We start from the raw sequence: 144,179 nt of genomic DNA on the forward strand, positions 1-144,179 counted from the left end.
GCTACTGCCGCTTACAATTAAAAAAAAAAAAAAAGAAAGAGGAATCATGTCATCAGTGAAACAATGGCAAGAGACTGCTATTTGTTGTTACTTACACTGCTGGTTTCTTTGATAATGATCAACAAGAACCATATAATAGACTGCATATGGTAGATGTTCCAAACGAAAGTTAAGCGAAAAATTTTCTCCGTTTGAAAATTTTTGCAGACGCCTCTTTAGTGCATTACATTCTGCACAGAAATTAGAGCCATCTTAGGTTTAAAAATCTAGTCAGTTGCCGTGCTTCACTTCTGACTGTATCACTATTCAGCATAGGAATAATACGAATATAAACATGACATGATATATATATTCTTCCGCGTTTGCTGTTGTCTCACTCTAGTTTCATAGTTTATTAGGAAGACAGGATTTAAATGAGATAGCAGGAAACATGTAGGAATACATGGCAAAATGTTTACATTCGAATTATTCTTATGGTGAAGAGAATACTGGATGTGATTCACAATTCATAAAAGTTGCTATTAACAATCATCTCTTGTCACAGGTAGGACAAAAATTCAGAACGTAGACTTGGCCATATTGACAAACATCCCAAACAGTCTTCCAGTCGGATTTTCATAGTACATTGAAAGGCTGCAACATTCGGAGATGAAGAATACGGAATTTGTATTTACTTCGTTGGATAAAGTATGGAAATGCAGTGGTTGAACCTTGGGGCAGAGAAAAAAGCTCGTCTTCCACCCCCACCCCTGTTTTTTTTTTAGTTTGTTTACTGACGCATAGGTTTTGGCGCCAGTATTTATCTTTGTGCCTGCAAAGCATGCCTGTGCAGTGCTACATATATTCGACGGCAGAAGTTAGTTGTGGCAGCACCTACCAACATTTTTCAGAACTTCCGCTTACTTTGCACTTGATTCTAAGCCGCAGGCAGTGTTTTGGATTACAAAAACCAGAAAAAAGTGCAGCTTAGATTCGAGTAAACACAATTATGTCTTTTGTGAATCTCGGGAAGCATACTTGCCAACCACTTAGTGGTTTTACAAAGCTTTTGGGAATATATATTACCATCTGTAGATGTACCTGGTATCTTGTGATAGTACACTGTACCAGATGCATAAAAATTGCTACAACAAACAGTTTTTGTTTATTGTCAGATCACTACTATCGTCACTTGTGTAGTTGGAAAAAAAAATTGCCTCATTTTCACAGAGGAAAATAGCAGCTCACAAAAGGGCTCTAGGAGAAATACACTACCACTACAGTTTTTGTACTAAACCACAAAAATAAAATTACAAAAATAAATAAATAAACAAACTGATCACATGTCCAATATAACATCAAAAAATTTGACGTTGCAAAGGGATTAAAGCGTTAATGCTTAAAGACTGCCCAGGCATTGTTACTTTACAGTAAGAATGCTTGTCAGCATGGAAAGTTACCACACAATTGGCAAACGCTACAGCGACATCAAATGAACATTCCACAGCCTTTGCAGTAACAAAATGTTAAAAATCAGCACTACAGAGATTGCTCAGAGCCAACAACAACTGATGACTGCTAACTTCAAATTATAGCTGCCAGGTAATACCTCGGGAACTTACTGTAACTGCACTGTGACTTTTTTTGCAGATAATGGGGAGAGCTGTGTTGACTCACACGGTACACAACCATCTCGACACATTCAGTGGGGTCTCTAGGTGTCCATTATGTACTACAGTACAAACCCCCGAGGAATGTAGTGCACAAAGAATCGTGGTGTACATGGAAACCGGTGGATGGCAAGCGACAATCTTTTTAAGGAGCACTAGTGAGAAAATTTAGAGAAATGGCTGTTGACGCTGACTGCAGAACAATCTACTGCGACTAATAGGCATATAGACAAGTCATTTTGCCCTCACTCTGTTTGTGGTGCAACAGGAAAGGAAATTACTAGTGGTGATACAGGGTGTCCTCCAGCGGAACTTGGATCAGTGGTATTGTATTCCTTTCACAATAAGTGAAGCATTTCTTTGATACCTGATGATCCTTGTAGAAGGGTGCGGAAATGGCCAGGTACCAATGCATGTCTCAAGTGTGAAGACCCACAGATTCAGCACATAGTTGAGTCAGTCTGGTTTTGGTCTGGTGTCACCTATGGATATCAAATGCCTCTAACAACTAGTAAGTATAATTTGAGAGCTGTGCAGTATCAGAACTGAATCCTCCAACCTACTGTCTAGCCAACATAATGTCAAAATTTCAGCAATGGGTCTCTCGACTAATAGTGCACTATGGCATAGGTCCTGTTCTTAGCATGCATTTATTGTAATTTCCTGCTTAATGCAAAGTCCTAAGCAATTGGAAAAAAGCACGGTAATTCCTGTATATAAGAAGAGTAAAAAAATGGACCCACAACATTACAATCCAATATCCTTAACAATGGTTTGCTGCAGAATTCTTGAATGTATTTTCACTTTGATTTCCACGAGACAGAAAAGCTTCTGTTAACAAATCAGCACAGATTTAGAAATCATCGTTCGTGTGAAACTCGACTTGCTCCTTTCTCACAAGATATCCTGCAAATCAGCGATGAAGGGAACAGGCAGATTCCACATTGCTGTTTCCAGAAAGTGTTTGCCACAGTGCGCCACTGCATACTGTTGATGAAGGTCTGAAATTACAGATTAGGTTTCAAGATATGTGAATGGCTCGAGATGACTTCTTGTGTAGTAGAAGCCAGAATGTCGTCCTTGATGGTGAGTGTTCATCAGAGGCAGGGGTATTGGGGTTATTCTCAGGAGTGCTCCGGGGAAGTATGATAGGATCACTCTCATTCTCTATACAGGGTGTTACAAAAAGGTACGGCCAAACTTTCAGGAAACATTCCTCACACACAAATAAAGAAAATACGTTATGTGGACATGTGTCTGGAAATGCTTAATTTCCATGTTAGAGCTCATTTTAGTTTCGTCAGTATGTACTGTACTTCCTCGATTCACCGCCAGTTGGCCCAATTGAAGGAAGGTAATGTTGACTTCGGTGCTTGTGTTGACATGCGACTCATTGCTCTACAGTAACAGCATCAAGCACATCAATACGTAGCATCAACAGGTTAGTGTTTGTCAGGAACGTGGTTTTGCAGTCAGTGCAATGTTTACAAATGCAGAGTTGGCAGATGCCCATTTGATGTATGGATTAGCACTGGGCAATAGCCATGGCGCGGTACGTTTGTATCGAGACAAATTTCCAGAACGAAGGTGTCCCGACAGGAAGACGTTCGAAGAAATTGATCGGCATCTTATGGAGCACGGAACATTCCAGCCTATGACTAAGCGACTGGGAAGACCTAGAACGACAAGGACACCTGAATGGACGAGGCAATTCTTCATGCAGTTGACGATAACCCTAATGTCAGTGTCAGAGAAGTTACTGCTGTACAAGATAACATTGACCACGTCACTGTATGGAGAGTGCTACGGGAGAACCAGTTGTTTCCATACCATGTACAGCGTGTGCAGGCACTATCAGCAGCTGATTGGCCTCCACGGGTACACTTGTGCGAATGGTTCTCCAACATTGTGTCAATCCTCATTTCAGTGCAAATGTTCTCTTTATGGATGAGGTTTCATTCCAACGTGATCAAATTGTAAATTTTCACAGTCAACTTGAGTGGGCTGACGAGAATCTGCACGCAATTGTGCAATCACGTCATCGACACATATTTTCTGTGAACGTTTGGGCAGGCATTGTTGGTGATGTCTTGATTGGGCCCCATGTTCTTCCACCTACACTCTATGGAGCATGTTATCATGATTTCATACCTGTGCTGCTAGAACATGTGCCTTTACAAGTACAACACAACATGTGGTTCATGCACGATGGAGCTCCTGCACATTTCAGTCGAAGTGTTCGTACGCTTCTAAACAACAGATTCAGTGACCGATGGATTGGTAGAGGCCGACCAATAGCATGGCCTCCACACACTCCCAACCTCAACCCTCTTGACTTTCATTTATGGGGGCATTTGAATACTCTTGTCTACGCAACCCCGGTACCAAATGTAGAGACTCTTCATGCTCATATTGTGGACGGCTGTGATACAATACGCCATTCTCCAGGGCTGCATCAGCGCATCAGGGATTCCATGCGATGGAGGGTGGATGCATGTATCCTCACTAATGGAAGACATTTTGAACATTTCCTGTAACAAAGTGTTTGAAGTCATGCTGGTACATTCTGTTGCTGTGTGTTTCCATTCCATGATTAATGTGATTTGAAGAAAAGTAATAAAATAAGCTCTAACATGGAAAGTAAGCGTTTTCGGACACATGACCACATAACATATTTTCTTTCTTTGTGTGTGAGGAATGTTTCCTGAAAGTTTGGCTGTACCTTTTTGTAATATCCTGTTTAGACTGGTGGTCCAAAACATTATGACCTGCTTAATAGCTTGTTTGTCCATCTTTGGGACAAAATACATAACTGATTCTGCATATCAGGGATCAGACAGCTTGTTGTTAGGTTTGAGGAGGTATGAAACATTAGATGTCTACACACAGGTCTTGTAATTCACGTAAATAACATATCACTGATTTGCATACGTGGTAATGATGCTTGATAGCGATCCAGATGGGTTCTTTAGGTTTACATCAGGCAAATTTGGCCACCAAGACATCAACATGACGTCACTATAATGCTTTTCAAACCTCTGTAGCATGATTCTGGCTCTGAGACACAGACATTTACACTGCTGAAAGATTACATCGCTGTCGGGGAAGACATCAAGCATGAAGGGACATAGGTGATTCACAGCTGTCAGCATGTCTTCGATTACTACATGCAAGTGCAGGAGAATGTCTCCCAAGCATAATGCTGCTCCCACCAGCCAGCATCCATGGTGTGCTGCACATTTGGAGCTGCCATTCACCTCAATGATGGTTTTTGTGGAGACACATACCAACCTAGTGTAGCAAAAATGGGATTCACCCAAAGAGCCAACATTTCCATTGATTGATGGTTTAATCCGAATGGTCCTGTGCCCATTGCAATCACAACTGATGATGTTGTTGGGTAGACATGTGAACATGTAGGAGTGGTCTGCTGCGGAGCTCCGTGTTCCAGAATTTACAATGAACAGTGTGCTATGGAACACTTGTGCGTGCACCAGCATTGTGCTACAAATCACCATCTATCCACATTGCAGTCAGACATGCCTCCAAACCCCAAGTACTGTGAAGAGTCATGGATGTCTAACCATTTAGCACCTAGTGATAGATAGCTCATGAACATTTGACCAGCACTGCCGCTTTTGAGATGTGTGTCACAGGCTCAGCATAATAATAATCTGCCATTTATCAAAATCACTTATCTCAACTGATTTCCCCATTTGCAGCCCATATCTTCCCTAAAGTGAGCCCCCATCTGCGTCTGCTCTATTTACATATTTTTGTTACTGCATCACATGCCCCCAATGCCACCAGGCAGCATTCAACTCGCAGTGGGCAGTGGTCATAATGTTTTGGCTAATAAGTGTACATTAAGGATCTGACAGCCAACGTGGCCAGCACTATGAGGCTGTTTGCTGATGACGCTATTGTGTATGAGCAAATGTCGCCATTGAGTGACTATAGGAGGATATAAGATGACTTGGACAAAATTTGTGATTGGTGAGATGAATGGAAGCTTACTGTAAATATAAAAAAATGTAGGTTAATGCAGATGAGAAGGAAAAAAAAATCCCATGATGTTTGAATACAGCATCAGTAGTATGCTGCTTGACAGTCATGTCAATTAAATACCTAGGCATAATGTTCCAAAGCAGTAAAACATGAAACAAGCAAAATTGGTTGTAGGGAAGGCAAATGGACAAATTGGTTTATTGCAAGAATTTTAGGAAAGTGTAGCTTATCTCTAAAGGACACAACACTAGTGTGACCCATTCTTTAGCATTGCTTGAGTGTTTGGAATCTGCACGACATTGGATTAAAGGAAGACATTGAACCAATTCAGAGATTTGTCACCAGTAAGTTTGACCAGCACATAAGTATTATAGAGATGCTTCATGAACTCAAATAGCAACCCCTGGAGGGAAGATGATATTCTTTTCACAAAACACTATTAAACAATTTAGGTACCTCGTACTTGAAGCTGACTTTAGGTCGATCCTACAGTGACCAATTTACAATTCATGTAAAGGCCACAAAGACAAGAGAAATTAGGGCTTGTACAGAGGTATATAGACTATCATTTTTCCTAGCACTATTTGTCAGTGGAACAGGGCAAGAAATTACTAAGGTGGCTTGTGGGGTATGTACGTAATTTTAATCAGCATGATAGATACATTTTTGTACATGTTTACTTTCAAGGAACTTTGTTGTGCTGTTCTTTTTTAATAAAAACAAATACAAAGCTCGTGTGGGGTATGTACGTAATTTTAATCAGCATGATGGATACATTTTTGTACATGTTTACTTTCAAGGAACTTTGTTGTGCTGTTCTTTTTTAATAAAAACAAATACGAAGCTCGTGCTTATTCACTCCATTCCTGGCTGATGAAAGTATCTATTGTAATTATCATCTTTCTCATGTTCCCAGTACCTCGGAAACTCTCTGTCAATTCCATTTCTTTTTATTTGGCATTTATGGTGTGGACATCTTGGAATTCACGAGCATCTATTCTGTTATCAGAAACATTACATTCTCTTCAGACCATTCTGCTGCTCAAAGATCTTGAGTTGAAGACAAAAGTTCACTGATGAAACACCAAAATTTAGCTCTTTCTCTCCTGCTCTCACCAATGCAGAGATGATGGAGACTTCGTTTGACAGTTCATCGAAGGACTGATAATGGGCAGAACATGAGTGAACACCTGTGAATGCTAACCAAATGCAACAGAATGGTGTCTGCTTGTGCTCAGCTACTGTTCAGAGCCACAGAGAATTCTTGTTCATTTGTGTCCGCTCCAGTGAAAAATGAGTTTCAGACCTGCAGTCCAGTCTTTTAAGTTTAGCAGGCAGATGGATCAGTCATGTTTTGGGCCAGTATGGTATACAGATGTCTGACACATATCATTTCTAATGAGGCTATTTGAGGGCTGTGCAATTTGATGACAGGATCCTCGAAACTACTGACCTGTCATATAGTTGACATTTGGATGATCATTGGTTGTGTTTCAAGATGACAATGCACAAGTACACCATGGGATATGAATGATGGAGGAAATCAAAGTCAAAATGAGGGCAGCTCAGTCTGTATTATTGTAAAATATTAGGAGAGAGAGAGTCACGGACATGATATGCGAGTTGAGATAGTAATCACAAAAAGAAATACTTTTTTGCTGTGGCAAGATCTTTTCACAAAATTCCAGTCTCCAACTTCATCCTCCAAATGCAAAAACATTTTAATTTTCATAGCACTCACCTTCATAGGGAAAAATGATCGTTATAATAAAACACAACAAATCAGAGATCACACAGAGCAATTTAAGCGTTACTTTTCCCCACACATTGTTCAAGAGTGGAACGGTAGAGAAACAGTATGAAAGTGGTTTGATAAATCCTGTGTCAGGCACTGATTTGTGAAATGCAGAGTAGTCATATAGATGCAGACATTTCATATCCCATAAGCACGGTGGTTGTGGAGGTCTAGTGGGTAGCACACTAGACTCCAATCAGGAGGTCCTGGGCTCGATTCCCCATAAAACATAAACGTGGGGATTTTTCATTGTTCCAGTGACTGCAGGATCGCCCCAGGTGACACCAACCTGCTATCAGATGACTCCTGGGGATGTTTCCCAGGGGTAAAAGGAAGCTGGGGTGATAGGCCATAACCCTCTCCCTCCTAGTGCCACGGTGAACAAAGGCTGCACCCTACCTGCTGTCAGGACAACAGCCCAGTCACTGCCTGCCATCATAGACCTTACTTTAACTTTTATGTTGTATGCGTCTGAACAATTACTTTAACACAGAACAAATACAGAAATGAACAAGACCAGAATAATTAACATATTCTGTTGGATTTTCTGTTGCGGCTATATCATAAATTAAACAACAACAGAAAGACATCTTCAATCAATTTTCTAAAATTCATGACATAAAAGTATTGTATAAATCATTAAAACTCTACTGTACTCTATCGAAATTGTAATACTCCTGGGTAGATGCCAACGTTAGCATGCAGCTAGAGCCAGTGTTGACATGATTTTTAGGCTGTTGTCCACATCCAACTAGATGAATAGCAGACTGGTATGCACACCCCACATCAGTTACATTATCCTCAAACATTTTGAAACCATTCTCACACTTTCACACACGATAATATTAGATACATACAGATACAGGGTACATACCTTTCACCCTGGTGTGGGTTGGAAGGTTGGTGGGGAGGGGGGAGGTGGCATGGAAAGGGCATCTGGCCACAATTTACCACTAATACTGCCAAATCCACATTAACATGCTGAGACTGTGATAGCAGGGGATAAAGACTAAGAAAAAGAAAAAGTAAAATGTATCAAAGTTGTGAGGTAAAAGTTTGTGCCCACTGCCAGAAGAAAATTCACTCCAGATTTAATGTTGCAACAGTGCATATGGAGTACATGAAATGATCACATTTACAGATCAATACTGCAAATGCTTCTCAGCTAGCATGTATCGACCCATGCCAAAACACACACATTAGTATGTGGTGTAGCCCTCACTGTTGACAATGCAGGCACTGACTATAGCATTCAGTCGATAGTACAGATGGCAAAAACTGTCCTGAGATAAATTATGTCACACATGCTCAATCTGTTCAGATAGTTATGTAAGAGTTGTTGGTTGACAAGTTGCACGAGTCACTTCTCATCCCATGTTCCCACATGTGCTCGGTTGGAGACAAACTCGTAGAACATGGTGGCCCGGGAAGTCACTGTTCATCTTTCTGAGAACACTGAGTTTTGTGGGCAGTGTGTGGGTCAACACTGTACTGTTGGAACAGTACATTACCTTCCAGTTGCAAGAATGCAAAAATAACAGGTGTAACATCATTCTGTATGTACCAAGTGCAGAAACACCACAGACGAATGAGAGTTGTAGTTTATCGCCTGGGGTAGGGCCACTGTATCTTGGACTAATGCACTCTACAAGAGAGTGCTCACCAGATTTATGTCATTTGCTGATACGACCATCACTTGTCTGCGAGCGGAATCTGCTTTCATCACTTACAACCATGGCGTGCCATGCCATCCTCAAAGAGATCCTCTGATGGCACCACTCGAACCATGCATGTCAGTGCTGAGGCACGATTGGAAGACGGGATAGATGTGTGCACGTCCGTAACGCAACTGGCAATAACTGCTTCGCAACAGTTTGTGTTGACACATCTGGGCCTCACAAGACCTTTTATCTGTGCTGTGGTAGCCGTACGATCTGCAACTGCTGCCCTTTCAGTACAACAATCCTAGTGAGCATCTGTGCTGTGTGGATGTCCAGAACCTCGACTACGTGTGTGAGAATGTTCACGTGACTACTGATACTAGCAATGTTGCATAACTGACGCAGCACATCCAACTTGTGTGGCAATTCCCCCGAAAGGACCATCCTGCCACTCGGAAGCCCACAATTTGACCCCTTTTTAAACTCACTCGTTGGCTATAAGAATCACGAGTGTGCCTTCCTGGCATGGTTGCCTGCTTGCTTCACATGTCTGCATCACACTGGCTGTGAGCATTTCCTATTAAAGGGTAGACACATATAGCACTCTGATAGCTATGCCATTACACTATCTGTTGGCGGATGACACTGAAACCATTGCCAGTACATCTACTATTCCCAGGTGACATGTGTTGTCATCAGAACAAAATTGACATTGTGTTTCCAGGTGTACAATATAAGCTGTATCAGCAGAAACATGTGACTAAAAAGATGCTAGCCTTACATTATTCTTGCACATTATCATTATCTTTGATGTTAATATGACAAGAAACATGAAAAATGCAATATTGAAAGTGAAGTTCATGGGAGAGATCTATGAACCGTTCAAAGTAAAGACAGGAGTGAGGCATGAGGATGGCCATCACCCACTCTATTTAACTCAGTTTTGGAGAAAATAATCAGGACATGGGACAAAAGAGACAGATGGGTGAAGACTGAACTGTCGCCCTCCAAGTGCCGTGCCAAACAAAGACTGCACTCTACGTGTAGTCAGATCATGTCACACACCACACCATGACTTTCGAAATATATATGCACATGTAGATAAAATGTCTGGCCTTTGCTGATGATATAGCCATCATAACAAATAACAGAAAAGAAGACAAAAAAGCTCTACAAACTCTTTATCAAATCTCAATCAAAACGGGACTACAAATCTCAAATGAAAAAAACTTGTACATTGACACAATGTAAAGAGACAGACACCCACTGGTAACAAAGTATGGGAAGATATCACATGAAGAAAGTTTCCAGTGCCTGGAAGAGATTACACAGAAAATAAGACTGAACTCAACATCCAATGAAAAAAGAATCACAAAACTACATAAGGTATTCAGACTTATATGGAACAATTATAACAAAAGAAGTTTTTCCATCAATGCCAAATTAAGACACTGTAGTACAGTAGTTACCACAGGCCTTGTACACCTCAGAACAACAGCCATGAAGGGAAAAACAAAAATCAAAGAGATGGAAAAACAGAAGGAAAGATCTACAGGCCAGTTCAGAGAGAGGGGATCTGGATAAACATATTGACAAAAGAACTGTACAAATACAAACAGAGGATTAAAAACAGCACCAGGTAAAGAAGGACAAGGTTCTAGAGACACATACAAATTATGCACAAAAACAGACTTACCAAGAATATTTTTTATATAGTTATGACTAATAAAGTGAAAACCAACTGGGTATAGGAAACCATGGAGGACCTCAAGAAACAAAACATCTCCACAGAAGACATCACAGACAGGAAAAAATACAGAGTAAAAAACTGGAAAACAGAAATTTCAGCAGATATTGAAAGAGAAGAAAATGGGGAAGAACAGTACAGAAGAGAGGAAGAGGAATCACAATGAATATATGAGAAGTTTTTGAAAGACAAATGAAATAGACAGAAAAAAAGCCTTGAAAATTGATGGTGCTCTCCTTAAGGGGGTATTAATTAACAATAATTCAATATAATAATAATAATAATAATAATAACAATAACAATAATAAGAAGAACTAAAAGAAAAATATAGACAAAGACTAACAGAAATACTGAAAACAGAATTGACAGCAAGAAACAAGACAAAAGCTATAAATACTTATGCCATACCAATATTGACCTACTCATTTGGAGTAGTGAAATGGAGTAACACAGACCTAGAAGCACTCAATACACTTACACGATCACAATGCCACAAATATAGAATACATCACATACATTCAGCAACAGAAAGATTCACATTAAGCAGAAAGAAAGCAGGAAGGGGATTTATCGACAGAAAAAAACTACATTATGGACAGGTAGACAATTTAAGAAAATTCTTTCTAGAATGAGCAGAAACTAGCAAAATACACAAAGCAATCACTCATATAAATACATCGGCTACACCACTGCAACTTCATAACCACTTCTACAACCCTTTAGATCACATAACATCAACAGATACAGAAACTAGCAAAATACACAAAGCAATCACTCATATAAATACATCGGCTACACCACTGCAACTTCATAACCACTTCTACAACCCTTTAGATCACATAACATCAACAGATACGAAGAAAGTAAATTGGAAAAAGAAAACACTTCATGGCAAGCACCCGTATCATCTAACACAGCCACACATCGATCAAGACGCATCCAACACATGGCTAAGAAAAGGCAATATATACAGTGAGACAGAAGGATTCATGATTGCAATACAGGATCAAACAATAAACACCAGGTATTACAGCAAGCATATTATTAAAGATCCCAATACCACAACGGATAAATGCAGACTTTGTAAACAACAAATAGAAACAGTAGATCACATCACAAGCAGATGTACAATACTAGCAAATACAGAATACCCCAGAAGACATGACAATGTCGCAAAAATAATACATCAACAGCTTGCCTTACAACATAAACTTTTAAAACAACATGTTCCTACATACAAGTATACACCACAAAATGTACTGTAGAATGATGAATACAAATTATACTGGAACAGAACCATTATAACAGATAAAACAACGCCACATAACAAACCTGACATCATACTCACCAATAAAAAGAAGAAATTAACACAACTAATCGAAATATCCATACCCAATACAACAAATATACAAAAGAAAATAGGAGAAAAAATTGAAAAATACATCCAACTGGCTGAGGAAGTCAAAGACATGTGGCATCAGGATAAAGTTGACATTATACCAATTATACTATCAACTACAGGAGTCATACCACACAATATCCACCAGTACATCAATGCAATACAGCTACATCCAAACATATATATACAACTACAGAAATCAGTAATTATTGACACATGTTCAATTACCCGAAAGTTCCTAAATGCAATATAACACATACCATACAGTTGAAAGGAAGTGACGCTTTATCAAGGTCCACGTCACTTTCCATTTTTAACCAGACTTAACGTCTGAGGAAGTAAAGAATAACAATAATAATAATGACACTGTCTCTGTCTCAAGAAATTGATCTTCGAAGATCAGCTGAAGTTATCTCCCATGTCTTACTCTGCCTCTGTCCATGTGAATAACAGTAAAATTTAGGCTTATTTGGGAAAACAGCATCAAAGAAGTTGTTTATTACAAATGGAACAACAGTATTATAGATTGCACATGACAAAGATTTATTGTCACAAATTGATGTTATCACCACTCTTGATAAATCCTGTTAATACAGTACAATAAAAATAACAACACCCGATAAATCTCTGTACACACACCACATTACCACAAGTGAAAACTACATGGAGTGGAAACAGGGAGATACTACGATGCAAAATTGTTTCCATCTTATGACCTTTTTGTTGTTGCTGTGGTAGTCTGAAGATTGGATTGCTGCAGCTCTCAATACTAATCTATCCTGTGCAAGCCTCATCACCTCCACCTCTACATATCTATTACAACACCCACCCGTTTAAACCTGCTAGTTGTCGTGAAGTCTTGATCTATTTCTACAGTTTTTATACCCCTTCCCTTCCAACACACACACACACACACACACACACACACACACACACACACACACACACACACACACTAGCCACCAAGGAAGAGCCTACAGCTTTGATTCAACCCCCTCCCCCCCCCCCCCACCCCCCCCCCCCCAGTCGTACCCTCATACCTCCCTAACTATGCTTTGTTCGATACTCCATCTTCCACAATCGCAACGAATTCCTCCATCCTCCATGAGATATATACATCCTAAGCACCAATCCTGTAAAACTGTTGTCAACCTTTCTGCCACAACTCTTAGCCCTGCAGACGTCTTGGTACTTTCTAAAGGCCTCACCTTTAGCCCAAAACCTAAATTCAAGTGTGCTGGACTTGTAAAGGACCTTCTTTCCTTACCTAATCTCTGCAGCTGAAATTTCTTCAATGTGCGTTATGGAGGTATGAGGGTATGACTGGAAGAGGCGGGGGGGGGGGGGGGGGGGGGGGGGTTGAATCAAAGCTGTAGGCTCTTCCTTGGTGGCTAGTGTGTGTGTGTGTTGGAAGGGAAGGGGTATAAAAACTGTTGAAATAGATCAAGACTATGCTCCAGACTGAATGCGGAAAGGCATAATCAGTCTTAAATGATGATGATGATGCATCCCACTAATAACAGCCAACAAAAACCTCACATAGAACCTTGCTTAAAACAGTTCCAGCCTCCCTCCCACCCTGAACCTCCCATTCCAGCCAGTCATCTCTTGGTTATCTTTCAGGAATTCATCACTTCTAACCTGGCCTTACTTTCCTTTCCTAAATCCTCCCTAGTGAGACCAACATCACTCCTATCTAACACACAGCTACCCATATCCTTAAAATCAATCCGTGCCTTATCATCTTTCCTACAGATAAAAGCTTCATCACAGTGTTCATGAATCATAGTGACTATGTGGCTGAGAGTCTTCACCAACTTTCTAACACCTCTGCATACAAACCTTACAACCATGATCACATCCGTGAATTCCAACAAGACTCCAGCAGCTCTCCAAGACCTTAAGTCCATCCCATAACCTGACTCCTGGATCTATCTCCTCCCTCACACCACTCCTTCCTTTTTACCTATTCGCCAACCCAACTACACAGGTCTCTCCACTTGCCCAACTGTGGCTGGGTACAATCCTCCCACTGAAGATCACATGCAAACCATTGTCTGTAACCTCCCATCCTACAGTGAAGACAATGCTTACTTCCTTCACCGCCTTTCTGCAGTTCCTGTTTTGCTACCACATGACTCCTTGCTGGTTACTATGGATGCAACATCATTTTACAACATCCCCCATGCCCATGGCCTCACTTTCCAAACATCCTCCTGATACCAAACCCACCACCTCTTTCCAAATCCCCTTCCCCAAACACATCCTGACTCACAATTATTTCACTTTCGAAGACCAAGTCACAGGGTGAAATGCCTAAAGCTCGCACCACAAGTATGAAGTGCTATTGATTTGCGGCTTTGACTGAATGGATTGGTAGACAGGGACTCATTACTGTTACCCAATCAACAGATTGTAAAAATCCTTTCTTGTGCAGATGTACACTTTTTAAATGAAACTGTGCTTACTGACATTAACAAACTAAAAATATGGTAAATCAGAATGTCAGTGGGGTTTGTTGCAGGATTCTAGTACAGGTTGTCAATGAGATACAGTATTTTTAAAAGTTTCCACACCAATACTAGTTTGTGCCACTCAATCTGGGTAGTTGCTAGGTATGATGTTGTTTGCTTACAGTGTGTTTGTGTGTGTGTGTGGGTAGTTGCTAGGTATGATGTTGTTTGCTTACAGTGTGTTTGTGTGTGTGGGTAGTTGCTAGGCAACCTCTTCAACCAGTTATGTGGAAGTCATAGCCTAACTCTTAGCAACATAACAGATGAAACAAGTAGTTGATCCACATGTTACCTCTTGCACAATCGCATGTGGAAATGGCATTAATCGGGCAAGTGTCCTATGCATTCTCCATTGATGTAGGTGTATCCCTTTCTATAAAGAGCTGCATGGAATTGATCAAGAGAATTGTGTTAACTTCCATACATGGGTATTAACACAGGATACTCCAGATGTATCATGTATCTTGTTTAGCGGTGAAGGAAATTTTAACAATCGTGGCCTCGTAAAGTGCTGAAATAAGCACAATTGGTCTGTTAACAATTGTCTTTGGCTGTGGCAGGTGGAATCTCAGCATCCTTGGAGTGTAAATGTGTGGTGTGAGGCAGTGAACCATCAGCTCATAGGCCCGTTTTTCTTAGAAAGAACACTGAATGCGCACAAGTATCACAGCCTCCTAACAAATCATCTTCCACGGATGCTAGAAGAGATTCCTCTGCAGACTAGGAGCAACTTGTGGTACCAATACGATGGCTGTACAACCCACAGTGCACGATGTACAACATGGCTTCACAAACTGTTTACAAATCATTAGATTGGATGCAGAGGACCTGTATCTCGGTTGATCCATTCGCCAAATTTCATGCCTGGAGCCTTTTTTTCTATGGGGAAAGCTGAAAGACTGTCTACAAGGGCATACCAACTACATCTGATGATATGCAATGATGTATTACTGCAGCCTGTCAGATTGTCCCTGCTGAAATACTGGTATGTGTGCAGCAGTCTTTCCATACCAGAATGGGAGCATATACTGGTGCTGCCAGTGGTCATTTTGAACACAGCCTGTGATGGTCAATTGTCTCATTACTGGTCACAATCCACATAACTAGTGTATGGACTTGGACTGTTCTTTGGTTTGTGCTACCGCAGCTAATGTACAAGTGTTGGTGTGGGAACTTTACAGCTAATGTACAAGTGTTGGCGTGGGACCTTTTCAAAATATGATATCTCATGAATGGCTCACACTAGACTCCTGCAACAAACACCGCTGATAGACTAATTTACCCTACTTTTAGTTAATACCGATAGGCATAGTTTCATTTAAAAAAGTTTATGTTTGCACAAAAAATGCACTTTCTAATATCACTACAACCTGTTGGTTGGTTACTAGCACAAGCCCCCAACTACCAATCCATTCTGTGAAAACCACACGTCAATAGCACTTTCCATTTCTGCAATGTTTGTGGTGCAGGTTTTAAGTGATTATCCCTGTATAAACAAATCTGTAGTACTGCCATGGGTACTCGCATGGTGCCATCCTATACCAGCTTTTATATTGGCCATCAGGAGAAGTCCTTCCTATCCTGTCAACACCTAAAACCCATTGTCTGATTCAGAGTAATTGAGACATTTTCATGATCTGGACTCATGGTATAGACTGCTTCTTCCATAACCTAAAAACCTACTCCCAAATCATCTTAACCTGATTATTCTCAACTCAATGCGCCATATCACTAGACATCGATATCCATAAATACATGTCAAGTGGACCAACCACCAACAGTACCTCCCTCCACTTTGACAGCCGTCACCCATTCCATGTCAAAAAGGCTCTTCCATGCAGCCTTGTCACACGTGGACTCCCTATCCCCAGTGGAAAGCAGGAGTTGTCTAAATATGGCAATAGCACTACCAGAGCCACAGTATCCTATCCGTCTCATTCATAAATAGATCTCCCGTGCCATCTCCTCATTTCACACCTGTAACCCTGCTAACCAGACAATGGTCAGCACTCATCTAATCACCCAGGTCTTGAAAAGCTCAACCACATCCTTCACTGGGGCTTTGGCTATCTCAGATGGGGTATACTGTACTCAAGATACTAACCTATTCCTGCAAAGTAATGTTCCACTGCCCACACAATCTAGAGAACATCCTTGTCCGCCCCTAATCCTGTGAGTGACCCAGGTGCAAGACCTGTCCCACAGATCCACCCACCACCTCCTACAGCAGTCCAGTCGCAGGAATCTCCCACCATATAAAAGGCACGATCATGTGCAAAAGCAACCTGTTAAAAATCAGCTATGCTGCAATTACCATACAATTTTCCATGTAGGGATGACAAGTAACCAACTGTTCACTCGCAGTAATGTCCAGCACCAAACTGTGGCAAACCACAGACTTGACATTGCAGTTGCCAAGAGGCTGTACACCACTTCAACAACTGCTTCACTAGACATACCATTTGGATATTCCCTTCCAGTGCAAGTTTCTCTGACCTACGCAGGTGGAAATTGTCTCTCCAGCACATCTAGTGCCATCCACCTGACCTAAACCTCTGCTAATTTGTTTCCCACTGTATCACTTCACCTTTTCCCTTCTCTCTTCTGTACCCACCAATCTTTTCCCATTCAGGCAATGTACTGTCTTCTCCAATCACTCTGCCCCCCCCCTCCCCCCCACCCCCCCCAACCCCCCCACCCCACCCCGTGCAGCTACTGCGGGTGTGTACATTTGGGTGTTTGTGTGGTTTCCAAACTAAACCATGTGCATTTTAGATATGTTAGATCCATATACTTTACCTGAAACTAATTCTCTGAGGTACTGAGACTACTGCTTCCTGGCTCTATTTTCAGCTAACACAGAAGTATTGTCTACAAACAAAAGTGTATGGGACAGGATATTTACCAGTGAATCATTCACACGGGACACCAAAAAGACTGTTGTGTGGCATGTAGACAACCCCCGAGATGGTCCACCAAGGCAGTGTGACTGCAGGAGCATACAGCAAAAACTCTACACAAAAGATGGTCCAGCACTTCTCAGAGCTTACAGTCAAAAATTATCAGGCAAGGTGTCCATATTATGCAAATTAACGTAGGATTAACAAGTGACAAATGCAGTTACCAAAGCAAATTAGATGATGAGCATGCCGTCAGTATTATAGCTCTATAGGAAATGCATTTAGGTGATAATTCAGAAGCTACATGCAAGATTACGCAATATAAAGCAATATCAATACTCCTCTCAATTGTTAGGTGCTACCACAATAAATGAAAAAAGAAACAGCTCTTGGATTATGCTGGCTTAAGCTGTCAGAAAATTAGTGATGTAGAAGTAATTAGAATAAAACTCAAAGGCCTGGTTATTACATCAGTCCACAAATCACCTAACGGAAAGTGTCTGACACTAGTCTTACACACAGCAACTAGACAGCACGTATATGTTTAAGATTTTAATTCCAAAACACAACCCGGAGATACATAAATAGAGACAAAAATAGAGAACCATTGTTCGAATGGATCAACACACAAGAAATTATCTAAGTTTGATGCCAAGGAATTTAAAACGTTTTGGGCAGGCAGATGGAAACTGATACAAAACCTTACCCATCCATCTTTTCCACTGATGAGAACAAATTACCACTGAATCACTCAATAGTAGTACTGAAACATTTTTCAAGGAGTGTACATTGGCTCACAAAAGTTATCATTGGTGCTGAAATATCAGTTACAAAATACATTGATAAACCCACATGGAAATTTGAAAAAGCTAACTCGATACAATACACCCAGGAAGTGGCGTCGAGTATGCAAGCAGTAGTAAATCGTGCCGTAGAAAATCGTATTACATTTAGTTTAAAGTGCATAGTCTGCCAAAACAGTATTCATAGCGGTATTTGTTTGTGCCCTTTTTCACATATATGGATCCATCTATCGTGTATGAACAACAGAAAAGTGATAAATCCGAATTGTGTATGTGGCTTTGTTAAGTGCAGTGGTCGAAAAAGTGCAGTCAAGATGTATAATGCTGGTACTGAAGAACTCATCTCTGATGTGCTGAAAGAAGAACTCGCAATAGCTAAAAAATATATGAATGACATCGAATCGTTAATTAATTCTTTGAATGTCGATTTTAATCCTTTTGTGAAAAATGTACAAAGTGAAAACTACAACACTCTCAAAGAAACCGTTACTGAAATTCAAAGTGCTCCAATATCTGCTATAGTTACGAAAAACTCGTTTGCGCCCATTGCACAAGAGAAACACCGACAAATGAAATTATTGAGAGAAGACGAGACAAAACCAAAAGTTTATATCTTTGCAGACAGCCATGGACGAGATTTAGCCACTATTCTTACGAATATGCAATCTAAATTTTCCGTTACTGCCACAGTAAAACCCGGGGCTCCTTTCCAGCAAATAATTAAAGATTTAAGCCCTCAACCAAACGATGTTTGTGTAATTATTGCTGGAGCTAACGATGTTTATAAAAATGAGTCGAAAAATGCAATCACAGCATTGCGAAATGCACTGGAAAGAATCTCGCCAAGAAAAACAATCATCGTTAGCATCCCATATAGACATGACCTAATAAACAGTTCATGTGTAAATAATGAAATCAAATTCACAAACAGAATGTTTCAAAAGGTATGCAAAGCATTCAAGGACGTGAAGTTTTTGGACAGTAATTCCGAAGAGAGAAACCATTTTACTCGGCATGGAATGCACAGGAACTGGCTAGGAAAACGTGTACTCGCTAAAGCATTATTAGCAGAAACATTCAAACTATTTGAAAACACCACTCCTCCAATCATTCTAAAAGCACCTGTGCCCATTGAAACTGTACCATTGGAAGAAATACATACAGTGTCGTCAAAATACTCCTTCAAACCTAATGGAACAGCTGAAGGGAAGACTTCATATGCAGCAGCACCCGTATGTGAATCAACACAAACAGGTCTTTTATACAAAAGCAAGACAGCACCAGCAGTTACAACTCAAGTGGGAAACGTTAGTCCACCGCCAACTTGTGAAGCAGCAGCATTTAAGGAGGAAGAACAGTCATCAATAGCAGAAACAGCAACACCAACCCCCACAGGATCAAGTGTACAAGCCGACAGTGTAGAAACCTCACCAACAGGAGATCCACCCTCTATGGCAAAAAGGAGCACAGTAGTGACTGCAGCTGCTCCACATAGGATGTGCCTGAGATCAAGAAAGTCCTCAGCTGCAAATGGGGATTTTTTATGGTACTGGGGCAGAAGGGGGAAGGTTCCAATCAGAATGTAAGTAATGTAGTTAATAACAACAAATGTGGGTGTTACCAGCACAACAGCTCCCTCTTCCCTGCAGAAAACTGTTCCTGTAATACTGGTATATCAAAAGTAATAAAACTCAGTCCTAGCAATAGTAACACCACAACTTATCATGTAATTAAAAATGAGCTCAAAATTTTTCACCAAAATATTCAAAGCCTGCTCTGTAAGTTAGACCAATTTATTGTAAATATTGATGAACCAACAGGCGCAAATTGTGCTCATATTCTCTGTCTGACAGAACACCATATCACTTTTGGCATTGAAATGCTCAATATACCAAATTATGGTTTAGCTACCTCATTTTGTAGAAAGCATATGTGCAAAGGTGGGGCAGTTATTTATGTGAAAAACAGCCTGTCCTTTGATACAATAGATGTAGAGAAATATTGTGTAGAGAAAGACTTTGAGGCATGTGTCACAGAAATAGTAGAAGGTAACAAGAAACTGGTAATCGTAGCAGTATACAGGGCTCCATCTGGTAATTTTAAAGTATTCATGAAACAATTAGATTCTGTGCTATTGTATCTCACAAGAAAAAATAGGGACATTATAGTGACTGGAGATTTTAATATAGATTTCCTAGGAAGCTCATCTTCTAAGACAGAGTTTGCAAACTTAATGCATACCTACAACCTTGTCTCCACTGTCAGTTTTCCCACAAGAACTACTGCCACTTCCAGCACTCTAATAGACAATATCTTTGTAGATATGAGTAAAACTAATCACATCAAAGTTGAAAAAGTCATAAATGGACTCTCTGATCATGATGGGCAAATACTCACAATTGACAACTTTAATACAAATCAGAACAAAGCTAGTGCACAGTGGAAAACCATTAGAAACATGAATGAGGAAAATATCCAAAAATTCAAATTATGCATTCGGGAGACTGACTGGAGGTATGTTTATCTTGCAAATGATGTTAATACAAAATATAATTTATTTACTGATGAATTATCAGATATATTTGAAAATGTCTTTCCAAAAAAGGTCTGTAGACTACAGAACAGGCAATCAAGCAAAAAACCATGGCTCACCAAGGGCATAAAAATATCATGCCAGAGAAAAAGGGAACTGTATATAATATCTAGACAATCCAATAATCCCCTGCAGATGAAATATTATAGGACATACTGCAAAATCTTAACTAAAGTCATTAAAAAATCTAAAAGTATGTGCATGCAATCTAAAATTAACTGTTCAAACAATAAAATCAGAACAATTTGGAATGTAATAAAGAGGGAAACAGGTACTTCACCATCTGACAATGAAAAATCTGCTGTCCTAAAAATTAACGATTTGGAAATAACTGATAGTAAACAGATAGCAGACACATTTAACAACCACTTTCTAAGTGTCACCTCTCAAATAGGTTCAGTGGTGACCTAAGAGAAGCTTTAGATATTCTGAAACTTAACCTCCCACAATGTTTTAATGATATAAATGTAACACCCATAACTGTTAATGAAATAAAAAAAATAATTCACTCATTGAAAAGTAAAGGATCTTCAGGTATAGATAACATCTCTAATAAACTGTTGAAAGCCTGCAGTAATGATGTAAGTGTAGTACTTGCTCACATTTGCAACATGTCTCTTTATGAGGGAGTTGTTCCAGAGAGAATGAAATATGCCACTGTGAGACCTCTTTTCAAGTCTGGCGATGCTACAGATGTAAAAAATTATCGTCCTGTCTCTCTCTTAACAACATTCTCAAAGGTTCTTGAAAAGGCAGTGTATAACAGGATTGTGGCACATCTTGATAAACTTAATATTATTAACCACAGACAGTTTGGTTTTCAAAAAGGGGTTTCCACAGAGTGTGCCATATATTCACTCACAAATGATGTCTTGGAGTCTATTAATAGTAAGAAGTCACCAGTTAGTGTCTTCTGTGATATTTCCAAGGCCTTTGATTGTGTAAACCACAAGATACTCTTGGAGAAGGTCTATCATTACGGAATCAAAGGGCCTATAGGTAACTGGCTAAAATCATATCTTCAAGACAGGAAACAAAAGGTGGTTCTACATGGCTGCAACAAAGGATCTCCTAATCTAGTGGATTCTGAATGGGGCAAAATTCAGCATGGAGTTCCCCAGGGATCTGTCCTTGGACCCTTGCTGTTTTTAATATATGTTAATGATTTACCCCTGTCCATTAGTAAAAATTGTGAATTCACAATGTTTGCTGATGATACAAGCATTGTCGTTGATGGTCAGTCTACTGCTGATATGGAGACTGATGTTAATGATATACTCAGAGAAGTTACAGCTTGGTTTTCAATTAATTCTCTTTCAGTTAATATTAAAAAAACTATTTTTATACAGTTCCACACAAAAATAAAACTCTAGAAAGTATAGTAATTGCTCATGACAACCAGGAACTAGAACAGGTGCAATCCACTAAATTCCTGGGGGTTCACATTGACAGTAGGCTCAACTGGGAACAGCATGTGTCCCTTACTCTAAAAAGGCTTTCATCAGCAACTTTTGCTCTAAGAATAATTACTCATTTTGGGGACATCAACATTTTAAAATCGTCTTACTTTGGGTACTTTCACTCATTAATGAGTTACAGAATAATATTCTGGGGTAATTCACCAGCCTCAAAAAAAAATCTTAAATGCTCAGAAGAGAGCAGTCAGAATCATGTGTGGGGTTCCTCCACGAACCTCATGTAGAAAACTTTTTATACAGTTAGGTATTCTGACCACAACATGTCAGTACATATACTCTCTGATGAATATAGTTAATAAAGACTATGCTCAGTATGAAACAAATTGTTCATACTATAACTACAATACTAGAGGTAAAGATGATCTACATGTTGAACTAAAAAATTTAACACTTGTACAGAAGGGAGTAAAGTATGCGGCTATAAAGACTTTTAATGCATTGCCTAATTATATTAAATGTACAATAGAAAATGAAACGCTGTTCAAAGATATGTTAAAAAAATACCTGCTCGACCATCCACTGTACTCGTTAGATGAATTCTTTTCCAGAAGTAATGCCCTCCCTTAATAATAGATGTATTTAGTTATTAGATGGATGATACAATATTATGTTAATGTTATAGTGTTAATGTTATAGTTATAATGTTATGTTGAGAATTGCTATACTAGTTTAATGACAGCTTGTAATATCTATATCATTGAATTATATTACTATTCTGTAGCATTAATTGTATTTGTACAATTGTATTGACATGTTCTACATTCAGGCGAATCACTCGCATGTACGGATCTATGGAATACGCATATCAAATAAAAAATAAAAACAACCCGCACTGGACACCTCAAAAGGCAGAACATTGGGAATTATTGTAGATGTAGCTAAATGGAATATCTGAAGGGAGGTAACAAAATAATGTGTACTAGGATGGGACAAACCTGCCCAAGTCCTCTACAAAGGATACCAAGGGTCTAAATAATGTTTTGATAACATTTTGTATTTAAAAATATTTGTGTGTATAAATTGTTCATGTTGATGTAAATTTGACAATTTAAGAAATGGTCATGCTTAGGAACAATGTAAGAAATAGGTGTTATGTAAAAGCCAGTGTGCTTTTGTTTGAAACGAAAATAGCTGTGGGGAGTGGAAAAGGTGCGAAAGGCGAATTGGCGTGCTACCTTGAGCAAGTGTGGGAAGTAAGTCACACAGTCTGTAGGCGGCAGTGATTGAGGTAACTCCTTTGTGGAGCCGAAGCTTTGCCTGCAAATTTCCATAAAAATGCCTTGGTTGAAGACTGCAAACAGCTTACAGCATAGCTGCGAGTTGTTGAGCTACTGTATGTAAAACTGAATGAAGCCAAGAAGAGAAATTGAGCCCATACAGCAAGAAACTTGCAGGCCATAGTGTGGGTAGTGTAGCCGTCATAACTGTTCGCCAAACCCAAGCATATAGCCACCAGATAAGATTTTTTTCTATTTTTACCTTTGTACAGCATGAACCATTAATTTAAACTGTGATTTAATAATCATTCTTGAAATTTACGGAAACTGGCTCACCCTGTCATTTCATCCTAATCATACATCTGTATAGGGTTCCTTCCTGGTGTTTGACTGATCCGAGTGTCCTGTTTTACAGACTTATGAAGTGCCAAGTTAATATAAAGAGGAACCATTTAAATTGCTTTAGTGTAAATAATAAAAATGTTTTCTTAACTATTGCAAAGTGTTATAGTTTGCTTACATAAAATTCAATCAGAGTGAAGTGCCAAGTTAATATAAAGAGGCACCATTTAAATTGCTTTAGTGTAAATAATAAAAATGTTTTCTTAACTATTGCAAAGTGTTATAGTTTGCTTACATAAAATTCAATCAGAGTGAAGCCAAGTTACTAGAACCTGTTAGATGGCTATACAGAATTAGTTCAAAGAATAATAGCTTTTGAAAGTAAATTCCACCAAGAAAGAGGTTTTCTTTAAGTGAAATGTTCAGTTAAAAAGTGTGTGCTTTAGTGTCTAAGTATTTAAGTTTCTTGATTATGGAAAGTGCTTTTCTAAAGGTTGTTCCCCCCATCCCCGGCTAATTTTTTTTACCTTCCTTGAAGTTATCTACTGGGCTTTTTCTTTTTTTAAATCATAATGTATAAAGATGTAGCCCAAAATTGTTTAAGTGGGGTAATTTATTCGAAGAGCCAAACTAAACAGTAGCAAGAAAGTAGGCAAAATTCACATTTCTGCTTCTCCAATACTTCACTATTTCATTGCCAGGATAGGTTGGTGACCATTAAGTACATGTTTTAAACCACTAAATGAACTTGGAAATGAGTTGTCCTAGCTTCAGTATATTATTATTCATACTGTGTTTCTATCTAGCCACTGGGTAAGATCTTAGGAAAAGAAGTGAATAGTCCAATTTACTTATCCATTAGACGCAACACACGGTAAATCCTGTAAGAAGGATAACTCTATTGATTATCTTTTCCTATAAACAGGACTATCCGTCCACAGTGTATTTTATTTGGAAACTAAACTAAATTTTAGTAAGAGGGTTATACGTGGCAACATAGAGACAGGGTTTCTGTTATTTACATAAAAGCTTACTAATATCATAATGGTAATGTTACAAGGTCCTATTAATGTGTGGTCATCACATTTGTTAAATGTCTCACCACATTCCTATTGAAACTATTTACTCTTCTTGTAAATAACACCTATGACAAATTTATACAAATGTCCACTAAGACTTTGCTCGTCAACTTTCATTTAGGTAACAGCGATCTTTTAGATGTATTTAAATCAGTACTGTTAAGAAATACTGACTAGCTTTATTTTCAAGAATCTCAAGTTTAAGTTATACATACTGTTATCCTCCAATAAGAATCATTGGCCGATTCTTCATCTTTGACAGGTTCAGCATGCCTGCAATGCAAAACATTACCTTTTGTATTAACACATGAAATCCAATTTTTAAATTTAATAAATGCTTATACAAACATAAAGTTTCTTCAAAAAATGTATTTCTGACAACTTCCTGTCACAGATAATTTTCACTGAATGTTTCAACCCAGTTATATTGCTGATGAGAAGCAAATGTTGATCTTTTCCCTCTCTTCCTTCACCATCTCCTGTTTTGTTCACCTTGACATATTTCTACCAAACAGACTACCCCAATGGATCCACTGCTTATATTTAACACACAGTAAATTCAGTGCAAATATTTCCTTAACACAGGATGTGCATTGACGAGCTTGAATTAATCAGAAAAATATAAACAGATACTAACCATTCCACAGCTCTTACAAAATACTTGCATTAAGTAATCATCAAAGCTACTTTTTGTACAGCAAGAGGACTAACAGTCAAAATGGTGCTACATGCTACAGGCAGTGCAATACAATTTATTTTACTCATTGCTACAGCAATAAATGTACTTATAAAAATATTCAGACTTAGACTATAATCAAATACAGAGAGAGAAAATATTCTAACTAAAGAGATATAGCAGCCATAGGCAGAAACAAATAAAAAAACTGATACTAATCTTAGCTTTGAGGACCAAAAGTTTCTTCATCTGGAAAATGTAAAAAGAGAAATGAGACTGTTCAAGAAATAAGGATGATAATTTAGGATCTTGAGTCATGGAAGATGGATGGTTAAATGAATGAAAAAACTAGACTGGACATGATGAAATTCAGATGCGAAAGAGCAGCAGATGATGTAATTTTAAATGCTGAGAAATAAGATCTCTTCAAGAGGAGCCACCAAAAGGTCAAATAAGTGAAGAACAAGCTGAAAATACCGGTAAATGGGCTAAAATGGCGGCAAATAGATAAACGAAACAGAAAGATAGTGCTGAAGAACAGGCAACCAAACAACAACAACAACAACAACAATAACAATAACAGCACATTGTAGCAATATATAATAGCAGTCCCACAACATCTGGAGGACGATTTTCCACTAACAGAACAATAAATTCATGAAGCCATCAAATCATTCCAAAACTTCAAAGCAACAAATGAAGACTCCACTACAGCAAAATTATTGAAATAGTCAGAACACACAAATGATCTACAACTGCTGTTTGAGAACATTTGGAAAGCTGAAGAGATTATTGAAAGCATTAATCCACAGCTATGAAAAAAAGGGGACACACAAAATGTCAACAATTGCAGAGATGCCTGACTTCTGCCAGTGGTATACAAAATATTATCAAAAATTCTCTGGACAGAGTTGTAGAAACTTTAGACAAATAACTGGGAGAATCTCAAGGAGCTCTAGAAAGGGAAGACCCTGCACAGAACAGATGTTTATTAGAAAATTGATAATTCTCCACAGACTGTTAATCACCAAACCAATAATAGTATCACGTATTGGTTTCAAGAAAACATTTGATTTGGTAGGCAGAGAAATTATGGGTAAAATCATCAAAGAATTTTGTGTTAAAGCAAACATAATCCTCAAAACAATAGCAAATAGGGTGACTGAAGCTAAATTTATGGGAGAAGTATCTCAATCATTTGAAATAAAAACTGGTGTTAGACAAGGGGACAGTTTATCACCTTTACTGTAACACTACATTCTAGAAAAAATAGAAAGTTATTGGAATTTGGAGAAAAAAATCACAAAATTGAACCAATAGTTTTAGGACGAAAAACAAATGGAATTAAGGTAAACTGCCTGGCTTCTGCAGATGATTCTGATATACTTTCAAAAAATCTGACAGACAGTTATTAAAACAAATCTTTTGGAAGAAATAGCAAAGAGAGCTGGTCCCAAAATTTCAGCCAAAAAAACAACATTGATGACAATTTCAAACAATGCATCAACATTCTTAGAAAAACAAAAATGTAAAATAGCATTAGTAAGTAAATTTAAATATATTGGACAAACTGTACAACAAAATGGACTAGAAGAATTAACAGTAGATGCAAGAGTCAGCAAACTGGAGAGAGCAAATCGTTTGACAAAGGATATTTACAACAAGAAATGTACAACTAAAAAAAACAAATTTAAACACTATCCCACAGTGGTATGACCAGGATGTTTACATGGATGAGGATGCCTAATGATGAACTATAAGCTGGACAGAACAGAGGTTCCACAAAGGAGCATTACTAGAAAATAATGGTTGCAATACAAGCTACAGATGGCTGGAAAATGAGAAGTAATGAGGAGATATACAAAAATTTTGAGAAAATATCAGAAGTAATGGCTAAAAGAAGATTAATCTTTTTTTAGAGACCTCTACTGAATGAGTAGTTCTGGAAGAAGGAATCAATGATAGCATGGATTACAGAAATAAGAAAGAAACAACATCAAACAATCAGAAATAATAGAAAGAAACCTTTTTACAGATAACATACTGAATGTAAAAGGATCATCACCTCTCCAAGATCAAAATTAATTTCATCCCTCTCAATAAGACTGTGAAAACCGGAAATAAATTTCATAAATATGATACTGCGAAGCTCAAAATCAATCAAAACGTAATGGAACAATGCCACCAGTAACTGACAGTTGAATCCCATAAATGGGCAGACATTGCCTCCATGATCCAACAAGCAGCTAATACTACAATCCTGACAGCTAAAAAGAGGAATCATACATGGTGGAATGAGGTTTGTGGTGAGGTGGTGGCCCAAACAGCAAGTGCATGGAAATAGTGGAACTCTACCAGGAGACCTGATGATTTTGATGTATTCCATGAAGTTCAAAAATATGCAGCCAGAACTCTACTGCATGAGAAACAGCAGTTAGAACAGATCGATCAGCGTTTCCAGATAAACAATGTCAGAGACTTCTATCAGACGTTCAAATCGAATTTGAAAGGATACCAAGCCCCTAGTTTTTGTTTTAGAGACGAAAATGGAAAGCTCAGTGTTGTGTACATAGTTCCGCGTATTCAGCGCGTACACAAATTTCCCACTAGAGTGCGCCCCGCTAAGCACAACAGCGCAGGCGCAGCACTCGTCCATCTCCCCACTACGAGATGGCGCTGCCATAGAGACGGACCAAATTCTGCTTCCGCCGATCCGCGTATTAATATGTAACGCAGCCAATGAGATTGCTGCTAACATAGAACACTTTCTCCTCGCGCATCACACTCACGCAGTGATACATGAACGTGCGAGGTATTATAACGGGTGTAAAGACCTTCGATCAGTCAGTCTGCATTTGTCTGCACCAGTCTGCATTAGTCTGTACCAGTCTGCATTAGTCTGTACCAGTCTGTACGAGTTCTACAATTGTCTGTGCCAGTCCATAGTCAAGATCCAGTCTGCACCTAATAAGATTACCATATTCCTGTACATAGCCATGAAGATAAATGTATAGACACTTTTGTCAAGTATCCGAGATATATGTAAGAATAAGATTAACGTACCAATACCAAAGGAACTTCAGATTGTCAATTGTAAATAGCATCCAGAACCAAGTTAAATAATTTTTATATTTGTTATTATTTTAATAAATGTGTGTGAAAATTAATCAAGTTCTATTTAAAGTTGGTCACCATCAATCTGCTACTCTAAGTGTGCAAGTGGCATTTCTATCGTCTGACCTAATGGCAGAAGATAAACATGCCATGATAAGACCACGAGACATATTGCTGACACTCGCTTACTTCGTTAGAGCAACAAGTCAAATAATCTGATGGTGTGTGTACTGAAGGTCTTACAGTATGCACACCACACTCGGCCTGACCAACAAAGAGAACTGCAAGATAATGTCTCGTTACTTTGAAAACCTACTTAATTGTGATGAACCGAAAGAAAGATTCCCTGTATGTGCCCCAATCCACAAACTACCCCTCATCTCCATCTAGTAAAGAGGAGACCAAAGAGATCATCAACAACTTTAAGAATAATAAGGCAGCTGGAGAGGATTCAATAGTGGTGGAACTACTGAAGCTGGCAAATAATGAAACTCTAGATATACTAGTCCAACTTTTTGAGGAGATCTGGAGAGCTGGGATGATACCAACTGAATGGCAGTCAGCTTTAATCCATCGTATACACAAAAAAGGTGATAAATAGAATGTCAATAACTATAAGGGTACCTCATTAGTATCTGTTCCATATAAGATTCTCTCCAAAGTGATACAGAATAGAATAGAAGATCATTGTAACCAACTGATTGGGGACTATCAAGCTGGTTTCCGAAAGGGCGATTCTTGCGCAGAACAGATCTTTAACTTGAAGAACATGATCAGGTACAAAAAAAATTGGAAAAATAACTATGTGGTCATATTTGTTGATTTTCAGAAAGTATATGACTCCATCGACTGACAGGCAGTAATGAATATTTTGGAAAAGTTTGGGGTGGATAATACATCAAGAAAGCTGATCAAACAAACTCTTACTAACACAGTGTCAAAAATTAAATTTATGGGTGAGGTATCTGAACCTTTTCAATTGTGTCTTGGAAAAGGTCATTCAAGAGTGGAGAAAGTTATTAGCCCAAGGAGAAACAAATGAAGAGTGGTTCAGACTTGGTCCTAAGAACAAAGGGGTGTGCATTGGCTGCTTAGATTTTGCGGCTGACCTAGCAATTTTTGCTAACAACATAGAGTCAGCAGTCAACAAGATAAATAGGCTGTCAGAAATTGCTGAAAAAAGTTAGACTCCAGATCTCTATTCAAAAGACAAAACATATGACGAACATCTGTGATGGACCTGAATGGATGATAACCAACCTGGGAAAAAATTGGATGAGTTAAGAATTTCAGGTATCTCGGTGAAGTCATCCACCTGGAGAATGGATTAAAAGAAGAAGCAATTGTCGGGATGAGGAAGTTAGACCAAGCATACCAACTGACAAAGAATACTTATAACAAAAAGTCTATGAGTATATGGGCCAAGTTCCAACATTATAATACAGTTGTAAAACCTGAGGGCTTATAAGCATCCAAATCTTTGACCACGAATAGACAAGGTAAGCTGAGCGGCTGGAAAAGCGTGAGTGTAGGATATTAAGGAAAATCCTAAGGTAATAGATGGGTCGATGGACAATGGCGAATGAGAGCAAATGAGGACTCGTGCAGCAAGACAGAACCTATCACAGCATCCATTACGAAGAAATGATTGTTATTTTATGGTATCTCATGAAAATGGACGGTGATCGACTAACAAAAAGAATATGGAGTTTCATCCCATCTAAGAAAACGAGGCCGAGATGGTTCAAAGAATGTGAAAAAGATCTTAAGCAGATTGGTATCTCAGAGAGAAATTCCTGAAAGGAACAAATTTAGAAGATTGGTGACCAACTACCAAGGTTTTAACATGGCATCAACATCCGAAAGACAGTGAGGACCATTATCTGAAGAGCATAAAAAGGCACTTCTTGCAGGGGCTCAGAAGATACTGGCAGGAAGTCAAAGCTGGAGCAAGAACAAGACCTGGACACTAGAGTGAAGTCGGTTGTTACCACGCAGTCCGTAGAGACTCACCTCAATAAAAAAAATAAGTAAATAAAAATAAAAGGCTTTCAATGCAGAAGAAATAGGGGATTGAGAACAACACGAATAGAATAAAGGGGGAAAAACATGAGGAGGAGATGGACGAGTACTGGAAAAACAGGAGACGACAAGGGAAGAAGAAGAAGTGAAGTTATTACATGATGAGAGATGGTGATTGGATTTGATTTGATTCAGTTTTCATTACATACACCGAAAAAATGAGATGATTCTCGAGGGTGTGGAACATGTCAGAATGTATAACACAAAACATTTTAATATAATGAATACTACCCTGATCATTTGTCATGAGATTGTCAAAATAGGTGAATACAATACAATAAACTGGAAAAGCTAATATTTACAGAATTAATACGCTGTCAGAATGAAACATTGTTATGCACTATTAATAAATTTATCATACACAAAATACTTAATATTGACTGTTGCAACCAAGTGCTGTCAAAACTTATATCTAACATATTTTTACTTAAGCTGGCCTAACAGTCTCTGTTAGGATATTCATCTATAGAGTAGAAGGCATTGCCTATCAAAAAGTCATTCAAACTCTGTTTAAACTGTGCTTTATCTGAAACCAAGTTTTTAATGGTTGCTGGTAATTTATTGAAAATGTGTGTTCCTGAATATTGGACCCCCTTTTGGACCAACATAAGTGATTTTAGGTCTTTATGTAGATTTTTCTTATTCCTAGTATTGATAATATGTATTGAGCTACTTGTTGGAAATATAGATATATAACTTGCAACAAATTTCATTAAGGAGTAAGTATACTGAGAAGCAATGGTTGGAATTCAAAGTTCCTCGAATAGGTTCTACACGATGTTCTTCAAAGACTGGTCCCAGATACTCCATTGCACCATTCACCGAACCTGATAACCCCGAGCCGTCAGTAACAAAAATTAAGTCTTGCTTAAGAGATTTACAACACTACATGCTCTTGTTACCAAAGTCTCATTTACTTTTAGAGCTATCTGTTCCACTTCCTTTTTGGCCCCACTTCTCTCTGTCTTCACTATATCTGAAACAGTTCTTATTTTGTTGCCCGATACAATTATCATTTTCTCTTAATAAAGCTACTTCGATTTCTGGATTACTTGATTCAATATTTTGCAGTATTCTTTGTAATGCATTACAATTCTAATATCAGAAACGTTCCTAGATAGTAGATACAGTCTCCTTTTTGCCCCACATGATATCTTTATTCCTTGTATAATCCATGGTTTATCTTTTGACTTCTGTGTGATCTGAGTTACCTTTAGGGGAAAACAATTTTCAAAAGAGGAGGTAACTTTATTAATAAATGCTTTGCATTTTCCATTTGAGTCAGGTAAACATCTCTCCAGTTCATGTCTTTGAGCAATTTCCTGAATTCCTCAATTTCTGGCTTATTTATTATCCTCCTGTACTCAGATTTAATATTTTTTTATCCTGACAAGTTTCAACATTTAACACAAGATGCTGCACGTCGTGATCAGATAGTCCATTTACTATTGGTTTTGTGATATGACGTCTTTCCCCTAGATTTGTTCATAAAGATATTATCAATAGCAGTCTCAGAGCATTTACATATCCTAGCTGCAAAGTTCACAATAGGAACTAAATTGAATGATAATGTTAAAAACACCAGCAACCACTATTTCCCCTTCTTTTGTTTTTTACACAAGCTATTCCTTTCGCTTTGTGAAATGAAGCACTGCCTAGTTCCAAAACACAGGACTACTATGACAAGGTGAAATGTTCTCAGAGTGCTACATGTATGATAGTAAATGTAATCAGCACTATAGTTGTTTTCTGAGTAGTTATGCTGTGTGTGTTTCATTCAATCAGATGAAATGGAATAAAATCATCAATTTATTTGTTTGGGCTCTTTATCACCAAGATACATTCAATGTTGGTTGAGGTTTATCTTTTGAATTCACTCCAGTGTAGATTGTCAAAATTTTATCAGTTGTCAATGTACTTGTAACTCAGTTTCCGAATTTACTGCCATCCAGGAAAGTATCGCACTCAAATTATTCTCAGAGACTGAGAGATGGCTGAAACCGAGAGCAGAAAGCTCTGACATATTTAGTGATTAATGGAATATATATCAGAAAGGCAGGTTAGACACTGTAGGAGAGGGAGTGTCCATTGTCTCTATTGAGGTCAAAGCTGATTGTGACAGTGAAGTTATCTGGTTGCGTATAACAAGTCTAGGTGAAATCACGTTAATTAATGGATAATCAGCCACCCAGTTCTGCTATGACAGTTTTGGAGCCATTCACAGAAAGTCTACAGACAGTAGCACGTAAATACCTAGATCATGCAATACTAGTTGGAGGTGAATTTAGTCTACTGAGTATAGATGGTAGCCTATGGCTTCATTGCAGGGGGTGCAGTCAATCTTGTGAAGCACTTTTGAATGTGGTTTTCGAAAATTGTCTTGAGCACCTAGTTTGCCATGCCACATGCAATGGAAATATCTTAGACCTTGTAGTTACAAACAGGCCAGATATCATCAATGACTTCAGCATAGAGATGGGGATTAATAATCATGATAACATCATAACAACTAAGGTTACAAAAATTAATAAATCAGTCAAGAAGGCTAGGAAAATGTTCATGCCAGAAAGAGCAGATAAGCAGATGTTAGCATCTTACTTAGACAGAACTGACATCACTTAGTTCCATTAAGATGGACGTAGAGAGATTATGGTCAAAGCTTAAACAGATCGTGAATTGCACTCTCAACAAGTCTGTACCTAGTAAACGAATTAAGGATGCAAAAGAGCCACTGCGGTTTAACAATGAAATTTGGAAAATACTGAGGAAGGAAAAGCTACTGCACTCTTGGTTCAAAAGAGAATGCCAAATGGCAACAAGAAAAGGTTACTACCACTGTCATACCTCAGCAAAAGATCTGGCTGAGAAGCAGGGGAATTTATTGTCCTATGTAAAATCACTAAGTGAGTCAAAGAATTCCATCAAGTCACTTGACCAGTCTGGTGTGGCAGTAGGAGATAAATGTTTTACATTTTGCATTTAAGAAATCATTCATGCAAGAGAATCATATAAACATACCGTCATTTGACAATAGCACAAAGACACCTAACAACAATCACCACAAGAGGCCAGCACTAGCACAAGTTGTTCACATGATATTCGTTGGACTGTTGCCTGTAAACCCGTCCCATGTCAGTGCTCTTGGAAGAGAGCTGTGGCAGTGACACGGCTCTGTTGTTGTTCCTGTGCAGTGATCTGCAAAGACGCGACGGTACGGGACGGGGGGTCGGGTCGAGATTCAAGCAGTGATTAAATACTTCATAAAGAAAGGTATGAAAGTGAAGGACATTCATGCCGATTTCCAGAAAACACCAGGGGACTCTGCTCCTTTGTCTTCAACTGTTGCCAAGTGGATAAATGAATTTCAATTTGGTCAGGAGAGCTTAGATGATGATCATCCATGAATAGGTCAGCCAAAACGTGTCACTACTCTAGAAATCATTGCAAAAGTCCGCATAATGATCAAGGAGGATCACCAATTTAGAGTGCATGAAATTGCTCACGCTTGCCAGATGTCATCTGAAAGGTATTCACAAGATGGGTGCCGCGACTCTTGACGCTGTGTCAAAAACGCATGAGAATGGACATATCACAACAATGTTTGGCCTGTTTTAGGAGAAACAAACAAGATCTTTTGTGCTGGTTTGTGACCACGAGGAAACTTTGGTTTACTACTATACCCCAGAGACAAAGCAATAATCAAGGCAGTAGAAATAATGCTGAATCTCCGCCGCCAAACTCCTTCAGCGGGGAAGGACATGGCGTCAGTGTTCTGGGATGCGCCACCAAATTCCTTCAGCGGGAAAGGGCATGGCATCAGTGTTCTGGGATGAGAAGGGGATTCTGTTTGTACATTATCTCCCCACTGGGCAAACAATTACTGGAGAATACTATGCTAACCTTCTGGACAAATTGCAACAAATGATATGCGAAAAAGGCCAGGTTTAATAAGGAAGAAAGTCGTCTAGCATCAAGCAAATGCACGCTCGCATGCATGTACCATCGCCATGGTAAAATTACACAAATTAAGGTATGAATTGTTGCCACACGTGCCTCTTCCCTAAACTTAAAATTTTTCTTTGTGGATGAAGATTCACTTAAATGAAGAATTGATAGCCTGAGTTGACAACTATTTTATAGGCCTGGAGGAAAATCATTGTCGAGATGGGATCGAGGTATTGGAACACTGTTGGACCAAGTGAATTAATCTACAAGCAGGGTACATTGAAAAACAAAAAAGTTTCAGTGACATAAGTACATTTTTTCTATTCTGTTTCAAGAACTTTTCAAACCACCCTCGTAAGCATCCCCGACGCCTGAAATAATTAAAAACAAATAAGTCGCCAGTTGCAGATGGAATCTCAATTTGGTTTTACAAAGAGTGCTATATGGCACTGGACCCTTACTTAGCTTGTATTTATTGTGAATCTCTCACCCAGCAGAAAGACCTAGCAACTGGGGAAAAAAATACAGAGGCGTCTCCTGTATATACGAAGGGCGAAAGAACAGACCCGCGAAATTACAGACCAATACCCGTAACATCAGTTTGCTGCAGAATTCTTGAACATATTCTGGGTTTGAATCTAATCAGTTTCATAGAGACCAATAAGTTTATGTCCACAAATCAGTACAAAGCATCGCTCATGGGCAACTCAGCATGCCCTTTTGTCATACGACGTCTGTTCAAAAAATTCCAAAACTTTGTCCACAAAATTTTCTATGCTTATCTTTTAATTACTATGGATTGTCTCCTTCGAAATACTCTCCTCCACAATTGATACACTGCTCCCAATATCATTTCCACTTCCAGGAGCAGTCTTGACACACCTCTTGCTGGGTCGCATAAAGTGCCGTCTGCGAATTTTCTTTTATCTCATCTACCATTGCAGAACTTCATCCTTTTCAACTTTGGAAATAAAAAGAAGTCTGCAGGGGTCATACTATTCTCGCAAGGAACATCTCATTCTCATTTGTGAGATCCAAAAGTTTTTTTGGTCTTGACTCATGAGCCGTGGAATGAACTTGGCGGCAACACAATGCATTCCAAGATGCTGTGTCATTTCATAACATGATCCAATTGAAATGTTACATTCTTCTACAATCTCTCAGACAGTGTATCTTCGACTGCCACACACAATTTCTTTGACGTTCCTGACACAAGCGTCATCAGGGGACATCTAAGAGCGTCCTGAACAAGGATTATTTTTGACTTTTGTAAAGCCATTTTAAAACGTGTGAATAATACATAACACCAAGTATGGCTTAAGCACTCATCGCTATAGGCTCCCAGCATCATTTGGTGTGTCTGTGTAAAGGTTTTCTTGAGTTTCACGCAAAATTTAATGCAGATGCATTGCTCCTCTAACTTTGCCATCACAAAATTCACAAACCCAGATTCCATATTTCTTGATTTCCGAGAAGCATTTGACATAGTGCCTCACTGCAGACTTTTAACAAAGGTACAAGCACATGGAATAGGTTCCCAGACATGTGAGTGGCTCAAAGACTTCTGAAGTAATAGAACCCACTACATTATCCCGACGGTGAGTGTCCATCAGTGACTAGGGTATCATTAGGATCATTCCAGGGATGTGTGATAGGAGCGCTATTACTCATATTTTCTATGTGCATAACTGATCTGATGGACAAAGTGGACAGTAATCTGTGGTTGTTTGCTGATGATGTTGTGGTGTATGGAAGGTGTCATCGTTGAGTGATTTAGGAGGATAAAAGATGACTTGGGCAAAGTTCCCAGTTGGTGTGATAAATGACAGCTAACCCTAAATGTAGAAAAATATAAGTTACTGCAGATGAGTTGGAAAAACTAATCCATAATGCCAGAATCCAGCATTAGTAGTGTCATGAATGAAGTCACATTGTTTCAATATCTGGACATAACGTTGCAATGTGATATGAAATGGAACAAACTTGTGAGGGTCATGGTAGGGAGGGCGAATAATCATCTTTCGTTTGTTGGGTGGATTTTACTACAGTGTGGCTCAGCTGTGATGGACATCACATATAGGATGCTAGTGTCTGGGATCCACAAGGGGTCGAATTAAAGCAGACATTGGGGTAATTCAGAGGCAGGATACTAGATTTGTTAACAGTAGGTCGAAACAACAACATACAAGTATTATGGAGATGTTTCTGGAACTCAAATGGGAATCCCTGGAGGGATTTTGAGGAACACTGTGCTGACTGCAGAACAATTCTGATTGCACCAACATACATTATGCGTAAGGACCACGAAGATAAGAGACGACAAATTAGGACTCATAGAGAGGCATATAGACATTCACTTTTTCCTCAATCGATTGGCAGATGGAACGGAAAAGGAACTGACTACAGTTGAAATAAAATTACTTGATAGTTGGCACTTCAAACGCCAATAAGAGTAGTCAGCGTCACACTTGAACTGTCTGCTGTTGCCAAACTCCACCAAAATTGGCCAGTCACTTCCAATTCCTGGTTCAGCATTCTTTCTTGATGTATTTGTATCCCGAATTACGAGCCCGACACTTTTATTATGTATTTCATGACACGCGATAGCTACACCAAAAACAACACACATTAACAATGCTAATGAAAGACACACATTTCATTCATAGCACTAACCAAACACTACCGAATAACTCAGCACAAGGTGTAATTCAGTATCATACATATAGTTATCATATTCACAGAGATCATCTTACATTAGATAAGCTTTTCACTACATTGTGTGAAACTGAAATTTTTAAGGTTGCAGTTCATAGTTGCAACTGGGTCACTACATTCACATATATAAATACTTCATGCAGTGCTGTGGCATAGCACAATGGTTGGCAGATTAATCTAATGTGTAGCATGTCGTAGGTTTGAATCTCATCAATGTAGCAAAATTTTTATTTCTAAATCTAACCAAAAGAGTGTGATTATTATTTTCATTCAATTAATTGGTTTAAATGTATTTTTTTATTTTTAATACTTTGCTGCATCATTTTTCATCATTGTTTTGACTGTTCTATTTGGTCTTATTTTTCTTCCTGTCACTATTTCTTCATTTGGAATCTGCCTCAGTCATCTATAATCCACGAACAAGTGCCCACATGGACTGTTCACTGGTTTCTAACATGGCAGCATGTGCAGCTAGAGTAAGGATAGTTACAGGTAACAAATGAAACGGAGAAATTTTAATTTGCTTTCAGCCCTGAAATTGAGTTTTTGTTGTCTTGAGTTTACCCTTAAGCGTTAGCTTTAATCGCCATGAACAAAGCGATCATGATATTAGTACTGCTGCAGACTGTTGACCACAATTTTCTTGGCTGGGTTAGGACACAAGTTTACAGTCAGGGATACAAAACGGGTCGTCTTCCCCAGTTCAGTCACTGGTCACTTTAAATCAATAGTCGACAGAGTATCCAACATTTCTGACATACCTTGCACCAGCCACTAGAAAAATTGCTCTGTGTTAAACGTTTAACATAATTCGTGAAGTGAGCCGCTTGTTTGTTGTCAACTGTAACCAAACGGTAGCTGGTAGCCAATGTGGCAACATTGTTGCGGCAAGTGATTGATGTCAACTATCAAGTAATTTTATTCAGACTATTGTAGTGAGACAGGGTACCTTCTGCCATGCACCATATGGTGGCTAGTGGAGTATGTATGTAGATGTGGAATCAGTCTTTCCTTCTCATCCCATCTGGAAAGTCTCCCCTGATCTGCAGTTCTGGGTAACTTTCTCAAAATCTACAATTTTTCCTAGACCTATCCTTCACCCCTCTTCCTTCCACTTCAACCCTTCTGCCTGAAGAATGAGCTACTGGCTCTGAAAGCTTGCCTAATTATAATCTTCTTTTATGTGTGTGTTCTGCCGCCACTTAGCAAGTAGATTGTTTATCTATCCAATTCAATTATCATGTAACCAAAAGCTGCATTTAACACACCAAGTCTCTTTTACCAATCACTTTTAATATGTCCTACAGAATGTACTGTCTATCCTGTCCTTTTTTGAGATTACTGTTTTGTTGTACTTTTCTACAGGCATCATCTTACTTATTAGGAGTCAGTTCCTTCATGTTGTTGTTGTTGTGGTCTTCAGTCCTGAGACTGGTTTGATGCAGCTCTCCATGCTACTCTATCCTGTGCAAGCTTCTTCATCTCCCAGTACCTACTGCAACCTACATCCTTCTGAATCTGCTTAGTGTATTCATCTCTTGGACTCCCTCTACGATTTTTACCCTCCACGCTGCCTTCCAATGCTAAATTTGTGATCCCTTGATGCCTCAAAACATGTCCTACCAACCGATCTCTTCTTCTAGTCAAGTTGTAGAGCTGCATGTACTCGGGAAAAATTACGGCTGTAGTTTCCCCTTGCTTTCAGCCGTTCGCAGTACCAGCACAGCAAGGCCGTTTTGGTTAATGTTACAAGGCCAGATCAGTCAATCATCCAGACTGTTGCCCCTGCAACTACTGAAAAGGCTGCTGCCCCTCTTCAGGAACCACATGTTTGTCTGGCCTCTCAACAGATACCCCTCCGTTGTGGTTGCACCTACGGTACGGCCATCTGTCTCGCTGAGGCACGCAAGCCTCCCCACCAATGGCAAGGTCCATGGTTCATGGGGGGAGTTCCTTCATAGTCAACACTTAAGGAATGAGTGGCTGAATTCATATGTAGCATATGTCTCTGTAAGATGACTCATGAACAACTTCCTAGAATTACAATCAAATATGAAAATGCTGAGAAAGAACACAGTGTGATATTGCAAGATCAGTAATTAAAAAGATGTGCAAAACATTTGATGCCGTGGCCATACCAGAAAGTGAGTGGCATGTCTGTTGAAGCCTGACTACAACCTAATGTGAAAAACAATTTGGGACAATCTGACACACAACTGATTCTATGCACCAATCTGTTCCCGTGGATGAAATGAAACAGCAGTTGCACAAAAATAGCCAAGGTGACTTAATCGGAGAGAAAGAGTGGTCATTGTTTTCTAGGATGCAAAAGTGATTTCTATTTTAGATTAGCTTGCAAGACTGAAACAGTACCTCACAAATACAATGCAAGTATTCTGACTCAACTGGATGAAAAAATATGGAGCCAAGACCCAGGGGGAAAAAAAAAGTTTATTGTCAGTGAAATGCATATGGTCACAAAGGCACTTTCACAATAGGAAAACTGGGAGTTTCAAGTGTGAAGTCTTCAAATATCTATTCCATTCTCCAATTTTTTCACATTCTGACTTTAGCTTCTTCTTCTTTTCTTTTTGTATGAATGATTCACTTAAGACTACATGCGTCACAGCTCAAAACCGTTTTGTGAGTCAACAACTGGATATGTTTTCACTGGTCTGTCTCTTGTAACTCCGTTGGACATGGAGGTAGCAAATGAGGATGTAGGATGTCCATGACATACTGCTGTGCTGTCAGAGTGACCTGAAGTCATATCCGATGCTGCCCCACACGCCCTCTCCCTATGTCGTTGTCATACTCACTGACAACTGTCATCGCGGGTCTTGCAGAATGTCTCACTGCTGGTCACATGACAGGTGCAGGTGTGAAAGGGTTACTATGTGCTCGGCGTACATTACAGCAATTCTCCCATGGGCTCGTCAGACACGGTAAACCGGAAGCTTGCTGACAAGCACACCACCCTTACGTTCCCAAGCAGTCCAACATGGGGCCACTACCACATCTGAATGACTCACAAATCTGCATATTGCATAATTCAATCAGCCTGGCAAATGGAGACACCCAATTAGGCCCCTTCAAATTTTGTTGCGTGCTGATAATGCTGACTCACAGAAGTACAGGGCATCTGTGTCCTTCACAGGGATCACTCAACATCTTACACTCTTCACATCTCTTATAGCTCCTACCATTCTTGGTAACAATCCGAGACACAAACAAAGCTAATGCAATCTGGTGGCCTTTGTATCCATTTCAGAGAGTTGCGACTCTCATAATTTACCACTGGTATGCACACTCGTGAAACTACGTTGCTTCAGGGAGCTTCCCTTTTTTTTCTTCAAGCTGTTTAGTTCTTTGAATCCATTTTTCTTGTAGCTCAGAATAATTATTTTATTGTGTAGCAAACTTACAGACTAGCATTCTGGTCTGAGCTGTCGGAGTTGGCGGTCATGTGTGTGTGAGGTGTTGTGGGGCGGCGGATGTATAAGTTTGTAACAATAATAAAAAATCTGATTGCTGGATATATGCTTGCGTGTTGAATCAGTTTCTAGCTTTTAGAATGTTGTTATTGCTGTCTTTTGCCGTTCTCAACACTGGCTCTCTATTTACTCCGTGACCCCCAGAAAGTGATTTAATAAAACTTGGAGCCAGTAAATAGATATCCTAGTGCCCACTTTGCCTGAGAATGTTCTTATAGCTGCAGCTTATAGCTCTGAGGAATTAGGAGATTGTCCGGGATTTCTAATCAAAAACGGTTTTCCAAAATATTTGAGTATATTATGAAATTCACTAATAAAAACCACAAGTATCCCTACAACCTAACTAACAGAGCAGTTCAGAGTCTAATGCGCTGATGCAACTATAAATGTCCGAATTAAATGTTAAAAGAATGCTCGCCATAATTTGATGAAAATATTTCATCAAACGCCACGCTAAATATTTGGTAGAATGTCTGTCCCGCGACGGCACGTGAAAATACGACAATACGCAAACTGAAGCTAGTTAATGAAAATCATTCCAGAATTAACACTTCACATGAAATGTTCTCATGGTTCCGCGTATCTCTAGTAACTTAATACGGCACCCGAGGCTGTTTGTAGCAGATACACTGATGCGACGCGACTACCGACACAGATGGCGTGTCATTCAGCGTCTGGAGAGAACTGGGGCCTTGCTTCCTCGCGCAGTGTTCTTATATATAAAGCCGCGGTGCGGACGGCTGAGGGAACGCCTGATCAAATCCGCTATCCCGACTAGCCGCTGGGCTAGTAACGCACCACTTCAAGTTACATAATAATTTATAGCTTCTTTGGCTGATGGCCGAAGAAGCTCTTAATTTAAACGTGCATTCAGCACGCAGGTAAGTATTGATAATAAAATTTTGACGTGGCTAAGTTAAATACTTTAGGCGAGAGAATTAATTTAATTGCCCTGCACGCACTAAATGAGCTCTGAACTGGCCCTGTTGAGATCCGCTATCGCTATAATTTTATAGGTATTAAAAAGAAACTTTACACATCTTCATAATCATAGCGGACCTCCAACCTATTTAAATCTAAACAACCTAGCCTTATTTATTAACCTACTTAATCTATCTCGCTTCCTTCAGTTTTGAGACGAAAACCAGAAAATCATGAATTTCCACTAAAATCTTAATATGTGAAATCCAAAGTACTGTTTTTATTAAATCATTATGAAAGATGAATCTAAATATAAATTTTGAAGTCTCTAGCTCTGTTCTGTTGCGCCAATGATTTTTCCAGAAAAACGTCCAAATCTCGGAAATGGCTGAAGTTATCGAACTGATATTTAACACACATTAATTTAATATTATTTCTGACATGCTAGAAAAGTTTTAGTTCATTTGCTTGATTTTTAAGGTATTGCGCAACATTTATGACGTCAGAGCTAGTTACAGCAGACTGGCTGACACTCAATGGAAACTGATGTGAATTTACTACAGCGTGAGTAGGCTGCTTCCCTACATCACCCTCTACTTAAATTTTTTGCTTATGAATGTTAATGAATGAAAAAAAAATTTAATTACAAAAAGGGAAGCAAGAGTACAGTTTAACTCCCTATGAAAATTCAAAATTGAAATATAAACCTGTAGAAACATTAAAGAAAACTGATTACCTAAATTAATTATTTAAATTGTAGGCATGTTCACTGCCTTTTAAACAATGTCATTACTCAAATTTTTAAAGCAAAGTCATGAAATATTTTGGCATACATATTGCCTTAGACAAACAAACACATACAAATTGAAAAATTATGAAAATCTTAGATCCATTAAATACATTAAATACATCTTTACATACACAAATTCAAAGAAAATAACATGACACATAAACAGATGATTATCTCTTAGCAGTCTTTTTTAAACCTGAAAGAAAAAGTTCACAAATAATTTTTACACACGTGGTTGTAGCCGCTTTGGCTGGCGTCCTACACTTCCATTCACAAGGGTAGAGGAGGGGAAGTTGCTATGGTGTGCGTCCTTCACGTTCTCTCTAAATTACATGGGGAAAGGGGAGGGGTCACTGTGAGTTGTGTCCAAGTCACTCCACGCTTTCACGCAGCTACCAGGCTGCCATTATCTGGTTTGTCCTGTAGAACAAACAAAAAGAGTGCCTCAGACTCTGTTCACTTAATATCTGTGGGTGGGTCACAATGAAATGGGGATATATACATTTTATCCTTCAACATTTTTCTGGAACAAAGTTAACAGAACCTTTTCAATTTTACTCTTGTGGTTACTTAACTGTCATAAAATCGTTAAACAAATGGCTCAAAACGCCTTTAGTCATGTACTAGAGAAAATCTATGCTCAAGGCATACAGTGATGAATCATATTTAATCTGAATTTATTATTTCTGGGCCGGAACACTGAACCAATGCTCGGTACATCCTTGATACATTTGCATTTTAAGCACTTAACTGACTCATCTTTGATTACTTTATTCTTAGAGATAGTATGAGTATGATTAGTGGTTGTTTTCTCAGCTTCTTTGTACATGTGAGTAACTTTTGGTAATAGTACAGTTTTGAGTGTTCAAAACACACTACGTTTAGTTGACTACAAAATCCACTTATTGGTCCTCTGCTGTTGTCAGTTCCACATCTGCAATTAGGTACTTACTTACTTTGAAGTGTATTTATGCTGAGCTAAAATAATGTTTCACGTCTGTCAGTATGTTATTTATTTATTTTGCTAGTGTATGTACTTATTTAACACTCACTCTATTAATATTTAAAGCATAGGATAGCACATTTATTTCATATTCATAGTGTATTGCCGCTGATTAGTTTGCTCACGTGGCAATCCATTTCCACTCAATCGGACGCTGAAACCACAGGTAGTCTCTTTCAGACCTACCACTAAACTGCATCAAATAATTATGGACGAGCGTAATGCTATATTCCTTAAACCTATAGGACACCATGAGCTGCTCTGTCTCATTTAACATAAGGGTACCTATGGTCGCATTCACGCCTCCAACTCATAACCTCAATACGTGTAGGTGTATCCTGTCACACACTACACTAAAATAATGGCCAGCTCCAACCTTATAAATACTTCAGGGACGTGTCCTTCACGTCTCAACCACAAACACTGTTCAATTCTATTATACTGCCTTTCCTTGCTACACAAGGTGAGTTTATCCTTACAACTTATCTGCATATATTTCATACCACTAAGCAATCTCTTTTACTATTTATTAGTCAGCTCTAAAGCATACACTAGGTCTCATTGACACTTCAGATCCTGCTTGTACATGAATTCATACATCTTTTTAAATTACTGTTGGTGGACCATTTCCAATAAAACAACACTTTGTAGTTACTATATTACCAGGGTACTATACATAATTGTTACTCAAATACATTTGTATCTTAATTACGTCATACTTCCCTATTGTTTGTCACTATTAGGTTTGTCACATTAGGTATTTTTCTTCACTAATCGGTAGATAGAATGGTTGCATAACTCATGGCTTGATAGCCATGACAGAAAATTTTCATGTCTGGAAAGAAAAGGTCGAAAATTTTAGTGGATAGGAAAGAGGAAGAATGAGTGAGACCTGAAAGGGAAAGAAGATCTCACACAGCTGGGACTGCACAGCTGCCACACTGTGTAGAGGTTACAGAACAACCTCCTCCCTACAGCATTCATTAGCTTAATGCTGTATTGATAATTATACCGGAAAATTTAGTATTTGGAAAGAAAATGTCGAAATTTTTGAGGATAGGAAAGATGAAGAATGAGTGAGACCTGAAAGGGAAAGAAGATCTCACACAGCTGGGACTGCACAGCTGCCACACTGTGTAGAGGTTACAGAACAACCTCCTCCCTACAGCATTCATTAGTTTAATGCTGTAAAGAAGAGTTAGAAATTTTAGGTGGATAGAAAAGATGAAGAGTGAGTGAGACCTGAAAGGGAAAGATCTCACACAGCGGGGACTGCACAGTTGCCACACTGTGTAGAGGTTACAGAACAACCTCCTCCCTACAGCATTCATTGGCTACCTATGAATCTGCCAGGTCGATCTGAAAATACTTTATGATGCCTTTTTAGAACCTGTCTCAGTTCTTCCTTTTGATTGCCTGAAATCCTATCGATTTCCTGCAATTTAGCTTCTATTTTGTCTAAAATAATTGCTTCTTCTTCTTCTTCTGTGTTCAACTTATTGTTATTAAGATTAACATCCTCGTCCCAATACCTCCTGTTTTTCAGAACTCGTATAGGCAGCTCCCAAGTTTCATGATCAGTTACTACATGTTTATCACTAAAAGGTACTATAATTACTCCGGTTATTGGCAAGACCATTTTTAACTGGCTTCTTTCAAAGTCAACAACACTCTGATATTTCGACAAGAAATCTATGCCAATTAAAACCTCAATACTGAGATTGTTTACAATTAAACATGGATGATCAATTACATTACCATTTATGTTAAAGGGTAGCAAAGCTTCTTGCTTTACTGTTTTTGACACCTTGCCAGTAGCACCAATTATTCTTAGTCCTGATACCCTCATTACAGTAAGTTTGTCTTTACCAGGTAATGCATCAAAGAAGGACTGAGATATTGCACTCACCTCACTTCCACTGTCTAAGAGACAACGTACATTGATACCCAACATATTCACTATTATTATAGGGTGGCTTATTCTAGGTTGTACAGGTGGTTCCTCACATTCATCTAGTAGTTCCTTTTGGATTTGTCTCCAACTAAAGTGATCAACATCTGTCTTCATTACATTTAGGTCACAGTGTGTAGGGGTTTCCTGAATTACATTTTCAGCTGCCTTTTCCAGTCTGTCTATTAATTTTAAATCGAAACACCGCACGACTTCATTACATTTAGTTTGCTGAACATGACCCAAATTACTATAGTCTGAGCGATTCTGCGCCTCCAGACCGGGCATAACATTAGTTACAGCTAAACCACTTTCACCATTATCGTCGGTTTCCTTCTCAAGTGACAACTGGTCACAGCTACTGGGTTCATTGACCCCAAACAGCCTACCCTCTACATTCCTACTTATCTCCTGTCCTAAATCTACTAGTACATTATCAACATCATGCACAGGCACTTTAGATAAGAGCACATCATCCTCATCGTAAATATAAGCATGAATTTCTTCTGCTTCTTCACCTGTCAATTCAGTATTTTGTAGCTCATCCCTACTGTTACACTGCTGCGCCTTCTCTTTCTCTTCCCACTTAGAAAGCGTTTCTAACACGGTATCTATCAAATACTGTGAGTGATCTAATATTTCTGTTGTATCCTTAGGTGCTACCGACATTTCATCCATCTGTTCAGTTTGAGTATTCTGATCTGTCTTACCCATTCCCTTAACTACTGGCTTAGGAAAAGTAACCGCCTGGTGAGCGCCAGTGTCCTCATAGACGGGAACTAGTTTTCCTGCCTAGGTCTACTACTGTTTCCTTTATTTTCATTATAGTTAGCTGGCATAGCCTTACTTTCCGTACTGTTGTTTACATGCATATTTCTGTTTGAAACAAAATTATTATCCCTTGGACGCCATTGTTGGTTCTGATAATTATTTCCCCAATTCCTATCTCTCTTAGGATGACGAACACCTACTGTTCTGATGTTTACATTGCCATTTTGCTCGTTCCTAAAATTACTATTATTATTATTGGCATTACGGTTATTACGTGCTTGCTCCTCATTGGCAGCAACACGTTCTACATGTTCCAAATATTCAATGAAACGATCCAGATTGTCTCTAGGGGCTGATATAATTCTAGTTTGCCAGTACCATGGCAGTTTGGCTTCCAGACCTAGTATAATCATTTCTGGTTTTAGCTTTTCCGCCAAATGTGACAAACGTGAAATCCATGACCTAGCAAACTCTTTAATAGATTCCTTGCCTGCATTGAAGCGTTTTCCACTCCAAAATTCTCTCAACACTTCATTTTGCTTATTGCTAGACCAATATTCATTAATAAAAGCTGTTTTAAATTCCGCTAAAGTTTTACATTTCAACATAACATCAGCTGACCAACGCATGGCGTCACCTGCTAAATGGCTTCTAATAAATGAGATTTTCTCTCGCTCAGACCAAGTTGGTGGAATCACATCTTCAAAATCGTTCCAGAAATCTAGCGGGTGGATATTTTTATCTGGATCGAACCGCAAGAACTGCCGACACCCGATAAAAGCGGCGTTTGCAGCTACAACTTGTTGTACACTACCATTACCAGAAGTTACTGAAGCTACTTTACTTTCAATGTTAGCAATGTTAGTACTGATATTTTCTACTTTCATTTCAACATTATCTACTCTTTGTACAATATGAGTAGTGTCAGTTTTGATTGCTTCTACTTCTGCTTGACATATGTTTACTTTTATATTAACATCTTTAAATCTATCTGAGCACAGTTCAGATTCTGCCTCGATCTTTTCTGTTAACTTGTGCTCCAGCTTCGCATCTTCCATTTGGAAGTCTTTGCGAACCTCAGCAACTTCGGATTTAACTGTTTTATACATTTCAGAAAACTGTTGAGCAACCTTTTTCTTAATATCCTCATGATTGCAATCAATTTTACAATTCAAACTGTCAAGATCCTCTTTCAACTTATTGCAACCAGCCTTGAAGGTATCGTCCATTACCTCCAATCGTTTATTAAAACTAGTTTGGCTGGCCACAATTTCATACTTTAATTCAGCATTATTGGATTCTAATTTATTGTCCATTGCCTCAAACCGTTTATTAAAATTTGTTTGACTGGCCACCATTTCAGACTTTAATTCAGCATTGCTGGCAGCTATTGCTTGTAATATAACATTTAAATCAACAGCCCCAGCATCTTTGGGTTGCTCACGAGCTGGCTTTTTATCACACTCAGGTGACGAAAAACTAGCTCCAACACCAGAATTATCAAAACTAACTGAAACTTCTGATTGATTAGTCATATCTAACTTCTCCTTCTTAAACTCTACCATCTCTGATGACTGTTTCATTTTTAATTCATCAGAGAAACTATCATCCACTAAATTTATCATTTCTACTTTCCGCTTTACTACAGGAGTCTCTATTATTGAATCATTGCCCCTTCCCACACTACTGCCAGGAGACAATACTTCATATTTCACCTTAACATTACTACTTTCATGCATATTTACACTCGAACCGTTGTCTGGATTTACAGTTCCCTCAACAGACATAGGTTCTGATTTAAGTTTAACCTCAGTTTCTTTTGACGGTTCCATCGCCGACAGTCTTTTAGTGCAGGTTGGTAAAATTTTTAACAGTTTTTCACTTAACTTAGTTCCTTCTGCACGATGTATGGCGTTGCCGGCGCGGCGTACCAGGATTCCTGATGCGACGTGGCACGTTTAACTGCAGACGGCTCTCCGACGGCTGTTGTGTGTTAGCGTGGCCCGCAATTGCAGGCTCTGCGTCGGCTGCTCCAGCGGACGACTGCGGTGCGGCGAGACTGGCTTCTCGCGATGCCGGCAGCACCGCTAGACTCAGTGCCAGCTCCGTCAATCCAGATGCGTTGTTAATCCAATTGCGTCGTCCACATGCACACGTAACACATTCACTGTTCTATACTCAGTTGCGTGTCGCATTTCACTCGCGAATCCGAATAGTTAAAAATCACTTTCACTTAGTTGTTTCCCGGCCGATGCACCATATGTGGGGCGGCGGATGTATAAGTTTGTAACAATAATAAAAAATCTGATTGCTGGATATATGCTTGCATGTTGAATCAGTTTCTAGCTTTTAGAATGTTGTTATTGCTGTCTTTTGCCGTTCTCAACACTGGCTCTCTATTTACTCCGTGACCCCCAGAAAGTGATTTAATAAAACTTGGAGCCAGTAAATAGATATCCTAGTGCCCACTTTGCCTGAGAATGTTCTTATAGCTGCAGCTTATAGCTCTGAGGAATTAGGAGATTGTCCGGGATTTCTAATCAAAAACGGTTTTCCAAAATATTTGAGTATATTATGAAATTCACTAATAAAAACCACAAGTATCCCTACAACCTAACTAACAGAGCAGTTCAGAGTCTAATGCGCTGATGCAACTATAAATGTCCGAATTAAATGTTAAAAGAATGCTCGCCATAATTTGATGAAAATATTTCATCAAACGCCACGCTAAATATTTGGTAGAATGTCTGTCCCGCGACGGCACGTGAAAATACGACAATACGCAAACTGAAGCTAGTTAATGAAAATCATTCCAGAATTAACACTTCACATGAAATGTTCTCATGGTTCCGCGTATCTCTAGTAACTTAATACGGCACCCGAGGCTGTTTGTAGCAGATACACTGATGCGACGCGACTACCGACACAGATGGCGTGTCATTCAGCGTCTGGAGAGAACTGGGGCCTTGCTTCCTCGCGCAGTGTTCTTATATATAAAGCCGCGGTGCGGACGGCTGAGGGAACGCCTGATCAAATCCGCTATCCCGACTAGCCGCTGGGCTAGTAACGCACCACTTCAAGTTACATAATAATTTATAGCTTCTTTGGCTGATGGCCGAAGAAGCTCTTAATTTAAACGTGCATTCAGCACGCAGGTAAGTATTGATAATAAAATTTTGACGTGGCTAAGTTAAATACTTTAGGCGAGAGAATTAATTTAATTGCCCTGCACGCACTAGATGAGCTCTGAACTGGCCCTGTTGAGATCCGCTATCGCTATAATTTTATAGGTATTAAAAAGAAACTTTACACATCTTCATAATCATAGCGGACCTCCAACCTATTTAAATCTAAACAACCTAGCCTTATTTATTAACCTACTTAATCTATCTCGCTTCCTTCAGTTTTGAGACGAAAACCAGAAAATCATGAATTTCCACTAAAATCTTAATATGTGAAATCCAAAGTACTGTTTTTATTAAATTATTATGAAAGATGAATCTAAATATAAATTTTGAAGTCTCTAGCTCTGTTCTGTTGCGCCAATGATTTTTCCAGAAAAACGTCCAAATCTCGGAAATGGCTGAAGTTATCGAACTGATATTTAACACACATTAATTTAATATTATTTCTGACATGCTAGAAAAGTTTTAGTTCATTTGCTTGATTTTTAAGGTATTGCGCAACATTTATGACGTCAGAGCTAGTTACAGCAGACTGGCTGACACTCAATGGAAACTGATGTGAATTTACTACAGCGTGAGTAGGCTGCTTCCCTACAGTGTGCTTGCTTGTGTGAATGAATGGTGTGTATTTCTATTTCTTTTTCTGATGAAGGTTGTGGCCAAAAGCTTATGTGTAAGTGTCTTAACTGTGCCTGTCTGCATTTTAACGTGCCATCTTTATGGTAATTAGCACTCTATCTTTTCCTACACTGCTGATATTCCAACCTGGAGTTTCCATTGTTTGAACTTACGGTCTACTGTTTTATGTTGCAGTGCACTTCTACAAGTGTAATACACAAATGTTGCCTTAGGAAAGAGTCACAATAACATCCATGTCTACCGTTTGCTATTTTTTACGAAATAGCACATCACACTCGAAATTTAACTTAGCCAATGAAATAAGTTTGAAGATTTATTGTGTGTAAGAGACACGAGGGCCCACTGTGTGGGAAATGTGGGAAGTTCTGTGCAGAGATGGAGTTATCCACAGACGCAGTAAGTCTTGGGAGCTATACGGGTGTTTAAACATCGACACCTGCTGGGATGAGGGGCCACTTACTCTGAGGTGGCGCTGTGCCAGCAACGAGCTCGACCCATTGATTAGCACCACAGATGACAATGAGCAACCAGCTGCTTCTCTGTGCAGAGATATAAAATTTATCGATTTTGGACATCTTTTGACAATCTGTCACATGGAGAACAATGTTTACTCTGGCAATTTTAACACTAATCTAGTGTTCTGCAACATATTAATGTGAAATGTTGTCTATGATGTTGAAGCGTGTAAGTTAAACTGATATCTGAGAATTTGTTGTTTTTGTGGCATTATCTGGAAAATGGCCTCTCTTGCAGCTCCAAGCATAAATGTCAAGTGAAGAAGAATAATTAGCACAGCACACTGGAACCGAGTAGGGATCCGGTTTACTGCTCGGCCACTAAATTAGCATATCGTGAGTACACCAGAAGAGACGCTGTACACACTTGCATATACTACATACACAAGTACAAGCATCGATCAAGCTACTGCGAAACTGCACTCTGTGTGACTCATCACTACATCAGAATACTGTAAATGTGGTGATTCCAATTTCTTAAGGTCTCTTCCTGTTTGTTTTCATCAGTAGGATCTTATTTTTCAAGTATGTGGGAATCCAATGAGCTGCCTGTTTGGATACATTCTTTCTGTATGTCCCACAAGTTGGATTCCTTGGAGACACATTGTAACAAGAGCTTTTAGGAATTTGCCTGGAGATTTCACACTGGGTTCTGTGTGATGTATCCCATCCTTTATTCTTGGACCTAAGATTTTTACTACAATTTTACATTCTTCTAATTCAGTTTGCTGTTTTCATGTCTTGTGCTGGACAAAGAGTCTCTCTCATGCATAAAGAAATTCTAATTTGATCACTGTTGTACAATGTTAGATTTTAGAGTTCCAGGAAAAATACTTTTAGTTAACTGAGAGACAGTTTGTACTTTCTGAAGTCTGGATTCTATGGCCTTCTTTTCATTATGATGTTCAGTGGTCTTTTTCACCAAATTATTTAAACTATTTAACACCGAATACTATGTCATTGCCTATATAAGTTCACCCAGTGCCATTTTGGTATCAGCCAAGAATTTTTTCTCCAGGTGAAATTAGTAGTCCAATTTTCCTAGCTTGCTCCCTTAATATTTCAAATTGCTTTAGCATATCAGTGATGTCTTTGTCAATTAGTATTATGTCATCGGTATAGGTTACACAATATAATTCTATCTTCAAGTTTACGTTCTAGTCAGTGTAATAGTGCACCTGCTCTTCTCCATTATCTTACAATTTTCTTAGGGGCATAGTTGAATAGCAATGTGATATGCCATCCCATTTTCATATTCTTAAGTCTGTCTTAAATTACACTGCTTGAAAAAAAGTGAGACACTCAGAAGGTGGGGAGAAAACAAATTGAAACATAGCTAATTTAGAGGGTATGTGATGTTATTTCAGTGATAACAAAACAGAGTCAAATTTACACAGAACTTATCAGTTTGAGCCCACTTATCAATACAGCAATGCACCCTGTCTGGCCTGGACAGTGCGGGAGGATGTCGTAAAGCTGCTGCATACCCTCCTGAGAAAGGTGATCCACAACTGTTGTAACTGGACATTGCAATCATGGATACAGGCAGTGGGATGGAGTTGACGTCCATGTTGGTCCCATAATGTTATATCAGGGACAGATATGGGGATTTTGCTGGCCACAGGAGTATATCAACATCACACAGACAATTTAAAGAGACACATACTACATGTGGACAAGCACCGGCCTGTTGAAAAATAGCACCACAATACTATTACACACTGCTGTACCATCAGAGTTCCCACGGCCATTACAAGCCGTGACCTGAAGTCATACCCAATGGCTCCCCACACCATGGGATTCCTTTGTGACCCACCCCCCCCCCAAAATGTGGAAGAATGGGACCTCTCCCCATCTCCCCGGGTCACTGTCAAACTTCTCCACGATAGTCATTTGGAGCAGTGCAGGACTGGGACTCATCAGTGAACATAATGTGACGCCATTCATTAGCAGTCCGTACTTCTTGATCATGGCACCACTTCACATGCAGTCATTTGCTTGGGTGTTAATGGCAGCCTATGCGCAGGACGGCAATTCCATAGTCTGGCTGCTCCTAGCTGTATGACACAGCATGTTGCAAGGAGACTATTACAGTGAACTCCTGTTTATCCGAAATGATCAGGACGGTGGTCAGTTCCGATAACGAAAATTCCAGATAAATCAAAGTCCCCCTGTTTTCACATGTGAACACTCCAAATTGCGTCAATATTGCGAAATACGATCGTAAAACGTGCGTAGGGTATGTAAAACATTACTGATATGGTTGCAAATAACCCTACACTTTTTTACTGAAAAAATTGTGTTGACATGTTAAAAAGGCACCAAACTATGATTGAAAACTCAAAGTTTTTAAATGCTGTATAACAAAGCTCGTTTATTTTGCATTCTTACAGAAAAAATCTCCCTTATTTGGCAGCAGGAAAAAACAGGAGTTTTAATTTTATTACCTACTCTTTTGAATAAAAAATAAACTACTGAACAAAATTATGAAACAAATCTAGAGATTACTCAAAGGAACGAAAAGTCTGTCCAGAGGAACTTTCAAGAAAAGTAAAAAAAAAAAAAAAAAAAACTTTTTAAGTTATGGACATAGAAGTTCTAGGATGCTTCATTAGAGTTTATTTTTTGGTAACGAAGTCACGAATGCCTTTTTTTCTTTTTTTTTTTTGCTTGAGAAACTATTGCTGCAACAATACATCTCCAACGTTGAAATCAAACTATTTCAGGATAAATCGTCTCCTCCTGTTGGCTGATGTACTCCAGGGCAGTTTGGATCACTTCGTAACAGAATGTGTGAGGAATATTTTTCTCTGATTCATCATCAGAAACATAGTCTTCTAACGCTTTATGATCGGTCACAATTTGGACGATTTCATCCTCAGTCACATGAAAAAATGCCATTTTCCATCCACTCTTCAATGTCTTCGAAGTGTGTGTCTTTACAACCAGCTTCTCCAGTAAATTCACCAAAATTATGTCAGCTTGAGTTTCGGTGTTGTCTCCTCCTTCCCACCACTTAGGTTGCCTTACGATCTAAGAGTTTTTCCAAGACCTAACAAGAGGAACTGGAGGAATTAGATTCCAAGCTTCAGCAATCAATGAATGACACTTAAAACATCAATTTTTTTAAGAGCTTCCACAAAATCATCTGCAGCATCAATCACACCTATTAAGTATTCCAGCATCTTGTGTCTGTAATGTTTTTCCATCGCCTCAAGAATACCTTGGTCCATCGGTTGACATAGAGATGTGACATTTTGTGGAAGAAATACAACTTTGATATCCCCATCTTGCAGATCACCTGGGTGAGAAGGAGCATTGTCCACAAGAAGTAGCGCTTTTCAAGGAAGTCCTTTTCCTTCCATGTAATTTACTACAGCTGAAACAAACTCTGCCTGGAACCACTCTCTGAAGATGGCACGGCACTGTTCATACATGCCTTAAGACTGATTCGTGTACCTCAGTGGGAAAGCTGGTTGGTTGGTGTCTAAATGCTCTTGGTGTTTTGGATTTGCCAATTAAAGTAAGACACAGTTTATGATTGCCAGTGGCATTACTGCAAGCGAGGACAGTAAATCTTTCTTTGATTTTTTTGTATCTGGAAGCCATTTCTTCTTCTTTAGAGGCAAGGGTTTTCGTTGGCAGCATTTTGTAATTCAACCCAGTTTCATCACATTTGTAAAGTTGATTGTCAGTATAACCTCCTTTGTCAATGATTGTGTGCAGTTTCTTCTTAAAATCAGCATAGCAGCTTCATCCCCAGATAATGATTTGGCACTGATGGCAATTTCATGGATGCCATGCTGCTTCTTGAAATGATCCTGCCAGCCATTACTTCCGAGGAATTCTTGCTTCTTTCCTTCTATCAGCTCATTAGCTCATTTTGACAAATTAGAGGACCTGAAACTGACACACCTTTGGCTCTTATTTATTCGTGCCACAAAAATAATGCCTCTTCTAACTGAGGATGTGCACCTTTTCTCATTGTTTTTCAAGATTTCACTGCGCTGCCCAATGCATGGATGGAACAAAAATTTTTCAATTCCTGATCGATTTGTCTTCCGATCAGTAATTGTACTCCTACTCTGCAGCAACTTTTGTGGGTGGCTCACCAGCATCAATTCTCTGCAAAGTGTGATGCTCTTTTTCCAACAAGATCACATTCATTTTATGTTATGTGCCCTTAGTCACGTTCAGTGTTCTTTTTACAGACACTCGACTGAGTCCTTTATGGTTTTTGGCCCCTTTTATCTCTGGACACTTTAAGGCACATAGTGGGAGCACAAAACCTCAAATCAGACACACACAAATGCACAACTTGACAACACTCGAGATGCACTAGACAAACTTTTGATTTTTGAAACCAGGCTGTGGCAGCCATCAAATGAAAGCATTCGATACATCTATGCCATTTCCTCTGTTCTACCCAAGCCCACGTGGCAACACAACAGGGTGTTGTACGTTCACTGTTAAACACTCAGCTTTGATGTACCGACAACAAGTGGAAAGAGTTAGGCGGCGCACTCTAATTGTCAGTTTCGACAGGCCTACGTTGCGCTCCATAGAACAATACTGTATGTACTGTACTTCCAAGGAGTTCCAATAGATGGCAGTGGCATGAAACCATGCAATACGAATAAGAAACGCACTAGAGCTTCAACCAACACACGCACGAATTGACGATACTTGGACTTTTGACACGCACCAGTGCACTGATTAGCAGTAGATTGCCAAAAAACACCAGCAAATGCTTGGCTCCAGGTGCACGCAAATTGAAACTTGTCAAGTGTCAATCTAGCTAGCCAAAAGTGTAGCTGCACAAGAGTTTACTGTACTTGTTCTCAGATGGCAGTCACAGACGTGAACAGGTTACAATGTACTCAGTACACTACACAGTGATGCTCCCTTGTAGTGGTCTGATGTAGTCAACTGGAACATTGATGATGAGTAAGCCCTTACTTTCCAACATCAGGCCACTGTCAGATCCAAATACTCCAAAAATACAGATGTTGCAAGGTTTAACCAGGGGACCAAATGGACATCCACAATGAGGTTTCTTTCAAACTCTCATCAGATAATGCTGTCTCACACCAATATGCAGCACCTTCATATCCTCCAGAGTGATGATTCAACATCTGACGCTATTCACATCCCTTATATACCACACGATGCTTGCTAAACAGCAATAAAAAAAAGAACACTAATGAATAATGAAGGAAAAGACAGACTGTTACTTACCATAAAGAAGATACCTTAGGCTGCAGATGGGAAGAATTAAAAGACACTTACATAAAGCTTTCAGCCACAGCCTTCATCAGTAAGTAGTAATCTGTCTTTTCCAACATTGTTGATATTCCTACTGGAGTTTCCATTGTTTCAAGGACACTGATGCTTTTCTGTGAGTGTTTGCTTTATGATGTTTTCTGCATTTTAGCTTTTTTTTAAAAAAGAAAAAAAAAGAAAGAAAGAAAGAAAAAAAAAAAAGATTTGTTGCTGGAAAACTTCTGAAGTCCAATAAAGGAGTTACAACAGCCATATATGGTTATCTGGTGGACCTTGCAGAACCAAATTCTAGGGCTGAAATATACTGTTGACCAATGGGCATTAATCAGAATGAATACTAAATAAAAAATTAAATTCAAGCTTACACAAAAAACACAGGTTCTATCACTGTTGCTTTTCATTCTATTTTGCTCTTATGTTTGCTATGACTTGCTAAGCAGAAATTTTCTTTCTATCTACAGAGTTACATTTGCTGTAATGTATCTTACCTCCATGTTGTTTCTTCTTTCTTCTCACTGCTGCCCCAATCATGGAAAGCAAGTCATCCTCACTGCATTTGCTTCGTATTGCATCTCTGAAACAACAGTTAAAACACCCGTTAAACAGTACCAGGCAATTACCACACAGTGAAATGTTGGTACACTAAAAAGGAAGAAAAACTTTGCAGAAATCTTCAACAGTAATCTTGTAGTCTGCAGTAGGCAACAGCAGGATAACAAACCCACTGGACAAGAATGGGAAAGTCATGATAGAAGTTACTTTTATTTTTATAAATAAACAGGTATCTTACACAAATGCTCAAGAGTATACATAGGATCTCGGGCTGAAGAGGTGGAGCAGAAACTGACATTAGTTTTGTTGAAGAGGGAGTACTGGAACACAGCACAATTTCTTGCAAAATGAAGCCAAATTTATTGATAAACTCTTAATTAATTGCCAAGCTCACTAATGTGACCATTTTATAACAGGTACTTACTGCTTGGAGTATATGTGACTTTTCAGGCTTGCCTAATAGATCTGTTGCAAAAACACTTTGGGTTCCCCACCAGATAACATTATGCAAGTCCCTCCCTCAATATTTCAGTGACACAACGTTTTGGCATCTTCAGGTGGTGGTGATTTCCACCATCACTGCTGCAAGATGCAACTGGCAATTTCCACGTGACAGCTTTGAAATTTATCATGTGGATGACTATGACCATCATATTTAGAATTCAGAGGATTTCATAGAATACCTGAAGATGCTTAAACTAGAACTTTCAGATCTTTTAGTTAGCTCAAATGTTATATCATTACTTACAAAAGTGCCCCTGCAGCCTTCATTAGAGGTTATTAGCAGCAAGTTTGAGAAAGAAATTGTGATGCTGTTTAAACATGTGCATACCTCATCCTATTTCTTATGTAACACCAACTACTTTAATCAAGTGGACAGTGTTCCCATGGGAGATCCTCTATTTCCCTTAGTAAATATCCAACATTCCTCCTTCTGGCAGAATGCTGAAGAGACATTTGTGGTGTGGCCCACATAATACAGACACTACCTATGTCCCTGCAGCATTTGCACTCGCTCCATCTGAATATTCAGTTCACTGTGGAAGTACAAAAAGATAGCAGCTTACCATTCCTGGATGTCACGGTTAGAAGAAAAGCTGACATAGCACTGGGGCTTAGTCTCTACTGCAAACTGATACACGCAGAGTTATATTTGAGGTCCAAAAGTTGCCGTCACCCTGCACAATGTGGTAGTGTCTTACACTCCCTGGCACATAGAGCACACGTGATTTCAGATACCGACAGTCTGCCTGGTGAACTGTAACACCTAAGAACAGTGTTCCAGCAGAATGTTTATTCTTGTAAACAGATTTGCAATGTGTTCTGAGCAAAGCAAGTTCAGTGTAGGGATGTAAATGAAGATACTTAGACAAGCACTGCAAATGGCTTTCTTGCCATATTTCAGTGGCATGTTTTCAAAATTAAAAGAATCGCTAAGAGAAACAGAATCAAGTGTGTTTTTCGTCTACCAGCAAAACTAAGGAATTGTTTGTGTTCAGTTAAAGACAATCTTGACCTTAGAAAACACAGATCATATATAAGATCTGATGCCATTATGGGAAACCTTATATAGGGCAGACACCTCACATTGTGCAAGAACACTGTGTTCAACAGCGCTGACAAAAATGCCACCCAGTAAATTAATGGTAGCAGAGCACTGCCTGAATACAGGGCACCACACGTTTCCCAAGAGGACTGAAATTGTATCCTCAGCATCATCACTCTAGGACTGTGTTTTTAAGAATGAGGCATGTATCCATACGGTGGGCAATCTTACCAACAGGAATATGGAATTTTGACTAAGCACTGCCCAGAATCCAGCACTGACTGCCATGAAATTAAAACAGTAGAAACCAGATCCTCCGATGTATGACCTGATGCAGTACCTTGCAGAGAGTTAATTCAGCTCTTAACCACACGAGTGTCCAGAAGTGCAGTCATTGCCCACAACACATAAGCAGAAGGCTACTATGAATGGCATTTCCATCCAACTGGGAGTGCCTGTCCACACATTCGTACTCCTGCTTCTAGCCTGACAAATTTCAATTCTGCTGTGCGAATATCACCAGCCACATCTTGCAGCAGTGATGACAGGACCCACCACTACCTGAAGATGACGAACAGTTGTGTTGGTGAAATATTGTGAGGCTTGGACAAAGTTATTCAGTGGCAAATCTGAGAAGATTTGTATACATTATTTTTCTGTGACGCAGGTAATGTGCAGCAAAATGTGATAACTTTCTGCATTTTCCTTTTTGTACATTTCAAAATACCCCAAAAATTGGTGAGAAACACTGAACATATGACATAACCAGATGACACACCCCACAGCATGTGCAGCAGTCGGGGTTGAGTGTAAATGAATGATTGAGCAGTGCAATACTTTCATTTGAGTAAACAGAGCAAATTTCGAAAACATTTTGTAAATATGATCTGTTGTAAATGTAGATGTTAAAAATTATTGTCCCTGCTGTAATCAAGCAAAAGCAGTTCTGATTTTGTGTTTATTGCTTCTGTCCCTTCTCTTGTTAGTAAAGAAAACATAGGTCATTTAATGGCGATGATGCTATTCTGAAGTTTATACTCATCTACTTGTTATGCAATATGGTAGGTTTTCATTGTACTGTACTTTGCAAGAAATCAAGGAAACTGCAAGACCGGTAAATAAAATAATAAACTTCTATATATAAAAATAAAGATGAGGTGACTTACCGAACGAAAGCGCTGGCAGGTCGATAGACACACAAACAAACACAAACATACACACAAAATTCAAGCTTTCGCAACAAACTGTTGCCTCATCAGGAAAGAGGGAAGGAGAGGGGAAGACGAAAGGAAGTGGGTTTTAAGGGAGAGGGTAAGGAGTCATTCCAATCCCGGGAGTGGAAAGACTTACCTTAAGGGGAAAAAAGGACAGGTATACACTCGCACACACGCACATACCCATCCACACATAAAGACACAAGCAGACATATATATATCTGCTTGTGTCTGTATGTGTGGATGGATATGTGCGTGTGTGCGAGTGTATACCTGTCCTTTTTCCCCCTAAGGTAAGTCTTTCCGCTCCGGGGATTGGAATTTTACTATCATTACTTTTTTTTTTTTTTTTTTTTTTTTTTTTTTTTTTTTTTTTTTTTTTTTTTTTACTTGTACCACACATATTCCACACGGTTCATGCTCACTCCTTCAATGATACTGCCCATCCTTCTCTAGTGTGTGAGTTGTCCCTGCTTTCCTGCGTGTTTGTTGGTTTAAACACCCTTGTTTCAAAAGAGAGTGACAGCTTAGATACAGTCTTGTCAACATTTTGTATTTTTATTTAGCAATTATTGTTTGAGCCTTATAGGTGAATGTCACAAGATATTGTCAACCACTGCATTCACTAGATGGGAATGGGGTTCATGGGGTTCATTTTTTAAGTTGCTGTTATCTTTTTCATCCTATCTTGGACTAGCTTTTCCATACTCCCACTCTATTTTACGTAGCCAAACAGTTATCCGCCCTTGCAAACTTGCTCCTTTACTACCAAGTCAACTAATACTGGGCAGCATAACAGAAGTTCCAATATCCAGTCTTTCACCACAATTCACCTACACACACTTTTCACTCACTGATTTTCTTTTTTCAATGTCATAAATAATTTGCTTTCACAGGCTGCTGTGCTTTGAACATAAAATTGTAGGAACATCTGCCTCACATGTCTTTTTTTTTTTTTTTTTTTTAATTAAAGAATATGTTCCTTGCTTATTCCTATTTGCTTCTGATACATTTCCATTCTCACTTTTATTTTGTTTTGATCCATTTCTTTTTTCTTTGATAGACAAGTCAAACAACAATGGCAATATGTTGCAGCCCCCTGTGTTTCACCCTACTTACTATGAACTTACTTTTCTTAGCTTCCAATTTTATTAGTCATTTGGTTTTTAAGATACTTAAATTAATTGTTTGACCCTGTATTTTTATATCTTATTTTACCTTCGGTTGATAAAGGATTTCTGGTATGCTCACAAAGAGAGAGCTGATTCTTCCCACCCCTCACCCCCCTTACCATGTCCTGAAACAAACTTATCGCCAAGTCTTAGTCTAGTCATCAATTTAAAAGTGTCAGTTGTTGGTCCCATTGTCTAATAATTTGTACATTTATACACATGAAGTTCCAATTTTTATTTGGAACATATAGACTCTGATAATCATGAATCACAGTTGAAATGGCTCTGGGCACTATGGGACTTAACATCTGAGCCAAGGCAGGATTCAAACCTGCGACCGTAGCAGTCGCGCAGTTCTGGACTGAAGCACCTAGAACCGCTCGGCAACGGTGGCTGGCGAATCATAGTTACCATCACATGGACAGAAATACTGTGTTAACTTTAATACAACACAGGGACATAGCCAAAAATGTCTTTACATAATTTCCAGTTCTGATAACCTTCCTTTAATTTAATCTCACAAATAGGTTAGTGTAACATGATGCTGACAGAGGCAAATTATATATACTCACAAATTATTTAGCTAGAGGTATCTGGTTTGTATGTCTGGGAGGGAGGAGGGTGCAAGCTGAAAACTTCAAGAAAAGATTACTCATTTCATACCTGCTGGATTTAACTGCAGTTTATCTCTTCCATATACCAACCACATACCTAATCTGCATGGCAAACAGTTTGAAAGTATTATTCTATACTCAGCATTTGGAAATATCAGTTCCTTCATGAGAGAGGAAAGAGGGATAAGTTTCTGAAGGTCTCAAAGGTCACTCGGACTCCATGACTAATGTGAGGACAAGAGGAACGAATGTGTCTATAAGAAGTTTTGGAATTTCACCTCCTGAAGGTAAAATACTGATCACTCTGTCAGTCTTCTAGTAATTTTATGGTTTCCTCGCATGAATTTTCACTTGGACATGATTATTCTATGTTTCATCACTCACCTGAGAGATATCTCTGAATACCCAAAGAGACACACCTCCAAATTGCCATCAGCTGTTATCTGTAAACGGTTGCACGTGCCACAGAAGTGTTCACTCATTGAGGTTATAAACCCCACACGTCCCTTGAAGCCCGGGACATGGTATGCCTGCAAAAAGAAATTGGAAGAAAATAGCTACTGCTGTTGTGTAAATACTATAAATGTGTTGCTCACCAAGTGGAGGAAGGAGAAAATGTGCATTAAGGGGAGTTTGAACGCCCTATCCTGACAATGTTAAATTTGGTGACTTAACTTCCCCGTATTTCAGGAACAACTGTAGCCATTGACAAGAAACTTTTACAGGACATTAAACTATATGTTCTGAGTCTTACAATAATTGCATTTCAGCCACTGCTTTTGGAAATGCAATTTTTTAATTACACAGTTAAAATTTTGTGTACTTTTTTGTATGTTATTCTAAATAATTTTATTTATGCATAATATTATGTTCTTCTTTTAGTTCAGAAGACTCAGAATACGTATGTTATTACTCCCTGAAAATTTTAATTCGCTACTCGAAGTAGTTTCTGAGATTTAGGGAAAATGCAAGAGAAAATGTAAATTTTCAAGAAGAGTTTTTAAAGTTTTAATAGACTGTAACTCAATATATGCTTAACATTTTATTTTTAGTCACTCAGAAGCACCCTGCACCATACTGTATATCATCCTCTTGACCTTTTTTAAGTTTTTTCTTGTTTTCTTCTTTCTGGACTCCGTAGTGGCCAACTGTGCTGCATACAGTGCTTTACCATTGCAAACCTTGTCCATCCATTCAAATTCTCTGATGCAGTTTGCTCCAGAATTAATTCCCATATGTTGTAGCACTTTCACGCTACCAATGTTGCCATCATTAAAAGCAATAACAGCATGACTGACCCCCACTTTAGTGTCTTCATTACAAGAAAAACATTTTTTGGTCTACATCTACATCTACATCCATACTCCTCAAGCCACCTGACGGTGTAGGCTACCTTGAGTACCTCTATTAGTTCTCCCTTCTATTCCAGTCTCGTATTGTTCGTGGAAAGAAGGATTGTCGGTACGCCTCTGTGCGGGCTCTAATCTCTCTCATTTTATCCTCATGGTCTCTTCGCGAGATATACGTAGGAGGGAGCAATATACTGCTTGACTCCTCGGTGAAGGTATGTTCTCGAAACTTCAACAAAAGCCCGTACAGAGCTACTGAGCGTCTCTCCCGCAGAGTCTTCCACTGGAGTTTATCTAACATCTCCGTAATGCTTTCATGATTACTAAATGATCCTATAACGAAGCATGCTGCTCTCTGTTGGATCTTCTCTATCTCTTCTATCAACCCTATCTGGTACGGATCCCACACTGCTGAGCAGTATTCAAACAGTGAGCGAACAAGTGTACTGTAACCTAATTCCTTTGTTTTCGGATTGCATTTCCTTAGGATTCTTCCAATGAACCTCAGTCTGGCATCTGATTTACCGACGATCAACTTTATATGATCATTCCATTTTAAATCACTCCTAATGCATACTCCCAGATAATTTATGGAATTAACTGCTTCCAATTGCTGACCTGTTATATTGTAGCTAAATGATATGGGATCTTTCTTTCTATGTATTCGCAGCACATTACACTTGTCTACATTGAGATTCAATTGCCATTCCCTGCACCATGCATCAATTCGCTGCAGATCATCCTGCATTTCAGTACAATTTACCATTGTTGCAACCTCTTGATATACCACAGCATCATCCGCAAAAAGCCTCAGTGAACTTCCGATTTCATTCACAATGTCATTTATGTATATTGTGAATAGCAACAGTCCTACGACACTCCCCTGCAGTACACCTGAAATTACTCTTACTTCGGAAGACTTCTCTCCATTGAGAATGACATGCTGCATTCTGTTATCTAGCAACTCTTCAATCCAATCACATAATTGGTCTGACAGTCCATATGCTCTTAAATTGTTCATTAAACGATTGTGGGGAACTGTATCGAACGCCTTGCGGAAGTCAAGAAACACAGCATCTACCTGGGAACCCGTGTCTAAGGCCCTCTGAGTCTCGTGGACGAATAGCGCGAGCTGGGTTTCACACGATCGTCTTTTTCGAAACCCATGCTGATTCCTACAGAGTAGATTTCTAGTTTACAGAAAAGTCATAATACTCGAACATAATACATGTTCTAAAATTCTACAACTGATCGACGTTAGAGATATAGGTCTATAGTTCTGCACATATGTTCGACATCCCTTCTTGAAAACGGGGATGACCTGTGCCCTTTTCCAATTCTTTGGAACGCTACGATCTTGTAGAGACCTACGGTACACTGCTGCAATAATGGGGGCAAGTTCCTTCGCATACTCTGTGTAATATTGAACTGGTATCCCATCAGGTCCAGCGGCCTTTCCTCTTTTGAGTGATTTTAATTGTTTCTCTATCCCTCTGTCATCTATTTCAATATCTACCATTTTGTCATCTGTGCGACAATCTAGAGAAGAAACTACAGTGCAGTCTTCCTCTGTGAAACAGCTTTGGAAAAAGACATTTAGTATTTCGGCCTTTAGTCCATCATCCTCTGTTTCAGTACCTTTTTGGTCACAGAGTGTCTGGACATTTTGTTCTGATTCACCTACCGCTTTGACATAGGAGCAAAATTTCTTAGGATTTTCTGCCAAGTCAGTACATAGAACTTTACTTTCGAATTCATTTAACACCTCTCGCATGGCCCTCCTCACATTACATTTCGCTTCGCGTAATTTTTGTTTGTCTGCAAGGTGTTGGCTATGTTTATGTTTGCTGTGAAGTTCCCTTTGCTTCCGCAGCAGTTTTCTAACTTGGTTGTTGTACCACGCTGGCTCTTTTCCATCTCTTACGATCTTGCTTGGCACATACTCATCTGACGCATATTGTACGATGGTTTTGAACTTTGTCCACTGATCCTCAACACTATCTGTACTTAAAACAAAACTTTTGTGTTGAGCCGTCAGGTACTCTGAAATCTGATTTTTGTCACTTTTGCTAACCAGAAAAATCTTCGTACCTTTTTTAATATTTCTATTTACGGCTGAAATCATCGATGCAGTAACCGCTTTATGATCACTGATTCCCTGTTCTGCGTTAACTGTTTCAAATAGTTCAGGTCTGTTTGTCACTAGAAGGTCTAATATGTTATCGCCACGAGTCGGTTCTCTGTTTAACTGCTCAAGGTAGTTTTCAGATAAAGCTCTTAAAAAATTTCACTGGATTCTTTGTCCCTGCCACCCGTTATGAAAGTTTGAGTCTCCCAGTCTATATCCGGCAAATTAAAATCTCCACCCAGAACTATAACATGTTGGGCAAATCTACTCGAAATATTTTCCAAATTATCCTTCAGGTGCTCAGCCACAACAGCTGCTGAGCCAGGGGGCCTATAGAGACATCCCATTACCATGTCTGAGCCTGCTTTAACCGTGACCTTCACCCAAATTATTTCACATTTCGGATCTCCGTCAATTTCCTTCGATACTATTGCACTTCTTATTGCTTTAAACATGCCTCCCCCTTCACTGTCCAGCCTGTCTCTGCGGTATACACTCCAACCTGAGTTTAGAATTTCATTACTGTTTACATCCGGTTTCAGCCAACTTTCTGTCCCTAGTACTATGTGGGCATTGTGACCGCTTATTAATGAGAGCAGTTCTGGGACCTTTCTATAGACGCTCCTGCAGTTTACTATTAGCACATTAATATTGTTATTCCCTGTTGCATTTTGTCTACTCTTACCTTGCCGCATCTCAGGAGGTGTCTTGTCGGGCCTAGGGAGGGAATTCTCTAACCTAAAAAACCCACATGTGCACTCCACATATACTCCGCTACCCTTGTAGCCACTTCCTGCATGTAGTGCATGCGTGACCTATTCAGGGGGACCCTACATTTCTCCACCCGATAGCAGAGGTCGAGAAATTTGCACCCCAGATCTCCGTAGAATCGTCTGAGTCCCTGGTTTAAGCCTTCCACTCGGCTCCAAACCAGAGGATCACTATCGGTTCTGGGAACGATACTACAAATAGCTAGCTCAGATTCCACCCCGCGAGGATTTCCGCCTTCACCAACTCCGCTAACCGCCTGAACGAACTGAGGATGACCTCTGAACCCAGACGGCAGGAGTCATTGGTGCCGACATGAGCAACAATTTGCAGTCGGGTGCACCCAGTGCTCTCTATCACTGCCGGCGCGGTCTCCTCCACATCTCGGATGAGACCCCCGGCAAGCAGACAGAGTGAACACTGACCTTCTTCCCCGACCTTTCCGCTATTTCCCTAAGCGGCTCCATCACCCGCCTAACGTTGGAGCTCCCAATAACTAATAAACCCCTCCCCCCATGTGCCTGCTCGGACCTTGCTGAAGGAGTGGCCACATGTCCACTCACAGGCAGAACGGGCGATGCCACACGGCCAGCCTCCACACTGACCCTCCACCTTGTGCGCCGCGAATGCCGCTGAACCCGCCACTCCCCTTGGGAAGAGGGTGGCACAACCGCGCCCGGTATCCGCAAAGATGTGTCGACAGCAGGGTCAGTGGGTGAAGCCTGGGGTGTACCATGCAACGCACCAGACTCACCACTGCCTGAAGACGGCTAACCGCGGCCATCAACACGTTCAGCTGTTTGCGAACAGTGGCCAGCTCCTCCTGTGTCCGTACATAGCAGTCTCACATCCTATCCATCTTAAGAAATCAATTTACTGTAGAGAGTTAATCAACTTATAACTAGACTGCTAATTCACTAAAGGCGACTGATAGTTGACTAAACTGTGGTTACTAGACACTTCCTGTAGAAAACAATGAAAATAGCACTACCTGTCTCTGGACTGTATTGAAAACAAACACTAGCACTACTGGTACTATGGCTGACTAAACGGACTTTCTCTGACTGTATTCAAAACAAACACAAAATCTATGGAACACTATTACTAGCACTCGACAATTAAAGCTTCCTAAAAGCAAAAACACACGGAAGAAGAAGTTACAAGTAAGAAAAATAGAGTTAATACTTAAATCAGCATAGCTCGCTGCACAGCAGACGTGACGCAGACGGCAGTTACGACGACACTGACGCTATAAGATTATTGAACGACTCATTGGGATTTTGAGTCTGACAATGCAGACACTTCTTCAATAATTCAGGATTGCCAGGTCTCTGTAAACAGGTTTTATGATATCCACAACTGCTGCTGGGATATAATGTTTATGGCTGTATGACCTGTTTGAGTACTGGGCATTGCGGTAATTGCACCATGAACCAGATCCAGGAGGGCATGACCAACACATTCCAGTTCTGTGATAAGCTTCTCACCATAAGGCTGAGTGGCTACTACACTGTTATATGCATTTGAGTCTGCACAACCTAAGAACTTAGTGTAACACACTCCCCTTTAGTTTACAGATCGATTATAAATTTCAACAGCTGCACAGGCCTCCGTACGACTAGTTGTCCTTCATAATTTCTGTCACAGATATGCCCTTCTTCATTCCCTGATTTATACTTATAAGAATGTTTGGTTAAAATCTGGAAATCTATTAGCTTTCCAGTATCCACCACTGGTCACTGTAGCAACAGAATTCTTAGAACTTCAGCTGCGCTTCTACCAAGTGCCCCAAAAGCTACTGATATGTCAATCATACCATCGTTTATTTCAGCAGCTTCATTTGCAGCACCCTTAATTGACTCACATGCAGTGGATTTCACAGCAGCTCCAATAAATCCTGCATACTTGTCCATTTTACAAAGTGGGCGTGGCATATACATCACGACACACATTGTTTCTGCTGCAGTGTGTCCTTTGCCAATAGCTCTCAATCCATAAAACCACCTAACATTTATTTCAAAATAATTATCTTTACACTTATCAGAACTCCAAAATGAATGAGTATATTTACAACTGGCAGAATTAATGATAAGTTTCCTGGCTAGTCCATTTGATACCTCAATGTCTTCATGTAAACTAACTGGCCCTCCACATACATACAGCACACACATTCACATAACACCCCTGTTACGATGTGTAGATGTATCAGAATATAACCTAACCTACCATTTACATGAGTTTTGTTTTGAGATAACTGTGTTATCACTATGTTTTATTTTAATCTTCGAAGCACTAATGGGTGTTTCTCTAGATACTCATGAGTTTGCGAGTATTTCATTGTCTGTAACTTCACGCACCACATGCTGAACACAATGTTTCTCTTTATTCAAAAATTTATTACCATGAAACCCACATTTCTTAAAAACACTTCATTTTGGAGTCATACTTTTTGAGAGATTTACCAGTCTATTCGTCACTATTCCTCAGAAAAATGTTAGCACTTCGATGTACAAAGCATGTTTATACTATGAAAAGATACGATACTATTTTTGACAGTGCTACCAATACAAACACATAATTTAACCTTTATAACACAGCAATCCACAGCTTTCTACAGGGCGGTCCATTGATAGTGACCGGGCCAAATATCTCACATAATAAGCATCAAATGAAAAAACTACAAAGAACGAAATTCGTCTAGCTTGAAGGGAGAAACCAGATGGCGCTATGGTTGGCCTGGTAGATGGCACTGCCATGGGTCAAACTCATATCAACTGCATTTTTTTAAAATAGGAACCCCCATTTTTTATTACATATTCATGTAGTACATAAAGAAATATGAATGTTTTAGCTGGACCACTTTTTTCGCTTTGTGATAGATGGGGCTGTAATAGTCAAAAATGGTTCAAATGGCTCTGAGCACTATGGGACTTAACTTCTGAGGTCATCAGTCCCCTAGAACTTAGAACTACTTAAATCTAACTAACCTAAGGACATCACACACATCCATGCCCGAGGCAGGATCGAACCTGCGACCGTAGCGGTCGCGCGTTTCCAGACTGTAGCGCCTAGCACTGCTCGGCCACTCCAGCCAGCTGCTGTAATAGTCACAAACATATAAGTATGTGGTATCACATAACATTCCGCCAGTGCAGACGGTATTTGCTTCGTGATACATTACCTGTGTTAAAATGGACCATTTACCAATTGCGGAAAAGGTCGATATCGTGTTGATGTATGGCTATTGTGATCAAAATGCCCAAGGGGCGTGTGCTATGTATGCTGCTTGGTATCCTGGACGATATCATTGAAGTGTCCAGACCATTCGCCGGATAGTTACATTATTTAAGGAAACAGGAAGTGTCCAGCCACATGTGAAACATCAACCACGACCTGCAACAAATGATGATGCCCTAGTAGGTGTTTTAGCTGCTGGGGCAGCTAATCCACACATCAGTAGCAGACAAAAAGCGTGAGAATTGGGAATCTCAAAAACGTCGGTGTTTAGAATGCTACATCAACATCGATTGCACCCGTACCATATTTCTATGCACCAGGAATTGCATGGCGATGACTTTAAACGTCATGTACAGTTCTGCCACTGGGCACAAGAGAAATTACAGGATGATGAAAGATTTTTTGCATGCATTCTATTTAGCGATGAGGCATCATTCACCAACAGCGGTAACCTAAACCGCCATAATATGCACTATTGGGCAACGGAAAATCTATGATGGCAGCAACAAGTGGAACAGCAGTGACCTAGGCAGGTTAATGTATGGTGTGGCATTAAGGGAGGAAGGATAATTGGCCCCCATTTTATCGATGGCAATCTAAATGGTGCAATGTATGCTGATTTCCTGCATAATGTTCTACCAATGTTACTACTAGATGTTTCACTGCATGACAGAATGGCGATGTACTTCCAACATGATGGATGTCCGGCAAATAGTTTGCGTGCGGTTGAAGCAGTATTGAATAGCATATTTCATGACAGGTGGATTGGTTGTCAAAGCACCATACCATGGCCCGCACGTTCACCGGATCCGACGTCCCCGGATTTCTTTCTGTGGGGAAAGTTGAAGGATATTTGCTATCGTGATCCACCGACAATGCCTGACAACATGCGTCAGTGCATTGTCAATGCATGTGCGAACATTACGGAAGGCGAACTACTCACTGTTGAGAGGAATGTCGTTACACGTATTGCCAAAGGCATTGAGGTTGACAGACATCATTTTGAGCATTTATTGCATTAATGTGGTATTCACAGGTAATCACGCCGTAACAGCATGCGTTCTCAGAAATGATAAGTTCACAAAGGTACATGTATCACATATGGAACAACCAAAATAAAATGTTCAAATGTACCTACGTTCTGTATTTTAATTTAAAAAACCTTCCTGTTACCAACTGTTCGTCTAAAATTATGAGACATATGTTTGTGACTATTACAGCGCCATCTATCACAAAGCGAAAAAAGTGGTCCAACTAAAACATTCACATTTCTTTACGTATTACATGAATATGCAATAAAAAATGGGGTTCCTATTTAAAAAAACACAGTTGATATCAGTTTGAGCTATGGCAGCGCCTTATAGCAGGCCAACCATTGCGCCAGCTGGTTTCCCCCTTCGAGCTAGACAAATTTCGTTCTTTGTAGTTTTTTCGTTTGACACTTATTTCGTGAGATATATGGCCCGGTCACGATCAATGGACTACCCTGTACATAAAAAATTACAGATTTTATTAGGTCTTGAAGTAATGCGTGTAAAAATTTCAACATTTTCAACTAGTGTAGATTATATTTTAGAAAATAAAATAAAATACTTCCCACGCAAGTTTATAAGTAATATACATATCATTTTATTTGGAAAATTGCAAATTTTATAATCAGGTAAAAACCCGAAAAAGTGAAAAAGAATGTTTTCCGCTTCTAACTCCCCTTAAAGTTATGGAAATGTGCAAGCTTTCGGAGCCAGTGGCTTCTTCTTCTGGCAGAAACAATAAGGGGATGGAAAAGGGAAGAAAGAAAAGGATTGTCAAGGTTTAGGAAATGGGGAGAGTTGTAGAAAAGCTGCAGAGAAACCCAGGCCAGGACAGACTTACTGAATGGGATGAGAAATATGTAACTAAACCAGTCCATCTCTCATACCACCAGCAGATGTGAAGTATTATTGTGATTGGTAGTAAGTCATAAACATTAAATTATTTTCAATGTATGTTCATATGTAATACTGCACGTACCTTTGAGGTATCATTGGGCCCATTGGGCAGAGGATCAAAATTAGGCCACTGCTTTCTAATTATTTGGAGCATTTCACAAAATGAGACCATCTTCCCATCATTCCATTTGTTGCCGCTGAAAGGCATGTACTCGATAAATCTTACATCAACATTTTTCTCTTTTGTTAACTCCACAAAACTGCACACTTCATCTTCATTAAAACCTCGCATTACAACACAATTTATCTGTTGAAGAAAGACACCATTAAAAACTTGGTATCAGATAAAGCATGGTTTAAACAGAGTTTGAAAGACTTTTTGATAGGTAACTCATCCTACTCAATAGATGAATATCTTAACAGTGGCTGTTAGGCCAGCTTAAATAAGAATGTCTGTTAGATTTCAGTTCTGAGAGCACTTTGTCATAACAGTCAAGATTATGTACTTTTTGTTTGATAAATTTATTAATAGTGCATAACAATGTTTCAGTCTGACAGCGTATCAATTCTGAAAATATTAGCTGTTCCAGTTTGTATTGTATTCACCTAGTTTGACAATCTCCTGACAAATGATCAGGGTATTCAAATGTTTTATATTTTTTATGTTATACTTTCTGGCATGTTACTCACCCATGAGAATCGTCTCATGTTTTGGGTCTTGGAACAAAAGCTGAATCTAATCTAATCTAACCTACAAAATAATGGTTCTACAAGTCTGTTGTTATATTTGTATACCTCACTGATTCTGTTAAATTAATCTTTTTCTCTCTTTTTAGAGAATGTCTGAATTTATCTTAGCATGCCAAGCTGTTAACCTTCTTAACAATTTATGAAAATTAAACTACATACATCTCCAATCTTTTTCCCCACTCCAACGGACACATCTTTTGCTGAAAGTATTATTTTAACAATTACACGAAACTGTGCTGCCATTTGTGAAACAAAGTTGAAAGTGTTCTCAAGATAAAAGGTCTTCACAAAAGGAGCATTTAGTATCTCTGCAGGTGGTAATACTGACAGCCATCATATAAACAAGCCCAAATGGTAGAACAACCTGCTTTACACATACACACAATGGCAGAAAAAAGGAAAAGAGCACACCTTTCATTCAAGCATTGAATATATAAACTGATGAGACAAAACACTATGACCTCCTGTTTGATAATGTGTTTGTCCACTGTTGGAACACAATACAGCAGTGATTTTGTGTGGGACAAGTTCAACAAATTTCAGGTATGTTCCCAGCATTATGTGAGGTATGTTCCCAGCATTATGCAGCACCGCATGTCTAAGCACAGGTCATGTAATTCCCATAAATTGGAGATCAGTGGTTTCTGGGTGCAGAACTGGTATCTGATAGCATCGCAGATGTATTCCATCAGATTCAGAAGGGGTGAATTTGATTCTGGCCTCGTGACACTGAAAGTCATATTGTTGAAACATGTCACCTTCATTAGGGACAGGGTGCGGACAGTGCACAATAACGTTCACACAGAACAAAGCTGTTATGGAGCCTTCAGTTACTACCACAGGACCCATAGAAGACCAGGTGAATGTCCTCCATAGCATAATATTGCTCCCACTGGCCTAAGTCTGTAGCAAAGTGCACCTTGCAAGCACCAATTCACTCTGTTGACAGTGTATGTGCACAAAACCGTCAAGTGGGTGTAATGCGAAACTCGAATGATTCAACCAGATGACACATTTCTATTGATTCACTGCCCAATCTCAATGCTCCTGAGCCACAGAAATTGTAATTCAACTGTGTTGTCAACATGGGAACATACAGGGGTTGTCTGCAGCAGAGCCCTATGTTTAACAATGTGCAATGAATGGTGTGCTCTGAAATACTCGTGCTTCCACCAGCACTGTGTCATCAGACATGCCACAGAAATTAGCTTCCTCAGCCGAATGTCATCTTTTTCAAAGGAACCATCCCAGCATTTGTCTTAAATCATTTAGGGAAATCAAGGAAAACCCAAATTTTGATGGCCCGATGGGATTCGGGTCCGTTGTCCTCTGGAAGTCAAGTCCACTGTCTGACCACTGTGGTGGCATGACCTAGTCTTAATTAAGCCAGAAAATCCTGGGAAATGCTGACATACTTATTGATTTAAGATATAACAATTTAAAACAATCCTCTCATGAATTTCACTACAATTTTCCGCTCTTTTGAAAAAAAATTTCTTTTGACTGTTTTGATGTTGTTTAGTATGTTTAAATAATGATGGCAGTCTCTATAAAAGGGCAGTTTGACTTTTAAGTTTAGTTATACTGTTTTAAACTACATCCTTCATCTATTTGTCCACCCAGAAGTGCTATAGGATATAACTTGAAGACTATGGTGAGGTGGCGGGGGACAGTCATGTGTTGAGAAGGAGGTGCTGCCAGAAATGAAGTGTGTGAGGTGACGTTATTGACACTGCATACAGGGAGAATAAAAATACTCTATTCCATATTCATTTACAATCTACGTCTGGCCCCCATATGGTTTTACTTTTCTCCAATAAGAAAAAAGAAATTGTCAGTAACTGTCTTTATAAGGTCTTAAAAGGAAACAAACAATAGAAATCTAGGCTGGAGTAATGACCATATTATAAAAAAGATACATTGCTATTCACTGTATACAGGAGATGTTAGGTCACAGACAAGCACAACAAAAAGACTACTAAACACGTAAGCTTTCCATCAGAAAGTCTTCTTCCAAAGTGGACAAAAAACACACACACACACACACACCCGACCGTTGTTTCTCCCATGATGCACAGTTGCTCCCAGTCTGGCCCTAGCAGCCGGAGACAGTGGTCATGTATGTGTGATCTGCATTTGCGCGCATGTGTGTGCGTGTGCGTGTGTGTGTGTGTGTGTGTGTGTGTGTGTGTGTGAGGGAAAGGGGGGGGGGGTTTGCACCAAAAGCTTACGTGTTTAATAATAGGTGGTGTTCCTTTTCCCCCCCCCCCCCCCCCACCCCCCCCCCCCACCCCTGCCAGCAACACATCTACACTATACAGTGAGTGCCAATCTATCCTTTTCATAATACTGTCGTTACCACCTTGCCAAGAGGCATATTGTGGAGTAATCTGAAGGGCTCTACTAATTTGTACAAGAGGAAGGAGAGCACAATCTCAATGTAAGTTTTTAGAAAACTGGTATGTGCATTACTTCTCCAAACCTTTCAGAAAGGATACGGTATGCACTTCATTCAGCAAGATGAGTAATAAACAATATTAGCAATACTGCATCAAACTTGTTCACTTTCATCTTTGGATTAAACATTCGATTTCAGAGAGTACAGAATTTGGCAGAATCAAATTTTGGGGATATGTGGAACTGGGACAATGGCATATTTTTTACCCATTCAACAAACTAAGCACTGCTGATTGCTACTTTTATTGTGTCTGCTGCTGCAATGCATATATGAAACTATAAGTGCAGCATCTATGATGGAATAAAATGTTATACAAATGAAACATACAGGTACAGTGAAATAGAGTAGTATGGCTCATCATTTCGGTCTCACAGATTAGCAGGTGTTGACTTGAAATATAATACTTAAGAAGTTGAATCCAAAGGAGAGGATGTACCGTATTTACTCAAATCTAAGCCGCACTTTTTTTCTGGTTTTTGTAATCCAAAAACCGCATGCGGCTTGGAATCGAGTGCAAAGCAAGTGGAAGTTCTGAAAAATGTCAGTAGGTGCTGAAACAACTAATTTCTGCCATGTAATATATGTAGCGCTACACAGGCATGCTTCGTAGGCACAAAGATAAATACTGGCGCCAAAACCTCTGCGTCAGTAAATAAATTAAAAAAAAAAAGGTGGAAGACAATTTTCATACATTATCCAACGAAGTAAATACAAATTCCGTATTGTTCATCTTCGAATGTAGCAGAACTTCAATGTATTACGAAAATCCGACCGGCAAGACTGTTTGGGATGTTTGTCAATATGGCCAACTCAATGTTCTGAATTTTTTCCTACCTGTGAGAAGAGACGGTTGCTAATAGGAACCTGATGAAATATGAATCACATGCAGTATTCTCTTCATCATAAGAGTAATACGAATATAAACATTTTGCCACGTATTCTTTCGTGTTTGCTGCTATCTTATTTAAATCCTGTCTGCCTAATAAACTACGAAACTAGAGTGAGACAACAGCAAACGCGGAAGAATATACGTATCGTGTCATGTTTATATTCATATTATTCTTATGCCTAATAGTGATACAGTCAGAAATGAAGCACGGCAACTGACTAGATTTTTATATCCAAGATGACTCTAATTTCTGTGCAGAATTTGATGTACTAAAGAAGCGGCCGCAAAGATTTTCAAATGGAGAAAAATTTTCACCTAACTCTCGTTCAGAACATGTTCTATCATACGCAGTCTATTATTTGGTTCTTGTTGATCGTTATCAAAGAAAGCAGCAGTGTAAGGAACAACAAATAGTAGTCTCTTGCCATTGTTTTGCTAATGAGATGATTTCTCTCCCTTTTTTTTTTTTTTTTTTTTTTTTTTTTTTTTTTTTTTTTTTTTTTTTTTTTTTATAAAAAAAATTGTAGGCAGCGGTAGCGTGCACAAAAGCAAGCCATGCCACGAGTGATGACAGGCCGCAAACACGCACTATCAGAATGCGACAAACAATGCATGACACAGTACAGTAATGCATTTTCAGCTTGAAGTGACATAAACGCCTATAACAAGGAAAACGGCACTTATCAGATCAAAGCAAAATAAGCGATTGATTCAAACCAGATGAAGCACATGAAAAAGGAAGGGTACCAGTATAAATACGGATGGAGCGCCTGACGCATAGCAAAGGCTACCTGGTAAAGCTTAACTGCTAAGCTTACGACTCGAACCAAACTACTGTAGCTGTATCGTCATTCATTCGACCTAAATTGTGTCTCATATTACAATGGACCGACTTTGTTTCGATTTGGAGGTGCGGCCTAAAACTTTTCTCTCCCCTTGAACTTCGAGTCTCAAATTTCAGGTGTGGCTTAGATTCGGGAATTTTTTTTTTTTTCTTTCCTTTATTTCGAGTCTCATTTTTCAGGTTTGAGTGCGGCTTAGATTTGGGTAAATACGGTAGGTGGTATTTCAACTAATTCTGACTATGAAATAAAACAAAGTACAGCAGGGAGCTCTGACGAATCAAAGAGCAGCGATGAAGATTCTGATGAATAGTAAAGTATGAGTTAAAAAATAAGATGCTACTGAGATCGTAAATTTTTGTTGTGTTGATGAATCTGTTAACAAACATATTCAAAAATGCACTGAAACATTGGCACATGTAGTGTTGGGAGGTGACAAACTGTCATTACTGTTAGAGGAGCTACGTATTTCTTGCTGTTCTACTCCTAAATGACACTGTATCTGAAGGTATAGAATGAATCTTCACTGGCTAGAGAAATGGGTAACACAATTTTACAAGTCTCTGCTGTCATGTAATCTCTTCAGGGAAATCATGACTGTACTAAGATTCGGTTTGTGGTTGACAAGGTCAGAGTCATTAAGAAATGCAAGGCAGCTACCATGTCAGTCCTAGAAGAGAGAGACGTAGCAAACTGTCAAAGCATGTACAGTCCCGGTCCATATGTTTGTGGTGATGTACTAACCAAGTAATACTGTGTGTCAGGCAGCGCATTACTCAAGAACCATCATGGAAAAAGGTGGAGTGGTAATTTATGTAAAAAACAACATATTTTACAATGCATTAGATTTAAAGAGCCATTGTATAGAGCAACAAATTGAAGTATGTGGTGTTGAGATTACTGTAAATGACTTCACGGCTGTAGTGTTAGCACTGTATAGATCTCCCTCAGGGAATTTGAATGTATTTCTTAAGCACTTAGATTCTTTATTATCCATACTGTACTCAAAGTCCAAGAACTTGATAATTACTGGTTACTTTAATGTTGATTTCCTAAATGAGAGCAATAGTAAAGCTGATTTAGTACATTTAATGGAGTCTTATAATCTGATGACAATAGTAGATTTCCCAACTAGGGTTGCTGTTAACAGTAAAAGTCTGATAGATAATATATTTATAGATAAGTCTACATGGAATGAGATCACTGTACATCCAATCCTTGGCCTTTCTGATCATGGTGGTCACTTGCTTAGGCTCAATTACATCAGTGTGTGCAACAGTTCCGAGCATTCTTGGAAATCTTTTAGGATAATAAATGAACAGGGCCTTAAAAAATTCAGTGATAGCCTAAAAGAGATAGACTGGAGCCGAGTTGATAGGGAAACAGATGTAAACAAAAAGTACAATTCATTTTTAAATGAATTCATGTCTGTATTTGAGTCCATCTTTCCCAAAAAAAAGTAGTTAGAAATAGTCATATAGGCAATGCCAAGAAGTCTTGGATCACTACAGGGATAACAACATCTTGTAGAACAAAAAGGATGTTATACAGTTCTCTCAGGACTTGTAATGATCCAAAGAAATGACAACACTACAAACTTTACTGTAGCATTCTCAAGAAGGTTATAAATAAATCTAAAAGTATGTGCATAAAATCAGAAATTGAAAGCTCAGAAAATAAAATTAAAACTATAAGGAATGTAATAAAGAGGGAAACTGGCAGGACAACAGGGAACATGTCTCAGGTAGAGATTAAAACAGGGGACAGTATCATAAAGAAACCTGAGTTGGTTGCAGAAATATTTAATAACCACTTTTTGAGAGCAGCAGAGAAGACAAGCTGTAATGGTTCTATGGAAGAATCATTGTCCCTCCTACAGAAAGCTATTAGCAACAGAATCCCACAGTTATCCTTATCTCCATTTACTGTAAGCGAAGTCATAAGAGTAATTAGATCATTAAAAAACAAAAATTCTGCTGGTGTGGACAATATTTCTAGTAAAATACTGAAACACTGTTATAAATTTGTTAGTCCCGCCTTATGCAACATATACAATGCATCCCTACAAGATGGGATTGTCCCTGACAGACTTAAGTTGGCTGTAGTGATTCCTCTCTTTAAAAAAGGGGATAAAAGCATTGTTACAAACTATCGCCCAATATCCCTATTAACTACCTTCTCGAAAATTCTAGAAAAACTCATCCACAGGAGGATTGTAGACCATCTCAAATTCCATAGTATCTTAAGCAAAAATCAGTTTGGTTTTCGTGCCGGTCTTTGTACTGAACAGGCAATATTCTCTTTCAGCAACCAAGTTTTGGAAGCCATTAACAAAAAAATGTCTCCAGTGGGTATTTTTTGCGATCTTACGAAAGCCTTTGACTGTGTAAACCACCAAATTCTTTGGAAAAAGGCAGAATACTATGGTTTAGGTGGTACTGTTGGCTTGTGGCTACAATCATATCTACAGGATCAGAAGCAGACTGTAATGCTAAATGGCTCTTCTGGAGAAATTGCCTCGTCTGAATGGGGCATGATAACGTGTGGTGTGCCTCAAGGCTCCGTTTTGGGCCCACTGATTTTCCTCACCTTTATTAATGATCTTCCTCTTTGTTCTGAGACAAACAGCAAATTTACCCTGTTTGCCGATGATACCACAATTCTAATTGACGATTTGACTGATCATGATCTTGAAAAAACTACAACTACTGTTTTTAATGACATCTTAAATTGTTTCTCCTCAAATGGTCTCTCACTCAATGCAGATAAAACTCATTATATGAGGTTCCATACATCACAAAGTAATCCCAATGAAATTGACATAAAATGTAGAGATCAACCAATACAGAAAGTTGAAGAAACAAAATTCCTGGGTGCTTACATAGACAGTAAATGTAATTGGTCAGTTCACATTCTTCATCTATGTAAAAAACTTAGCTCGGCAACATTTTCACTACGGGTAATTTCTTCAGTGGCTGAAGTTGACACTATTAAGGTTGCCTACTTTCGCTACTTCCACTCATTGATGTCATATGCTATCATATTCTGGGGGAACCAACCACTTGCAAAACAAGTTTTCACCATCCAAAAAAAAAGCAATCAGAATAATGTGTGGGGTTAATCAAAGACACTCTTGCAGGTATCCTAACAACTGCCTCACAGTATATTTTTTCCTTGCTGACCTTTGTGTGCAAAAATTATTCCATCTACCAAGACAACAGTAAATTCCATGGTTATAACACCAGAAACAAAAACAATCTACATTTAGAAATGAAACGTCTCACTCTGGTACAAAAAGGAGTTTACTACTCCAGCATTAAGCTGTTCAATGCTCTACCACTACATATCAAATGTGTTCATACAGAACTGCCAAAATTTAAACGAGTTCTCAAAGATTACCTGACAGAGAAATCTTATTATACTGTGGATGAATACCTGAAAGAAAATGTATACCATCACTAAACTTATTGTGTCTAGAAGTAGTTCAATTGATTTAATTGTGCATTTGGGAATTAGCTCACTTTTTGTAACAACAGATTGGCTGTACATGTATTTACTCTTGTAGGCCTAATATCTGATTTAACTTTGTGCTCTTGCCTTTAACCTTTATTTGAAACTCCTTTTTCTGTCAAATGGTTGTTATGTTATCTAGCTGATATTGTATCTGTTACCGTATTTATAGTATGTCTTACTTAAACTATGTACAATTTGCCATTGAATTGCCCTTGTATAGTTTAAATTGAAACCTGTACAATTTGACACGTTCCATATCCTTGTGATTGACTCACTAACTGGATCTATGGAACAAGAAATAAATAAATAAATAAATACTGAAGTGTGATCCAAGTCGCACAAATATGGCTTTAATAATAACCTCCGAACAATATGCCTCTAAGGACTCAACAAGACACAGAACACTGATGTGCACATTACAAACTAGAATCACACAGAGAGTCAGTCAGCACTGTTCCACACTAATATATGTGCGAGTCACCAGCAGATGGCACGGCAGGGACCGCACGGCACGCTTGGCTCCCAGAGACGGCCTCCAGCAGCCAGCCTGCAATGATCAGTCGGTGACCAATTTAAAGACGCATGTACGGCAACACCACTCTCGGTGCACTCACACTGACATGTACTAGTAGCACGATACAGCAGTGATGAGTAGTAGTACCCCTCCTGTCTTGTGCGCCTTTTATCTGGCTCTACAATTTACTTTCCTAGACCCACACAAATGCCTGATCCTCCTAATTCAATTTGCTCTGCAGACTATTTAAAACTTTTGAAGAAAAAGGAGCCACAATTGCACTTTGTGTGCCAGTTACTTTCCAATACATTGGCACCAGCTGATCTTATTTAAGAATAGTCAACTTTCGTAGCCATACTTACAGCACATCCTTTGCTTCCTGGCCTAAATCCAAGTTAACTCCCAGCCCCCCCCCCACACACACACACCCCTCTCTCCCCCCCTCGCAAATCAGCTAGTTGTGTGGTGTTATCTCACGTCACACCCTAGTCTATGAGTGCCCAGCTGTCTGGCACCTGACCCCCCTACCTGCACCCCTAGCTAGCCCACAGATGGCTCCCCACTCTCCCACGAGCCACTAAATGCTTCCCTCCAAACCCCTCCCATCTCTCTCCATCTCTCACATTGCCTCAACCCACCCCATCCTACCCCACTCTAAAGCCCCACCTCACTCCAGAACACTCACCATGGGCCAGTAAAGAGCTGGCAGTTGAGCGACCACAGCATAAGGAGACATGCATGCGCATGTGAGAGAGAGTGTGTGTGTGTGTGTGTGTGTGTGTGTGTGTGTGGGCGCGCGCACATGTTTTCCCTACAGCTAGAAAAAGAAAGTGCATTCTGGAAGCTCGCCAAGTAACGTACCTTTTAGTTTGGAAGGTAGAAGACGAGGTACTGGTGGAAGTAAAGCTGTGAGGACGGGTCGTGAGTCGTGCAAGGATAGCTCAGCACTTGGCCACGAAAGGCAAAGGTCCCAAGTTTGACTCTTGGTCCGGCACACAGTTTTAATCTGCCAGGAAGTTTCATATCAGTGCACACTCCACTGCACGGTGAAAATCTCATTCTACATACCTTTTGTTCGTGTGCCTATCGATGAGACAGTGCTTCTGCCTTTTGGTGAGCCATCTCCTTTATTCCTAAATAATTCGTAATTTTCAACAGAAACTTTCTGTACCTTATTGTTGCATCCTACATTACAATATGCAATTTCCACAATATGTGGTCATCTGTGAATATAATGGGGGTAACAACTGTAGGAGACCAAAAACTGACTGCAGTAAGCAAGTTCAAGTTATTGTACGCTGCAGTAGTTACCCAGAGGTGAAGAGGGTCACAGAGGATAAGCTAGCATGGGCAACTCCATGAAACCAATCTTCAGATGGAAGATCACAACAATAAAAACATTTGATTCAGCATACAACAGGCTCCAAACAGCATACACAACCTGTATGCTCAGAAACACAGAAAATCATATTGGTTCCATCAGCAGGAAACTTCAGCCCGTAATTGTTATGGAACACTGCGGCGATTTTGTTCATTAATAAAACCCAAAACTGGGGAGTAATAAGAGAGTATTGTTGTAACTTCTTATCAACCTGGTTACCAAAATACATGTTAAGAACACTGGTAAAGTGTTATTTTGAAGGGGTCACTCCAAAGCGCCACGAAAGTATTTGAGCAATGTATAAAATTAGAGAATCAGTGCACAATATTGAAAACCTATCTACATTATCTATATCTGCATGACTAGTCTGTAATTCACAATTAATTGCTGGCAGAGGGTTCAGAGAACCACCCTCAACCTATTTATCTACCATTCCACTCCCCTACAGCATTTGAGGAAAACCAAACACTTCAATATTTCCGTACAAGCTCTGATTTCTCTTATTTTATTACAATGATCATTTCTCCCTATGTAAGAGGGCTCTAACAAAATATTTTCACATTTGGAGGAGAAAATTGATGATTGAAATTTTAAGAACCTGCTCCAGCAAAATGCTTTTGCTTTAATGACTGCCACCCCAATTCACATGCGATATCTGTGGCATGCACTTTCCTGTTTCCCAATAATACAAAATGAGCTGCCCTTCTTTGAACTTTTAAATGATGTCCTTTGTCAGTCCTATCTAGTAAGGATCTCACACCATGCAGAATACTCCAAAAGAGGACAGACAAGTATAGTTGTAGATAGTCTCTTTAGTAATCCTAATCTTCTAAATGTTTTACTATTAAATCACAGTCCTTTGTTTGCTTTCCCACCGCGTTATCTATGTGAGCATTCCAATTTAAGTTATTTGTAAATGTAATTCCTAAGTATTCAATAGACTTCACAGCCTTTAGACCTGCGTGAATTATCATGTAACCAAAATTTAGTAGATGCCTTCTACTACTCATGCGGATGACATAACAATTTTTATTATTTAAGGTCAGTTACCACTTTTTGCATCATATGGATAGGTAGCCTAAATCATTTTGCAGTTCGTTTTGATCATCTGATCGCTTTACAAGACAGTAAATGATATGCAAGACTGTAAATGATAGCATCATCTAAGAGGACTGCTCAGATTCTCTCTTAAATTGTTAATGAATATCAGCAACAGCAGGTGGTCTATAACACTTCCTTGAGGAATGTCAGATATCACTTTTGTTTTACTTGACGATTTTCCATCAATTACTATAAACTGTGACCTTTCTGACAGGAAACCACACATCCAGTTGCACAACAGAGACAATACACCATAGGCACACAATATGATTAGAAAATACTTGTGAGGAACTGTTTCAAAAAGTCTTCTGGAAATCTACAAATATGGAATCAATTTGAGAGCCCCAGTCGGCAGCACTTATTACTTTGCGTGACTAAAGAGCTAGCTGTGTTTTAAAAGGTCAATATTTCTGAATCTATCTTGGCTATTTATCAATGAATCATTATCTTTGAGATAATTCATAATATTCAAACACAATACATGTTCCAAAATCCTAATGCAAATCAACATTAGTGATATGAGTCTGTTATTTAGCAGATTACTCCTCTTTTCTTTCTTGAGCATTGGTGTGACCTGAGCAACTTTTCAGTCTCTAGGTATGGATCTTTATCAAATGAGTGGCTATATGTTGTTGTTGTGGTCTTCAGTCCTGAGACTGGTTTGATGCAGCTCTCCATGCTACTCTATCCAGTGCAAGCTTCTTCATCTCCCAGTACCTACTGCAACCTACATCCTTCTGAATCTGCTTAGTGTATTCATCTCTTGGTCTCCCCCTACTATTTTTACCCTCCACGCTGCCCTCCAATACTAAATTGGTGATCCCTTGATGCCTCAGAACATGTCCTACCAACCGATCCCTTCTTCTGGTCAAGTTGTGCCACAAACTTCTTTTCTCCCCAATCCTATTCAATACTTCCTCATTAGTTATGTGATCTACCCATCTAATCTTTAGCATTCTTCTGTAGCACCACATTTCGAAAGCTTCTATTCTCTTCTTGTCCAAACTATTTACCATCCATGTTTCACTTCCATACATGGCTACACTCCATACAAATACTTTCAGAAATGACTTCCTGACACTTACATCTATGCTCGATGTTAACAAATTTCTCTTCTTCAGAAACGCTTTCCTTGCCATTGCCAGTCTACATTTTATATCCTCTCTACTTCAACCAACATCAGTTATTTTGCTCCCCAAATAGCAAAACTCCTTTACTACTTTAAGTGTCTCATTTCCTAACCTAATTCCCTCAGCATCACCTTACTTCATTCGACTACATTCCATTACACTCGTTTTGCTTTTGTTGATGTTCATCTTATATCCTCCCTTCAAGACACCATCCATTCTGTTCAACTGCTCTTCCAAGTCCTTTGCTGTCTCTGACAGAATTACAATGTCATCGGCGAACCTCAACGTTTTTATTTCTTCTCCATGGATTTTAATACCTACTCCGAATTTTTCTTTTATTTCTTTTACTGCTTGCTCAATATACAGATTGAATATCATCGGGGAGAGGCTATAACCCTGTCTTACTCCCTTCCCAACCACTGCTTCCCTTTCATGTCCCTCGACTCTTATAACTGCCATCTGGTTTCTGTACAAATTGTAAATAGCCTTTCGCTCCCTGTATTTTACCCCTGCCACCCTTAGAATTTGAAAGAGAGTATTCCAGTCAACATTGTTAAAAGATTTCCCTAAGTCTACAAATGCTAGAAACGTAGGTTTGCCTTTCCTTAATCTTTCTTCCAAGATAAGTCGTAAGGTCAGTAATGCCTCACATGTTCCAGTATTTCTACGGAATCCAAACTGATCTTCCCTGAGGTCGGCTTCTACTAGTTTTTCCATTCGTCTGTAAAGAATTCGTGTTAGTATTTTGCAGCTGTGGCTTATTAAACTGATTGTTCGGTAATTTTCACATCTGTCAACACCTGCTTTCTTTGGGATTGGAATTATTATATTCTTCTTGAAGTCTGATGGTATTTCGCCTGTTTCATACATCTTGCTCACCAGATGGTAGAGTTTTGTCTGGACTGGCTCTCCCAAGGCCGTCAGTAGTTCCAATGGAATGTTGTCTACTCCAGGGGCCTTGTTTCGACTCAGGTCTTTCAGTGCTCTGTCAAACTCTTCACGCAGTATTGTATCTCCCATTTCATCTTCATCTACATCCTCTTCCATTTCCATAATATTGTCCTCAAGTGTATCGCCCTTGTATAGACCCTCTATATACTCCTTCCACCTTTCTGCTTTCCCTTCTTTGCTTAGAACTGGGTTTCCATCTGAGCTCTTGATGTTCATGCAAGTGGTTCTCTTATCTCCAAAGGTCTCTCTAATTTTCCTGTAGGCAGTACCTATCTTACCCCTAGTGAGATAAGCCTCTACATCCCTACATTTGTACTCTAGCCCTCCCTGCTTAGCCATTTTTCACTTCCTGTCGATCTCATTTTTGAGACATTTGTATTCCTTTTTGCCTGCTTCATTTACTGCATTTTTATATTTTCTCCTTTCATCAATTAAATTCAATATTTCTTCTGTTACCCAAGGATTTCTACTAGCCCTCGTCTTTTTACCTACTTGATCCTCTGCTGCCTTCACTACTTCATCCATCAAAGCTACCCATTATTCTTCTACTGCATTTCTTTCCCCCATTCCTGTCAATTGTTCCCTTATGCTCTCCCTGAAGCTCTGAACAACCTCTGATTCTTTCAGTTTATCCAGGTCCCATCTCCTTAAATTCCCACCTTCTTGCAGTTTCTTCAGTTTTAATCTACAGGTCATAACCAATAGATTGTGGTCAGAGTCCACATCTGCCCCTGGAAATGTCTTACAATTTAAAACCTGGTTCCTAAATCTCTGTCTTACCATTATATAATCTATCTGATACCTTTTAGAATCTCCAGGGCTATATATGATTTCTAATGGAGCTATTGTATCAGCATTCTCTGAAAGAAACATAACTGCTTTATGACACTGAGGAGACTACTACTAAGTTACTCACAGTTGCAGTTGTTCTTGATTTGAATACTGCAATAATAACTTTGTTGTCTTTGGTGAAGAAATTTCAGAAATCCGTGTTTAGTAACCCTGCTTTAGTAGCACTGTCATCAGTAATATTACCACAGCTATTGTGCAGTGAAGGTATTGGTTGTGTCTTGCCATTGGTGTACTACACATGCAACCAGAACCTCTTTGGATTTTCTTCCAGATTTCAAAACGAAGTTTCACTATGGGAACTATTAAACACATCTTGCACTGAAACCCACCCTAAGTTTCGAGCTTCAGTAAAACATCGCTAATCTTGGAGATTTTGCATTCTTTTAAATTTTGACATGCTTTTTTTCATTGCTTCTGCAGCTGAGTTTTGACATATTTTGTGCACCACCCTTTTAATTTATTTGGTATCCTTTCAATTTATTTGGTATATATCTCTTAATTGTTGTCGATACTATTTCTCTGAATTTAAGCCATGTCTGGTCTACACTTACAAAGTCAGGCTTGAAGGAGTAGAGACTAAGTAGAGACCGTCTCCTTGGAAGGCATTAAGTTAATTTTTATATGCTTTCTCATTAAATGCCCTATTGTGTAGGGCTGAAAATTAATAGGGATAAGGTAAACAGAATGTGCAAAGTAAGTGGAAATTACTCGTCTCTTCCCCGATTACAGTGCAATAGAAGATACTACAAGATGTTGACAGATTGCCATATCTCGGTAGCTTTATATGTAATAATGAGGTCACAGATGCAGAAATCACCAGCAGAACTGGAAAATCAGTCCATATGGCAATTAGGTCTGTAATATGCCAACAAAGCTTTGACTACACTCCTTTATCGTTTATATGTGTGAGACTTGGAAAATGTCAGTAAAATCAGCACACAGTCTCCATGTTTTTCACCAACAATGCTAGAGATGAATTCTGAAGATGTTAACCCAACCAAGTTACAAACGATGAAGTGCTGAGAATAAGAGGTCTACACAGCCTGCACAAAATTATTGTTGAAAGAAGACTGAGGATTGCAGGTTATGTTCTACGCATGTAAGGTGGAAGAATCCCAAAATCAACACTGTTGTTGAAATCAATGGACAGATACAGATGTACAGGAAGACCTTTTAACACCTGGAACTTTTGCAATGAATCTTCAATCCATGGACACAAACTTGGAGGAAGGTGAGAACTTGGCAGCTGATCAAGTCAACTAGTGGAAACCAGTTCCTTGTATGGTACACAGCAAATCTGAGTAAGTTAGTAAGTAAGTAAAGTACAACTGGGGATTTTGCAAAACTGTTGGATGATCGATATTATTGTCTAGATTTGACACTGTTGGACTTCTACCTTTTCCTTGATGTGTATTCTTCAAATTGTGAGTTTTACGAGAAAGCTGATAGATACTTACCAATCAACCTTCCCTGACACGAACTGACATTGTCTCTTTATAAATTCTACTGTGCTAACAATTATCTACTGAGAATCCTCGACTAGGTCTCCGCAGCTCAAATGAGCCAGTTTCTTTTAAATTTCTGTCTTTGGCTATAATTGTCTTCCAAGTATGGTGACACAACATCCTGTCATGAAACTTTTGCCTTTACACTTGTTTACTTTTCTGGACACTGCCTTTTTCTGCACTGTGCACTAAATACACTATGTGAGTAATGTCCAATCTCCAACAACCAATCGTGAACTGTAAACAGCTGTAAACTCTACCAGGGCACATAACAAACAATTAACATTTGTGTTTTAGTGTTCTAGGCTGTGAGGTCATCAGCGGACAAATAATTTAGTACCTATTCCTGGACAGCCAGAGTGGCCGTGTGGTTCTAGGCGCTACAGTCTGGAACCGAATGACCGCTACGTTCGCAGGTTCTAATCCTGCCTCGGGCATGGATGTGTGTGATGTCCTTAGGTTAGTTAGGTTTAATTAGTTCTAAGTTCTAGGCGACTGATGACCTCAGAAGTTAAGTCGCATAGTGCTAAGAGCCATTTGAACCTATTCCTGACGTGCTGTTGTTTGGAACAACAACTGACATGATCCAAAATATTACTTTCTTTTATTATAGCTTCACTTTTATTTTGTCTAATGATTACTAATTTCAGTATCAAATTCCATCATCAAGCCACTATATGATCAGAAAGCATAGTGTATCGTTAAAATATTGTTTAATAAACAGATTACCATTATATCATCATTCCTTAAAGTAATGTCCAAAGTGGAAGGACAGATGATTAATTTTGAGTATATACTAAAGTCAGAGTACTGAACCGGATATGAAAGAAGGAAAACCAGAAGGGCAGTGAGAGACGGGTGCCATCTATCACCTTACTTCCTTAATATGTTCATCAAGGAAGTAATAACAACAACAAAGAAAAGATGACCAGAATCAAAAGGTAATTTCTGGAATACGCCATGGAAATGTGATAGGACCATTACATTTACAATGTATATAAATGATCCAGTAGAAAGTGTCAGAGGCTCCTTAATATTGTTCACAGGTACTACACTTGTCCATCAGAAAGTAGCAATAACAGAAGACAGTATCAATTTGCACAATGACCTGCAGAGGATTGGTGAATGATGTAGGCTCTGGCAGTTGACCCTGCACATAAATAAATGTAACATATCACACACACACACACACACACACACACACACACACACACAGGAAAAGAAATCCAATACTGTACAGCTACACTATTAATGACAAATTGCTGGAAACAGAATCTACCATAAAATATCTATAAGTAACTATCCAGAGCAACCTTAAAGTGGAATGACCACATAAAACAGCAATAGAAAAGCAGATGCCAGACTAAGATTCACAGGAAGAATCTTAAGTGAATGTAAATTACCCCTGTGTCCTTACCCAGTAAGACTGACAGAAGAGAGAAAGAAGATCCAATGAAGTGCGGAGTGTTTTGTCACAGGATCATTTAGTCGCTGTGAGATCATTACAGAGATGCTCAGCAACTCCAGTGGTAGATGCCATAAGAGAGCAGTTGTGCATCACGGAAAGATTTACTACCCAAATTTCGAGAGAGTAGTTTCCGAGAAGAGTCTGACAACATAATAGTTTCTCTCATATACAATTCACGAAATGATCACGAGAAGAAAATTTGAGAAGTTAGAGATAATACAGAAGTGTACTGACAGTCATTCTTCCCAAGCACTGTTCACAAGTGGAACAAGGCAGAGGGGATCAGTTGGTGGCATGAGACGTACCCCCTGCCACACACAGTTAGGTGGTTTTTGGAGCATGATGTCGATATGGAAACTTAATTGCATGCATATACACTGCAGATTGATGACATCACAATAGTAAATCAGAGTAGGAACTAAATAAAATGTTTCAGGCCTTAAATCAAGAAGTGGTAAAACTAAAGCTAAAAATGAATACAAAGAAGACAAAAGTTATGGCTACAGACAAGAAAGGAGGAGGAGGTAGGACTGACACAAGAACAGGCAATGAGCAACTCAAGAAAGGAACTGAAATTCAATATCTCAGTAGCATTTTGCAAGAAAACAATCAATATTTCAAGGCATTCAAGAAAAGAATAGCACAGGTGAAGAGTTCCTTCCAAAATAAGAAGAAGCTGCAACTGAATAAACATATCAGCTTCCACATTAAGAAAATATTTGTAAAGACCTTTGTGTGGAGTGTTCTGACACACAGATGCAAAATCTGTACATTAGAAAAGCCAAAGGAAGCTCGCCTCAGACCTGCTGAAATGTGGTTCTGGAGGAGAAGTACAAGAACTATCTGCATTGACAGAAAAATTAAAGGAAATAGGAGAGAAGAAAGAACCACTGAAAGTTATAGGCCAGGGCAAAGCAAAATACACTGGACACTTAACTGGAGACGATAATCTTTTAAAAAACATTTCTGAAGGCAAGATCGTAGGTAAGAAAACAAGGGGATGACTGAGAACATCCTACTTAAACAATATGATCAATGAATGGGATTTTCTTCACACATGGAGATGAAGACAACTGCTGAAGAGAGGAAGCTGTGGCTGCAGAGACAAGGTTTAACCTTTTGGAAGAGTAAGGACAAACTAATACAAAATATGAGTCTGCATGGTAGCTACATATGGAATAAATGACAACTTCTTGTGTGCAGTCATCAAGTCACTTACCTCAGTAGGTGTCTTATCTACTAAAAGTAAAGGTCACTGTTGTGCTTTCAATAGATGTGAACTGCACCCTGAAAATGGTATGTCTAGTTTGCAGTTGTACAGAAGCTTTTTATTTTGCAAAATGGTTCAAATGGCTCTAAGCACTATGGGACTTAACATCTGAGGTCATCAGTCCCCCAGACTTAGAACTACTTAAACCTAACTAACCTAAGGACATCCCTGCCTGAGGCAGGATTCGAACCCGCGACCATAGCAGCAGCACGGTTCTGGACTGAAGTGCCTAGAACCGCTCGGCCACAGTGGTCAGCTTTTATTTTGCACAGAAATGTTTGATAATAAGATGAACTGATGCTGGCACTTGCTACTGAAACCAGTAGTACTTAGACACAACAAAAATGTGACTACAGAATTAAGAATAATTTTTCCAAACAATCGAGTATTTTTACCAAAACAACACCACAATAGTGGAAACTTATTTTAAACTAAAGACACAAAAGAAAAAAAGAGAAACTGTAAAGATCTTGAGTCTCATAAGACTCTCTTGGGAGGAAAATATAAGATTTTTAATTGGTAAACTTGCAAGGCATCCTTTTTATGTTGTATAAACTACGAAACTGTTAGCATCGTCAGCTAAAATTTACTTCTTCTGTCTTAATATACCTTCCTTCACTTACAGCTGCAGTGTGGAGACAGCGGTGAGGGTGGGAGCGGGGATGGGGGCGAGGGTGTGGGCATACTGCTTTAAAATGGTGATTCTTGTATTGATATTCTTAACAACAGATTTATATCTTTTGTTTATGAAAGTCTGCATGCGATGACAGCTGCACTAGTAATACCTTCACAGGGTCGTATTCAAGTTGCAAGGCTAGATCTATGCCAACCATGACACGCTCCCAGCCTTTCCTCCTCGTGATCTGGTTGTAGCGTTGGGACTGCAGGGTGTCTAAGCTGATGTTCAGACCGTCAAGCCCTGCCCTCTGCAAGGCAACCAGCTGTCTTGTCAACATGAGGCCATCGGTTGTCATTAAGACACTTTCGAGATCTTTTATTTCCTTCAAAGCACCCGTGAAACAGCAAATTATTCTAAAGAAACTGAAACAAATAATTTGTAACATTGCTGCTGCATATGAAACAAAACTCCAGTTGATAAATTGAAAATACAAATTCCTCAAAAGTTAACTGTACATTTGCCCTAATACAAAGAGATAAGAAGGGTTAATAAACTGAATTGAAGAATGCAAGTTAAGATAGCAATGAAAAAATAATTAGAGGCATAAGATCACCTACTGCAACAGGGAAATGGGAATCAATATGAACCATTACCCAGCTACTGTCAACTGATTCCATGTCTCCATGCACACTGTATAAACCACTGTGGGTTTGTCCGACAAAGTACATTGTTGTACCACACATTATGGTTTTTCCCCATTCAATGCTCATGTGGAGTGTGGGAAGAATGATTCTTTAAATGGTTCTGTGCATGCTGTAATTAATCTTGCCTTCATGGTCCTTATAGGAGTGATACATATGCGGTTATTGTATAATCCCTAAATACCTCACTTAATACAGGTTCCTGAAATTTCATAAGTTAGGTTTTGTCATATATTTGGCGTCTATCTTCACTTGTCTGGCATTTCCAATTTTTAGTAGCTTCTTGATGCTCTCCCATGCATCAAATAAATCTATGATCAATCATGCTACACTATTTTGTATACATTCAATGTCTGCCATTAGCCTTATTTGTTATGGGTCATACTTAAGCAATATTCTAGAATGGGCCACACAAGTATTTTGTAAGCAATGTCCTCTATAGACTGATTGCATTTTCCAGTATCTTACCAATGAATTGAAGTCTGCATTCTGCTTTGCCTACAAGTGAGTCTATGTCACCATTTCATTTCATCCAGATATTTGTATGAGTTGACCAATTAAAACTGTGATTATTTGATAATGTAGTCATACAATACTGTCTTTTTTTGTTTTGTGATGTGCTCCAATTTACATTTCTGAAAACTTAAACTCAGTTGCCTATCTTTGGACCAAATTGAAATGTTATGATCTGACTCAAATTTGTGCAGATTTTTTTCAGGCAATAATTCATTATAGACAACTCTATCATCCAGGAAAAGTATGAGGTTCCTTATAATATCGTCTTCCAGAACATTAAGGTACAACATTAATGTAATGGTATAAATTACTATAACTGTATAAATAAGTTTATAAGTGTGTAAAATACATTGAACTATTTGTTACAACAAAATATTGTACCGGTATACTCAGCAAGATGTTAAATCAGCAGATAGCTACATTTTATGTTCAACATTTTGTGTACAGTATATATGCTGGAAAGGAATTATACCCAAATTAAATAAATCTGAAGAAATTGTAGTGTGTGTCTGGAAAAAAAATCCGTAAAAACTCATACAGTCCAATTTGCTATTATGTCACTGTTACTGAAATATAATACAAAGTAACTGAATTCGATGAACATTCTCAGAGTGCAATATGCCTCAGAGTGAAATGCACAGTAATGTCAACATTATTTTTTAGGCTATGTTTGTGAAAATGGATGAAAGCAAACCACACATTTTGTTCTCAATCTGCGGAAGCATTATGCACTGTGAAACACTGTACTGCTGTTATACATAAAAGCTGTCTCATTGCCAACATCTTTCCCCTGCTGGCTGTTCTACACTTCTCATAACTAATTCAACACGTTGTAAGATATTTTATGCTGTATGACACCACAGTCCAATCTGGTTAGGACAGCATAAAAATAATATATGAATTTCAGTATTGAAACTGGAAAAGCAGAACAGCTCTCATCACACTGGATATCAAATCGAGGTTGGATTACAGCCATGGGTACATCATTTCATGCTACTCAACTGAATGTCATATGTCAGAGTTCTTCAACTGTAGTGGCTGGCGACTGGTGGCTGGCGGCTGGTGGCATACCCATCTCTTGGCATCCTGTGAACAGACGTTCTCCACAGGTGACAGATTTGAAGAAAATGCTGGATACGGCAACAGTGGAACACTCTCTGTATCGAGGTAGCGCAGTACAGCTCAGGTGATGTGTAGTCTTGCATTATCTTGTTAAAAGATAACATCAAAGAAAGACTTGTAAGGGATAGAACAATTTATCAGCTTCCTGAACATCCTTCCAACAGCGAGGAAAACAAAATAAACAAGAAAGAAGAACAAAAATACAACGCTGCTGACATTCCTAATTTAAACTAGAGGTATGTGATGCTGTAAATATGATTCCCAATTACCAAATTGTGAATACGCCCGATTTAAAAATTTATCACCATAATGTGCAATCCCTGCGTAATAAGATCGATGAAATTAACGTTCTATTAACACATGAACTTAATGATATCTCAGTGTTATGCATTTCTGAGCACTGGCTTAACCCAGAATTAATCCAGAATACTAAAATAAACAAATTTGTCTTGGCTGCTTACTACTGCAGGAAAAACAGCAAACAGTGTGGGGTAGAAATTTACACAAAGGATAATGTAGATTTTATTACACTACCTGACTTAACTAGGGCAAATGTCGAAAAGGATTATGAAATTGCAGCTATAAAAATTACTCAGTTCAACCTGGTTATTGCTACAGTTTACCGATCACCGTCTGGGAATTTTGAACTTTTCTTAAACAAAATGAAATCATTGCTAAATAAAGTAAATAAAATGGATTGTGAATTTATAATCTGTGGTGACTTCAATATTGACTTCCTCATGAATAGTGGAAATAGGGAGACCATTTTGAACCTTGCAACGTCCTTCAATTTAAAGGCTGAAGTAAAAGCAGCTACCCGAGTATCAGAAACTTGTCAAACAGCTCTTGATCAGTTTCTAGTAAATAAGAGTTTACACAACACCTCACTAAAAATTTTCAATGCAGGTTTTAGTGATCATCTTGCTCAAATATTAAGCATAAAAGTACAAGGCAGTATTATTAACAACATGTCTTTTAGAACAGCATATCGAAGCTATAATCAGCATAATGTGAACTACTTCAACAACTTATTACACAAAGAAAAATGGCTAGGAGTGTACAAAATGAATGATATTAATGAAAAATTCGACACTTTCATTGATACATTAACCCATTTCTTTGAACTTGCATTCCCACTGAAAACATTAACCATACGGGGAAACTCTAGAACAAACAGCTGGATCACAAAGGGAATAAGGGTTTCATGCCAGAAGAGAAGACTACTTCATGAAATATGTAACTCGAAAAATTCCTCACCTGTAGTACGCGCATACTATAAAAAATACTCCAAAATATTAAGAAAAGTAATAAAAGCAGCAAAAATAATGCATAATGATGAAATCATTTATAATTCAGCTAATAAATCAAAGGCTATGTGGAGTGTTATAAAAAAAGAATGTGGAGAATACAGACAACCTTGGAAAAATATAACACTATCACATAAAAATAAAAAAGTAACAAACCCCTTAGAAGTAGCTAACACATTTAACAACTTTTTCACAGGTGTTGCTGAAAATATGTTACAATCAAACTTTAAGAGCATCCAGGCAAATGAATATAAAATAAGTACATGTAGAGGATCAATGTACATCGGTTCTGTTTCACAAGATGAAGTAGCTAAAGCAATAAAAGGACTAAAAAATTCCAAATCGGCAGGTATTGATGGTATACCTGCAACAGTGTTAAAGAAGAGCGCATCAAACCTAACTGAAGTACTCACACATTTATGCGACTGCTCACTTCAGGCAGGCACTTTCCCTGATGTGTTAAAAACATCAAAAGTTATTCCTGTATATAAAAAAGGGGATAAAGACAATGTAAATAACTACAGACCCATCACAATTTCCTCCTGCATCTCTAAAGTACTGGAAAAAGTTATGTATGAGAAACTTATGAAATTTATAAATAAAAACAGCATTCTATGTAATGAACAACATGGATTCAGAAATAAGAGGTCAACGACAACTGCTGTCTATGAGTGCATCAATTTCATCCTAAACCTGATGGACAAAAAACAGGAAACAATAGGAGTCTTTATTGACTTGTCAAAAGCTTTTGACATGGTGGACCATAAAATTCTGCTATCAAAGCTAGAAAGATATGGTATTCGAGGTCTGTCCAACAAGTGGATCAGTTCCTTCCTGACAAATCGTATGCAGGCAGTGTGCGTCAAGCACACAAATATTGAACTAAAAACTGTATCTAATCACTTATCTGACTATAAACAAATAAAATGTGGTGTACCCCAAGGATCCGTATTGGGACCCCTTCTGTTTCTTCTGTACATAAATGATCTAAGCTTAAATATTGATGCACACAAATCAATCATATTTGCAGATGACACCACGATTCTACTAAAAGGAGATGACGATGAACAGTTACAGCAGACAGTAAACACAGTCACGAAACAACTTAGCAGCTGGGCACAGAGTAATCGGCTTGTAATAAACAGTAAGAAAACCGTTGCTCTTAAATTCCACAATGTTCCTAACAAGGACATGTTTATCCCATCAGTCTCTATCAATGACGAACCAGTTGGTAACAGTACTGAAACCAAATTCTTAGGACTTTGGCTGCAGAGTGACATCAGATGGAACAAGCATATTGAATGTCTCAATGCAGAACTGACCAAAACACGTTATCTTCTTTGTTCATTAAAATCATGCTTTAGTGAGAAAACAGTATTGAATGCATATCATGCGTACTTTCATTCTCGTCTTAGATATGGGGTCACCTTCTGGGGAAACTCTAAAATAGCTAATAGCACTTTTAAACTACAAAAAAAGGGCCATTAGAATCTTGTTTGGGTGCAAGCCTAGAGACTCTTGTAAACCCCTGTTTAAGAAATCTGGTATTCTCCCATTACCGTGTGTATACATTATGGAAACCCTTTTGTTCTTTAAATTAAATGTAATAGGCAAGGACCAGAGGCTAAAAAAAACTGTGATATACATGAGCACTTTACCAGACAAAACAGGAACTTACATATGACTCAAATCAGCATAGCACTGTGCCAAAAAGGTACTTTTCACATGGGAGTTAAGCTTTATAACAAACTTCCTGAAAACATAAAAGCTATCACTGAGGTCAATACATTTGGAAAATCTCTAAAGTCATATTTACAGCATCACTGCTTTTATTCCATTGAAGAATATTTAAATTTATGAAATGTGTTATATAAATACTTGTGTGTAAAGTGTATTATTGTGAGCTTAAATATGTATGCTTTGAAATTACTTTCAGCCTGTATATTTATAACTTGACTTGTCCAATATCTTATGCATAAGCTGCTATGTAGACAACAGGACCAATAAAATACAATCTACAATCACGGAGCCCTTGAAAATAGGGCACAGCGATAGGCCTTAACAAAACACAAATGCAATGACTGATGTCCAAATTACTGGATATGTGAACCAGAAGTTGTGACATGTATCCAGTTGCACCCCATACCATCACATCACATGCTGGACCCGCATGAGAATGACAGGTACAATCTGGCCAGGTCTGTTGGCATCAGAGCCTCCAAACACAAGTACATCAATTGTGACGATGTTGCAGAACCGAGACTCGTCTGACATGATGACACAGTGCCATTCCTGTGTCTGGCATTGTTGTCAGTTGCACCGCTGTCAGTTCACCTCTCTCTAGAGCTGCATTAAGGGCTTGACAGTCTGTGCTGCTCCAGATGCCATCACATTGTCTGTGTGGATATCTGTCTCACTGTATACAAGCCCACTTCCTGACTAAATGTACACAACTTCACTGCAGGATCACGTACGCATGAGCGAACACTTGTCTGCCCTCTCAGGTGCTAGTTGGGTGGCACTACTGAGGCCCTGCAAGGCATTTAGCATGGCCCTCCTGAACCTACCAATTCTATGTTGGCACAAAATGAGATTCTGAGCAATGCAAGCAGCAATATAGTGAAACAATAAACCAGAGTCTCAGCAGACCATGAGCCTGCCACTGCCAAATCTGGAATGCTGATAAACATTTCTCCTTCTTCCATTATGCTTAACACGGTCTTCGTGTAAACAACCAACACTGAAATAGAATTTCTGAATGAGAAACCCGCTCCATAAGCTTTTCTTGCATGCAGAATATGCATGGGAGTGCTGAAAAGTAATGCCTCTGAATTTTTTATTCTGTTCTCAATATCGGTCGAGGTATGACACGTCACGCATATTACTTGGTCAACTTTCCCACTTCACTGACTCATGGCACACCCACCTCCCGCAAACAGATGGAGTCGGCATAGGCAGCCCACTCTGACCAGAGATTGTGAATATGTTTACGGTGCACTTCGAGGAAGAGGCCCTGATGTCAACCAAATGGAAATCCATCTTCTTCTTTTCTTCTTCTTCTTCTTCTTCTTCTGTTGTGTGGATAACACACTTGTCATCTGGCCTCATGGAAGAGACAAACTTCTTGACTTCTTTGTACATCTGAACTCCACACGCCACAAAATCAAATTCACTATGGAGACCAAAGAAGAAGGAAGACTACCATAGCTGGACATCATAGTCAGGAGAATAATGGACAGCACCCTGTGCCACAGCGTGTATCTGACTCTATAAAACACAAACTCAGTTCTCCCTATGGCACTGTGAATAATTTCAATAACAAAAAGTGAGATGAATGTTGCAGCTTACAATTAATTTCCACTTTGGCTTTGTATTCAAGATCAGTCTTACCTGAGAGTGCAACATTACATCTTTAGTTAATTTAATTATATGTTCATTAGATTTTGGTTATAAGGCACGTTTTGCTGCCTAATGTTTTGTCTCCAAACACTGGAAACAATCCATGGAGGAAGAGGAGTATGTAAGACATTGTTGGACCAGGTTGGAAGAATCTGTGAATTTCAATACTCTGTAGAAGAGCTCAATCATTTGAAAATAACTTTCAGACCTTGTGGCTATTCTAACAGATATACATAGGGCACTACATTCTAACATATTTGCATCTTTCAGTGAAAAACAAGCAACTAGAGGAAAAGTTCTCTTGCCACTTGTAAAAACAGTCGCAGATCGCGACCTCTGAGTGCTATAAAGAGAAGGTATTGACACAGTGCTTAAACCAAACAGAAGACCACAACTGCAGCCATACTCAAGCAAATTGCTATGCAGTAGTTTCAGTGAATTTGACAATGATGTGGCTGCTTTCATAGTGGCCCAGTCATATTGTGGGGTACGGAATGCCAGTGACAGGGCTGGAATTGTAGGTGACAGATGGGTTTTTGGCAAAGCCTTGTATCAATACCTCCTTAATTATTGAGCTGAAAAACTGTAAAAAACATTCATGCAGTAAAATCACACAAAAAAATTTCCTATTTCTGCAGGTATTGTGCCTTCTGTTTCTTTTTCATTACAAAAACATTTTGATTCAAGTTTATAAAGTCACAACTATGTCACTGTGATTTGTGTAACACACATTCTGGAACATGTTCCAGGAATGTCATGAAACAGACAGCTTTAAATAATTACTCTAGCTCATCTTTCAAGACTTGCATGCCAACAACAACACCATCTATCCAATCTCTTTTTATTTCACTTTCATGAAAAGATTTCTCCACAAAGGATATCATCTGCCATGTAGGTAGTGCAAGAGGAAATTCCACACTAACATTTGGGTAATCAAGTGGATTCTGTGTCTTGTCAGAACCAAGTACAATCAACCCAATTTCATCTTTACCACTGGTAAATATCTGGAAACATATTAAATGGTAAAAATAGTTTTGTTTATAACAAGTTGTATACCAATAAAAACATCACACACAGATACTCTTTATAATATTATTTAATTGGATAGATAAAAAATCTACTCACCAAGCAGTGGCAGAACACACACATAAAAGACTGTTGTGATAGGCAAGCGTTTGGAGCCAGTGACTCCTTCTTCAGGCTGAAGGGTTGCAGGGGACGCAAGAAGGATGAAGGAAAAGGACTGGAGAGGTCTAAGAAAAGGGGTAGATTTTGGGAAAGTCACCCAGAACCATGGGTCATGGGTGACTTACGGTACAGGATGAGAAGGAAAGACTAATTGTTGGGGACTGCATCGGGCAAGATTCGGAAACCTGAGAGCTTAAAGGTGGAAGACAGGGTAATATGCAAGACAGAGATTACTACTAAAACTGTATATGGTTAATAAGAGTGAGAAGGTAAGTGTATTGTATGCAACAGTTGTGGGAGGGGGCAGTGAAAATAGACGGGAAAGACAATGAAAGATGTAGAAAGCTAAAACGGAGTGAAGCAAAGAGTAATTACAGTGAAGAAAAGCTGAGACAGGAGAAATTAACGTAAATTAAGGCGAGGTGGGTGGTGAGAACCAAGGACACGTTGTAGTGCTAGTTCCCACCTGCGGAGTTCTGAGAAACTGGTGTCTGGCGGAAGAATCCAGGTGGCATGTGTGGTGAAACAAGTGCCAAGGTCACGTATGCCATGTTGTAGAGCATGCTCTGCAACAGGATATTGTGAGTTTCCAGTATATACACTATGCCTATGCCCACTTATCCTAACTGATAATTTGGTGGTAGTCATGCAGATGTAGAAAGCTGAACAGTGTTTACATAATAGCTGGTATATGACATGTGTCGTTTCTATTTTTCGCCTAATCCGAAATTCTGGGTGACTTTTCCAAAATCTACACCTTTTCCTGGAACTCTACAGGCCTTTTCCTTTACCCTTCTTCCTTCCCCTTCAACGCTTCTGTCTGGAGGAGCCATTGGCTCCGAAAGCTTGCCAATCACAAATAATTTATTGTTTTTGTTGTTATAGTTACTCTTTATAACCTACTTAAAATACATCACGTACCCTCCTCTCCACAATTCTTCGAACACATAGTTTTGCCTTTTGCAAAAAATCACTGCGTTTCTGTATAACATACTTGGAGTCAAAGTGTCCAACATCTATTACAATTATAAACAGAAGAAAGAAAGTCATTGTATTTATTGGCAGTATTACGCAATCAAATATTTTGAAAGAGTTCCAGTGGTATAAATTTACAAAATCTTACAAATAAATATATACGTTTATTCTTTAAATCAATTCTTAGCAATAACATAATAGTATAAATTGCAGAATCAATATAGCCAATTTTAATGTAATGACTGCAATACAAATACAATATAACAGCGGTAAGTTATAACAAATGAGAGAGAGAGAGAGAGAGAGAGAGAGAGAGAGAGAGAGGCATTTAGACAATGATTCATTACAGTGTGAAACTTATTAGAATTAAAATGAAGCCATAGTGAATTATTACATTCCAAAACTAACAATTATTGTGTTCTTTCACCCCAAAATAATACATTCATTAGGCAATGTATACTTTTAATTTCAGAAATTTTTACAGCTCTGAACTTCACTGCTTCGATGAATTTATTACATGTGTCAATGAATGAGGGTTGATAACACTGCTTTAGTCATTCAATTGTTCGTCATGTGATATTCGCAATGTTCTTAATAACTTCTTATGTAAAGTTCTATCATCAAAAAGATAATCTACGTAAGTTTTAAAAGTCGCGAATCTTTAAACAACAACTTGAAAATGGGTATATCAGTATTTTGTATACATTCTAGCATTGCTAGATTTACTTTTAAATTTTAAAGTATATGAGCAGATTGAGCGACTTTCCATCCAGAAAATTTGCTGTTGGCAAGACCTCACTACAAAGAAAAATGGTCTTTCCGGAGTCAAATGCTAAAAAATTCATAAATACCAGCATTGTAAGTGATACAAACAGGTATTAAGCACCGGGCATAAATATCATTCTGCTTGACGAGAAAAAAAGTAGGTAGATGAAAGAGTAAATTGGGTGCAAGGATTGAACATAAACTAACCCAAATTGCACAAAAAAAAACCATGAGGGTCACTGGTCAAGAATTGAGAACTGCCCCCCCCCCCCCTCCCCCAACCCCTTCCTTTTACAGGCTTACTTTCACTTTTCAGATGAGACCATGTCCCCCATATGTGAAGAAAATAGCCAATATGTAAAGAGAATTACAGATAAAGAGTTTTCTAGAATGAGATTTTCACTCTGCAGCATAGTGTGCACTGATATGAAACTTCCTGGCAGATTAAAACTGTGTGCTTGACCAAGACTCAAACTTGGTGATGGTAGCCCCAGACCTGTGTTGCCGTTTTGGGAGGTAGATCTCATATCTGGAAAGAGGAGATGACAGTTAGGGTACTATGGGTGAGCAGCTGCCATCAATTTTTGATGGTGCAGAACCCACAATAGTGGAACTGCTGCCTAGTCCAAAGGCACCTGTTACCAGTCTTACCCCACAATAGTGTATCGAATCCAGACGTAATGTCGAAGCTGATAAAAAGTCATATGAGAGATTCCTGTAATCTAGGTGTGACTGCACCAATGCTGCATACAGCCATATCAAAGTAGAGTGGACCACACCGCTGAGGCATAGAAGAGCATTCAGGTGCGACCTACATGTCTGCTTTAGTTGGCAAAGACGGGGAAGCCATGTCAACTAGGCATCAAAGACCGGACCTAAAAAACACGATGACAGAAATGCATAACGTAGGTCATGGCAGCCAAAAAATGGATGCTATGAGTGAAAGCCCAGGATTGTGCTTGGTGTATTGCTCCCTGCATTCTGCCTCCAGCAATAGCCGTCGCGGACGAACAAAAATGATGGGGACAAAATATGTCATGCAGCTGCCGCCAGATCATTGATAGCCACAAAAAGGAGAGTGACACTCAAAACAGAACCTTGTGCAAGCCCCTTCTCCTGCAGGGGGAGATGCTACAGGAGGCACCAACCTGTACCCAAAAAGTGTGACATGGAAGAAAGTTCTGGATAAAAATCAGGAGTGGGCCATGGAGGCCCCACTCCTTTAAGGTGGCAAGGACGTTATGGCACCATGTGGTATCATAAGATATACACGCAGATCAATGAAAACTGCAACAAGGAACTGATGCTGAGCAAAAGCTGTTCAGATAGCACACTTCAAGTGGACTAAATTATCTTCAGTAGAGCGCCCTTGGCGAAAAGCACCCTGGATCGAAGCCAAAAGATCCGGGGATTCAAGGACACAATACAGCCTTCAACTAACCATATGTTCAAGTAACTTGCAGGACACTGAGTAAACAATCTGGACGACAGCTGTCCGTTTGAAGAGGCAATTTATGTGATTTCACAATTGGAATAACGGCATTTTCTCGCTACTGGGAAGAGAATTCTGCATTGCACCAGGGATGGTTAATGAAAGGCCAGGTACACTGACGGAAAAATTTGCAACACCAAAAAATAATTAATGTAGAGTAATGAAATACCAGGAATATATTTGTTGAGACAACGTATGTAAAGTGATTAGCGTTGCAGGATCAATGGGAGTGTGAGACAAGCCACTGCAAATGTAAATGCAAATGCTGGTACGCTATTGTACACGTGTCATGTGTCAGTTTGTGGGATGGAGTTCCATGCCTGTTCCACTTGGTTGGCCAATATAAGGACAGTTAATGATGTTTGTGGATGGGTTGAAGCTGTCATCAGATGATGTCCAATACGTGCTCGATGGGAGGTAGAGCTGGTTATCGAGCAAGCCAAGGCAATATGTTGACACACTATAGCATGTTGGCTTAAAACAGCAGTATGTGAGCAAGTGTTATCCTGTAGGAAAACACCTCCTGGAATGCTGTTTGTGAATGGCAGCACAACAGGTCAAATAACCAGACGGACATACAAATTTGCAGTCAGCGTTCGTGGGATTCATACAGACAGTTTTGTCAGTGGAAAAGCGAAAGCCATTGTTGATGCTCCACGAGTAAAGACAATCAAGACATTGCTGAAGATGCCACTAAGTGAGACAGGTTCATAGAGAATTGCAATAGAAGGCAAAATCGTCAAAAAAAAAGAGAGCCGGAGATGCCCAGTGGGAGACAGGCCATTATAGGGTTTATGGTGATAGCAAAGAGAATGACACTCAGAATGGAACCCTGAGACACACCATTTTCCTGGATAAAGGTGTCCGACAAGGCAGACCCTTCATGCACCTCGAAAACTCGGTCTTTTAAAAATGTCTGAAGGAAACAGGGTAGGTGGCCACGGAAGCCCCACATGTGAAGAGTATGGACGTTACTAGCTCTCTAGCAGGTGTCATAGGCCTTTTCCAAATCAAAAAACACAGCGACAATCTGGGATTTCTGCAGAAAACCATTCATGACATGGGTGGGCAAAATAATGAGATGGTCCACTGCAGAATGCCGTGTTGAAAGCCACACTGTGCATTCATAAAAAGTTGTGAGACTCGAGCCACCATATCATCCGGGCATGAATCATATGTCCCATCACCTTGAGAACACACTGGTAAGAGAGATGGAGTGGTAGCTAGAAGGAAGAGTGTGTGTGTGTGTGTGTGTGTGTGTGTGTGTGTGTGTGTGTCAGAGAGAGAGAGAGAGAGAGAGAGAGGGAGAGAGAGCTAATTTCGGCAAGAGCTAGATTTTCATCAATAAACTGAGTTGAAGCTGCTGTTGTGGTCATCATCCAACTACTGCTTTGGTGCAACTCACCAGCCTATTCCTGCCTTTGTAAGCCTCTTCATCTCTGCATAGTATTTCAACCTAAATCCACTTAGAATGGTGAACCACCATTCAGAGAATAACTTTTTAACAACACAGTTTGACTTCTGTAAAGGCTTCTATACTGAGAATCCAACATAATATCTCACAAATTCAATTCCAGTAGAATTAAATAGTGGAAATTATCCCCTCTGTCATCTTGCCAAAGCCTTTGACTGTTTAGATTAAAAAATTCTGAGAGGGGAAGCTAAAATAGTATGGCATTAAAAGTCTTCCCCTTGCATGGATTGAGTTGTACTTTAACTACAGCAAATGGAAGGTCACATTAACAAATGATAAGACAGGAATAAGATTAAACTCAAAAAGGGAGAACATAAAATATGGTGTGGCACACAGTGTTTGCTGCCAAGTCCGCAAAAATGATTTACTTGGGGCACTGGAGGGCTTTGGAAAAACTCTAATGTTTGCAGTGTCACAAACTTATTGATGCAAGATCTAAACTCATCCATACCAGAAACATCCAGGATAATAACAGAACAGGCTTGTATAGATCCACAGGTACCAGCTTAATGCCTAAAAACTTGTATTGTGCAGTTCTAAAGAAATAAAAGTGACTTACAGATACGAATATCAAAAGTAGGGATAAATGGGTAACTAGGCTCCCGTGTTCTAAGTTCCTGGAAATGCAGATACCACTCACATGTGAGACCAGCATGTGAGTCAGTTAACCGAGAAGCTCAGTTCCGCCCATTTTGTGCTTAGAAATCTCTTACTGTATCAAACTGGACAAAGGATTGCTAACACACTTTCACTCAGTTTACTCATATGGCTTAATCTTCTGAGGTACTTCAGCTAAGCGGAAAAAATTATTTATTCTACATCTTGAAAAAGCTTCTTCAGGGACCCATGGATTCTCACACTTACATGCCTATAGAAGTTATATTCCCTAATGGTATATGTGATTAATAACAAGATTTAGTTTAAGATGAACTCAGCAATTCAGAACTGCAATACTAGAAGCAAAAATAATTTCCATATATAAAAACCTAAAATCAGGTTTGCCACAAGTTTCTCCAAGTGAAATTCCCTGATATTTCTCTGATTCCACAGACACGTTTTAGAATTTTTCCCCGACAAATTTTGAGGTCTCAAGGGGAGGTAAAGACATAAGTCGACAAAAGAATGTAAGGGCTTTGTATTTCTCCCCCATTTTGTTTTAGGGTGCAAAAACAACTAGGGTCATATGTGTCCATGCCAAAACTGTGAAACACAAAGATGAAGAGAGGAGTTAAAAATGATTACATGTCAACGTTTAATGACGGAAGATAGGACAGCTAGAAACAGGGACGTGGAGAAAGGTCTATGAAGTACGCAATAGTGAAATGGAGGCCCAGAACTAAAAATTAAATGGCCTTCACTATATTGCTACAACTGATAAAAAGTAAAACAGAGTCGACAGCCCACGCATTGTTCACTAAAATGGCCAATAACTCAGATGGCAAACCCAAAAGGGAATGTAAACTCTAAAAAAAAAAAGGGCATCCCCTCAGGAAACGGCAGACAGTTAAATGTTGTGTGCAATGTGCACAAAGTAGTAGGGGAGCACCACTTAACAAATGGTGATGGCTAAAAAGGCAGTGCCCAATATGCAACCTAGTTAAAATGACCTCCTCGCCACAGGAGGACTGAGAGGAGGTTGTCCAAGCCACTGGGAGAGGCATAATAACCCAGAGCTTATTCCTATGAATGGAGGACCAGTGGCGATGCCAAAGTGACACCACCTCCTGACAGAAAGTAACAAGAGATCATCAGAGGGAATGCAAGAATTATTGGGCTGAAGTACAAGGAATGCAGCTTTGGCAGCAGTGTCAGCAACCTCTTGGACCGATATGACCTGGAACACACATAAACATCACAGTGGCTCCATAAAAAGTGAGCAAGTGGAAGCTTTCCTGGAACCGGTGCACTAAGGGATGGACAGTCTACACTGCACAGAGGCTTTGAAGGGTGCCAAGAGAGTCTGAGCAGTGACACAGTGAAAAGAGTATGTCAGCAGATGTACTCGATGATCTGATACAGGGTGAAGAGCTCTGCTGTAAATACTGAGCAATGTGCCGGACGTCAGTACCAAAAAATGTTGGTTGACGTTGAAGGCACACCTGACACCATGGTCAGTCCAAGAGCCATCAGTGTACACAAAGATACTACTGCAAAATTCCATGCATAGGTCGTGAAACTGAAGGCAATAGACCGAGCCTGGTGCAGTGTCTTTAGAAAGTGAATGAAGGTCAAGGTGAAGATGGGCTGCCGCACGAAGCCAAGATGGTGAAGGGTTCACACCCATCGAAAAAGCTGCAGGGAGCATGAAGTGGGAGGACCAAGATAGTTTTGTATAAAGCAGGAGCCTCAGGAATTTTGTAGTTTCAATTAATGGAAGAGCAACAGGCCCAAGATGTAAAAATGGTGGGAGAAACCAGCTGTGCTACCAGAAATTCATACAAATGTTTTTGTCAGTAGAAAAACTTAAGCCACTGTCCATGCTCCATAAGTAAAGACGATCAAGACATTGCTGAAGACACCACTCAATGAGACAGGTTCATGAAGAGCAGCAGTAGATGGCAAAATTATCAACAAAAAGAGAGCCGGAGATGCCCGGCAGGAGACAGGCCATTGTAGGGTTAATGGCGACAGCAAAGACGACGACACTCAGGACAGAACCCTGAGGTACACCATTTTCCTGGATAAAGGTGTCCGAGGAGGCAGACCCCATACGTACATAGAAAACTCGTCTTTTAAAAATTCCTCAAGGAGATGGCGCAGTTGGCCACATGTGTAGAGAGTACAAACGATACCAGTCCTCCAACAAATGTCGTAGGCTTTCTCCAAATTGAAAAACAAAGCCAGTCTGGGATTTCCACAGAAAACCATTCATGACATGGGTAAACAAAGTGGGTGATAGCCAGAAGGAAGTTGTTTGTCCTTACCGGGCTTAGGTGTGGGTATGACAGTGCCTTCACAACAGTGGCTGGAAAACATGCCCTCTGCCCAGGTCCGGTTGTATGTATTAAGCAAAAAGTGCTTGCCCACAAGAGAAAGGTGCTGCAACACTTGAAAGTTAACAGTGTCTGGTCCAGGGCGGAGGATTGAGATGAAGTGAGAGCGTGGTCTAGCATCCTCATAGTAAAGGCAGCACAGTAACACTCAGGATTCTGAGAAGAGATGTTATTGCCCGAGTCTTCTCTGCTCATCTCCTATAGAGGTAGGCAGGATGATAGTGGGAGGAGCTCAAAATTTCTGCAAAATGGCGACCCAAGGTGTTGGAGATAGCAATAGGGTACACGATGATATTGTCTGCTACTGTCAGTGTGAAAATTGGGGAATGGATCTTGCTCCCAGAGAACCGTCGGAGGTTGGTGCACACGATGGAAGAGGGGGGTGAAACTGTTAAAAGAACTAGTGAATGAAGTTCAGCTGCCTTTTTGGTTATCCCAAAGAATGCGAATTACATCACAGCAGGCTTCAGTCCACCAAAGGACTGGGACACAGCATGGTAAAGAGGAAGTGTGAGGAATGGAATGTTCTGACGGTAAGGATATTGTTTGTAAGAAATTCCACCTGGTCATGACAACTGCGGAAATCGTGTTCGTTGAAGGTCGCCAGGGAGGAGTAAAGTCTCCAGTCAGACTTAGTCAGCTGCCATTTCGATGTGCACGGAGGTGGGGTAGGAGTTAGCAAATGGATAGCACACAGGAAATGGTCGCTCGAGTAGGTGTCAGAAAGAACGGACCGTTCAAGATGATGTGCAGGACAGGCAGTGAAGAAGGAAAGGTCCAAATGGGAATAGGTGTGTGACGAGTCTGAAAGCAACATGGGTGCTTCTGTGCTAAAGAAGAAAAGGTTAAGTTGATTAAGAATGGCAGCGAAGAGGGCACCTCTCAGATAGGTTCTGGAAGAGCCCCAAATGGGATGGTGTGCATTAAAGTCCCCAAGCAGCAGAAATCAGCAAGGAAGCTGTCCAATAAGCTGGAGGAAGTCGAACCTGGTGACATCGAATGACGGAGGGATGTAAATGGTAGAAAGGGAAAAGCTCAAGTGAGGAAGGAATAGACAAACTGCAACAGCTTGATGACAGGTAGTCAGGGAGATGGATGGGTTGACTATGAATGTCATCCCATAAGAGCAGCATGACTCCCCCATGAGACAGAATGCCAACCTCGAGCGGAAGGTCAAAACAGACCAGGAAGAAATGTGAAAGCTCAAAGCAGTCGTGAGGATGAATTTTGTTTCCTGAAGGCAGAGTACAAGTAGAAGCTGCAATTCTAAAAGCAGTCATAAATCCTCTTTGTTGGATCAAAGGCTGCAAAAGTTCCATTGGAGGACAGTCACGATGAGGACAATAGGAAGGGGTGTCACCTCGGCAGCTGCCGAGTGCCAGTCTGCGAAAACTCACTGCTACAGGGCACAGAGGCAAGAGGATCCTGCTCCATGTGGTCCTACAGAAGTGTCGGCTTTCTTCTGCTGTCGACATGAGGAATCCAGGGCACAAGAAAGGTTGGTGGGGCACACTGGCGAAATGGTGGCCGGCCAGGAGAAGGTATCACATGGCGACACCGTCAAAGAGGATCTTTGGGTCAGCGAAACAGAAGACCATTTGCCTTTGGTGGACTTTTTCGAGCCTTTCCAGTTGGCAGAGGGAGACTCATGTGTTGATTGGCTGGAGGGATGTAGCAAGTCTTCAAGGGACTCTTCCTTCTGTCCTTTCCGGCCTGCCGGTTGTGTAGCTGGTGAGTTGCACAAATACTCTGAGAATCAACGCTAATGAGGATAGTAGCAACTCACGGTAAAGATGATTGCTGAGCCACATCCAGGCATGTAAAAAAGACAATAACATTCTCACAACTAAACTTCCGCCATACCCTTTGTCAGAAAACAAGAGCACACAGATATTCAGACAGTCACCCAGACACAACTCATGTATACGTGATCACCACCTCTGGCTGCTGCGTCAACAATCTCTGAGAATCAGATTCAAATAACCACTCCTCCTGCCTCCCTGTCTCTTGTCGATAGCTGCTAGGCTAGTGGCAAGAAGTGGTGGTGGTACTGATTGCAATTCGAGGGGAGTGGTATAAAGGGGAGAAGCAGTAAGAATAAGGGAGTACGGAAGTTACGCACGTACTCAGCTGCACCCAGCCAGTGATGACACATGACATCTCAGCAAACAAACCATTTCATCTACTGAGACAAAAACAAGATTTTTCCAGTGCTCTTTTCAAAATTCCCTGATACATTTGAAATTCCCTGATTTCCAGAACATGTGGCAACCCTGGAAATACACATGATTGATGTGCCATAATAATATTTATTTCATATTAATAACCATCTAAGCTGTATTATTACACATTTATTGTGTTATGACCAGATTTGTTCACTAAACATATTCAGGTGGCCTACATGTGTAAAGTCATGACACAAATGGGAAATTTGAAGATGTTCAATCAGTGAAACCAACTGCAACATGATAAATATGTAATAACACATATAATCATTAATATTGGTCTCAGCTGTGGTGCTCAGCATGATCAAAGTCATTTATTTTACAGTTCGTTATGAATCAGATTTTGGCTTTTTTGGACATCATCAGAAATTGTCTGAGGATGACACAGAATGCCAAAAGCTGGTTTATAACTGACTATAAAACAAATACTATTGTGGAAAATCAATGATGTGAATTTAAGCATTAATATATCTATGTTCCCTCAAGTACCAATGGCATATTTCCATGTAGACTGTGCACCTCTCTGTACGGTTCAGATTACAGCTTTATATTCTGCTAGAAAAGTGTAACAGTATGACAAGAGACGGACAGGCAAACAAAAATCCCCAAATCCTTAAAAATGAAGTAAAAAAATACCCCATGAGACAAGGTGTCCATAATTTATAAGAATACCTGGGCTCCAGAACGTAAATTCTGCATACTAATACTATTATATAGATCCTGACTTTACCCATATATAGAGAGCTGACAGTAGTCTGCGTCCCATTACATGAATGTTTTGTTTGAAGTATTATATAAAAATAGCAGCTAAATAGTATAGGACGAGCAGTGGATATTTTCAAAATCGCTGTTTTACCCCTGACATAACAAATCTACAAGTAATTTCATAATTATCAATTCGAGCAGAGTAGCACTAGCCATAATTTGTTGTTAGCATATTTTACAGACATAGGCAGCAGGGGATTACCAAAAGTTCTTGTTCTCTTATTTGCTTTAACCCGTGGCATCTTCAAGATGGTGACAGTCCTATTTCAAGCGTTTTCAATATGGAGACCACGACATCTATCACTACACCCATGAACAAACATAAACAGGCCCTAACAAGTGGAATATTTAACACCAGAAATAAAGTGAAACTAATGGGGGAACCGCTCAAAGTAGGGGTTTTGGGCAGTGTCAATCACCACACACAACAATAAGGATGATGACACCATTCCAAAATAAATATCAAACCAAAAATTATGCACACAAAATCCTCAACAAACCCTCAACAATCATCCCACCCCAAAACTGCGAATAACAGCTATTGGTATCATACATTTTGCCTGAACTAAACAGCTCCAATGAAGACAGTGATACTAGAAACCCACACATACACTGAAACTTTCACTTGGTCTATACGGCTCAAACATAGCCAGAGATACCATGAAACCAGACACAAAAACCTGGTACTGCAAATTTCACTTGACCTATATAGCTCAACCAAGGTGCACAATACTACCAACTGCCACAAATCAACAACACCAGACCACACTCCATAAAACCCACCGATATAAGCAAATAAATACCCCCAAAAAATAATACCAAATTAATCAAACATAAATTACCTCAATGAACCGTAAACAAATCCACTACATTACAAAAAGGAAAAAGGTCTTACCAACCACAGTTTCCCCCCCTCCACTCTCTCTCTCTCTCTCTCTCTCTCTCTCTCTCTCTCACACACACACACACACACACACACACACACACACACACACACACACACACACACACCTAAGCACCACTTACCAAACAACTGATGCCCATCCCATACATACATACATACATACATACACACATCAAAAAACGTTTTGCATCCCCTCGGTTCCTGAACCTGTGCAGAAATTTGCAATAGAGATCAACATCATTTCCGCCCTTTCTATTGATCATGAAAACCACACAGTGCATGTTGTACCACCATACAGCGAGACTCTCAGAGGTGTTGGTCCAGACTGCTGTACACACGGGTACCTCTGATACCCAGTAGCACGTCCTCTTGGATTGATGCATGCCTGTGTTCGTCGTGCCATACTATCCACAAGTTCATCAAGGCACTGTCAGTCCTGATTGTCCCACTCCTCAACGGCGATTCGGCGTAGATCCCTCAGAGTGGTTGGCAAGTCACATGCCCATAAACAGCCCTTTTCAATCTATCCCAGGCATGGTCGATAGGGTTCATGTCTGGAGAACATGCTGGCCACTCTAGTCGAGTGATGTAATTATCTTGAAGGAAGTCATTCACAAGATGTGCACAATGGGGATGCGAAATGTCATCCACAAAGACGAATGCCTCGCCAATATGTTGCCAATATGACTGCACTATTGGTCGGAGGATGGCATTCATAAAACTTTGAACATAGCTGCTAAGGTTCAGTGCCCGTGTCAGAATTATATTAGAACAAATAAGCCCTCGGTCACAAATATTAAGTCAAAATTGACCAGGTTTCGATGCTACTATGAGCGTCGTCTTCAGAATTAGCCTGACTGTTCTAAAACATATTAGGTATATAATACATTCATAAAATTAAAGTTTGTACTTCATCTTTTCCAGTCAGTACAAACTTTAATTTTATTAATGTATTATATACATAATATGTTCTAGAACAGTTAGTGTAATTCTGAAGACGACGCTCATAGTAGCATCGAAACCTGGTCAATTTTTACTTAATATTTGTGACCGAGGGCTTATTTGTTCTAATATAAGGATGGTATTCACTTATAGCACAGCTGTCATGGTGCCTACCATGACCACCAACAGTGTGCATCAGCCCCCCATAATCCCACCCAAAACAGCAGGGAACCTCCACCTTGCTTCACTCATTTGACAGTGTGTCTAAGAGTTCAACGTGACCGGGTTGCCTCCAAACACATCTCTGACAATCGTCGGAAGGCATATGTGACACTCATTGGTGCAGAGAACGTGATGCCAATCCTGAGCAGTCCAATTCAGCTTGTTATTGGGTTCATCTGTACCGTGCTGCACGGTGTTGCAGTTGCAAAGATGGACCTAGCCATGGATGTGTGGAGTGAAACTGCACATAATGCAGCCCATTGCACACAGTTTGAGTCGTAATGTGATGTAAGGTGGCTGCACGAAAAGCATTATTCGACACAGCGGCATTGCCGTCAGGATTCCTCAGAGCCATAATCCGTTGGTAGCGTCACCCACTGCAGTAGTAGCCCTCGGGTGGCCTGAGCAAGGTATGTCACTGACAGTTCCTGTCTCTCTGTTTCTCCTCCATGTCTGAACAACATTGCCATGGTTCACTCCACGATGCCTGGACACTACCCTTGTTGAGAGCCCTTCTTGGCACAGTGTAATAATGCAGATGTAATCGAACTGCAGTATTGATCATCTAGGCATTGTTGAACTACAGACAACATGCCCTGGATTCCTCATGTCGACAGCAGAAGAAAGCCGACACTTCTGTAGGACCACATGGAGCAGGATCCTCTTGCCTCTGTGCCCTGTAGCAGCGAGTTTTCGCAGACTGGCACTCGGCAGCTGCCGAGGTGACACCCCTTCCTATTGTCCTCATCGTGACTGTCCTCCAATGGAACTTTTGCAGCCTTTGATCCAACAAAGAGGATTTATGACTGCTTTTAGAATCGCAGCTTCTATTTGTACTCTGTCTTCAGGAAACAAAATTCATCCTCATGACTGCTTTGAGCTTTCACATTTCTTCCTAGTCTGTTTTGACCTTCCGCTCGAGGTTGGCATTCTGTCTCATGGGGGAGTCATGCTGCTCTTATGGGATGACATTCATAGTCAACCCATCCATCTCCCTGACTACCTGTCATCAAGCTGTTGCAGTTTGTCTTTTCCTTCCTCACTTGAGCTTTTCCCCTTCTACCATTTACATCCCTCCGTCATTCGATGTCACCAGGTTCGACTTCCTCCAGCTTATTGGACAGCTTCCTTGCCGATTTCTGCTGCTTGGGGACTTTAATGCACACCATCACATTTGGGGCTCTTCCAGAACCTATCCGAGAGGTGCCCTCTTCGCTGCCATTCTTAATCAACTTAACTTTTTCTTCTTTAGCACAGAAGCACCCATGTTGCTTTCAGATTCGTCACACACCTATTCCCATTTGGACCTTTCCTTCTTCACTGCCCGTCCTGCACATCATCTTGAACGGTCCGTTCTTTCTGACACCTACTCGAGCGACCATTTACTGTGTGCTATCCATTTGCTAACTCCTACCCCACCTCCGTGCACATCGAAATGGCAGCTCACTAAGGCTGACTGGAGACTTTACTCCTCCCTGGTGACCTTCAACGAACACGATTTCCGCAGTTGTCATGACCAGGTGGAATTTCTTACAAACATTATTCTTACCATCACAGAACATTCCATTCCTCACACTTCCTCTTTACCATGCTGTGTCCCAGTCCTTTGGTGGACTGAAGCCAGCTGCAATGCAATTCGCATTCTTCGGGATAACCAAAAAGGCAGCTGAACTTCATTCACTAGTTCTTTTAACAGTTTCACCCCCCTCTTCCATCGTGTGCACCAACCTCCGACGGTTCTCTGGGTGCAAGATACATTCCCCAATTTTCGACCTGACAGTAGCAGACACTATCATCGTGTACCCTATTGCTATCTCCAACACCTTGGGTCGCCATTTTGCAGAAATTTTGAGATCCTCCCACTATCGTCCTGCCTACCTCTATTGGAAATGAGCAGAGAAGACTCGAACAATGCCTTTCTCTTCTCAGAATCGTGAGTGTTACTGTGCTGCCTTTACTATGAGGAAGCTAGATCATGCTCTCACTTCATCTCAATCCTCCGCCCTGGACCAGACACTGTTAACTTTCAAAAGTTGCAGCACCTTTCTCTTGTGGGCAAACACTTTTTGCTTAATACGTACAACCGGATCTGGGCAGAGGGCATGTTTCCCAGCCACTGTCGTGAAGCCACTGTCATACCCACACCTAAGCCCGGTAAGGACAAACAACTTCCTTCTGGCTATCACCCACTTTGTTTACCCATGTCATGAATGGTTTTCTGTGGAAATCCCAGACTGGCTGTGTTTTTCAATTTGGAGAAAGCCTATGACATGGCCATCCCTTAGTGCACCCGTTCCAGGAAAGCTTCCACTTGCTCACTTTTTATGGAGCCACTGTGATGTTTATGTGGGTTCCAGGTCATATCGGTCCAAGAGGTTGCTGACACTGCTGCCAAAGCTGCATTCCTTGTACTTCAGCCCAATAATTCTTGCATTCCCTCTGATGATCTCTTGTTGCTTTCTGTCAGGAGGTGGTGTCACTTTGGCATCGCCACTGGTCCTCCATTCATAGGAATAAGCTCTGGGTTATTATGCCTCTCCCAGTGGCTTGGACAACCTCCTCTCAGTCCTCCTGCGGCAAGGAGGTCATTTTAACTAGGTTGCATATTGGGCACTGCTTTTTTAGCCATCACCATTTGTTAAGTGGTGCTCCCCTACTACTTTGTGCACATTGCACCCAACTTTTAACTGTCTGCCGTTTCCTGAAGGGATGCCCTTTTTTTTTTACCGTTTACATTCCCGTTTGGGTTTGCCATCTGAGTTATTGGCCATTTTAGTGAACAATCCGTGGGCTGTCGACCGTGTTTTACTTTTTATCAGTTGTAGCAGTATAGTGAAGGCCATTTAATTTTTAGTTCTGGGCCTCCATTTCACTATTGCGTACTTCATAGACCTTTCTCCACGTCCCTGTTTCTAGCTGTCCTATCTTCCGTCATTAAACGTTGACATGTAATCATTTTTAACTCCTCTCTTCATCTTTGTGTTTCACAGTTTTGGCATGGACACATATGACCCTAGTTGTTTTTGCACCCTAAAACAAAATGGGGGAGAAATACAAAGCCCTTACATTCTTTTGTCGACTTATGTCTTTACCTCCCCTTGAGACCTCAAAATTTGTCGGGGAAAAATTCTAAAACGTGTCTGTGGAATCAGAGAAATATCAGGGAATTTCAATTGGAGAAACTTGTGGCAAACCTGATTTTAGGTTTTTATATATGGAAATTATTTTTGCTTCTAGTATTGCAGTTCTGAATTGCTGAGTTCATCTTAAACTAAATCTTGTTATTAATCACATATACCATTAGGGAATATAACTTCTATAGGCATGTAAGTGTGAGAATCCATGGGTCCCTGAAGAAGCTTTTTCAAGATGTAGAATAAATATTTTTTTCCGCTTAGCTGAAGTACCTCAGAAGATTATGCCATATGAGTAAACTGAGTGAAAGTGTGTTAGCAATCCTTTGTCCAGTTTGATACAGTAAGAGATTTCTAAGCACAAAATGGGCAGAACTGAGCTTCTCGGTTAACTGACTCACATGCTGGTCTCACATGTGAGTGGTATCTGCATTTCCAGGAACTTAGAACACGGGAGCCTAGTTACCCATTTATCCCTACTTTTGATATTCGTATCTGTAAGTCACTTTTATTTCTTTAGAACTGCACAATACAAGTTTTTAGGCATTAAGCTGGTATCTGTTGATCAGTACAAGCCTGTTCTGTTATTCTCCTGGATGTTTCTGGTATGGATGAGTTTAGATCTTGCATCAATAAGTTTGTGACACTGCAAAACATTAGAGTTTTTCCAAAGCCCTCCAGTGCCCCAAGTAAATCATTTTTGTGGACTTGGCAGCAAACACTGTGTGCCACGCCATATTTTATGTTCTCCTTTTTTGAGTTTAATCTTATTCCTGTCTTATCATTTGTTAATGTGACCTTCCATTATCTGTAGTTAAAGTACAACTCAATCCATGCAAGGGGAAGACTTTTAATGCCATACTTTTTTTGCTCCCCCTCACAGAATTTTTGATTTCTAAACAGTCAAAGGCTTTGGCAAGATGACAGAGGGGATAATTTCCACTATTTAATTCTACTGGAATTGAATTTGTGAGACATTATGTTGGATTCTCAGTATAGAAGCCTTTACAGAAGTCAAACTGTGTTGTTAAAAAGTTATTCTCTGAATGGTGGTTCACCATTCTAAGTGGATTTAGGTTGAAATACTATGCAGAGATGAAGAGGCTTACAAAGGCTGGAATAGGCTGGTGAGATGCACCAAAGCAGTAGTTGGATGAAGACCACAACAGCAGACTTCAACTCAGTTTATTGATGGAAATCCAGCTCTTGCTGAAATTAGCTCTCTCTCTCTCTCTGACACACACACACACACACACACACACACACACACAAAAACACACACACACACACACTCTTCCTACTAGCTACCACTCCATCTCTCTTACCAGTGTGTTCGCAAGGTGATGGGACATATGATTCATGCCCGGATGATATGGTGGCTCGAGTCTCACAATTTTTGATGAATGCACAGTGTGGCCTTCAACAGGGCATTCTGCAGTGGACCGTCTCATTATTTTGCCCACCCATGTCATGAATGGTTTTCTGCAGAAATCCCAGATTGTCGCTGTGTTTTTCGATTTGGAAAAGGCCTATGACACCTGCTAGAGAGCTAGTACCCTCCATACTCTTCACATGTGGAGCTTCCGTGGCCACCTACCCTGTTTCCTTCAGACATTTTTAAAAGACCGAGTTTTCCAGGTGCATGAAGGGTCTGCCTTGTCAGACACCTTTATCCAGGAAAATGGTGTGTCTCAGGGTTCCATTCTGAGTGTCATTCTCTTTGCTATCACCATAAACCCTATAATGGCCTGTCTCCCACTGGGCATCTCCGGCTCCCTTTTTTTTGACGATTTTGCCTTCTATTGCAATTTTCTATGAACTTGTCTCACTTAGTGGCATCTTCAGCAATGTCTTGCAGTGGCTTATCTCACACTCACATTGATCCTGCAACATTAATCACTTTACATACGTTGTCTCAACAAATATATTCCTGGTATTTCATTACTCTACATTAATTACTTTTTGGTGTTGCAAATTTTTCCATCAGTGTACCTGGCCTTTCTTTAACCATCCCTGGTGCAATGCAGAATTCTCTTCCCAGTAGCGAGAAAATGCTGTTATTCCAATTTTGAAATCAGATAAATTGCCTCTTCAAACGGACAGCTGTCGTCCAGCTTGTTTACTCAGTGTCCTGCAAGTTACTTGAACATATGGTTAGTCGAAGGCTGTATTGTGTCCTTGAATCCCCGGATCTTTTGGCTTCGATCCAGGGTGCTTTTCGCCAAGGGCGCTCTACTGAAGATAATTTAGTCCACTTGAAGTGTGCTATCTGAACAGCTTTTGCTCAGCATCAGTTCCTTGTTGCAGTTTTCATTGATCTGCGTGTATATCTTATGATACCACATGGTGCCATAACGTCCTTGCCACCTTAAAGGAGTGGGGCCTCCATGGCCCACTCCTGATTTTTATCCAGAACTTTCTTCCATGTCACACTTTTTGGGTACAGGTTGGTGCCTCCTGTAGCATCTCCCCCTGCAGGAGAAGGGGCTTGCACAAGGTTCTGTTTTGAGTGTCACTCTCCTTTTTGTGGCTATCAATGATCTGGCGGCAGCTGCATGACATATGGTGTCCCCATCGTTTTTGTTCATGCGTGACGGCTATTGCTGGAGGCAGAATGCAGGGAGCAATACACCAAGCACAATCCTGGGCTTTCACTCATAGCATCCATTTTTTGGCTGCCATGACCTACGTTATGCATTTCTGTCATTGTGTTTTTTAGGACTGGTCTTTGATGCCTAGTTGACATGGCTTCCCCGTCTTTGTCAACTAAAGCAGACATGTAGGTCGCACCTGAATGCTCTTCTATGCCTCAGCGGTGTGGTCCACTCTACTTTGATATGGCTGTATGCAGCATTGGTGCAGTCACACCTAGATTACAGGAATCTCTCATATGACTTTTTATCAGCTTCGACATTACTTCTGGATTCGATACACTATTGTGGGGTAAGACTGGTAATAGGTGCCTTTGGACTAGGCAGCAGTTCCACTATTGTGGGTTCTGCACCATCAAAAACTGATGGCAGCTGCTCGCCCATAGTATCCTAACTGTCATCTCCTCTTTCCAGATACAAGATCTACCTCCCAAAACGGCAACACAGGTCTGGGGTTACGATCACCAAGTTTGAGTCTTGGTCCAGCACACAGTTTTAATCTGCCAGGAAGTTTCATATCAGTGCACACTATGCTGCAGAGGGAAAATCTCATTCTAGAAAACTCTTTATCTGTAATTCTCTTTACATATTGGCTATTTTCTTCACATATGGGGGACATGGTCTCATCTGAAAAGTGAAAGTAAGCCTGTAAAAGGAAGGGGTGGGGGAGGGGGGGGCAGTTCTCAATTCTTGAGCAGTGACCCTCTTTTTTTTTTTTTTTTTTTTAACCTCTGCAGTTTATGTTCAATCCTTGCACCCAATTTACTCTTTCATGTACCTACTTTTTTTCTCATCAAGCAGAACGATATTTATGCCCATTGCTTAATACCTGTTTGTATCACTTACAATGCTGGTATTTATGAATTTTTTAGCATTTGACTCCGGAAAGGCCATTTTTCTTTGTAGTGAGGTCTTGCCAACAGTAAATTTTCTGGATGGAAAGTCGCTCAATCTGCTCATATACTTTAAAATTTAAAAGTAAATCTAGCAATGCTAGAATGTATACAAAATACTGATACACCCATTTTCAAGTTGTTTAAAGATTCGCAACTTTTAAAACTTATGTAGATTATCTTTTTGATGATAGAACTTTACATAAGAAGTTATTAAGAACATTGCGAATATCACATGACGAACAATTGAATGACTAAAGCAGTGTTATCAACCCTCATTCATTGACACATGTAATAAATTCATCGAAGCAGTGAAGTTCAGAGCTGTAAAAATTTCTGAAATTAAAAGTATATATTACCTAATGAATGTATTATTTTGGGGAGAAAGAACACAATAATTATTATTTTTGGAATGTAATAATTCACTATGGCTTCATTTTAATTCTAATAAGTTTCACACTGTAATGAAACATTGTCTAAATGCCCCTCTCTCTCTCTCTCTCTCTCTCTCTCTCTCTCTCTCTCATTTGTTATAACTTACCACTGTTATATTGTACATGTATTGCATTCATTACATTAAAATTGGCTATATTGATTCTGCAATTTATACTATTATGTTATTGCTAAGAATTGATTTAAAGAATAAACGTATATATTTATTTGTAAGATTTTGTAAATTTATACCACTGGAACTCTTTCAAAATATTTGATTGCGTAATACTGCCAATAAATACAATGACTTTCTTTCTTCTGTTTATAATTGTAATAGATGTTGGACACTTTGACTCCAAGTATGTTATATAGAAACGCAGTGATTTTTTGCAAAAGGCAAAACTATGTGTTCGAAGAATTGTGGAGAGGAGGGTACGTGATGTACTTTAAGTAGGTTATAATGAGTAACTATAACAACAAAAACAATAAATATAATGGAAGGAAACATTCCACGTGGGAAAAATTATATGTAAAGAACAAAGATGAGGTGACTTACCGAACAAAACCGCTGGCAGGTCGATAGACACACAAACAAACACAAACATACACACAAAATTCAAGCTTTCGTGACAAACTGTTGCCTCGTCAGGAAAGAGGGAAGGAGAGGGGAAGACGAAAGGAAGTGGGTTTTAAGGGAGAGGGTAAGGAGTCATTCCAATCCCGGGAGCGGAAAGACTTACCTTAGGGGGAAAAAAGGACAGGTATACACTCGCACACACGCACATATCCATCCACACATACAGACACAAGCAGACATCTTTAAATATGTCTGCTTGTGTCTGTATGTGTGGATGGATATGTGCGTGTGTGCGAGTGTATACCTGTCCTTTTTTCCCCCTAAGGTAAGTCTTTCCGCTCCCGGGATTCGAATGACTCCTTACCCTCTCCCTTAAAACCCACTTCCTTTCGTCTTCCCCTCTCCTTCCCTCTTTCCTGACGAGGCAACAGTTTGTTGCGAAAGCTTGAATTTTGTGTGTATGCTTGTGTTTGTTTGTGTGTCTATCGACCTGCCAGCGCTTTTGTTCGGTAAGTCACCTCATCTTTGTTTTTTACAAAAACAATAAATTATTGATAAAATTATTTAATTGAATAGATAAAAAATCTACTCACCAAGCGGCAGCAGAACATACACATAAAAGACTGTTGTGATTGGCAAGCTTTCGGAGCCAATGGCTCCTCCAGACAGAAGCGTTGAAGGGGAAGGAAGAAGGGTAAAGGAAAAGGCCTGGAGAGTTCCAGGAAAAGGTGTAGATTTTGGAAAAGTCACCCAGAACTGCGGATCAGGCGAAAAATAGAAATGACACATGTCATATACCAGCTATTATGTAAACACTGTTCAGCTTTCTACATCTGCATGACTACCACCAAATTATCAGTTAGGATAAATGGGCATAGGCATAGTGTATATACTGGAAACTCGCAATATCCTGTTGCAGAGCATGCTCTACAACATGGCATACATGACCTCGGCACTTGTTTCACCACACATGCCACCTGGATTCTTCCGCCAGACACCAGTTTCTCAGAACTCCGCATCTGGGAACTAGCACTACAACGTGTCCTTGGTTCTCACCACCCACCTCGCCTTAATTTACGTTAATTTCTCCTGTCTCAGCTTTTCTTCACTGTAATTACTCTTTGCTTCACTCCGTTTTAGCTTTCTACATCTTTCATTGTCTTTCCCGTCTATTTTCACTGCCCCCTCCCACAACTGTTGCATACAATACACTTACCTTCTCACTCTTATTAACCATATACAGTTTTAGTAGTAATCTCTGTCTTGCATATTACCCTGTCTTCCACCTTTAAGCTCTCAGGTTTCCGAATCTTGCCCGATGCAGTCCCTAACAATTAGTCTTTCCTTCTCATCCTGTACGGTAAGTCACCCATGACCCACGGTTCTGGGTAACTTTCTCAAAATCTACCCCTTTTCTTAGACCTCTCCAGTCCTTTTCCTTCACCCTTCTTGCTTCCCCTGCAACCCTTCAGCCAGAAGAAGGAGTCACTGGCTCCAAACGCATGCCTATCACAACAGTCTTTTATGTGTGTATTCTGCCACTGCTTGGTGAGTAGATTTTTTATCTATCCAATTAAATAATTTTATAAAGAGTCTCTGTGTGTCATGTTTTTATTGGTATACAACTTGTTATAAACAAAACTTATTTTTACCATTTAATATGTTTCCAGACATTTACCAGTGGGAAAGATGAAATTGGGTTGATTGTACTTGGTTCTGACAAGACACAGAATCCACTTGATTACCCAAATGTTAGTGTGGAATTTCCTCTTGCACTGCCTACATGGCAGATGATATCCTTTGTGGAGAAATCTTTACATGAAAGTAAAATAAAAACAGATTGGATAGATGGTGTTGTTGTTGGCATGCAAGTCTTGAAAGATGAGCTAGAGTAATTATTTAAAGCTGTCTGTTTCATGACATTCCTGGAACATGTTCTAGAATGTGTGTTACACAAATCACAGTGACATAGTTGTGACTTTATAAACATGAATCAATATGTTTTTGTAATGAAAAGAACCAGAAGGCACAATACCTGCAGAAATAGGAAATTTTTTTGTGTGAGTTTACTGTATGAATGTTTTTTACAGTTTTTCAGCTCAATAATTAAGGAGGTATTGATACAAGGCTTTGCCAAAAATCCATCTGTCACCTACAATTCCAGCCCTGTCACTGGCATTCCCTACCCCACAATATGACTGGGCCACCATGAAAGCAGCCACATCATTGTCAAATTCACTGAAACTACTGCATAGCAATTTACTTGAGTATGGCTGCTGTTGTGGTCTTCAGTTTGGTTTAAGCACTGCGTCAATACCTTCTCTTCATAGCACTCGGAGGTCATGATCTGCGACAGTTTTTACAAATGGCAAGAGAACTTTTCCTCTAGTTGCTTGTTTTTCAGTGACAGATGCAAATATTTTAGAATGTAGTGCCTTATGTATATCTGTTAGAATAGCCACAAGGTCTGAAAGTTATTTTCAAATGATTGAGCTCTTCTACAGAGTATTGAAATTCACAGATTCTTCCAACCTGGTCCACCAATGTCTTACATACTCCTCTTCCTCCATGGATTGTTTCCAGCATTTGGAGATGAAACATTAGGCACCAAAACGTGCCTTATAACCAAAATCTAATGAACATATAATTAAATTAACCAAAGATGTAATGTTGCACTCTCAGGTAAGACTGATCTTGAATGCAAAGCCACAGAGGAAATTAAATATCCGCTGCAACATTCATCTCACTTTTTGTTATTGAAATTATTCACAGTGCCATAGGGAGAACTGAGTTTAAGTGTTTTATAGAGTCAGATACACGCTGTGGCACAGGGTGCTGTCCGTTGTTCTCCTGACTATGATGTCCAGGAATGGTAGTCTTCCTTCTTCTTTGGTCTCCATAGTGAATTTGATTTTGTGGCGTGTGGAGTGCAGATGTACAAAGAAGTCAAGAAGTTTGTCTCTTCCATGAGGCCAGATGACAAGTGTGTTATCCACATAACAGAAGAAGAAGAAGAAGAAGAAGAAGAAGATGGATTTCCATTTGGATGACATCAGGGCCTCTTCCTCGAAGTGCACCGTAAACATATTCACAATCTCTGGTCAGAGTGGGCTGCCTATTGCGACACCATCTGTTTGTGGGAGGGGGGTGTGCCACGAGTCAGTGAAGTGGAAAAGCTGACCAAGTAATATGTGTGACGTGTCATACCTCGACCGATATTGAGAACAGAATAAAAAATTCAGAGGCATTACTTTTCAGCACTCCCATGCATATTCTGTATGCAAGAAAAGCATATGGAGCAGGTTTCTCATTCAGAAATTCTATTTCAGTGTTGGTTGTTTACACGAAGACCGTGTTAAGCATAATGGAAGAAGGAGAAATGTTTATCAGCATTCCAGATTTGGCAGTGGCAGGCTCATGGTCTGCTGAGAATCTGGTTTATTGTTTCACTATATTGCTGCTTGCATTGCTCAGAATCTCATTTTGTGCGAACATAGAATTGGTAGGTTCAGGAGGGCCATGCTAAATGCCTTGCAGGGCCTCAGTAGTGCCACCCAACTAGCACCTGAGAGGGCAGACAAGTGTTTGCTCATGCGTACGTGATCCTGCAGTGAAGTTGTGTACATTTAGTCAGGAAGTGGGCTTGTATACAGTGAGACAAGTATCCACACAGACAATGTGATGGCATCTGGAGCAGCACAGACTGTCAAGGCCTTAATGGAGCTCTAGAGAGAGGTGAACTGACAGCGGTGCAACTGACAACAATGCCAGGCACAGGAATGGCACTGTGTCATCGTATCGGATGAGTCTCGGTTCTGCAACATCGTCACAATTGATGTACATGTGTGTGTAGGCTCTGATGCCAACAGACCTGGCCAAATTGTATCTGTCATTCTCATGTGAGTCCAGCACGTGATGTGATGGTATGGGGTGCAACTGGATTCATGTCACAACCTCTGGTTCACATAGCCAGTAATTTGGACAGCAGCCATTGCATTTGTGTTTTGTTAAGGCCTATCGCTGTGCCCTATTTTCAAGGGCTCCGTGATGTTATCTTTTAACAAGATAATGCAAGACTACACATCACCTGAGCTACCTCGATACAGAGAGTGTTCCACTGTTGCCGTATCCAGCATTTTCTTCAAATCTGTCACCTGTGGAGAACGTCTGTTCACAGGATGCCAAGAGATGGGTATGCCACCAGTCGCCAGCCACTACAGTTGATGAACTCTGACATATGACATACAGTTGAGTAGCATGAAATGATGTACCCATGGCTGTAATCCAACCTCGATTTGATATCCAGTGTGATGAGAGCTGTTCTGCTGTTCCAGTTTCAATACTGAAATTCATATATTATTTTTATGCTATCCTAACCAGATTGGACTGTGGTGTCATACAGCATAAAATATCTTACAATGTGTTGAATCAGTGATGAGAAGTGTAGAACAGCCAGCAGGGGAAAGATGTTGGCAATGAGACAGCTTTTATGTATAACAGCAGTACAGTGTTTCACAGTGCATAATGCTTCCGCAGATTGAGAACAAAATGTGTGGTTTGCTTTCATCCATTTTCACAAACATAGCCTTGAAAAATAATGTTGACATTACTGTGCATTTCACTCTGAGGCATATTGCACTCTGAGAATGTTCATCGAATTCAGTTACTTTGTAATATATTTCAGTAACAGTGACATAATAGCAAATTGGACTGTATGGGTTTTTACGGATTTTTTTTCCAGATACACGCTACCATTTCTTCAGATTTATTTAATTTGGGTATAAATCCTTTCCAGCATATATGCTGTACACAAAATGTTGAACATAAAATGTAGCTATCTGCTGATTTAACATCTTGCTGAGTATACCGGTACAATATTTTGTTGTAACAAATAGTTCAATGTATTTTACACACTTATAAACTTATTTATACAGTTATAGTAATTTATACCATTACATTAATGTTGTACCTTAATGTTCTGGAAGACGATATTATAAGGAACCTCATACTTTTCCTGGATGATAGAGTTGTCTATAATGAATTATTACCCAAAAAATATCTGCACAAATTTGAGTCAGATCATAACATCCAAAGATATGTAAATTGGAGCACATCACAAAACAAATAAAAGACAGTATTGTATGACTACATTATCAAATAATCACAGTTTTAATTGGTCAACTCATTCAAATATCAGGATGAAATGAAATGGTGACATAGACTCACTTGTAGGCAAAGCAGAATGCAGACTTCAATTCATTGGTAAGATACTGGAAAATGCAATCAGTCTATAGAGGACATTGCTTACAAAATACTTGTGTGGCCCATTCTAGAATATTGCTTAAGTATGACCCATAACAAATAAGGCTAATGGCAGACATTGAATGTATACAAAATAGTGTAGCATGATTGATCATAGATTTATTTGATGCATGGGAGAGCATCAAGAAGCTACTAAAAATTGGAAATGCCAGACAAGTGAAGATAGACGCCAAATATATGACAAAACCTAACTTATGAAATTTCAGGAACCTGTATTAAGTGAGGTATTTAGGGATTATACAATAACCGCATATGTATCACTCCTATAGGGACCATGAAGGCAAGATTAATTACAGCATACACAGAACCATTTAAAGAATCATTCTTCCCACACTCCACATGAGCATTGAATGGGGAAAAACCATAATGTGTGGTACAACAATGTACTGCGGTAGCACACACCAAAGAACAGTCCAAGTCCATACACTAGTTATGTGGATTGTGACCAGTAATGAGACAATTGACCATCACAGGCTGTGTTCAAAACGACCACTGGCAGCACCAGTATATGCTCCCATTCTGGTATGGAAAGACTGCTGCACACAAACCAGTATTTCAGCAGGGACAATCCGACAGGCTGCAGTAATACATCATTGCATATCATCAGATGTAGTTGGTATGCCCTTGTAGACAGTCTTTCAGCTTTCCCCATAGAAAAAAAGTCTGCAGGCATGAAATTTGGCGAATGGATCAATCGAGATACAGGTACTCTACATCCAATCTAATGATTTGTAAACAGTTTGTGAAGCCATGTTGTACTTCATGCACTGTGGGTTGTACAGCCATCGTATTGGTACCACAAGTTGCTCCTAGTCTGCAGAGGAATCTCTTCTAGCATCCGTGGAAGATGATTTGTTAGGAGGCTGTGATACTTGTGCGCATCCAGTGTTCTTTCTAAGAAAAACGGGCCTATGAGCTGATGGTTCACTGCCCCACACCACACGTTTACACTCCAAGGATGCTGACATTCCACCTGCCACAGCCAAAGAGAATTTTTAACAGACCAATTGTGCTTATTTCAGCACTTTACCAGGCCACGATTGTTAAAATTTCCTTCACCACTAAACAAGATACATGATACATCTGGAGTATCCTGTCTTAATGGCCATGTATGGAAGTTAACACAATTCTTTTGATCAATTCCATGCAGCTCTTTATAGAAAGGGATAAACCTATATCAATGGAGAATGCATAGGACACTTGCCTGATTAATGCCATTTCCACATGCGATTGTGCAAGAGGTAACATGTGGATCAACTACTTGTTTCATCTGTTATGTTGCTAAGAGTTAGGCTATGACTTCCACATAACTGGTTGAAGAGGTTGATAACATCATACCTAGCAACTACCCAGATTGAGTGGCACAAACTAGTATTGGTGTGGAAACTTTTAAAAATATTGTATCTCATTGACAACTTGTACTAGAATCCTGCAACAAACCCCACTGACATTCTGATTTACCATATTTTTAGTTTGTTAATGTCAGTAAGCACAGTTTCATTTAAAAAGTGTACATCTGCACAAGAAAGAATTTTTACAATCTGTTGATTGGGTAACAATAATGAGTCCCTGACAACCAATCCATTCTGTCAAAGCTGCAAATCAATAGCACTTCATACTTGTGGTGCGAGCTTTAGGCATTTCACCCTGTGACTTGGTCTTCAAAAGTGAAATAATTGTGGGTCAGGATGAGATTGGGTAGGGGGATTAGGAAAGAGGTGGTGGGTTTGGTATCAGGAGGATGTTTGGAAAGTGAGGCTACGGGCATGGGGGATGTTGTAAAATGATGTTGCATCCATAGTAACCAGCAAGGAGTCATGTGGTAGCAAAACAGGAAATGCAGAAAGGCGGTGAAGGAAGTGAGCATTGTCTTCACTGTAGGATGGGAGGTTACAGACAATGGTTTGCATGTGATGTTCAGTGGGAGGATTGTACCCAGCCACAGTTGGACAAGTGGAGAGACCTGTGTAGTTGGGTTTGTGTAGTTTGGCGAATAGGTAAAAAGGAAGGAGTGGTGTGAGGAGGGAGATAGATCCAGGAGTCAGGTTATGGGATGGACATAAGGTCTTGGAGAGCTGCTGGAGTCTTGTTGGAATTCAAGGATGTGATCATGGTTGTAAGGTTTGTATGCAGAGGTGTTAGAAAGTTGGTGAAGACTCTCAGCCACATAGTCACTATGATTCATGAACACTGTGATGAAGCTTTTATCTGTAGGGAAGATGATAAGGCACGGATTGATTTTCAGGATATGGGTAGGTGTGTGTTACATAGGAGTGATGTTGGTCTCACTAGGGAGAATTTAGGAAAGGAAAGTAAGGCCGGGTTAGAAGTGACGAATTCCTGAAAGATAACCAAGAGATGACTGGCTGGAATGGGAGGTTCAGGGTGGGAGGGAGGCTGGAACTGTTTTAAGCAAGGTTCTATGTGAGGTTTTTGTTGGCTGTTATTAGTGGGATGCATCATCATCATCATTTAAGACTGATTATGCCTTTCCGCGTTCAGTCTGGAGCATAGTCTTGATCTATTTCAACAGTTTTTATACCCCTTCCCTTCCAACACACACACACTAGCCACCAAGGAAGAGCCTACAGCTTTGATTCACCCCCCCCCCCCCCCTCTTCCAGTCATACCCTCATACCTCTCTAATGCACATTGAAGAAATTTCGGCTGCAGAGATTAGGTAAGGAAAGAAGGTCCTTTACAAGTCCAGCACACTTGAATTTAGGTTTTGGGCTAAAGGTGAGGCCTTTAGAAAGTACCAAGACTTCTGCAGGGCTAAGAGTTGTGGCAGAAAGGTTGACAACAGTTTTACAGGATTGGTGCTTAGGATGTATATATCTCGTGGAGGATGGAGGAATTCATAGTGATTGTGGAAGATGGAGTAATGAACAAAGCATAGTTAGGGAGGTATGAGGGTATGACTGGGGGGAGGTTGAATCAAAGCTGTAGGCTCTTCCTTGGTGGCTTGTGTGTGTGTGTGTGTGTGTGTGTGTGTGTGTTGGAAGGGAAGGGGTATAAAAACTGTAGAAATAGATCAAGACTTCACGACAACTAGCAGGTTTAAATGGGTGGGTGTTGTAATAGATATGTAGAGGTGGAGGTGATGAGGCTTGCACAGGATAGATTAGTATTGAGAGCTACAGCAAACCAATCTTCAGACTACCACAGCAACAACAAGAAGGTCATAAGATGGAAACAATTTTGCGTCGTAGTATCTCCGTCTGTTTCCACTCCATGTAGTTTTCACTTGTGGTAATGTGGCGTGTGTACAGAGATTTATCGGGTGTTGTTATTTTTATTGGACTGTATTAACAGGATTTATCAAGAGTGGTGATAACATCAATTTGTGACAATAAATCTTTGTCATGTGCAATCTATAATACTGTTGTTCCATTTGTAATAAACAATTTCTTTGATGCTGTTTTCCCAAATAAGCCTAAATTTTACTGTTATTCACATGGACAGAGGCAGAGTAAGACATGGGAGATAACTTCAGCTGATCTTCGAAGATCAATTTCTTGAGACAGAGACAGTGTCATTATTATTATTGTTATTCTTTACTTCCTCAGACGTTAAGTCTGGTTAAAAATGGAAAGTGACGTGGACCTTGATAAAGCGTCACTTCCTTTCAACTGTATGGTATGTGTTATATTGCATTTAGGAACTTTCGGGTAATTGAACATGTATCAATAATTACTGATTTCTGTAGTTGTATATATATGTTTGGATGTAGCTGTATTGCATTGATGTACTGGTGGATATTGTGTGGTATGACTCCTGTAGTTGATAGTATAATTGGTATAATGTCAACTTTATCCTGATGCCACATATCCTTGACTTCCTCAGCCAGTTGGATGTATTTTTCAATTTTTCTCCTGTTTTCTTCTGTATATTTGTTGTATTGGATATGGATATTTCGATTAGTTGTGTTAATTTCTTCTTTTTATTGGTGAGTATGATGTCAGGTTTGTTATGTGGTGTTGTTTTATCTGTTATAATGGTTCTGCTCCAGTATAATTTGTATTCATCATTCTCCAGTACATTTTGTGGTGCATACTTGTATGTGGGACTGTGTTGTTTTATAACTTTATGTTGTAAGGCAAGCTGTTGATGTATTATTTTTGCTACAATGTCATGTCTTCTGGGGTATTCTGTATTTGCTAGTATTGTACATCTGCTTGAGATGTGATCTACTGTTTCTATTTGTTGTTTGCAAAGTCTGCATTTATCTGTTGTGGTATTGGGATCTTTAATAATATGCTTGCTGTAATATCTGGTGTTTTTTGTTTGATCCTGTATTGCAATCTCGAATCCTTCCATCTCACTGTATATATTGCCTTTTCTTAGCCATGTGTTGGATGCGTCTTGATCGATGTGTGGCTGTGTTAAATGATACGGGTGCTTGCCATGTAGTGTTTTCTTTTTCCAATTTATTTTCTTCGTGTCTGTTGATGTTATGTGATCTAAGGGGTTGTAGAAGTGGTTATGAAATTGCAATGGTGTAGCCGATGTATTTATATGAGTGATTACTTTGTGTATTTTGCTAGTTTCTGCTCGTTCTATAAAGAATTTTCTTAAATTGTCTACCTGTCCATAATGCAGGTTTTTTATGTCGATAAATCCCCTTCCTTTCTGCTTAATGTGAATCTTTCTGTTGCTGAATGTATGTGATGTATTCTATATTTGTGGCATTGTGATCGTGTAAGTGTATTGAGCGCTTCTAGGTCTGTGTTACTCCATTTCACTACTCCAAATGACTAGGTCAATATTGGTATAGCATAAGTATTTATATCTTTTGTCTTGTTTCTTGCTGTCAATTCTGTTTTCAGTATTTTTGTTAGTCTTTGTCTATATTTTTCTTTTAGTTCTTCTTTAATATTTGTATTATCTATTCCTATTTTTTGTCTGTATCCTAGATATTTATAGGCATCTGTTTTTTCCATCGCTTATATGCAGTCGCTGTGGTTATGCAGTATGTAATCTTCTTGTTTAGTGTGTTTTCCCTTGACTATGCTATTTTTCTTACATTTGTCTGTTCCAAAAGCCATATTTATATCATTGCTGAATACTTCTGTAATCTTTAGTAATTGGTTGAGTTCTTGATTTGTTGCTGCCAGTAGTTTTAGATCATCCATGTATAGCAAATGTGTGATTTTGTGTGGGTATGTTCCAGTAATATTGTATCCACAATTTGTATTATTTAGGATGTTGGATAGTGGGTTCAGGGCAAGGCAGAACCAGAAAGGACTTAATGAGTCTCCTTGGTATATTCCACGCTTAATCTATATTGGCTGTGATGTGATATTATTTGAATTTGTTTGGATATTAAGTGTGGTTTTCCAATTTTCCATTACTATGTTCAGGAACTGTATCAATTTAGGATCTACTTTGTATATTTCCAATATTTGTAGTAACCATGAGTGGGGTACACTATCAAAAGCTTTTTGGTAATCAATGTATGCGTAGTGTAGCGACCTTTGTTTAGTTTTAGCTTGATATGTCACCTCTGCATCTATTATCAGTTGCTCTTTACATCCTCGTGCTCCTTTGCAACAGCCTTTTTGTTCTTCATTTATAATTTTGTTCTGTGTTGTATGTGTCATTAATTTCTGTGTAATGACTGAAGTTAATATTTTGTATATTGTTGGTAGGCATGTTATGGGGCGATATTTTGCTGTGTTTGCTTGATCTTTAGGTTTCAGACAAGTTATTCCACGTGTAAGTGTATCAGGGAATGTGTATGGGTCTGCAATGTCACTGTTAAATAATTTAGTTAGATGTGAATGTGTTGAGGTGAACTTCTTTAGCCAGAAATTTGCTATTTTATCTTTTCCAGGGGCTTTCCAATTGTGAGTAGAATTAATTGCTTGGGTGACTTCATGTTGCAAAATTATCACTTCAGGCATTTGTGGTATCATCTTGTATGTGTCTGTTTCTGCTTGTATCCACCGTGCATGCCTGTTATGTTGTACCGGGTTTGACCATATGTTGCTCCAGAAGTGTTCCATGTCTGTTATGTTTGGTGGATTGTCTATTTTAATGTGTTTGTTATCTATTGTCTGGTAAAATTTCTTTTGGTTTGTGTTGAATGTTTGGTTTTGTTTCCTTCTATTTTCACTTTTTTTGTATCTTCTGAGTCATTTGGCTAATGCTTGTAATTTCTGCTTCTTTTCGTCTAATTGCTCTGTCGCTTCTTGTTGTGAGATTTTACCCAACCTTTTTCGTTTTCTTTCCGAGATTTCATTTCTTATAAATTGTGTTAGCTGTCCGATGTCTTTTCTCAGTTTTTCTATTTTGATCTGTAGCCTTTGTTGCCATGCTGGTTTTGTGGGTTTCTTGTGTGTGTTGGTTGGTTCTGATCTCTGCCTAGTGTGTATATTTAGTGTAGTGAGTGCTCCTGTATAAACCAGTAGTTGTAACTCTTCCATAGTTGTGTTTTCATTTATTTTGTTGTGTATGATTGTGTTGATAGTTTTTAACGTTGTTTCGACTTGTAGGTTATTTGGCGGTCTTTGCAAGAATGGTCTAATGTCTGTATTTGTGTCTTTGTATTCTATATATGTCAGCTGAAATTTTTCTTCTATATCTAACATGTGTGTCACTTCATGTTCTATTTGTGCTTGTTCTGTTGGCTGTCTTAAGATTTCGTTTTCCTCTGATTGTTTAATTGATGCGTGTTGTTCTTTGTTTGTTTGCTCTGGGATGTTTGAGTCCATTACTGTATTTTCTTCTTCTTCTGATTGCACATTATTTTGTTCCAGTATTTTTTGCACTTGTTGTTTGATGTTTTCTAAAGTACAACAAATATTATTATTATTATATTGAATTATTGTTAATTAATACCCCCTTTAGGAGAGCAGTAAAGCACCATCAATTTTCAAGGTTTTTTTCTGTCTCTTTCATTTGTCTTTCAAAAACTTCTCATATATTCATTGTGATTCTTCTTCCTCTCTTCTGTACCGTTCTTCCCCGTTTCCTTCTTTCAATATCTGCTGAAATTTCTGTTTTCCAGTTATTTACTCTGTATTTTTTCCTGTCTGTGATGTCTTCTGCGGAGATGTTTAGTTTCTTGAGGTCCTCCACGGTTTCCTATACCCAGTTGGTTTTCACTTTATTAGTCATAACTATATTAAAAATATTCTTGGTAAGTCTGTTTTTGTGCATAATTTGTATGTGTCTCTAGAACTTTGTCCTTCTTTACCTGGTGTTGTTTTTAATCCTCTGTTTGTATTTGTACAGTTCTTTTGTCAATATGTCTATCCAGATCCCCTCTCTCTGAACTGGCCTGTAGATCTTTCCTTCTGTTTTTCCATCTCTTTGATTTTTGTTCTTCCCTTCATGGCTGTTGTTCTGAGGTGTACAAGGCCTGTGGTAACTACTGTACTACAGTGTCTTAATTTGGCATTGATGGAAAAACTTCTTTTGTTATAATTGTTCCATATAAGTCTGAATACCTTATGTAGTTTTGTGATTCTTTTTTCATTGGATGTTGAGTTCAGTCCCATTTTCTGTGTAATCTCTTCCAGGCACTGGAAACTTTCTTCATGTGATATCGTTCCATACTTTGTTACTAGTGGGTGTCTGTCTCTTCACATTGTGTCAATGTACAAGTTTTTTTCATGTAAGATTTGTAGTCCCGTTTTGACTGAGATTTGATAAATAGTTTGTAGAGCTTTTTTGTCTTCTTTTCTGTTATTTGTTATGATGGCTATATCATCAGTAAAGGCCAGACATTTTATCTACATGTGCACATATATTCCGCAAGCCATGGTGTGGTGTGTGACATGATCTGACTACACGTAGAGTGCAGTCTTTGTTTGGCACGGCACTTGGAGGGCGACGGTTCAGTCTTCACCCATCTGTCTCTTTTGTCCCATGTCCTGATTATTTTCTCCTCATGCTCACTCCTGTCTTTACTTTGAACGGTTCATAGATCTCTCCCATGAACTTCACTTTCGATATTGCATTTTTCATGTTTCTTGTCATATTAACATCAAAGATAATGATAATGTGCAAGAATAATGTAAGGCTAGCATCTTTTTAGTCACATGTTTCTGCTGATACAGCTTATATTGTACACCTGGCAATACAATGTCAATTTTGTTCTGATGACAACACATGTCACCTGGGAATAGTAGATGTACTGGCAATGGTTTCAGTGTCATCCGCCAACAGATAGTGTAATGGCATAGCTATCAGAGTGCTATATGTGTCTACCCTTTAATAGGAAATGCTCACAGCCAGTGTGATGCAGACATGTGAAGCAAGCAGGCAACCATGCCAGGAAGGCACACTTGTGATTCTTATAGCCAACGAGTGAGTTTAAAAAGGGGTCAAATTGTGGGCTTCCGAGTGGCAGGATGGTCCTTTCGGGGGAATTGCCACACAAGTTGGATGTGCTGCGTCAGTTATGCAACATTGCTAGTATCAGTAGTCACGTGAACATTCTCACACACGTAGTCGAGGTTCTGGACATCCACACAGCACAGATGCTCACTAGGATTGTTGTACTGAAAGGGCAGCAGTTGCAGATCGTACGGCTACCACAGCACAGATAAAAGGTCTTGTGAGCCCCAGATGTGTCAACACAAACTGTTGCGAAGCAGTTATTGCCAGTTGCGTTACGGACGTGCACACATCTATCCCGTCTTCCAATCGTGCCTCAGCACTGACATGCATGGTTCGAGTGGTGCCATCAGAGGATCTCTTTGAGGATGGCATGGCACGCCATGGTTGTAAGTGATGAAAGCAGATTCCGCTCGCAGACAAGTGATGGTCGTATCAGCAAATGACATAAATCTGGTGAGCACTCTCTTGTAGAGTGCATTAGTCCAAGATACAGTGGCCCTACCCCAGGCGATAAACTACAACTCTCATTCGTCTGTGGTGTTTCTGCACTTGGTACATACAGAATGATGTTACACCTGTTATTTTTGCATTCTTGCAACTGGAAGGTAATGTACTGTTCCAACAGTACAGTGTTGACCCACACACTGCCCACAAAACTCAGTGTTCTCAGAAAGATGAACAGTGACTTCCCGGGCCACCATGTTCTACGAGTTTGTCTCCAACCGAGCACATGTGGGAACATGGGATGAGAAGTGACTCGTGCAACTTGTCAACCAACAACTCTTACATAACTATCTGAACAGATTGAGCATGTGTGACATAATTTATCTCAGGACAGTATTTGCCATCTGTACTATCGACTGCATGCCACAGTCAGTGCCTGCATTGTCACCAGTGAGGGCTACACCACATACTAATGTGTGTGTTTTAGCACGGGTCGATACATGCTAGCTGAGAAGCATTTGCAGTATTGATCTGTAAATGTGATCATTTCATGTACTCCATATGCACTGTTACAACATTAAATCTGGAGTGAATTTTCTTCTGGCAGTGGGCACAGACTTTTACCTCACAACTTTGATACATTTTACTTTTTCTTTTTCTTAGTCTTTATCCCCTGCTATCACAGTCTCAGCATGTTAATGTGGATTTGGTAGTATTAGTGGTAAATTGTGGCCAGATGCCCTTTCCGTGCCACCTCCCCCCCCCCCCCCCCCCTTCCAACCCACACCAGGATGAAAGTTATGTACCCTGTATCTGTATGTATCTAATATTATCGTGTGTGAAAGTGTGAGAATGTTTTCAAAATGTTTGAGGATCATGTAACTGATGTGGGGTGTGCATACCAGTCTGCTGTTCATCTAGTCGGATGTGGACAACAGCCTAAAAACTATGTCCACACTGGCTCTAGCTGCATGCTAACGTTGGCATCTACCCAGGAGTATTACAATTTCGATAGAGTACAGTAGAATTTTAATGATTTATACAATACTTTTATGTCATGAATTTTAGAAAACTGATTGAAGATGTCTTTCTGTTGTTGTTTAATTTATGATATAGCCGCAACAGAAAATCCAACAGAATATGTTAATTATTCTGGTCTTGTTCATTCCGTATTTGTTCTGTGTTAAAGTAATTGTTCAGATGCATACAACATAGAAGTTAAAGTAAGGTCTATGATGGCAGGCAGTGACTGGGCTGTTGTCCTGACAGCAGGTAGGGTGCAGCCTTTGTTCACCGTGGCACTAGGAGGGAGAGGGTTATGGCCTATCACCCCAGCTTCCTTTTACCCCTGGGAAATATCCCCAGGAGTCATCTGATAACAGGTTGGCGTCACCTGGGGCCACCCTGCAGTCACTGGAACAAGGAAAAATCCCCACCTTTTATGTTTTATTGGGAATTGAGCCCAGGACCCCCTGATTGGAGTCTAGTGCGCTACCCACTAGACCACCACAACCACCGTGCTTATGGGATATGAAATGTCTGCATCTATATGACTACTCTGCATTTCACAGCTCAGTGCCTGACAGAGGATTTATCAAACCACTTTCATACTTTTTCTCCACCGTTCCACTCTTGAACAATGTGTGGGGAAAAGGAACACTTTAATTGCTCTGTGTGATCTCTGATTTGTTGTGTTTTATTATAACAATCATATTTCCCTATGAAGGTGAGTGCTATGAAAATGAAAATGTTTTTGCATTTGGAGGATGAGGTTGGAGACTGGAATTTTGTGAAAACATCTTGCCACAGCAAAAAAGTATTTCTTATTGTGATTACCATCTCAACTTGCATATCATGTCCGTGACTCTCTCTCTCCTAATATTTTACAATAATACAGACTGAGCTGCCCTCATTTTGACTTTGATTTCCTCCATCATTCGTATCCCATGGTGTACTTGTGCATTGTCATCTTGTAACACAACCAATGATCATCCAAACGTCGACTATATGACAGGACAGTAGGTTCGAGGATCCTATCATCACATTGCACAGCCCTCAAATAGCCTCATTCGAAATGAGATGTGTCAGACATCTGTATACCATACTGGCCCAAAATATGACCGATCCATCTGCCTGCTAAACTTAAAAGACTGGACTGCAGGTCTCAAACTCATTTTTCACTGGAGCGGACACAAATGAACAAGAATTCTCTGTGGCTCTGAACAGTAGCTGAGCACAAGCAGACACCATTCTGTTGCATTTGGTTAACATTCACAGGTGTTCACTCGTGTTCTGCCCATTATCAGTCTTTCGATGAACTGTCAAATGAAGTCTCCATTATCTCTGCATTGGTGAGAGCAGGAGAGAAAGAGCTAAATTCTGGTGTTTCATCAGTGAACTTTTGTCTTCAACTCAAGATCTTTGAGCAGCATAATGGTCTGAAGAGAATGTAATGTTTCTGATAACAGAATAGATGCTCGTGAATTCCAAGATGTCTACACCATAAATGCCAAATAAAAAGAAATACAATTGACAGAGAGCTTCCGAGGTACTGGGAACATGAGAAAGATGATAATTACAATAGACACTTTCATCAGCCAGGAATGGAGTGAATAAGCACGAGCTTCGTATTTGTTTTTATTAAAAAAGAACAGCACAACAAAGTTCCTTGAAAGTAAACATGTACAAAAATGTATCTATCATGCTGATTAAAATTATGTACACACCCCACACGAGCTTTGTATTTGTTTTTATTAAAAAAGAACAGCACAACAAAGTTCCTTGAAAGTAAACATGTACAAAAATGTATCTATCGTGCTGATTAAAATTACGTACATACCCCACAAGCCACCTTAGTAATTTCTTGTCCTGTTCCACTGACAAATAGTGCTAGGAAAAACGACAGTCTATATGCCTCTGTACAAGCCCTAATTTCTCTTGTCTTTGTGGCCTTTAAATGAATTGTAAATTGGTGGCTGTAGGATCGTCCTGCAGTCAGCTTCAAGTACGAGGTACCTAAATAGTTTAATAGTGTTTTGTGAAAAGAATATCATCTTCCCTCCAGGGGTTACTATTTGAGTTCATGAAGCATCTCTATAATACTTATGTGCTGGTCAAACTTACTGGTGATAAATCTCTGAATTGGTTCAATGTCTTCCTTTAATCCAATGTCATGCAGATCCCAAACACTCAAGCAATGCTAAAGAATGGGTCACACTAGTGTTGTGTCCTTTACAGATAAGCTACACTTTCCTAAAATACTTGCAATAAACCAGTTTGGCCATTTGCCTTCCCTACAACCAAATTTGCTTGTTTCATGTCTTACTGCTTTGCAACATTATGCCTAGGTATTTAATTGATATGACTGTCAAGCAGCATACTACTGATGCTGTATTCAAACATCATGGGATTTTTTTTCCTTCTCATCTGCATTAAGCTACATTTTTTTTTATAATTACAATAAGCTTCCATTCATCTCACCAATCACAAATTTTGTCTAAGTCATCTTATATCCTTATATATAAAAACAAAGATGAGGTGACTTACCGAACAAAAGCGCTGGCAGGTCGATAGACACACAAACAAACACAAACACACACACAAAATTCAAGCTTTCGCAACAAACTGTTGCCTCATCAGGAAAGAGGGAAGGAGAGGGGAAGACGAAAGGAAGTGGGTTTTAAGGGAGAGGGTAAGGAGTCATTCCAATCCCGGGAGCGGAAAGACTTACCTTAGGGGGAAAAAAGGACAGGCATACACTCGCACACACGCACATATCCATGTCTGTATGTGTGGATGGATATGTGCGTGTGTGCGAGTGTATACCTGTCCTTTTTTCCCCCTAAGGTAAGTCTTTCCGCTCCCGGGATTGGAATGACTCCTTACCCTCTCCCTTAAAACCCACTTCCTTTCGTCTTCCCCTCTCCTTCCCTCTTTCCTGATGAGGCAACAGTTTGTTGTGAAAGCTTGAATTTTGTGTGTGTGTTTGTGTTTGTTTGTGTGTCTATCGACCTGCCAGCGCTTTTGTTCGGTAAGTCACCTCATCTTTGTTTTTATATATAATTTTTCCCACGTGGAATGTTTCCTTCCATTATATTCATCTTATATCCTCCTATAGTCACTCAATGGCGACATTTGCTCATACACAATAGCGTCATCAGCAAACAGCCTCATAGTGCTGGCCACGTTGGCTGTCAGATCCTTAATGTACACTTATTAGCCAAAACATTATGACCACTGCCCACTGCGAGTTGGATGCTGCCTGGTGGCATTGCGGGCATGTGATGCGGTAACAAAAATATGTAAATAGAGCAGACACAGATGGGGGCTCACTTTAGGGAAGATATGGGCTGCAAATGGGGAAATCAGTTGAGATAAGTGATTATGATAAATGGCAGATTATTATTATGCTGAGCCTGTGACACACATCTCAAAAGCAGCAATGCTGGTCAAATGTTCATGTGCTATCTATCACTAGGTGCTAAATGGTTAGACATCCATGACGCTTCACAGTACTTGGGGTTTGAGGGCATGTCTGTCTGCAATGTAGGATAGACGGTGATTTGTAGCAACTCTGCTGAAAGAGCACAATGCTGGTGCACGCACAAGTGTTCCATAGCACACTGTTCATTGTAAATTCTGGAACACGGAGCTCCACAGCAGACCACTCCTACATGTTCACATGTCTACCCAACAACATCATCAGTTGTGATTGCAGTGGGCACAGGACCATTCGGATTAAACCATCAATCAATGGAATTGTTGGCTCTTTGCTACACCAGGTTGATAGGTGTCTCCACAAAAACCATCATTGAGGAGAATGGCGGCTCCAAATGTGCAGCACACCACGGATGCCGGCTGGTGGGAGCAGCATTATGCTTGGGAGACATTCTCCTGCACTTGCATGTAGTAATCGAAGACATGCCGACAGCTGTGAATCACCTATGTCCCTTCATGCTTGATGTCTTCCCCGACAGCGACGTCATCTTTCAGCAGTGTAAATGTCTGTGTCTCAGAGCCAGAATCATGCTACAGAGGTTTGAAAAGCATTATAGTGACGTCACATTGATGTCTTGGTGGCCAAATTTGCCTGATGTAAACCTAAAGAACCCATCTGGATCGCTATTGAGCATCATTACCACGTATGCAAATCAGTGAAATGTTATTTACGTGAATTACAAGACCTGTGTGCAGACATCTAATGTTTCATACCTCCTCAAACCTAACAACAAGCCGTCTGATCCCTCATACGCAAAATCAGTGATGTATTTTGTCCCAAAGATGGACAAACAAGCTATTAAGCAGGTCATAATGTCTTGGACCACCAGTCTATACAGGATGTTACAAAAAGGTACGGCCAAACTTTCAGGAAACATTCCTCACACGCAAAGAAAGAAAATATGTTATGTGGATGTGTCCGAAAACGCTTACTTTCCATGTTAGAGCGTATTTTATTACTTTTCTTCAAATCACATTAATCATGGAATGGAAACACACAGCAACAGAATGTACCAGCATGACTTCAAACACTTTGTTACAGGAAATGTTCAAAATGTCCTCCGTTAGCGAGGATACATGCATCCACCCTCCATCGCATGGAATCCCTGATGCGCTGATGCAGCCCTGGAGAATGGCGTATTGTATCACAGCCGTCCACAATATGAGCACGAAGAGTCTCTACATTTGGTACCGGGGTTGCGTAGACAAGAGCATTCAAATGCCCCCATAAATGAAAGTCAAGAGGGTTGAGGTCGGGAGAGTGTGGAGGCCATGGAATTGGTATGCCTCTACCAATCCATCGGTCACCAAATCTGTCGTTGAGAAGCATACGAACACTTCGACTGAAATGTGCAGGAGCTCCATCGTGCATGAACCACATGTTGTGTTGTACTTGTAAAGGCACATGTTCTAGCTGCACAGGTATGAAATCATGATAACAAGCTCCATAGAGCGTAGGTGGAAGAACATGGGGACCAATCAACACATCACCAACAATGCCTGCCCAAACGTTCACAGAAAATATGTGTCGATAACGTGATTGCACAATTGCGTGCGGATTCTCGTCAGCTCATTCATGTTGACTGTGAAAATTTACAATTTGATCACGTTGGAATGAAGCCTCATCTGTAAAGAGAACATTTGCACTGTAATGAGGATTGACACAATGTTGGAGAACCATTCGCAGAAGTGTACCCGTGGAGGCCAATCAGCTGCTGATAGTGCCTGCACACGCTGTACATGGTACGGAAACAACTGGTTCTCCCGTAGCACTCTCCATACAGTGACGTGGTCTACGTTACCTTGTACAGCAGCAACTTCTCTGATGCTGACATCAGGGTTATCGTCAACTGCACGAAGAATTGCCTCGTCCATTGCAGGTGTCCTCGTCGTTCTAGGTCTTCCCCAGTCGCTTAGTCGTAGGCTGGAATGTTCCGTGCTCCCTAAGATGCCGATCAATTTCTTCGAACGTCTTGCTGTCGGGACACCTTCGTTCTGGAAATTTGTTACGATACAAACGTACCACGCCATGGCTATTGCCCCGTGCTAATCCATACATCAAATGGGCATCTGCCAACTCTGCATTTGTAAACATTGCACCGACTGCAAAACCATGTTCCTGACAAACACTAACCTGTTGATGCTGCATATTGATGTGCTTGATGCTATTACTGTAGAGCAATGAGTCGCATGTCAACACAAGCACCGAAGTAAACATTACCTTCCTTCAATTGGGCCAACTGGCGGTGAATCGAGGAAGTATAGTACATACTGACGAAACTAAAATGAGCTCTAACATGGAAATTAAGCATTTCTGGACACATGTTCACATAACGTATTTTCTTTATTTGTGTGTGAGGAATGTTTCCTGAAAGTTTGGCCGTACCTTTTTGTAACACCCTGTATAGGGAATGAGAGTGGTCCTATCATACTTCCCCGGGGCACTACTGAGAATAACCCCAATACCCCTGCCTCTGATGAACACTCACCATCAAGGACGACATTCTGGCTTCTACTACACAAGAAGCCATCTCGAGCCATTCACATATCTTGAAACCTAATCTGTAATTTCAGACCTTCATCAACAGTCTGCAGTGGCGCACTGTGGCAAACACTTTCTGGAAATAACAATGTGGAATCTGCCTGTTCCCTTCATCCGTGATTTGCAGGATATCTTGTGAGAAAGGGGCAAGTCAAGTTTCACACGAACGATGATTTCTAAATCTGTGCTGATTTGTGAACAGAAGCTTTTCTGTCTCGTGGAAATCAAAGTGAAAATACATTCAAGAATTCTGCAGCAAACCAATGTTAAGGATATTGGTTTGTAACGTTGTGGGTCCATTTTTTTACTCTTCTTATATACAGGAATTACCGTGCTTTTTCCAATTGCTTAGGACTTTGTATTAAGCAGGAAATTACAATAAATGCATGCTAAGAACAGGACCTATGCCATAGTGCACTATTTGTCGAGAGACCCATTGCTGAAATTTTGACATTATGTTGGCTAGACAGTAGGCTGGAGGATTCAGTTCTGATACTGCACAGCTCTCAAATTATACTTACTAGTTATTAGAGGCATTTGATATCCATAGGTGACACCAGACCAAAACCAGGCTGACTCAACTATGTGCTGAATCTGTGGGTCTTCACACTTCAGACATGCATTGGTACCTGGTCATTTCCGCACCCTTCTGCAAGGATCATCAGGTATCAAAGAAATGCTTCACTTCTTGTGAAAGGAATACAATACCACTGATCCAAGTTCCGCTGGAGGACACCCTGTATCACCACTAGTAATTTCCTTTCCTGTTGTACCACAAACAGAGTGAGGGCAAAATGACTTGTCTATATGCCTCTGAATGAGCCCTAATCTCACTAAACTTGTCTTCATGGCCCTTACATGGAATGTACATTAGTCGCAGTAGATTGTTCTGCAGTCAGCGTCAACAGCCATTTCTCTAAATTTTCTCACTAGTGGTCCTTAAAAAGAATGTCGCTTTCCATCCATCAGTTTCCATGTACACCACGATTCTTTGTGCACTACACTGCCCGGGGGTTTGTACTGTAGTACATAATGGACACCTAGAGACCCCACTGAATGGGTTGAGATGGTTGTGTACCGTGTGAGTCAACACAGCTCTCCCCATTAGCTGCAAAAAAAGTCACAGTGCAGTTACATTAATTTCCCGAGGTACTACCTGTCAGCTATAATTTGAAGTTAGCAGTCATCAGTTGTTGTTGGCTCTGAGCAATCTCTGTAGTGCTGATTTTTAACATTTTGTTACTGCAAAGGCTGTGGAATGTTCATTTGATGTCGCTGTAGCGTTTGCCAATTGTGTGGTAACTTTCCATGCTGACAAACATTCTTACTGTAAAGTAACAATGCTTGGGCAGTCTTTAAGCGTTAACGCTTTAATCCCTTTGCAAAGTCAAATTTTTTGATGTTATATTGGACATGTGATCAGTTTGTTTATTTATTTATTTTTGTAATTTTATTTTGTGGTTTAGGACAAAAACTGTAGTGGTAGTGTATTTCTCCTAAAGCCCTTTTGTGAGCTGCTATTTCCCACTGTGAAAATGAGGCAATTTTTTTTCCAACTACACAGGTGACGATAGTAGTGATCAGACAACAAACAAAAACTATTTGTTGTAGCAATTTTTATGCACCTGGTACAGTGTACTATCACAAGATACCAGGTACATCTACAGATGGTAATATATATTCCCAAAAGCTTTGTAAAACCACTAAGTGGTTGGCAAGTATGCTTCCCAAGATTCACAAAAGACATAATTGTGTAATACCGTGTTTACTCGAATCTAAGCTGCACTTTTTTCTGGTTTTTGTAATCCAAAACACCGCCTGTGGCTTAGAATCAAGTGCAAAGTAAGCGGAAGTTCTGAAAAATGTTGGTAGGTGCCACCACAACTAACTTCTGCCCTCGAATATTTGTAGCACTACTCAGGCATACTTTGCAGGCAAAAAGATAAATACTGGCGCCAAAACCTCTGCGTCAGTAAACAAATTAAAAAAAAACGGGGGTGGGGGGGTGGAAGACGAGCTTTTTTCTCTGCCCCAAGTTTCGACCACTGCATTCTCATACTTTATCCAATGAAGTAAATACAAATTCCGTATTCTTCATCTCCGAATGTTGCAGCCTTTCAATGTACTACGATAATCCAACTGGAAGAGTGTTTGGGATGTTTGTCAATATGGCCAAGTCTACGTTCTGAATTTTTGTCCCACCTGTGACAAGAGATGGTTGTTAATAGCAACTTTTATGAATTGTGAATCACATGCAGTATTCTCTTCACCATAAGAATAATTCGAATGTAAACATTTTGCCATGTATTCCTACGTGTTTCCTGCTATCTCATTTAAATCCTGTCTTCCTAATAAACTACAAAACTAGAGAGAGACAACAGCAAACGCGGAAGAATATATATATCATGTCATGTTTATATTCGTATTATTCCTATGCTGAATAGTGATACAGTCGGAAATGAAGCATGGCAACTGACTAGATTTTTAAACCTAAGATGGATCTAATTTCTGTGCAGAATGTAATGCACTAAAGAGGCGTCTGCAAAAATTTTCAAACGGAGAAAATTTTTCGCTAAACTTTCGTTTGGAACATCAATCATATGCAGTCTATTATATGGTTCTTGTTGATTATTATCAAAGAAAGTGGCAGTGTAAGTAACAACAAATAGCAGTCTCTTCCCATTGTTTTGCTGATGAGACGATTCCTCTCTTTTTTTTTTTTTTTTAATTGTAAGCGGCGGTAGCGTGCGCAAAAGCAAGCCATCCCGCGAGCGGTGACAGGCTGTAAACACGCATAATCAGAATGCGACAAACAATGCATGGCACAGTATGATAATGCATTTTGAGCTTAGACTGACGGAAACACCTATAACAGAGAGAACGGCACTTATCAGATCAAAGAAAAACAAGCAATCAATTCAAACCAGACGAAGCACGTGAAAAAGGCTCTCTAGTATAAATTTGGACAGAGAGCCTGACACATAGCAATGACTACGTGGTAAAGCTTAACTGCTAAGTTTACCACACGCACCAAACTACTGTAGCTGTATCATCATTCATTCGACCTCAATTGTCTCATATTACAATGGACCAACTTTGTTTCGGTTTGGAGATGTGGTCTAAAACGTTTCTCCCCCTTGAATTTCGAGGCACAAATTTCAAGTGCGGCTTAGATTCAAGAAAATTTTTTTTCCTTGATTTCGAGTCTCATTTTTCAGGTGCGGCTTAGATTCGAGTGCGGCTTAGATTCGGGTAAATACAGTAAGTGTACTTCCCAAACCATTTTGAGAAACTATTTTGATGGAAAGCATATTTTCCAAGAGCCATTAAAACACTGTTATTTGGTGGGCTGTATACTTCTCACAGCCCTAAAAGCTATGTTTCATAACAAAAAGAAAGTAAACTGGTGCAGCGGACTATCACTGGATGCCAGGAGCATGCAGAGTGGTTCAATGTATTCCCATAAATGCATTAAAGAAACACAGCTACTGCTAAGTATATCTCTCATGACCAGTAAAAGCCTTAAGTGACTCTTTGCAGCAGGTCGACAGACTGTACGGCCCACGTGAGTCACACTGTCCCATTAACGAATGGAGACACAGTGCACTCTGCTAAGGTAAATGAGAGTGCAGGTTCGCTTTCACCTACATTACACAGTCAGTTGTACTTAGTGATTTCTGGTAGACAAAAGAATATTGAGAAAGGAGAAATGAAGGAAGATAAGTGTTTAATGTCCCATAAACATTGAGGTCTTTAGTGTCTGAGCACAAACTCTGATTGTTTCAAGGATGGGAAGGCTATTTATTGTGCCCTTTCAGAGAAACCATCTCGGCATTTGCCTATACTGATTTAGAGAAAGCTCAGGAAACCCAAGTCTGGGTGGACTAGATGGAGCTGTAGAGAGCAAAAACTGTAGAGGAAAACAGAGACTGGAATACATCCAGCAGATAATTGAGGCTGTAGGTCGAAAGGGCTACTCTGAGATGAACAGGTTGCCACAGGAGAGTAATGCATGGACTTTAACTGTTAGTCGCCCTGAATGTGAGTCCAGTGAGCTCACCACTGTGCCACCTCGCTCGATATATTGTGAGAGAAGTTCCTGATTTAACCATTTCACAGGATGTGGGAAGTGTACTTACCATCAACTGTATTTCTTTACTGTATTCCTGAGAACACATCATACGAGCTCTGTATGCACCTGGCACCTGATGTTAGTTTGCTGCACCAGCTGAACTCTCTGTCTGTTATGAAATGTAGCTTTTAATTGTCATTAAATGTCACTTGTTCCTTTCAGAAGCAGTTGCAACTATATGTGCCACCAAATAATGT

The 144,179-nt window shown here is 39.7% G+C and overlaps 1 protein-coding gene across 1 annotated transcript; it reads right to left on the reverse strand.

Annotated features, from left to right (window-relative positions):
- Window positions 1-25,401: 25,401 nt before the first annotated feature.
- On the reverse strand, window positions 25,402-90,696 carry LOC124554935 (molybdenum cofactor biosynthesis protein 1-like). The gene is made up of 7 exons (XM_047128634.1): window positions 90,673-90,696; window positions 90,535-90,572; window positions 90,186-90,441; window positions 70,859-71,083; window positions 61,751-61,896; window positions 56,757-56,842; window positions 25,402-25,457 (listed from the first exon to the last, which is right to left on the reverse strand). The coding sequence occupies exons 1-7, from the start codon at window positions 90,694-90,696 to the stop codon at window positions 25,402-25,404; spliced, it is 831 nt and encodes a 276-aa protein (XP_046984590.1).
- Between the last annotated feature and the right edge of the window lie 53,483 nt (window positions 90,697-144,179).

Source organism: Schistocerca americana, chromosome X (genome assembly GCF_021461395.2).
Source record: "Schistocerca americana isolate TAMUIC-IGC-003095 chromosome X, iqSchAmer2.1, whole genome shotgun sequence".
In the NCBI taxonomy this organism is placed as follows: Eukaryota; Metazoa; Arthropoda; class Insecta; order Orthoptera; family Acrididae; genus Schistocerca; species Schistocerca americana.

Bases quoted from the DNA above. Each gene is read 5' to 3' on its own strand.
- LOC124554935 (XM_047128634.1), bottom strand. From the start codon at position 90,696: ATGGAATCAGTTGACAGTAGCTGG. The intron at 56,843-61,750 runs GTGAGTGATGAA...CTGTTGTTTCAG, and splicing joins TATTCAGAGATATCTCTCAG to AGATGCAATACGAAGCAAAT. The intron at 25,458-56,756 runs GTAAGATACATT...TTTGCATTGCAG, and splicing joins AAAGAAGAAACAACATGGAG to GCATGCTGAACCTGTCAAAG.